This window comes from Aquila chrysaetos, chromosome 20 (assembly GCF_900496995.4).
Source record: "Aquila chrysaetos chrysaetos chromosome 20, bAquChr1.4, whole genome shotgun sequence".
Lineage (NCBI taxonomy): Eukaryota > Metazoa > Chordata > Aves > Accipitriformes > Accipitridae > Aquila > Aquila chrysaetos.
The window spans coordinates 24,298,954-24,406,966 of record NC_044023.1 but is presented as its reverse complement, the minus strand read 5'-3'; the positions used below and the strand labels follow the sequence as shown (position 1 = coordinate 24,406,966).

General features: G+C 44.1%; 2 protein-coding genes and 1 long non-coding RNA gene across 11 annotated transcripts; 2 read left to right on the top strand and 1 right to left on the bottom strand.

Moving 5' to 3' along the window:
• Nucleotides 1–20,416: 20,416 nt before the first annotated feature.
• Nucleotides 20,417–27,449, top strand: LOC115333327. Of its 2 annotated transcripts, none has more exons than XR_003920763.2 (3): nt 20,417–22,620; nt 23,706–23,838; nt 26,645–27,449. It is a non-coding gene; the product is annotated as an uncharacterized LOC115333327 (long non-coding RNA). The 2 variants fall into 2 exon arrangements; XR_005931001.1 differs by having other exon boundaries at nt 20,417–22,654.
• A 9,017-nt stretch (nt 27,450–36,466) lies between these two features.
• LOC115353804 (translation initiation factor IF-2-like) lies at nt 36,467–38,377 on the bottom strand. The gene is made up of 3 exons (XM_030043756.2): nt 38,087–38,377; nt 37,857–38,027; nt 36,467–37,223 (listed from the first exon to the last, which is right to left on the bottom strand). Exons 1-3 carry the CDS (start codon nt 38,375–38,377, stop codon nt 37,053–37,055), a joined length of 633 nt encoding a protein of 210 aa, XP_029899616.1. The 3' UTR covers nt 36,467–37,052.
• On the top strand, nt 38,293–105,389 carry RAD18 (RAD18 E3 ubiquitin protein ligase). Of its 8 annotated transcripts, none has more exons than XM_041118785.1 (14): nt 38,293–38,435; nt 38,922–39,003; nt 43,109–43,170; nt 44,594–44,664; nt 52,934–53,289; nt 55,450–55,549; nt 58,260–58,444; nt 62,467–62,543; nt 63,254–63,314; nt 71,195–71,329; nt 74,617–74,773; nt 88,468–88,518; nt 98,632–98,766; nt 99,646–99,841. In XM_041118785.1, exons 1-13 carry the CDS (start codon nt 38,376–38,378, stop codon nt 98,753–98,755), a joined length of 1,521 nt encoding a protein of 506 aa, XP_040974719.1. In that variant the 5' UTR covers nt 38,293–38,375; the 3' UTR covers nt 98,756–98,766; nt 99,646–99,841. The 8 variants fall into 8 exon arrangements, with proteins under 8 accessions (XP_040974719.1, XP_040974720.1, XP_029852106.1 ...); XM_041118786.1 differs by lacking the exons at nt 98,632–98,766; nt 99,646–99,841 and adding exons at nt 92,950–92,980; nt 93,861–93,899; XM_029996246.2 differs by lacking the exons at nt 98,632–98,766; nt 99,646–99,841 and adding an exon at nt 102,794–105,389.
• Nucleotides 105,390–108,013: the final 2,624 nt, after the last annotated feature.

Below are 108,013 nucleotides of genomic sequence, written 5' to 3'. Positions count from 1 at the left end.
ATAAAGGGTAACATCGCTAAAGACAGCTCAGGAGTGAATCAGTATGATAGGATATAGCTCTGTCTCTTTACCCTGAGGGTGCCCATCTCGACCCAATAGAATAGAAAAGGTTATAAATTTGAGGGAAGGAGGGAGAGAGAGACACAACGCCCTGCGCTGGCAGCAGCAGGACATTGCCTCTCCAGCCTGGGAGAGGCTTCACACCTCCTTTTATTTAACTCTTTGGAAACCTACAGGAACCAGGCTAAATACCTGGAAGAAGCTGGCTTTGCAGAGGGCATCTGCTTAACAGTTGGAATGACTAGAACACACAGAAGAAAAAAACAGCAACCGCAGAGGCTGGTCGTTCGCAAAGCACCAGAGGGACGGGGCCAGAGGGGAGGCTGGCTCCCGCTGCGGCTGTGCAGGGCGAGCTGGCAGTTTTGTGTGCTTCTCGCTGGGGAGGGCAGGAGGGAAGGGAACACCCTGGTTTCCTGGTACCAGCAAATCACATCCTTAAAGCATTGGATGAGATGCTCTGGGGAGGAAAACAAGGTGCTTTCTGAGCAACATGGGTTATATCGGAACTGGGGCATTGCCCGGTTGTCATGTCAGGCAGCTCCTGCTGCCACCGCTGCACTGAGGCACGGCAAACCTGCGCCATTTGCCTTGTTGGAGCTATTCCAAGTTCTGGCTTGTTCACTCCCATTTGCATTGCCTGATGCTATGGCTCCAGGTTTAAGGCTGGACTTCAGTTCCCGGGCTGAGGATAAAGGCAGCTTTATAAACTTACTTCTGTTAAGGCCTGGAGTAACAAACCTGCCGCCGCGGCGGGGCTCACCGGAGGCCGAGCGACCCGGGGCTGCTGCCGCAGCGCTGGCAGCCGGGGCTCCCTCCCGGGCGCCGTTCTCTCTCGGGGCTGCCGCCCGCTGCACGGGCTGCGAAGCCGGGCGGCAGCTGGCGCTGCTCGAGCAGCCATCGGCCCGGCCGCCATCCCTCAGCTGCCTGCTGTCGCGGCACCGAGAGGAGCAGCCGGCTGTGACGGCGTTACTCCGCGGTCTGGAGAGCTGGGAGTCGTTTGTTTAGTCAGTGGATTGCCTTGCTCGTATGCCTCGTATGGCCTCACTCAAGCATGCTGCCGAAGAGAGATGAGGGGCTATTAATATTTAATTTCATCCCATCCGTGTACATTCTTAATTCAGTCCTTGTTATAATTCTTCCTGATTGATTGCCGCTTTGCTGACCTCCGCGTCGCACGGTGCTGCAGACGTGAAGTTTCAGCCTCCATCAGCGACCTCTGTGAGGCAGAGACCATCCCCGCTGCCCGGCTCGGGGAGCAGCAGGGCAGGGAAGAGTCACCCCAAAGCAGGCGATGCTGCAGCCTGGGGAGACAGGGGACCCTTGGCCCCCGCCACCGGTCTCTGCCCCCTCCCCGCAGCCTCTCCTGGGCTCCTGGCGCAGACTGTCGAGGTGCAAAGCACTCCTGCGCGGCCAGAGCACCCTTCCCTGCCCCGTGGGTTAACAAACGCCGTCTCCTGCCCCGGGAGAGCCGGGGCTCCGGTAGTGTTTCTAGCTGCTGAGTGTATGAAAAGCTCCACGGCTAAATAAACAGCTCCAGTGAAGTCAGAGTGCACTTCACACCCGAGCTGATGAGAGGCTGCAGCTGGCAGTTTATTCAGAGGCCGTATTACATTTCTTTCCATTGTTTTTTCTGCCACCGGTTCGTGGCTTCACTTTTCGCCTCATCCTGGCAGTGCAGAGGAGCAGAGACCTCCCTGATTTCTTCAATCTACCCCTGATGCGTGGCAGCTGCAGAAACAGAGCCGGCAATGTTTTAGCAGTGGTTTGCATGGGACCTTAACAGGGTGAGGGTTGGCTCAGCCGCAGGTGGGGCTCGACCCGCATTTCCAGAGGGCAGTGGCCCACCCTGGTCCCCTCTTATAGCTAATTAGCACGGCTTTGGGCACAGCCTCAGAGGAGGGGAGCGCAGGGGTGGCTCCAGGCTGCCAGTACCCCCCTGGTCTGGAGCTGCTCACCCATCCTCTCCCCACGCACCAGGAGCATCTGTAAGCAGCTGGGTCCAGTGCTGGCACAGCCCGGCACTCACCAAAGGGGCACCCCGTGCTGGGGGAGGCTCCTGGGCACCTTCCCTGGGAAAAAAAAGCCCCTGGGGGCTTCGGGGGGTCCCTCGGCAGCCGGGCGGCCCCAGGCAGCGGCTGCGCGGAGGGGGACTCAGCCCTGGCCGGGCTCTCGGGCAGGTCGGGCGCGTGTAAAGGTGCGACGCTGGCGGCACACGCGAGGCGAAGACCAGCCCGCCGCCGCTTCGGTGCTTCTCGCGGTAAGCGTTTTTGCCCCAAACCAAGAGAAAGGCCCACGCGTGCCCGTGGGCTGCCGTGTCCGCCGGCAGGTGGCAACAGGCCCCCGTGCAGCGGGCTGGCCGCCGAGCCCGGCGGTGGCCGAGCTGGCCGCCTCCTGCTTGGCTTGCCGGTGGCACCTCGGCAGCGGGGACGGGAGCTCTTGCAGCGCGCTCCTGTGCTCCGCAGCTCTGCTTTTCCCTGCTCTGTTCGCTGGCAGCTGCGGCCGGGTGAGCTGGGCTGCTCCCCGTGCTTCCCGTCCTCTTCGCTTTCGGTTGCTTCAGAGGAAGGTGCTGTAAGAGGTGTTGGTAACTGATAACTGGTAGCTGGATGGTGCTTCTGAGCACGGAGGTTTATGACCTTATCTGTGTTACGCATCTGCAGTCAGTCTCTTTAACAATACACGTGCGATGCTAAGTGCTTCTTGGGTAACACGCTGTTCAGCTTGAGTAAGAACCTCTTTTCTGGCTGGATAACAAGCGCAGATATCTTGTTTGTAGCTGCAATGTGGGGCCGTTGTTTCGGAGTACCATGTGCTTGTAACTGCTTAATGATCTCCAGCCACTGTTCAGCTTGCAGTAGGAGGGCTGATGCCGAGGCTGTCAGAGAGCCGCACGTTCCTCACCCACAGCTAATCCGTGCACGCATGGCTGGTACTGGTGGGCTAATCGGGTGTTTGTGTGGGCCCCTCGGACACCTGCCCCATGTTTAAGCGTTGGATACCTGTCTAAAATGCCAAGTGGCCATATCTGAGCATGTTTCTGCTTAGCTGAAGATTAAGACCCAAGTCATTTCTCTGCAACAGGTCTAGTTACCTGGCTGAAGTGGTAATAATCATTAACTTTAAGTATAAACAATACATTGAGTGTATGTATTAATTTCTATGGGCCAAATGCAGCATTTACATTTAAATTACCTTTCCACACTACTGCACACTAACATACGTGTTGATTTCCCTCTAAAGTTAAAAATACACATAAGTGAGTGTAAATATTTCCCAGTCTGGTGTATCAGAGTGATTACTGGACAGAGCTGCTACACTCCTCACACCGTGGGAGTGTGCCAGGTCTGGGACAGTAAAGCCCATCAGAATGACGTGGGGTTTGGGACTGGAAGGAACCTATGACTTGAAGATGCCTGTGGCACCCTGGAAGCAGACTCGGGTGCTGGACCGGGTCGGGGTGTGCTGAGTCACTCTGAGTTTGCTGTTTTGCTGCTTAACGCAATGTGCGGGGCATGGAGCAGGGGGCTGCAGGGAGCCCACCTGCCCACCGAGCATCAGCTCTCCCTGGAGCTCCTGGAGCTTGGAAGTGATGGTGGTGTCTGAGGTGACTGCATGGCGGGTCTCGCTGATGCCCCTTGCTGGAGGGCGTCAAGGGGCTTTGGAGACAAGCCACATGATAAAAAAGGAGTGGAGGTAAAATCATGTATATATGTCTTCCTTTCTTGGCATTCAGGTAAAAAAGAGGTTTCTGCCAAAGCTGTGCTGCATTGGGTTTTGTGAGTCAAAACTGCAGCTGGCAAAATACCATGTCTTTGGAGACTTTTCTCCTCTCCAGGAGAGGAAACTCCGCAGAAGGCTGCTCGTCCTCAGTTTGCTCCATTCCTCCTGTGGCCTCGAGCTGGAGGGGTGGCCAGACCCACAGGCTTTGGAAGGAGCATGAGAAATTAAAAATCCACTTTTACATGTTTCTCTGCTCTCCTGATGCTGAGCTGGCGTGTGCAGAGCCTGGCCCAGCTAAAAACCCATGCAGTCTCATGGCTGCAACGGTGCAAAAACTCAGCAGCGGCTGGACCCATGGCTGCTTCCCCGGTTGTGTTTCCTTCCCGGTCACGTCTTCCCCATCGCGGGCTGGTCTGGGCATGGGGGAGCTCGGAAAAGGGACTTGTGTGTGTGTGTGCACAGCCGGTCGCAGGGCAATGCTCCCCGCCAGGAGAGGGGATGGCAGAGAGCCACCTTGGGAGGCTGGCACACGGTGATGGCAGGGGCTGCTGGTGGGCATCCCTGTGCCTGTCCCCGGCCGAGCGCTGAGCATCCAGACCAGGTTCACTCACTGGGTCTCTGCAGCACGGCCGAGCCTGGGAAGGGGCTGTGGATCCTCAGCGGTGCCGGAGGTGGGGGCCGGCGATGGGAATGGGTGCGCCGGGGCTGCTCCATCCTGGCTGTGCCAAAGGAAAGCTCCCTCCATGCCCTGGAGCTCTGGCTGAAGATTAAATTAGCCCCAGTAAAGATTTATTAAAGATCAGTGGCCGAGGTCAGGGGAAATATTTGGATGTGGCTGGTGGCCCAACTCTGTCCCCCATGGGATTTGTGCCTTCCATGAGAGAAGCGCTGAGAGACATAGTGGTGGGCACACGGCTGCTGCTGGGGCTTCACCTGCGCCGATGCGTGTCGTGTTGTGCCTCTTCCCTGGCATCAACTGGAGCAGCCTTTTGCAGCGTTACAGCATCGAAGCTGCCCGTGCTAACGAGTTAGCACAGCTTATTGCTCCTGGAGGAAAATGGCCCCTGAGCAAAGCCTGGAGCAGAGCCATGTCTTCCTGCAGAACTGGCTGCTGCTTTGGTCTTCTGAAACCAATGAGAGCCTTTAACCATGCCTGTGCAGAGACCTGTTCTGGTGCCTGATGAGAGAGAAACATAGAGCTGAGCTGCTCTGGGCTGAGATCTTTATCGGAGGGCTGGGGAAAAGTGGACAGGAAGAAGGGAGGTTTCTGTGCTATATAACTTAAACTGGTGTGGATGCACCCAAAGTACGCTGTCAGGTCTGTACTGGGGCAGATGAAGCCAGAACAGGGAAGCTGCAGTAGAACAAAGGACAACCCTATACAGCACTTTGGGTGGTGGAAATAGCTGTGTGGATAGCAGGGCACAGATCCAAACCAGGCACCCCCGAAGGGTTTTAGCCCTCTCCTCTGGTACGTGGCTGAGCCCCATCGCCTGCCACCCCGGAGCGACGGCTGGTTCTGCCCTACCTTCCCCAACGAACACGGACGTGCCGTGTGGGAAAACACGATGAACCTTTCCCGCGCCCTGACCTCCCTGGGCAGCGGGGCCGAGTGCCCCGTGCCGGAGCCGCGGGAATGGCGAGGGCCGACCGGAGGGCTCCCCGCTCCCGGCCAGGGAGAAGGGCTGTGCCGTGCCGTGCCGCAGCATCGCGGCGCCTGGGGCGTCCCCGCCAGCAGCCCCAGAGTGACGCCGTCCCGTCGGGCTGCGTCGTGACCGTGTCACAACCTCGTTCTGCCCGCTTCTGCAGGGTTTACTGATGGTTTGCGAACAAGAGAAGGTGAACCCCAGAGCAAAGTTGTTCCTGTGGGCATGCTGGGCGCCAGCTCCGTTTCTTGATTTTTTTCTTCTTTTTTTTTTTTTTTTTTTTTTTCCCCAACACTTTACAGAACAGAAGGGTCCTCTGGCCCCCGTGAAGGGCATTTGTACGTGTGGGAGTTCATCCCTTGGAAACTTCCGCATTATTTTCACATTGTATTTCCAACTTGAAGTTGGTTGAATCACCAGGGACCATTAAGGAAGAATTCACTGTATTTTTGGGAGCACATCCTTCAATCTTTCTCTTGACTGAAGCTGGTGACGCTTTTATCTGAGAAAGGCAAGGCTTTAGATAAAGGTTTCAAAGCACTTTACAAATGAGCTAAAGCTGGTTTTTGAAACATGGATACTTTTGTCTGCACTATATTGTAGAACCATTCAGAGGTTCCCATTACTGAGATCTGTACAAAAGGGCAGTAAGAGATTTTTCTCCACCAAGATTTCTGCCAGAAAAGAAATGGGGGGAGGAAACTGGAGGCAAACTCACTATTTGGGTGTTAAATATCGCTTGACTCTTGGTATTTAGAGTCCCGTTGTGCCTTTAACTTGGTTTACTACCTCGCTAGTTATGAAAAAGGATGTTGAAATGTGTATTTATGGCCTATGCATTGCACTGTAATTATCTGCCAGGTCCACTTGAGCACTGCCTCATGAATCTAACAGCTTATGCAAATCAAAGGAGGGTTGATTTGCATGATGATTTGCATGTGTGTGTACAGTTCCATTTCTGGATGCAAATTGCTTGACACAAAGATGGATGTGATCCACGTAGCCTGCACAGTGCCCTGGCTGCCGGGGGGGAAAGGAGCAGACGTGGCCGTTTGCTGCGCTGCCCCGGTGCCCCTTGGGGCGGGGGGGCTCAGCTGCAACCACCCCAGGGCAGGGGACACACGGGGACGAGTATCTCCTCTGAGACCACCCTGCAGATCCAATGGTCCCCACGTTGCTGGTGAGCTTCACGAGCAGGCAGCCGTGTTTTGGTCCTGGGTCCCCCCGGGTCAGGGATGTGTGCGGGTTCCTCGCTGCTCCGGGCCACGCTGTCACCGTGACCCCGGAGCAGGGTGATGCCTCGTTGCTGCACCTGCCCCAGATTCTACATATAAAATAACTGTGTTTAAAAAAAAAAAAAAAAAAATCTAGTTTGGCTGTTTCCGAGTATTTTGCAGTGTGTTTTTATCCAGATGCCAGGCACAGTTATTGCATTGCACAAGAACTAAACTTTATCCAGAACTTTTTGCTCAGCATTTCTTAATACTAAGAATTGGGTATTTTATTAGAAGGGAAAATCAGCAAAGAAGATATGAAGAGCTTGATAGCAAACAAATGATTTCTAAATAATTTTTCCTCCAGCTTGACTCTAAATCTTATCCAAGATAGTAATTACAGCTGAAACTTGCTCTCCTTGTCCCCAAGATCAGAAATCTGGTGCATTTTTGGTAGAACTAACTCAAACAATGGTGTCAATGGAGGATTGAAACTGATCTGTAGTCTGGGAGGGGAAATTAATGTATTTTTTCTTTTTTAAATAGGTTGCTCTAACTGGAGCAGCCTGTTGTTCGTGGAATATGTGCATCATAGTGTATCACCTCTGCTGTGATATTTTTTTCCTAGAAAATTTGATGACAACATTACTCTTGAGCGATACTGTGAAGAGGGGTCAGGGATTGTTGCCTGGCTAAGCAGGAACAAATGGAGTATTTCACAGCGCACATGTGGCAGCGCCTTTGATTTGCAGTGGGACCCATTTGTTCTTTTAGACAATATTGACTGGGAAGGCAGTTCCCATCGATTCCTCCTCGAGGACTCTTTTTTTTGTTTTCTTCTTTTCAAGAAATGGTGTTTCCTTGTAAGGCACCAACTTTTCCTGAGATAAAATAGACCTGCCTGAGGTGGCAAATAGCAGGGTGAATTAAGGTGTTTCTATCCGCAGCTAATGAAGCAGCTCACGGATGCAGTGCCTGCTCTGCTGGGTCAGGGGCCAGCGGAGGGTCCGGCGGCGTTGCCCCACGTGCTGCCCGGGAGTCCCTGTTCCCCCAGTCCCAGCACGCAGCAGCGCCAGCACCTCCTGTACCGGTGCCGAGAGGTGTTTCTTGTTATCGTGAGGCATCTTGAGATTGAGAGATACAAGGTGTTGGAGGTATCGGTGATCACGTAGCGCTTCTGTGCAGTTTTTACTGTTACAAAGCCAGGACCGCAGAGCAGCTGCCCGACGGTGGGGTCGTGCCGGGAAGGGTCTCGGGACAGAAGCATGCCCAAGGGTGTCGGAAGACGCGTATCTTCTGTCAGACCAGCTGACATACAAACGAGCTGCTGGATGTGTGATTAGGTGAACAGCTGGTTGGGGAAACTGAGAGATTAATTCCCTAGTTGCTGGTAGTGCTACTCTTAAAGCCTGACCCCCCTGCCATGGGAGAATGGGGACCCCGACCCTCCGGACCCTCCGACCCAGCGGGGGCTGCAGCAAAGCACCCAGTGCCCGGCTGGGACCGGAGCTGCATGCTCCTGGGAAGCGCTCCTGGGAACAGGCATGCTTGTGTTCAGTAGCGTCAAGGAATAAAGTGTTAATTACATTTAAATGTGATGAGTATGAGTGCATCGTTACTGTTTTTAAGATGCCGTGTTCTCGCAGAGACGCCAGCAAGAACAGGATGGCTCCAAAACCTGCCAGGCAGCAGGAGAGACAGGGCAGCCAGGTTGTCTTGTGTTCGGTTTTGTTCTTCTGCTATTTTACATTCTTTTATGCCTGCCCTATTATTACGTCCTTGCCTTTTATGGTGGGATCATCCACAGTAAACAACAAAGTTGTTTATAGGTATGCTGAAAGGAGCAGGAGATTTCAGTTACACAGTAGAATAAATGGAGAAGAATTTGTGCCTGGGAGCATCTCCTTCTGTCTTCTTCCAGTTGTTCTCGCAACTGATGCTGTTGGCTTGCTTTTGCTTCTAGCATTCATCCTCCATCACCATAATCATACCTCTTCATCATGCAGGTAGGGAAGCTGCTGCCCAGCACCCAGAGGAGCCCTACCTGGTGATGCAGTGTTTTGCTTTCAGCTGTGACTCCCAGGCCCTTTTTGCAGTGAGGGATGGGGTTGGTGTTGGGGGGGTGCCTGGACTCTCCCCAGGCTCTGTTGGGACCTGCCAGCATCCGCCACAGCCGCAACGCACCCGGCACAGCCCCTAGCACTCTCCAACACAGCGTGCTTTAGCCTAGGAGACAAGTTGCCAAACACCAGGGGGGAAAAAACACAGTGCTCATTGCACTGATTTAACAGCGCACCTACAATAACGGGGTGAGAGTAATTTGGGAGGGGATGTGGATAATGTCTCGCCTATGAAGCTCTCGGGTCTGCGGTGGGGCGGGAGCTTGCAGCATCTGCATCTGCCTTCTGTGCCCCTCAAGCGCCAAAGCTTGGTGTCCTTGCTGCCATTTAAAGTCTTCAGCTGGGGTGGGCTGTGGCTTCCCTTGGCTCATTGGGTCTGCAGTAACCCCCTGGGGCTGCTTTCTGCCGTTATTTCTGAGCCAATCTTTTCTTTGAGAAAACCGAGATAAAAATCTCTTTTTCACCTTCTAGCACCACTCTGGGCTTGACCCCTCGCTCTGTGTCCAAACCCGCTTCCCACTCCTTCCCCTCCCTGCACCCTGTCAGTGTCTCTTTGGCTTTTCTTGTGCCGGTTCGGGTGCTGTTCGGATCCCCCGTGGTCCAGCACTCCCCCCAGCATCCCAGGACAATAGAAGGTGTTTGTCTGCCGGGCAGGGAGCTGCAGCGGCTCAGCGGAGGTCCCGGAGGGCACCCGGCCAAGGCTGGGCGGTGGGGAGCAGCAGATGCTGCGGCTGCTCGCTGCGGTCCAGGGCACACGCTGCCCTTCCCGGCCCCCCCTGCGACACCCCCATCGGCGCGGCTGGATGGAAATACAGCCGTACATCACAACCCACCTTCAGTAGCATCTTCTCCCGTTGCTGACAATTTACCTGTTGTTCACGCTTGTGCCTTGTCCTGGTGTTCGAGGCCAGGCTGGAGGGGGGGGGTCGATCTCCACGGCTCGTACCTCTGAACCCCATGGGAACGCTGCCGGGTCTTGGCTGTCACCGAGCAAAGCGCCTCGGCAGGTCCCGGCACCGTGGGCAATGCTGGTGCGATGCACGAGGCGGAGAGCCCGGCGGCATCGTAGCTGCATCTCGGACCGAATGGTGAACGGGCTCCTTCGTTCCCCAGTCCTGCTTTTTAATGGGCTGAGGGCAGATAACTTTTTCTAAAGAAAAATTATTTAAGTGCAAACCCAGAAGATGACCAAGAGAGAGCTGGGTGGAAAACACTGAACTAACTGGCCCTGTTCTTCACTGGTGAAGTGAAATAGCGTGGCACTTCTTTAACTTTGCAAATTCTTCTGGAAAGATTCTGCTGGTGCTGAGAGCATGGCAGTGCCCCGACTTTGTGTCTCAGCCTCACCAAGGGCCTGACAGTTTAATGTGAGACTGCTCTGAAGTGCTGAAAAGAAACCTTGGCCTCCTCCGATCATCTTTTGGGTAATTAATTGTCAAGAAATGCTCAGAGGGTAATTTGCCTTTTATTTAGGTGGATCTAATAATTCAATACTTAGATGGATCCAACAACCATTCACTGTATGCGCTTTAAAGATGCACCTAAGGGCAGTCTGTCACTTGTCATGCTCATAGCTAATGAATGAAAAAATGACATAGAAATGAAAGGTAAAGGAAACGGTGGCAGAATTTAGAGTGATTAATGCTTTGAACCTGGACTTGAAGTGCAGCAAGTGCTTTCAGTCTTGCTGAGTGAATTAAATAATCCAAATTAGTAATACATTTTAATTTTTTTCCTGTGTAAAGACATTAAAGTGCTTTTAGCAAATGAGGTAAAGATTTTTCCATCCATGTTTAAAACAAAAATGGAGCACTGTGCTGTGGCATGCCCAAAGCCTGCGGCAAGCTCATGGCATGGGCTGTGCGAGGCCGTCCCACGTATTCTCTCCTGTAGTGCCCGTGAGCCTGACTGCCCCGAAAACAGCTCTGTCGGCACTACTGGTGACAGCGGTCGTCTGCGCGCAGCCATGGGTCATGCTGCGGAGAGAGGAGCATCCCCTCCCAGTGAGAGCCAGGGCCCTGTGGGATGGTCTGGGGCCACTTAGGGGGGGTTGGGGGGTGGCTCACCCCGGGCATCCCAATTCGGAGGGATTTTACAGACCCTGCTTCTGCCTTCAGCCTGAGCACGGCTGTGGGTCCCTTCAGGCAGCGGTGAGCTGCCGGTCTCTGCTCTGACCTACCTGGAGCTGCCCTGTCTTGCTAGCAGTTGACAGATGCTCTGTTGTGTTGGCTTTGTGGATAAGGGTATATACTAATTGCTAAGGGTATATATTAATTGCACCCTCATCACTTGTAGCTGGACCGTATCTGCCTTGGGCCATTTAGTGCATTTTTTTCCTCCCGGATGCCCTCTATCCGTGGCACAGTCGGTGTCCAGGGCTGCCCAAAGAGCTATGGCCTCCGAGGGGCTCGCTGCTGCTGGGCAGAGCAGCGGGAGCAAACACAGCCCGAGTCACGCGGCGGAGATTTTCCTGAGTGGATGCGCATGTGTTTTGGAGATGTTCCCTGTAAGCATATGTTTAATTTCCTGTGGAGGGGGAAAGGATTTGCCAGATGAGATTGATTCTTGAAACAGGCAAAGCATTTTTTAAGAAGTGAATTCCCCTGGGTCTGCCTGGCGATAGCTAGTCAGCAGGGGGGAAACTGGCACCAGTTAGGGCTGCTGCGGTCCGTGCTGGGTTTCAGTGCATTCTGGCTTTAGTTTCAATTTTAATATTTTTCTTTGAACATCTTCCTTCCTGCTCCACCATGTAACCAGAACAACATCCCCTATCTCCCCGGAGCTGCAGCCCTTCCCTGGGCTCTCCGGTGCTGACGCGTGGCGGCCGCATCTCGCGGGCGTGCTGGGGAGCCCGTCTGCGTGGCGGTGCCGCCGGCGGACCCCCCCGGCCGCCTCCACCCTCCCTGCCCACCGGCTGGGCTCCAGCAGGACACGGCGGCCGTGCAGGGCCAGCTCTGCGGTGCCTGCTCTGGTGGGTTAGCTGTCCGTCCTCCCGGCCGGAGCAATGCATCTCTGGCGGCCGTGAAATCCTTCTCCGTAGGGATGTCTGCAAGGCAGGAGAGGTTTTTGCCGAGGTAACCCCCAGCGCAGTGTCCACATGCCCAAGATGCTTACAGGACAGGTTTTAATGCTGGAGTGCCTCTGCCGAAGCCCTTGCAGCCGGGTCTCGCAAGCCCTTGCAGCTTGCCTGCTCCAGTGGGGAAGTTGTATTGTATCCTGTGCCTAAGCTGGCTGCTGTAGCAGAGGGAAAAATAAGAGTACTTCCCCAACTTTTGTTAACTTTTTTTTTTTCCCCTTAATATACACCTACAGGCTCACTCTCTATAGAAACATTGGAAACCAGATTTTAGCAGGCCTTAGGGATTGCAGCATTATCCATCTTCTGTAAATACTGCGGAGCTGTGTGGAGTTGGAAACCTTTTTATGATTGCAGCTTGGCTGAAAAAGAGCACTGTGTTCCTGGTGCGCTTCAGGATCACTTCACTTGTCAGCCGGGTGGAAGGCAACAGCTGTTAAAGCATTTTGGTTTAAGTGTTTCATGAAAGCAAAGTGCAGGAAATGGAATTTACTGAATTTTAAATACATCTCCCGCATTGAGATCAGAGTAAGCATTGCATGTAAACCAGTGGTGTTCTATACCATAGAGACGCTTCTTCCCTCCCCAGAAATCTTCCGGAGACTTAGGCTTGGAGTACTTGGTGCTACAAAATCAATGGAGATTTGTGTCTTGGAAATGAAGCTCCAGCGCTGGAGCTTATCCCAGCCCTTTAAATCTAATAATACCCGTTGTCAGCATCCAAAGGCCAGACACCCTCTTGACAGCTCCTAATTCCACCCCGAGTGGCCATCAGTATGAATAAGACAGGTCTCTGTGGGCATGCAAATGTGTTCAGTTCTATTTAACAAAGATAAATATCTTAATTAAGATAACCAACCGCCTGGGGGATTTTGAAAATTAGATGAGCGTGAGCTCCACAGTAAGAGCTTGGCGCAGATGCTTTGGCTGCTCTTCCAGAAGTCTGACGACCGTGACGGGACGCGGCTCTGCAGCTCTTGCGAGGGCCCCGTCCTACCTGAGACGCTCCCGTGGTGAAGGGGTGTCACTGGTGCTGGCCACCAGCCCAAGCCTTCGTACACTGGCTCAAAGCAAACGCGCTCATTTCCCACCCTGATCCATCTCAGCCAGCGAGCAGTAAATGTTCTTGACAAAGCAGCTTTAACCATCCCCTTACGTGCTGCCGGTGAAGACTGACGAAACTCGTGATGAATTGCCGCTTTCAAACTGTCGTCGCACCCTTTTTTTCATCCCATTCATAAAAGCCTTTTTAAAAATGGTATTTTTAATAACGAGTAGGCAAGAACCGGAGCCCAGCCATGGGGCTGGGGAAGGGCTGGGCTCGCGAGGGGCCGTGGCAGCGGCATCACTGCCGCTGAGCGGCTCAAAGGCAGGAGCCGAACACCGGAGACCGAGAGCACTCCCCGTGTGGGCCAGCGGCTGAGCCTGCACGGAGCCTGGCCTGGGCTGCAGAGCCAGCGCTAACGGGATTGACGTATTTTGGTTTATTACTTGGCTTTTGAGTGTTCCACAGGGCTTGCGAAGAAGAGTGCGATGGGCTCCTGGGACAGCAGCAGCCTGTCCCAGCAGGAGACTTCGTGTCTTGGTGTTTCTCCGAAGTGTTTTTGCACGGGAGGTGTGAGCTGGCTTCGGGCTGTGAGCTGAGGAGCCGAGCTCGGCGGCAGCACCGGGGCTGCCTATGGGAACCGCAGGCAAAGCCCTCCAGCCTGTGCCTCCCGGGGACGCGGGGGGGTGATGGGCACGGGCTTTCTGGAGGCTCGCTGACGTTGGAGGAGCTGAAGGAGGGAGAAGGAAAGGGAGCGCAGGCTGTTGGTCAGCGGGCACGTTTCAGCACACGCTGCATTGGGACCGAGGAACGGTGAGCGGGGTCGGGATGCGGTGTTAAAGGCAGGGGGCCGCGTCGCAAGAGAGAAATCGCGGCGGGGACGCGGAGGCAGGGGTGGCTGTTTCACGCTGGAGTGACGGAACGGAAAGGCACGCGAGGACGCGTTTGTGTCTGCTGGGGCGCGAGCACCAGCCCAGCTGGCAGCGGCTGCTGGGGCACGCTGGGACCCCCAGCCTCGGCTTGGCTGTGCCGGGGCGGTCCCGCGCGGTCAGGAGAGAGACGCCGATGTGTGCCGAGGTGGAAGTCGCCTCCTTTCTGCTCTCCTCGCCGCTTTGAAACGTGAACGTCTCTTGTGCAGCGTAGCTGGTGCACGGCTGCGGGGAGCCCTGGCGCAGCGCCGCGTACCTCTGAACGTGGCCCTCGTCTCCTGAGCCCAAACTGCAGCAGGCGCCGGCCTCTCTGCAAAGCGTGCCTCGTCGGGGAGAGGCTCAGTGGGTCCCCGGAGCCAAGTGCGCTCAGTCACTGAAACGTGGGCTTGCGATCCTTGGCTGTGGTTTAGAAAGCTCTGCACCTTCCCTCCGTAGCAGCTCACTGCGCTACTAGGCAAAAGAAGCTGAATTATCCCTTGCAGGAGCAGAGCCCCAGCATAGCAGCTTTCTCTGCAGTCCCGAGACCTCCTAACTGCCCTGCCACTGAGATGACTGAGGGTGAGGGGGCTCTCAAGAAACCTCCAGGGTGAGATGCAGCCTTTTTTTTTTTTTTTTTTTAAGAAAAAACAGTCTTATATAAGTCAAAACATCTGCTAGTGCATGACTAATGCCTTCCCTTCTCCCTCCTCCCCTGGCGTGGTAACAGAAGTTCACGGGAATTATATAAATGATTGTTTCCTGTAAAAAGTTATACATTGTTCATAGGTCTTTTGGGGACAAACCTCGCGTTCACCCGTCCATTACCTCGCGGTGTTTACTAATACCTTTGGATCCAGCTGACGAACGCGCTCTGCTGCCCTGCTGCATTTCTGAAACGAGCTGATAACAACAAAGTCCAAACCTATTGTTCCCGGCCTGGCTGGTGCGAGTGGCTTTATTCCTGCCAAAGTCAACTTAACTGGGACAATTATCTATGTTTTAAAGCCGAGGTTATTGATCTTAGCGTTGACAGCTGAATTAGCAGGGCTCTGCCGGTGAGTAAGGGTGCAGGGGCGTGCGCGGCACGGTGCCCGTCGGCGTGCCCGGTGCGGTGGCACTGGCCGTGCTCTCCCAGAGTGCCCTGGCTGACGGCGGAGGTGTCCGTGCCTTCCCCAGGGAGGTGCTGACCGGCCACAAGTGCAATGACAGAACCGGGGATTTGCATCTTTTTGGTTTAATGATATGCATCGGCAAGCTCCTGGTAAATTACGTTATGGTTGGTTTGTCTTATGAAAAGTGCAAGGAAATGTTGTAAAGACCTCACAGCTAAACTGGCCTCAAGACATTATTTCATTCAAGTGGTACTTTCCCACTCTGGCAGTGCTTCTGTGCAATGTCTTTCTAACTTCTTTGCTCACTTGTTTGCCTCTTGCTGGTTTAAACCCTTAATGGGTCCGGCTGGCCGGTGCAGTGGGAGGGCAGCAACCGGGAGGGGATGAGGGGCTCCCTGCCCCTCTTTTGCTGCTGGGAGCAGCCCCAGCGCCCGGCTCTGCAGTGGGAAACCTGCAAAGCCTCGTGCGGGCAGGTGCCCTCTGCCCAGCCGCAGGCTACCGACCTCCTCCCGCTCCCCTCCTGCATCCCAGCGGGAGCACTGCTGCTGCCAGTCTGCCCAGTACCACCCAGCGGGGAACTGGGCTAAATCACTTTTGTGTTGAAATTTTAATGATATGTCTCGCTTGAGTTTTGTTCTTGTTTTCCTGCATGGATCTCTCAATTCTGGACATTTTGGGTCTGTGTCTCTCTTTAGACTAGTGTGAGCTCACATGTCAATGGCAGAAAGGCTCGGGGTGCCAGCAGGGATTCCTCAGTCTGAGTTTTCAGGGTCTTTTCTGAAAATGAGCTTCTTGGCACAAAAAGCTGAAGAAGTGGGAGCGTGTAGATACTGACCACTGAACTACTTCTGGAGGGAGTGACTCCACAGATCTGCATTCAGCTGAGTGAGGGATCTGACAGCATGTCCAGGTCAGACCTTTCCGTCTGGCTCCGGCACAGGGCACACCAGCACTGCTGCTCCCCGTGCTGCCGGCCACGGTGCCGGGTCTGGCAGAGACGGACGCTCCTGGCAGAAGGAGCCGGAGCCTGGGGGACTGGGGCTGCCTCTGCGACCAGGCATGGGCAGGGCTGGGGAAAGTGGGTTGGTTTGTTTCTTGCAGCTGATGCCTTTCCCCTGAGGACTTGTCTTCCCTTGGCCGTGGCTGAAGCAGCTGAACGGCTGCAGCGTGTCTCTCTCGTTTCCAAATACTGCACTGCCACAGGACATGCTCCGGGTTTCTGCTTTTCTGTGGTCTGGGAGGTAAACTGCTGCTAGCGTTACTAATGGACTCCTGCTTTTAGCCTGAGTGCTGCAGGCTCCTGTACCAAGGTAGAAATCATGGAGTCAATTAAGTAATTACCTGGTGTTTCAGTTGTCAACATACAGGGCTTTTTGATTTTTACCATTGGCGTCAAACCCTACATGCGTCTTACCCCAGACTCATCAGCAACAATTTGTCCAAACCGCTCTGCCCTGCGGGTTCGGGGTGGGTGCGTGAGGCGATGGGAGGGAGCCGGGCACCCTCCTGCCCTTCGGAGCTCGCCCTCCCGCTGTAGCTGGGCTTGAGAGGTGGCACAGGGCACCGTGCCGGTCACCGCTGGCTGGTGGCACCCGGCCGGACCCTGTCCTGGCACTTTCTGACCGGTGCCTAGTGAGACCTGGCAGAGCCGCGGCTGCGCTCACTGCTGGTGCGGAGCGCGAGCCCTTGGACGGCAGAGCTGTGCGGTTGTGCTGGCCAGGAGAGTTTATTATTACAGTCAACTTCTGGACTTTTCAGAAGAATGGGCTTTAAACCCTGGGCATTTCATCACCGTAACAGGCTGCAGCTTGTCACGGTGCAGCTCTGACGGAGTCACCAGCACCGCTCGCCTGAACGCGAGGTGTGAGTCCCGAGGCTGCCGATGCTTTGGCATGTTCCCAGCAGGACAAATAGATCACTGCGGAGCTGCGCCGTGAGCGTCTTCATGCTGTGTTGGCCAGGAGGAGGGAGAAGACCAGAAGCAGATGTCGCAGCGGACCCTGGCACTCTATCGCTGGGTTTGCCGTCTCTGCCATGCAGAGTAGCGCAGGCGGATTCACGGTGCCCGGGCAGTGCTGCATGCACGGAGCACGCATGGAGCACAACCGGCCCCTGGGAAAGGCAATGCCAAGCAGTGTCTGCACAGGGCAGGAATTTGTGGGAAGGCTTCAGAAATCCAGGTGGCAGATTATGCTTTGGAAGCATTAGTCAGAGTACGTTTTCTAACAAGCTATGACATAGTTTGTACCTCTGGCTGAAAGCCCGGTGGCACTTTACCGTGCGCGGGACCTGCCCCTGCTGCTGGAGCATCCGCATCCCAGCTGGCATCACGGAGTCCTGACCACAAAACCTGCAGGGATCCAACTTGCTTTGCTGCAGCTTTTACTTTCAAACTGTTGTGGTGTGTTTGAGGTTCTCCAAATGGAAATGTTTCCCTACTATAGGAACAAAACCGGTTTAATGGTTTTGGTTTTTCTCCATAGAAAAATGTTGATCTTCTGAGTCTCCCCAGTGTTGGCAGAAGCTGTCATCTCAATATCCAGCCGATGCGCTGGCTTGTCTCTTCCATCCCAGCTGAGGAGCTGCCCTGGTCCTGGTGAGGAGGCTCCATCCACCAGCATGCCAGGACCACCCCCCACCCCCAGCAGACAGTTTTTGGACAGTTTCTGTCCAAGCCCTGAGCCTCCCTGTTCCTCCTTGACTCGTCCGCAAACAGCTTGACCCCCTGATGAACAGAGCCGGCAGGTGAGCGGTCACAGCCCGCCTGGGGAGGTTTCCACTGAACCTCTCCAGAGCAGGTGATGCAGGTGAAGCGGTAGTGGTGGTTTCCTACAGAAACGGGGGACACTCGCTGGTGTTTGCAGGCTGGTGCTGAAGTAGGGAGGTGACTTGGGAGCATGGAAAATGCTGGGGAGTGGCTCCAAACCAACAGAGGCTGTTGAAGAAAGTTATTTATTTTGGGGAAAAAAGACGATAACAAAAATACTTTATTGATCAAAAGCTTCTTTCAGTAATTTTATACATGTGCACACACACACACACATATACATGGCTGTTCAACTGACCACCCCAGCAAACAAGCAGGGTCTGTCTTGTGCCAGAGATCATGCTCCTGGGTTTATTCAGGGAAAAATGGGATGAATACCTGTCTGCCAGGAAGGTCCAGCATTCAGCTTGGTTAAATCATTTAGTGAAATATTTACTGACAGCCTTCAAAGTCTGGGATCAGTCTGTGACAAAAGGCCAGTTTCTGCTCTTGGTTGTGTTCGCTCTTCATGGCACCGAGCAGGTCCCCGCAGCGTCTGGCCCCGGGTGCTGGGGGGGCTCCGGCAGCCCCCGTGGCTGTGGGCTTTGCTCTGCAGCTGCCTCCGCAGCGGAGACCGGCCCCCGGGGACGGGAGCGACCTGCGCTGCAAAACCATGGAGGGTTTATGCCTGTTGTAACTTACTGTACAGCAAGGGCTGGTGAGGTTTCCTCGGCTGAGGAGTAACTTACTCCGCATGTAGAAGCCCATTCTGTACAAATAACGAAATGCTTTCAGCAGTTTTGGGATTTCCCCAGGCGGACTCTCCCCCACGTCCCATGGGGTGCTCAGCCAAGCGTGGGACAGCATCACACTCGGTGACAACGTGCTCGTCCCCAGACGCGCCGTGTTTGATCTGATTCATGGAAAATCAGCTGAGCCCGTGTCCTGCCGTGAAGGGTTTTACCTTCCCCACTCTCTGACCTTCCCGTCAGGCACGCTGAACTGAACTGAGAGCTGCGCAGCGAAGCGGGAATAAGCTGGCTTTTGCTGATAACTGGGTTTTATGTCGGTGCCTGACTGTAGCTGAAGCGCAGGGGCTTTTTATTGCAATATTGTTTACAGTTTTTCATCTTTCAGAAGAGAAAAATTATCCACAGAGCGCCCAGCTACCTCCTTCAGCTGCAGCCGGTGCCAGGTACCCGCAACATAAAAACCAGTATCACAAGGTTGGTTTGTATTTCCTAGGAGAGGAGAGCCGGTGAACACTGCCTGTCGTTTTTTTAATGAGACCCAGCTTTGTGAAGGCTTCGTGTAGCTGGTGGGGGTTAATTACGACCCTGGGTACACCTCTGTATTTTGGGAAGCAAACGTCACTCGCTGCCCCGGACCCTGCCCAGAGGTGTGGTGCGAGCCCACCCACGGGTGCGGGATGCACTCTGGTAACGGAGGGTGCAAAACCGTTCTTGGGTAGTTTCAGTCAATTTTAGGGCATTACGCTGCAGCATCAGTAGCTGCAAGGGGAACACGTGCGAGGCGCGGGCGTCCGCGGGCTCGCTGCCTTTCCACACCGCTGCCGCCATGGCTCCAGCAGCAGGGCAGCGCTTGCCAGCCCCGGCGTGTGCCGAGCCGTCGGCGTGTGCCGAGCCGTCGGCGTGCCGGGGTGCGGGTGGGGGGCTCTGCCGGCAAACGGGGCAGGGGCTGCAGCCCTGCCCGGGGAGCGGTGGTGGGTTTCTTTCTCTCTCGCGAGCTTGCGGAGGGATCACATCGTTCGGGGCCACCAAACCACGGTACTGCTTCAGTTAATTGTTGCGATAAAAAAAAAAAATTTCTCTTGCACATATTCCTTTAAACTTTTATGCGTTAAATATATTTAGTATAATTAATGAGGATCAAAGGAAAAACACAACTTTTGAATCTTGAAATTTGTTTTTTTGGGAACAGATTTTATTTGACTCCAGACTTTCTCATGTCATGTTTTCTTAGAGCTTTGCATGAATTCCCCTGATTTCAGAGTGCTTGTATTGAAAATTTGTCACACTGATTTTTATTTTTTTTTCAGTGAGGAATGACACCTGGTTTTTTGTTTTGTTTTGTTTTTTTGTTTTTTGTTTTTTTGACAAGTTGGTCCAAATATTATTTTCCATTGTCTGTCTCCATCTGTCTGTTCCATGTCCTTGAAAATTGATCTTTGGGGATACTGCTCATCAGCACATGACAGTATTTCTGTGGCTTAATGTAAAGTTTTTCCTTTGCAAAGCAGATTTATAGGAAAAAGTTTGGATCATGGAGGACTGAGAACTAATATTGCTCTGTTAAGAAGGTCTGATTAGTTTACCTTTACAGCATCCCTGTGGTGCAATCAAGTATTATCATCCTCTTTACAGACGGAGGTTGGCGTCATGGTGAGATGACATCCTTCGAACAGAGTTACAGAAGATGCAGCAGAGCTGGGGACAGAAAGTATTATCTTGTGAATCCCAGGTGAATGCCCTAGGAAAGCCTTTCTCCTTTGGAAGTAAATCCTTAAAACTTACATCCATCCATCCATCCATTTATCTTTATAATTTATTTCTGCTCTACATATTTCTGCGAATATGATGTTTTGATCTTTTTTTTTAAGCCTCCTTTATGTTCTGGGATTATTTCCAAGTAGCCGTCTAATCAGATTTTTTAACTGTTTTTATTGTATTAGCTGACAAGTACAAATAAACTAGAGGGTTTTTTTAGAGTTTTAATTTTTATAATTGTTTAGTGAAACCTATAGAGTAATCTCCAAATTTTCTGGAGAATGAAATAAATGTAATTTTATGGGAATAACATTTAAAGGGAGATTAGAAGATACTTGAGAAAGTGTTTTTAAATTCCAACCTACAGTCTCTGCACAAAGGACTATCAGATTCAGCATTTGGGTCATACAGCTTTGATTACCTTCAACAGCATTTTTCTTCTGAAAAAAAGAGAAATTGAAGCCGTTGCAGCCATCGTTAGCGAGCGGCGGGCAGCGGCGGATGGGAAGGGCAGCAGCTCTGAGCAGGGGAGCAGCACGTTCCCATTTGCTGCTGGTGCCTGTTCCCAGTCCGAGGGCTGGGGGAGCTGGCGACAGCTGCGGGGTGTCTCCAGCGATGATCTGTGCCCGTGGCTTTGCTGGTGCCCGCAGTGGGGAATCAGAAGTTATTTCAGGGAGGAGAATGGCTTTTGTGCTGTGGCTGTGGGAAAATCATGCTGCGTTTGGTTTGCACGGGCTGTGAGATGGGACCCTGGAGAAATAAGTCTCTTCTGCTTAGTAATATGTATCATAAATGAATAAATGTCACACTGTCTTGCTCCTGTTTTCTCTATTTCTTAGCAGAACGGGATCTTGAGATGCATCTCTGCAAGCTGACTCATTCTGGATCTTATTAAAACGTCTCCTTTTGACTTGCACGCCTCTGAAAACCAGAAGGCAAAGAAATGGCTTGCAGACAGCAGAGCAGAAACGATTAGGCAATGTAATTCTCAGAGGCTTTCCGTGTCAGAAAGGGGGCCATGGGATTTATCCTACCTTCCAGCAGCGTAAATCCATCCGTGTGGAAGGGACACCATCTTCCCCCACCTCCTCAATGCTAACTTCAGCGAGTCTCTTTCCATTTTTCTTCAGTGTCTGCTGCCTGCCATCCCTCTGCCTTTATCCCATTAGAAGTTTGCCAGAGAACTGTGATTTACTCCAAATGAAATTTTAGTAGTAAAAAGAATAGAGTCACTTTAATTATTTTTCCCTTTGAAAGTGGGATGGTGAGCAATATTGTCTACGAGGCTCCAGTTAATTTGGCTTTTAGCCTATTTTGCAGTTATTCACCTGCATTTCTTAACTATGTTATTCACTGTAGGCATGGATAGTGGAAGAAATCATAAATCTTGCTGCATACTATTAAGCTAAGGAAAACCCTGGGAATCAGCGGCCTTGGCTGGGATGCTCTGAAGTGTTCCCTGATTCGACACGACGCCCCTGCACACCAGGTCCCCCACCGCCCTGCTTCTGCACCCCCTCAGAACGTGCTGGTCTGTGCGTGAGTGCTATTGCTGCGCCGAGGGGCTTAAATCACAGTAGTACAGTGTGGGCTGAGAACCCTGATGTCGGGAGTGGGGGTAGGAAAGAGACTTTCAGCTTTTCCTGGGACAGCTTAAAGAGACGAGGTTTCCACAAAATTGGTCAAATGCACCATTTCTTCCCCGAAGTTATACGGAAAAAGAAAACATCCATAAGTATTGCTAAGGAGGAGGAACCTGCTTTCCCTTTTTTTTTTTGTCTTAGTACCTCACTTCTCCAGAAGAGACTTTCAGTACGATAACAAAGTGTTTTATAGCAAAGAATATTTTCTGACTACTACCAGTGAGTTGATGTATGAAAAAAGAAGCACCAGTAGTGAGGCTGATTAGCCACAATAGATTATGCAATCTAGAAAACATGTCAGCCACTGAGTGTGCAGGATCTCTGACGGGCAGAAAATCTCATTACTGAGCCGGGGAGAGCGGCCAGGCGCCGTTTTATTCAAAATACAAATGTGCAAATTAGCTACAATGAAAGGCCAAGCTGTCGGAAACAGAAGCTGTTTACATCTCATTGCAAATGCGAAAGTAGAGCCTGTTTCATTATAAAAGATGTCACAGGCCAGGGATTTGTACTTGAAGACAGTCTTACTTTCCCAATGGGAAATTCAGGCTTGTGGCCATAACATCCGACAGTGCGGTGGCTGGATCCAAACCCCTCCGCATGGGGCCAGCCCTCTGCAGAGCCAGGCTGAGTGGAGCTGCAGGGGCCAACAACAACAGAGATGGTTTTGCTGCAAAAGATGATGTAGAAATTTTCCATATTGTGATGGTAATTCCTCTCTTCTAGAGCTGGGGCTAAGGGACTGGTGGAAACCCCCTGTTTTGTCCTCGTTTTTGAAGACTCCAGCATCTGCAGTGACCCTGGTACCATTTACAGCCAGTTTCAAGTACTTACTGAAGAATTGTTAGAAAAAAGCACATGTGGGTTTTGCTGGGCTTGGGTCTCTTTAGCAAATAACTTCACCCAGCAACAGTTTTTATGAGCCCCAAATTAGTTGTGAATTCATTTCAAATGACCCAGATGGCATTGGTTGGGGAAAAAAATTATGAAACAGTCTGTGGGATGGTCTCTGCTGATGCAGTGTTTCAGAGGCTTCACACGAGGCACTGGACACCAGGCTTGGCTCCCTGCCCTGCCCCCGGGTTGCCAGGTGGTCCTGGTCCTGGTCCTGGTCCTGGTCCTGGTCCTGGTCCTGGTCATCCTCCTCCTCCTCCCCGGGCCATGCTGTGGGGCACCCGCGGCTCCAAGGCGCTTCTCGGGCAGCAGAGCCTTCACCCACCCGGCAGGTGCCCGCTTAGTTTGTGCAGAGCGGAGCAAACCCCCCAGACCTTTTTCTACTCTTGGTTTAAGGCAGATTCACGCCTTTTGCTCCTTCTTGTGTGTGGTTGGTTGGCAGTTGACCGGAGGAGAGCTTTGCGAAACCCAGTCGTTGCTGCTCTTCCCATTCATCCCAAGCTATTAAGTACTCGTACGCTGGTTTTAAGCAGTTACTGTATTTCTCCCTGGAGTCAGGTGAATTTCAGAGCTGGGAGAAGGATGACTCCTACATAAAGTTTCCATATTCAGTTAAATTCAGCAAGGAAGCCTCTCTATAAATGTAAATGATATCCAGCAGTAATGCAGGAGTTGCGTGCCTTCAGGTCTGCTCTACAAGAAGGAACCGAATGGTTTCTTGGAGGCTGGAACAGTTGTCTGTTGTGGAGCAACCACAGGAATAGCTTTTCCTTTTAGTGAAAAGCTCTGAGCAATATGGAGAAAACTGGCTTAAGTAAAAAATGCAATTTTTCTTACCCCCTGTTTATGCAGAGAAGGAAACACAGTTTAGCAGGTACAAATATATGGTGAAATTATTTACAGAACGAGAAAACTTGGGTATGACCTCTGTGATGATCTGCCACACTGAACTTCCACTGATTTATGCTTCCAATAGATTTTTAATTAATACCATTACTTTCTTTCTTTTTCCTTCAGTAATTATAAGCAGAGCATCAGCTGGCAGCGAGTAGTGCAGAGTGCCACGACTGCGGGAGGAGCCGCACAGCCCAGCGAGTACAGCTCTGCGGTGGGGAACAAATGTGCAGTTGAGGGTTTACGGATGAGAAAGGTAATAATGCAGAAAGGTAATAACAAGAAAGAAATAACGCAAGAGCTAGCTATACTTAATGGCTGGCAACGACGACAACAAGCTCTTTTTGCCTGTTAAATGATTTCTGGGAGTCCCAGTCAACATGAGACCGGAGGAGAAAACAGATGATTCTGGGACTGGAATTTGTCCCGTGAGGCTTCATTTAAAATGGTCTGGCTAGGGTTTTGATGGGAAAAGTGGTGACAAAGGCTTTTGCTCATCCAGTTGCCCAGAAGATGCACAAATAAGCAGGGAATGAGTGCCTGTTTATGGTGCCATTAAAAAATGTACAGCCTCTTTGCCGAAGCCTCCGAGGGACGATGAAATTCTCTTCACTTGTGCCTCTGACAGGACTGGCATCGAGCAGAGAAACTGGGACGGGGATCTGGTCTCGAGGCGCAGCTTCCAAGGAAAAGGGAATTTTGACCACAGCCGTGTCAATGCCGGCCGCCCGCGGGGAGCTCAGCGGGTGCTCGCTGCCGCATCCCACCTCGCACGGGTCTGTCCGTGTGCCGGGAAGGGGCACCCCGCAGCCCCTCCGCTCACCCGCACGGCAGGATAACGATTTCTACATTACCTGCTGTAGCTGCATATACAGCAGCTGCTTTAAAGACTGCTTAAAAATCATTCTTGTTTCTTTCATCTTCTCTGTTTATAGCACTTCCTGAGGCTCAGAAATATAAACTTCCTACAATTTCTCTTCCCCCCCCCCCCCCCCTTTTCTCCCAGGAAGGGCAGTGGGACCTGGTGATCCTGGGTTGAGGGGTGCCCCGTTGAACGGCTGGCTGGGCATGGGTGCCCTTGCAAGAGCAGAGCAGAAATACGAGGGTCACCTATGGTCAGTAAATTCAACAATGTATGGAAGATTTTTTTCCTACAATTAGATAGCAGCACATAAAAGCCAGGGACATCAACATCAGTTATTGTCACTTCACAATTAGGTCACATGTTAGTGTATGAATATATTTCCTGCTGCTTGTTAATTCATAGAGAATTAATTAGCAGATGTGTCTGATTAAATTGCAAATTAAAGAAGGGCAAATATCACACAAGTTCATCTATCCTAATTTTGCAGATAAAGCTGAATGAAAATTTTCACTGAACTTTTTGGTGGGGAAGCAAGTGTTAAGTGTTTAACATGTTTTATAGGAAAGGGAGTTACTGTCATTGGAAACTGACTTAGAAAAACACTTTATTTTGAATTTATCAAAATGAAATGTACTCACTTTTTGTTGCAAGAGTCATTACTTGGAAGACTGAATTATAGAAAGGGAAGAGGCAAACCAGAAGCAGCAGTAGTAGAAGAACTTTAAATTATTGTGGCAACTTCTGGTTAATCCAAACCAATAATTTTTAAAAACCTGTAGATTCCCCCCCTCCCCCGCTCCACCCCGAATTGTACTTTTCAGTTGCATTGAATTTGGGTTTGGAAAGTCTGGGAATCTCAGCTCTACCCTAGACAGGAAAAGAGTTTTCTTTGCAGGCTGAGTTATCAATATCTATTTATCACCGTCCAGAAAGGAGGCTTGCTTCTGCACTGTAAGTACCACAAAGTGGCTGGAGCTGTTTTTTCTGCAGGTGCTCTGGTTATAAATTGCTCTTTCTTTCCCTGTTTAGTTTCACTGCTAATATATAAATCCAGGCATAAAGAGGCTAAGTTGACTGGGAGCCAAAATTGCCTGTTCATAGTTCTCTTGTTCTAGCTATTTTACAACCTGTTTATTTGATGAGCAGCAGTTAACTCGGTAAAATGAAGAGATAAATGCATTGTAGGTGACACGCACAGCAGCACGAGGAGCAGTGAGAGTCTTTGCTGAGGCACAGTTAGCAAAGCTGTGATTCAGGGAAATATATCTTCAGTGGCTGCTGGAGACTCATCAGCATCTTGGCGAGACGATGCTGAAAGTGCTGGGGACCACTGGTGTTTACTAACAAGCAGGCTTGCTGGGACAAACTGCTCCTGGTGGGAGCGTGGGCTGGCAGGAGGCACAGGACAAATTCATGCCCTTGGTGAGCTTCAGAGCTCCGGGCAGAAGGTCCGTGATCAGCTGTAGAGCTTGATGGCAAAACGTATTTCTAATTAAACCAACATTGGAAAGTGCTTGAGGGGGCCAGAGCCCAGTGAAAAGATATTCACCCTCTCTTCCACTTCTGAGTAATTAATTGTGGGAAAATAAATGATGCATGTTGGAGCAGCAGCAAGGTTGGGGAATGATGTCTTACTCAAAGTGGCCTTGCTGCTGACTCCCTCCTACTGTTTGACTCCTTTGACTGCCGCCCTATGTTCTTTGGACTGCCTTCAGGAAAAGGGAAATACAAGCTGAAAAAACTAGAGCAGTTTGTAAAAGAATTATGCGGCATAATTTGCAGATCTGGGAGAACCTCCTGACTTTCAGTCCCTGGCTGTAGTGTCAGGTGCATGGCTGCCATGATTTGATTCATTTGGAGGTTTGCTGGGTGATGAGCAGGGCCAGAGCTTGAGAGAATGTTGAATCAAGTGCATTTTCAATTATCCAAATTGTTCTCTCCTCCTAGATAAGCTCTTTTTAAGCAGGTGCTGGTGATGCTGCTGCACCTGCATCCCTGGGTGTGAGCTCTGGAGCCCTTTGGCTTCTCCCTTCAGGTCCACACAGATTTACACAAAGCCCATCCTGGCTACAGCCAGCACCTTCTGTGGAGCAGAAATCCCAGCTTTTGTTGAGGTCAAGTGCAGGAATAAGATTCTCTCCCCCTCTGGTATGTTCACCCAATACAGCGTTTTAGACATTGTCTTGTCTTCCTCCAGAGCATCTTATTTTGGCTACCCTACAACTGAGCTAGATGAAATGCTGCTGTGCTCTGATACAACACTTGCCGTGTTTCCACGGCGGAGGGGATGTTCTTGTGGTTGCTGTAAGTATTTAAAACATAGCTGCATGGCAGAGTGATTTCCGCGGATCTTACCTTAGGGATTTACAGGATCTTCAGTAAATCTGACCCCTGGGCACCGTTCTCCCCTTCCAGACGCAGCATAACGCACCACTGCCTTTCTTGGCTGGTGGTGCTCTTGGTGTCAGCGTGGGGACACCTGCCCCTGGCCGGGGGGAGCAGACCCCGGGCACTGGAGATGGAGCAGAGGGAGCTGTCCCACCCCAGCACTGCAAAGGCTGAGAACTGCTTAATGTTCTGCATTTTGGTGGAAAATCAGCATATGTGTGGCACAAGAGGCTAGGAACAGTTTGTATCCAAACTCTGCTCCCAAGTCCTTCAGCTGAAAAAGGCTAAATCTGTGCAGGAGAGCTGAAATACCACCTGAGAAACACTTCAATTAATGGACTGACATTTTTGCCTTTGTATTTCACCTATTTTACCCATTTTTCCTCTGCATGGGAATGCAAAATATTGTTTCCTATTTGATAGCTACTGTCTGTTACCTTAATTGCAGCTCTCGCTGGGGGTGAATACAGAGCACTGAATGTTGTGCACACTCAGAGACACAGAAAAACCGCACAGGAAATCACTAAAAGAAATTTAGCACCGGGAAGTAAAGTAATCCCATGCTGAGAAACAAAGGGTCGTAGCGCTGCCTTTTCTGGTGCTTGGATGCTAATTATGGGGTCTTTTTGCTGGTACTGTTTCTTAAAAGCACACAGCATCCTTGCATTTCTGTAAGTAGCTGAATTAATTTTGTTGAGCTTTTTTTTTTTTGAGGGAAAAAAAGGAATTGCACCCAGGCTGAGAACCAAGCAGCCAAACAGAGACTCTAAACCAAAAAGCTGGCAAAAGAATAAGCTGTTGGAGATGATCAAATAGAATGGAAAATTTTACAGACCTAACAGTGCGTCTAACTGTGCACAGCTTATCAGTTTGATAGTTTTTATATTGGAATAACTCAGAGCTAGTGAGATTACTCATGATTTTCATAACATTTATTGGATCAGCATCAGCGTCCAAATGGGAGGTATCTGCATATGCTAGAACAACAGCTATCTAGCGTCAACAAGCATCTGCTGTAGCAGAAGACCAAAATCAGCAAAGACTAATTCATTGATGGCTTATTATTTGAATTTGTGTCCCTGCCTCCAGTCAGGGCTGCAATGGGTTTGTCTGCTGCCTCCTCTCCCCAAGCTGCCTGTCAAGCAGTCACTGGCATTTCATGCTGCCCTTAGGTCAGGCCCAACTTGATCAGCATTGGTTTATTATGAAATGCCCAGAGTGATTTTACTCATCGTGTCTGTCTCAAAACAGTTCAAGAGAAAGTTTAAATATTATTTCTGGCTCCTTCAGCCGCTAACTCTAACAGCTTTTTCATGGAAGTTTCCATGCTGCTCTATAAAACTGTAAGATTTTTTTCCACTGATTTACATTGGCCTGAAAACATTGAAGTAGACTAAAAAAAAAAAAAGACAAAAAGATTTCGTTTGTGCTTTCAAGGCATTTCTGTGTGAAAGATAAATAGCAGCAGAAGGGAGCTGACTGCAGTTCAGTGCAGTGTTACCTGCCAGTATAAGCTCCGCTGGGGGTGATAAATATGTTTCAGCACACGGGCTGTGAACATTTTGACTAATGAAAGGTTATTAGCATTTCCCTAATTGGGAAATGAGGGAATTGTCTTTTGTGCTTGGAAGGCAGTGACCGAAGCTCTCGGTGTGCTGGCTGCACTACTGCGCACGAGGCTGGTGCACTTTGCTCGCCAAGAAAACGGTAGTGGGGTGGTGGGACCATCACTGAACTGGAGGCTTTTAGCCAACAACTAATGACATGAAGAAAAAAAGTAGCACCTCTGAATCAGCCTCTGCTGTCTGTTGTCTTTGAATCTCACAGTGATTTATACATGTTCAAAAAAATAGCAGACATTGCAGGGCTGACCCAGCACCCCCTTACATACACTTTGATAGCCCACCCCCCGTGAAATCCTCCTCTGGCTGCTTTGATCCCATGCCTGATTTTTCTCCGGCAGAGGAGTGCTGAGAGCAGCCAGGAGGAGAGCTCAGGCTTCCAGCTTGTTCACCCCGCCGCTGCCTCCCAGGGACGTCTCTTCCACCCGGCGGGGCTGGATCCGAGCCCGCGCAGCCTCGTCGCCTTCCGGAGCGGGGTGCTGCTCCCGTGTCCTCCACGCCGCCCCGCTGCTGGGCACATCTCCATCTTCCCTGATGGCACAATTTGTCTAACAGCAGAGATCGGTTAAGACATAAAAGTTAAGCCCAGGCTTTGAGTGGAAGGTACTCTGTCTCATGAAAGCTTACTTCATAGCTGCTGAGGTCTATTTTTGTAATGGCTCTTCAAAGAGCTCCTGGGTTCCCTGTTCAGCAGACGCAGGCTTCCCTGTTTCATCAAAGCAGAGGTAAGAGTAGGCTGCGAACAGCAGAGCCTAATTAACAGTGCATTTAAATCCCATTTGGTAATGGACGCTTGGCCTGATGAAGTTCGGGGAGGTTTGATGCCGTGCTGAGCGGGATGCGCTCACCCAGTTCGAGGAGGAGGACTGAGGCTGAGGGTCCTTGTTTGTGTAACGGCAGCTCCGGCGAGGGTCCAGGACCTGCTGCGGTAGAAGCGAGGCAGGAGAGCCAGAGGGGACTGCTGAACGGGCAGGGAGGGAGGGAAGGCCCAGGGTGGAAACGTGGACTGTCAGCGGACACGGCTGCCGTCACCTGTGTTGGCGGAGCCACGGCAGGAGGGGGCAGGGGGGCTGCGGCACTGTGGCTGCGCCCGCTGGCCTTGCTGCGGGCAGACCGGGGCGGGCAGAGGCGACGGCAGCCCCGCGGGACACGACGCCAAGAGAGGGTGACGTCCTTCGACCGCAGCTTGCGGCGAGCTCAGGCTGCCAACTGCACGGCTGTCATGCCTTCACCTCGCTCCCTCAAATGCACCGAAGCCGTTGCGGGCGCTTCTCCCACGTGCGAAGGACGTTCTCGCCAGCACGTTTACTCAAGGAAGGATCCTGCTGGTCTTTACAGCCACCGAGCAACCTGCCTGAGCTCTGCTGCAGGCAGATCCGTTCCCTACAGCAGCTGAAGGAAAACCTGCCACGGAAAGAGGAGCGAGCCTGGCGAGGCGCATGGATTGCTGCAGCTCCTGACCTTTTCACAGCCCTGTCGCAGGTGGCTGCTCCCCTCCCCGGTCTCCCAAGCGAGCACGGCGAGGTCAGCCTGAACACGCTGCCTGCTCCTGCTCAGTGTGGGCTGGAAAAGAGAGAATTTATCATTGCGTTATGATTTCATTTGTCTCTTTGTCCTGCAAAGAAAAGGTGACGTATAATTAAAAAGAACTTTCCTAGATTTTGGGCCTTTGTGTCCTATGCAGAGAAGGGATTCTGTGTGAGTGGACTATGATATGGATCATAATCCAAATAAATAATTTGCTCCTTATCTCAACTTTGAAGATCATATTTTTGACCTCTCAAAAGAGATACTACAGCGTTACAACAAATTTTATTCCTTTTGAAAATGAAAAATACACATCAGGAGAACTTCTCATGGGAGGGCAACATATGAAATGCTGTATAATGCAGTGGGTTTGTTCTGGTTGCGTGTTCAGGCATGGAAAAAAAGGAATATAAATTGTAAACACTGAAGCAGTCATTCACATTCACAGCTGTAGATGTTAAAAGCTTTACAGCAGTCATGTGAAGCCCCTGAGCAACCTAACAGATAAAGAAAGTGAGGCATAGGGGTGGTCCTTGTCTGAAGTTGAACGAGCGGGTTTTAGAGCTGGGAATAGACCCAAACTCTCCAGAGAGCTGATGCTGAACAGGCCAGCGCTGTTCTCTGCCAAGGAACAAGGAGCTGAGCAAAAACAACAGCAGCAATGCTTCAGCAGCAGCTGATCAGGTGCGTGCTTTGGGTTGAGCATTGAGTGCACCGAAATAGTGGTGGGAAGCAGAAGGTCCTGGTGTTGGCAGACGGAGCTGGGCCAGTGCGTGCACAGGATTCCCCGTGCTGCCAGCCACCGGGGAGGGCCAGGAGATGCTAATGCACCAGCACGTCGGTCGCTGTGCCGTCCGCAGCTCGAGCAGCAGAGCAGGGTCATTGCTGCCAAGGGCTGCACAGAAACCCTGAGGAAGGGAAAGAGGCTGTAAAGTGCACGAGTGTCTTACAGGGCCCCAGTGTCAGCTGGAAATGCCGATCATCGATTTGTAAACTGCCACTAAAGATGAATTGCAGTTTAAATTGGATTTTGTAAAAGCAGCCATAAAAGATCTTGCCACGCAATGCCATCTCCTCTATAAAGTGCCTTGTGCAAAATGCCCCTGACGCTGTGTGCTTGAGACAAAGCAGTGTGGATCGTTGCTATCTGGTCATTCTGTTTGCTTGCAATGCTCTAGCTTGCCGAGTTCACAGCTCTCTGAGGAAATGGTGGGAACGCAGAATAAAATGTCCTGGTGTCAGGGGTGCGTGGGCTCCGCTTCTGCAGTTCTCCGAGGGTGAAGCACGCAGAACACAGTGATTTTTGGTCAGGTTAGTATGCTGAACCAAATAGCATCAAAGATGTAGGAAAGAAGTATTATTTCCTGAAAGCCACTGCAAGGAAACAAGTAAGTAGCATTCACAAAGTTTATCCTTCCATTCTGCCCCATTACTTCCAAGCTTTGTTACACCATTTAGAGGACATCAGATCGATGGTAGGAGCAGATGACAGCATTAGCTTACCCAGCAAAACAGCCCCTTCGCTGTCTCTGCCACACTAAATAGCTTGTTTGGTCAATATGCCCTTTGCCAAGCGGGTGGTATAGGAAGAACTAAACTATTTAATAAACAGTTAGAGGATGTAAACACTTAGTGAAAAGGCTTGTAATTTTTGATCTAATATATTGTCTCATTAGAAGTCTTCTATTAATTTCAGGAGGCATTCCATATACTGCTTGTTTAAAAAAGAGGAGGTCCACATTTGAGAAATGCCTGCAGAGCTGGAGGCCTTTCTGTGTTTCGTGCATTTCATTCCCTTGCCCTTTGCTGGGCTGCCAGAAACGCTGCTAATGCGTTAATGCTCCTGGCTGTCTCCTCTCCAGCCCCGCTGACTCCTCCGGGATGAACTTTAACCACCACAGGTCTGACTCCCCCACGCCACTCCGTCCGTCCCCGATTTGGCTGCTTGTGCCACTGTCGTGCTACAAACCAGTGTTCTTTCCCAGGTGAAAAGCACCACATGAGCTCATTTTCTGTTTGCTAAGGACAAAACACCCCGAATTCACGGTAATGTACATCGACCTCTAGATTTGCTATTTATGTATTTCTTACTTTTTTTTTGCCTTTGCTTTCTTTAAATTTAAAAAGATTGAGCAGCGTCTTTTATACCAAGGTAGGCACATTTTATTCCAGGCTGTTCTTCACTACATGCTGTTCTCAGCTAAAATACTCAACAATTAAATGGCGCACACACTGGACAGAGGGTCCTTTTCTTACGGTGCTGGCGAGCCAAGCGCTGCCGTAATGACCACCCGCCCAACCTGACCCATTTCAAGCATGTTCTCTTCATTGATCCTATGAGCTGCTAACGGCTGAGCGGCGCTTAGCATCGCTGGTTGACTGACAGCGTCTGATCCAAATACCAAATCTGCATCATCTCACTGCCATGAAAAATCCTTGAAGCAGAAATGTTAAATTTCTTCAGTGCCTCCTGTCTCTGAAAAGACTATGACAGAAAACAATTCTGCATAATCTTGTTAGACTAATGCTATTATTTTTAATGAACCATTTCAGATTGTGCCTTGAAGTAAGAAGGGGAAAAAGGATAAAATTTCCTGCTTCTGATAGCTCTTTCTGTCTCAGAAAAGAGAACTTTGGCACAAGCACTAGACATTTGCTAGGAATTAGATGCTGACAGTGAGCATCGGAATGTCCCAGTTCTCCTGCCTGCGAAAACAGAAAATGCTGTCTCTGTGGCAGGAATATTAAGAGGCTAAATACATTGATATTAGCGCAGTCCTTCAAATATTTATGTCCTGGTCTTGCAAGGTGTTAACGAGCTATGGTCTGCAGCAGATCCTGGGAAGGGCACAGAAAAGTGTTTGTACCCCTCAGGGATGTGTGAAGGCAGCACTGCCATGCTTGCGGGAGTTTTGGTCTTGCCCCATCCCAGGCCAGTCCTAACGCTGAGTACCCTACTGTGGTATATGCAAGAAGAGACAGATTTAGCTTTGTAAAATAATACCATACTTCCAGAGTGAACTTTTCAGTGAAGTAATTTATATGTCTCATTTAAACTCTTCTCTTCAGCTTCATGCCTGAGAAGTCTGTCTACATTTTTTTTCTAATAGTCAATAGGAGTTCTTAAATGACAATCTGGGTAATAGTGACTATTATTAGAAGATTAAAGCAGCCAAATTGAGTACACTCTGGAGAGGCTTTTGATCCCAGCTTTACGCACTTCTTTCCATATAAAACTCTAATGGCAGACCTTTTAAGAAGCGCTGGTAATGTGCTTCAAAAGGGGGGGGGGTCTGAAATACCACTGCAGCTCTCAGCCAGAGTGACTCTGCTAACTCCTTTTGATTCTGACGCTGTAGTGTGAATAGACAAGTTCTCCCCAAATATCGTCAAAAAAGAGAAGAGGAGCAGCGAGTCCCTCTCGTGCTTGGTTCACCCTGAGCATGCCCCTGGGAGCTTTCCTGCGGCTCCACAGCCTGCGCCCGCCCCAGATCGAGGGACCCTGCTCCCCACCTGAACCCCACCAGGACAGGCTCTCTTGTCTTCTTGCTTCAAAAGGCTGCACCGAGCATTTGATGGAGGAGGGGGAAACGATGTGATTTCTTTTGCTTCTGTTGTCCTGAATTTAGAGGGAAACAGACTGCAAACAGATTCCTGAAGAAAAAAAAAGTCATTAGTGCTACCAGTTACTATCGCAATAAATGTCACAGCTAGATTACATTTTACTTGGAAGCATGAAACTAGGGTAGAAATGTCTTACTGGACATGGAAAATACACCCCTCTGCCTCCAGCAATGACTCTATTTAAACCCCCTGTGTTTGGACCCTTGTAACTTGCTAAATGACAAAGTTTGTATGTATTGATTATTGATGTGCTCGCTGTCACGTAAGTAACCTTTGACACTAAATAGTAAGCTCACGCTGCGGTGCTAAGCCTTCTTGCACACCCGTGACTTACCCAAAGGCTGTTACATGCTACATCTTTGTCGTGTTGCTGCAGGCTTTTGACCGATGCTGTATGTTCAGCTCAGTCCAGGAAAGAACGAGTAAAGCTCTTTGGATAAGTGCTGGGTCTTAGCTATGTTGCTGGCCCAAACCTTGTCTTGGTTAACTTGTGTTGGTCTGATGGGTTGTTCACGCTGTCTGCACTGGCAGATGTTAGATCTGAAATGCTGTTATTTTGGTTGGCATGGTGAATATTTAATTCGGATTGCTATTGAAAGGATTGCTTTGACAGAGACTTTGTATAGTCCCATCTCAAGAGTTAGTACTTCATGGTGGGATTTTTTTGTTCTAAAATTCTCAACATCAGGCTAAATTTAGTCATGTAGAAAACAGTAAATTGCTGCCAACTTTAACATAAGGGCAGAGTTAGGTCAATGTTAAATGTTTTTGAACAATCTTATTCATGGTATTCAGGCTCTTCTCCTCTTTTTAGTTGGGAATGACATGATGAGAAACTTTCCACTGCTTTGAATGTTAAGGAATCTCTGAAAATATTTAGAAACAATCAATTCAAAATGTTCTATGGTTTGGTTTTGTTTTTTGTTTTTTTTTAAGTACAATATGTTCTTCTGCAGATTTTCATCCAATCTACATCCTTGTGTCCCAGAGGCTTGTTTCCATGGTGCATTTGTATTTCTATCACAAAGTATGTCCAGTGACACATACACATGAGAGGCAGATCTTGATGGAGTATTTCGTTTCAAGAGCAATCTACTATGGGCAGCTGAAGATGAGCCATTTGTCTGTCAGAGAAAAACAACAGTTCTGTAAGCAGTGCTGAAGCTGGAGCACCATTTGGGAACAAGCACTTTTTACATTATTAAGTTGTGCGCAACTAGCTGGGGACTATGTAAAAGTCCACTTAAATATTTTCTTTGTCTCAACAGTACATATGAAAATAAGTAGCTTTTGGAGATTTGCTTTGTGTCAGGCTACTCCACCTCCTACTAAGCTTTTCCATACATTTCTCTCTGCTAACAGAACAGGGCATTAAGCTTACAGAAATGCAGGTTGGTTCCTACTGGTATTTTAATTTAAATGAGTATTTCAGGGGGTTGGGAGGAGGGTGTATGTTCTCTGTTTTGGTGTTCTGTGTAAAATAACAAGTTGTAACTTGGTAGTTCAGCAAAATAAACCAGTTAAATACTGCTACACCAAAGTCCAAAGTGCCAATAAAACAGCGGGAAGCATTCCTATGGAGGAGGATAACTGTCCTCACTCTGCAGGAGTTCTTGGGTTTAAGTCTGCTCCCTGGGACCCGCCATGCTCAAGCAGGCTCCAACTGAGCAGGCAGGAGCATTTTGCCTGTCCAAATTCTCCCGGCAGTCCGGTATGGCTGGAGGGGGGTGAGAGGCTTCCCAGTGCCTCTCCCCACGGTGGGAGAGCTGCTGCGGGACAGCCCACAGGACTGTGGCCCACGGGGAAAATGCTCGCAAAGAACCACGCTCTTTTTAGCTGCCAAGACTTGGGGGCATCCATGGCTCCGCCGGACAGCTCCAACTGAAATGTCCTTTGCTGCTTCTAAATGACGACTGCCTCTCTGTGGGGTGAGACCCCCAGCTGAGACGGCCCCCAGCTCCCTCCCTGCCGCCCCGTCGTGCCTCTCCAGATCCCCCGGCACAGAGCCACCACAAACCAGAGGCACTGCAGGATGGCTCTGCTAAACGCTGCCCGTGAGAGGGAGCAACCCACAGCCCTGAGCTCACCCCCTCACTGCAGGCTGAGGGGATAATTTGGCCACGCTGCCTAAGAAGGTGGATGCTCTCTAACTTCTGAGTCATACTTTTTTTTGGTATAATGGAGAACGATTCAGGTGAAAGCACAGGTTTTCCAGTTTTTTTGATGCGGTGCTTTTACCATGGAAATAGTTTAAGTTGCTTTTTATTCAGTAGCAGCCTGTTTGGATGGTGCTCAGCTGTAAACTCATTGCCCTTTGCTATTCACCAGTCTACCAAAATAAAAAATAAACATGTTGCTGTAGTAATGAAATGCTTGTGTCCATTCCTGGGGAGGATGAGTTAATTGCCAATCAATAAGCCATGTCAGAAAGTGTGCAAACCTGGAACAAGATCTGCAGAGTGCTTAAAGGTAGAGAAAGAAGAGAAAATTGAAAAAGAACCATAAGAGATTGATATATTAATTTTTCACAGCTCGCAGAGAAAGCAGAAGAAATGGATTCTTTAAGGTGAAAAGAATGGGCACTTAAATGGCAATGAAATTATTCTGTGAATTCTAGCACTTTTCACAAGTGTCAGACAGTAATCAGATCCATTCAAATATATAAATTCAGAGATTCATAATGCGTAAGGCCAGGAGAGTCCATTATGATCATTTCTTCTGACCTTCTCCATCGTGTGGGTCATGGAGTACCTTTTATATATATATAAGAATTATTGAGTGCCAGTTCATGGAGCTTGACTTTACTTTATCTGATTCAAAAATCAGAATAGCACAAATCAGGAGTAAGACCGTGGAAATTACGCTGCTACAAAAACTCATAGGAAAGATCAGGCATGCATGCGCATGGATTTCAGATAACAGCACATTTGAGTCACCAGCAGCTACAAAAGTGAAGTGCTTAAAACAAACCTGTGAAATGAAGGAAGCAAAGGGAGGCATTATTGTTCTGCAGACTAATATACAAAATAGTTAAATATGCAGTGTGTGTGTGTAAAAACCTCTGCTACAATGAATTTAATCAACAGGAGTATTCGTAACAGCATGCAGTGTGGAGTGAAGTGTATCAGTGCATTGCAGTGGACCATCTGCAAGAGGACTGATGCCGTTCCCCTTCAGTGAGCACCCTGTGTGATGGGCACTACGTGTGCACTGCCGGCATGGCCTTGGTGCAGGCCTTGGTACGTGGCTGGCTTCTGAAATTTGAATTGCACCAAGACAGTGCAATTTGTTTTGCAATTTTATCCTATGTGACTTTGGCAATGTGCTTAGTTCCCCCAAACACCGAGGCAATTATTAAACCTTCTGAAGCCACATCGGCAGTATGCAGCCATGACCATTGCTACCTGCCATTTTTTTGGTTTTCCTCCGTAAGGCCATGTATTTTTAGCCTGGGTTTTGTGATGTCTCCTCTGCAGGAATCAGAGAGTCAAATCTGGCCATGCCCAGGACGGAGCTGATGATGATGATGATGATGCTCATTTCCATGGCAACCCAACACAGCCCTGTGTGTGCCTGTGCGGAAGGTCGTTCCCATAGCAAAGGGCTGACGTACACCTGTGTGGAGAAACGTAAACAGAAAACAGGACTGATTGTGAGGTGGTGGATTGGGTTAACTGCAGAAGGGAAGTTGGGGGGGGGGGGGCTGTTTTTCCAAATCTCATTGACATAGTGTCTTAGATGTTTTTTAAATGAACATCTCCTGGAAGTTACGGGTGAAGACTCTCACGTCTAGCTTATGGGATCACTCAATGACACACCTCATTTGTCACCCGAGTAAACAACTTATCACAGTGGTTGAGAACTGCATTGCATCCACAAGCTGTCCGTGGGAGTTCAATGAACACAGCGAATGCATGGAAATCAGTGCCATTATTTTAGCTGGTTTCATAGAATCGTTTAGGTTGGAAAAGAACTTTAAGATCAGAGTCCAACTGTCAATCAGCTTTGGGGATGTCTGTGCTATAACTTCCACAGGTGCATTAAAAAGGGGAGAGGAAGGTATTGAAAATGCCTGTTAGAGGATGCATTTGGTCCTGAGAAATTACTTCAGTTAATATTCAACCACAGGATTTTAAAATTTCCCAAGTGGGTGTTTAACTGAACATCATTAGAAGATGCAAGCAGAACGCGTTCTAGCCGTGAGATGAGAAGTTTGTGCTTTCGAGAAGCTTCTCCCAGGCTCTGTACCGCGTTCCTGCCGTGCCCGGGGGTGCGGCTGGGCACGTCTCCCCGGGAGCCGCTTTCCGAAGCCTGGCACCGGGGTTCGGTGACCAGCCGACGGCCGTGCTCCTCGTCGGCCTCGCCCCCGGTGCGGGTTTTGTGTCGACACCTTCGTTTTCGGCCGTTCCCTTGGAACACCTGTGTGGGAAGAGGCCCTGGAAGGCCGCTTACTGGGGGTGGAGGCTAGTGAGGCGAACCAAAACGGACGCTGCAAAGCAAGCGGCACCGGTGGGAGACGGGGCTGAGGCGCCGGCGGGCTCCGCCGCGGCCCGGCGAGGCGGTCTGGCCCTGGCCCGGCTCTGGCTCGGCCTCTGGCTCAGCCCCGGCCCCGGCCCCGGCCCCGCCGCCCGGACTACAGCTCCCGGCAGCCGCGGCGCCGCCGGAAGCGCGGCCCGGTGGCGGCGCGCAGGGCTCAGCGCGGGGGATTTGGACTGGCTGCCGGGCCGGGCCGGGCCGGGCCGGGCGTGAGGCGAGGGTCGGGCCGCCATGGCCCTGGCGCTGCCGGTGCCCGAGCCGCCGTGGCCGGCGAGCCTGTCCCCGCTGAAGGTGCGTGAGGCGCGGCGGGAGGGCGAGCGAGATGGCGGGCGGCGTGTCAGCGGGGCGGCCGGGGAGCGGCCCGGCCTCAGGCGGAGCCGCGCCGGCACCGCAGCCCCCTCTGCCCGGTGGGGTGCGCGGCTGGCGGGCGGCAGGCCGGCCGGGGGAGGCCCTCCGTGGCTCTCTCCGGCGGCGGGACGAGGCCCCGGCCCGCTCCTCCGGGCCCCGTCGTGCCCCCGCGCGGGGCTGAGCGCCGGCCGTCAGCGGGCCCCGGCTCGGCTCGGCTCGGCCCGGCCCGGCCCCGCCGCGGGGCTCCCGGCCGTAAGGGCCCTGAGACTGAATTCCGCCCTCGCCGGGTGCCGGCGATTTGCCTTGACCTGCGTGGTGTGAGAACGTACAGGCACGGAGGACGGGGCTGGAAGCGGGCGCTCGCTAGCCTGCCGTTGGCCCAGGATGTCCCCCCGTGAGCCATTCGGTGACCTCGGCTTTCCGTTGCAGGCAGTGGATGACTTGTTGCGGTGTGGGATATGCTTTGATTACTTCAGCATCGCGATGATGATTCCCCAGTGCTCGCATAACTGTAAGTACGGCGGTAGGAGCACGATTCCTTCTCGCGCCGCAAGGGCTGTCTGGAAATTCCTTGCTCTTGCGGCACTCGCCCCATCCTGCTGTCGGCTGTCCTAACTTCATGAGTACTGACTAAATTCATAGAGGTCAACACAAAACTGTTACTTCCTTTTCATTGTAAATGTGTGCCTCCTACCCTGTGATTAAGGTATTTTATGGAGGATCAATAATACATCACTGTTGACTGGGTGGTTGCAGTTTAAATTTACTGAAGTTTTAATAAAAAAAATTGCACAGAAACATCAGTTTTAATAAAAATTGCTCGAGTAGGAGCAAAGGTAAATGGGGCACTTGTGGCAAGCCAATAGAGGGGCGGGGAGGTCATTCTTCCCTCTATCCTCTGATTTTGTGGAATTTAGAATTAACACATTTCATGTAAACACACCTTGCCATACATTCCAGGGAGTACAGGGGTGGCTGTGATGGGAGTGTGTCTTGGCCCTGTGACTCCATTTAAGTCTGACTTGTCATTCAGTTGACAGATTAAGGCAGACAGGTAGGGCCGAAGAAGGCGCACTCAAAGAAATTTTGAGTGAATGGTTTGGTCTTCATACATCTATCCCAGGAAACACAAGACTGGAGAATGACCTTGTGGGCCCTATGGGCTGTCAAAATCCTCTTGCACCTTAGCTGAGTGACAGAAAACTATTGAAAAATGTCCCCAAAAAAGAGTTTTCTCCTTTAGAGTTTCAGAGACAAGTCGTCATTTGACCATCGATTATTTATTGGCATGTAGAGCAGAGATTACCGATCCTTCATTTCCTTTATAAAACATGTAGCTCTTCTACTTGTGGCTTAGCCAGCAAGGTTGTTTGCCTCTGAGGAGCTCTTTTGGATGGAAGCTGTGAAGCAGCCAGCAGCCTTTTCTTGTGCAGTTACAGCTGCAACCTTCTGACAGCATAAACACATCATCTGGATTAATGCACTTAAATACCACCTATTCCTACAATTCTTCATGTAAGTATCTTTCGTAACATCTTGAGGGCAGAAAAAAAAAATGCAAAGCTGCATGGCAGAGAGCATTAAGTGTTATGAACTAAAATTTTCCGTGCTGCTCTGTCTGCCTCAGGCTGATATCTGCTGGAACGTGGTAGTGAAGCAGTTTACTGAGAGTGAGATTAGGGGGAAGTACATTGCCTTTTCTCACATTAAAATAAATGCTTATAATTGTTTTGTTCAGAAACTATAGTACTTCCTCTTCCTTACATGAAGGAGGACATTGTAATTTGGCAATGAAATTTAGTTTAGCTTGGCAAAACTATCACCATTGAAAACAGCATATTTATGGGGGGGAGCATTGGAAGTTCTCTACAGTAGCTGGTGTTAGAGCCTGCCTGTGACACAGCTGGGTTCAGAGGCCCTTAACTTTGAAAAGAATCTGTCTACCTTCTTTTTTTAACAGATCACACATTTAATTTCCCCCTGCAAATTGCAGAAAGCCTAAGTTTTCTATAATAAATCAAGATTTCGTGAAGTATTTCCTACTCAGTCGTCTCTGTGTAATCTCTTCAGTCCACTGAGATTGTACAATTGCAGCAAAAAGCCCTCTGCCATTAATGAGTAATTATTTGCTTGCAAATATTTTTTTCTGTTCCTCTTTTTCTTCATGATCTATTGCAGGGCTTCTAGACATCTCTATAATCTGTTTGCACCTATAGCTACTTAAAATTCCTCCTGTGCTCCTTCTTGGGTGACTGGTAGCATTCAGTAGCTCTCTTGACAGCAGGTGTTTAACTTTCACAGTGCTTCAGATTGTATCTTTAGTGACAGAATAGATGTACCATTCGTATTTCTTTCACATAATAATAGCATCTGAAGATGAATGTCTTCTCTAATATGGACATCTCACCAGGGGCAGAGTGGATTGTGGCCCTGAGATTTCTTACACTTTCAGTCTGAGAGTACAAACTCTGTCCATCCATGCTGAGGTGGTGTAAGAGGTTATCACTGCCAGGTCTGCTTCTTGCGGGTATGACCGCTGGCACAGGGGTGTTAAAATGTGCTGCTCTCCCGAGGAACCCCAACGGCTGAAACCAGCCAGGGGCTGGCGGCAGGTGGTGGTTGAGCTCTGCATTCTGTTGCCTCTGCCATCAGGGTGCTGCCCTCCAGCAAGGGATGGAGCTGGTGCTGGGAGCAGCCGCTGGCCCTGGTGAATCAGCAGCATGCCGAAGTCGGAGCCTTTATCCCCAGCACAGCTCTGGGCGAGTGCAACTGTGCAGCCCTGGCCTGGGGCCATTGTAGCTTGGAAGGTGGGCAGGGGAACCTGGACCTGACTTACTCATATAGAAGTGGCTATAGCCGTTGGAGGGAGCTTTTTTTTGTCATCCAGGATTTTACTGTCTTTAAACCTGTATTGAAATTACTACCATGCTTCCAGCTAAGCAGGTTTCAGAATTGCTTGCTCACTTAAAAGAACACCTATGGTCTTCCATGTGCAGCATGTAAATTGTGGCCTTGCTGACTTTTCTCATGCCAAGCTTGTTTTATTCCTCTTTCTTCTCACAACATTGCTAGCTCTAGTTTAAACTCAATGGAGATTGTTATTTGCTGGCAGAGACTTGCATACTTTCATTCTGTCATTGTCACTAAGCATCCAGTGATGGTTATCAGCTTAAATTCATACTTTGGGATTCTCTTCTGTATACTGAAATACGGTGCTGCAGCTGAGTCTTGTAATTAGTTTGGTAGATGCAGTTTTACAGGTGGGTTTGGTCTGTCAGTGCAGATGGAAGTGAACTTTGTGGTACCATTTAATTCTTGGGGTATGTGCTGTCTACAGTAGACAGAGACCTATTTCGTTACCCCAGGAATGGCAGGCTGAGACCTGAGCCATGGCAGGGCTATTTCTCCAGTAGGAAGAGGAGGCGAGTGGAGTAGAAGGGGCTGGGGACAGGATTGTGAGCCTGTTGTCTTCTCTGCCTGGGCCCAGAGACAGCCCTAGGCACAAACATTAAGATTAAGAGCTTAATTGTCCTTGAACATACTTCAGCTACCCTAGCTATGAGCAGCGATGGCTGCAAACATACATCAGTCCCATTGCTTACTAAAGGTGACTGGGTGTCGGATGTTGGCAGGCTAGATCTGTAAGTTGATTCATATTCATTCAGTTAATTTTATTTTTTTTATAATGTCTTCCTTCCCCCCATATCACATCTTACTATATAATGTAATTTTTGAGTATTTAGATGGATTTGCAGTTTTAAGTGTTGAATTAGTGCATTAATGCTCCTGCTGCTTTTCAGACTCCTTCACAGAGAGTCTTTGAAATATATCTGCTTAGGTAGCTGTTGCTAAATGTGTTAAGTGCTGAGGCTCTGACCAATAATGATCTAGTAAGTGAGCATCTGTTTTGCTGGAGAGTGATGAAACTTTTTGTATCTTGAAGTGGTTATGAAAGCTCATAGATAAGTAGAGAAAGTAGAATAAATTCAGGAATATACTGCGACAAAATAAAGCTTATGGCATATTTCACCAAAGACACTACCATCCTGTGATGGTGGTATGACTTCCTTTTCCTGGGAAACATTTAAGCCATCTCTCGGTTAGCGTTCCAGTGCTGTTTCCCATCCTCTTTAACCTTTTCCCTCAACAACAGGATGGTATTGTTTTGGAAAGGGGAAGAAACACCTGGGAAAAAGAGGGGTTAGAGAGTTTGTCTGGGGCTATGCAGGAATATGAAAGTGATCCAACATCAGTCATGTTAAAAAAAAAAAAAAAATAGTGGTGGGGGAGTGAGCAGTGCAAACACACTGCTTTTTAGTGGTGGTAGCAGACTAAGGTTTTCTTGTCTTGTGTTAAAGAAACAAAAGTAAACATCTGCTTTTGACAGAGGGACCGAGACTAAATGTTGAAAGATGCTTTCATAAAATACAGATTTTTTTTTTTTTTTTTTTTTGCTACAATGATAATCTTGATACTATGGAAAAATGGTGTATTTTCAATATTGGTGTTTTGTGCAATAGTTTGCATATATTTACAAAAAGGAAATTTACTAGTAAGGATGTTGAACTGCATTTGGAAGAATGCCTGTTTAAAAATGACGTACTTCCTTTTTCCAGATTGTTCCCTTTGTATACGCAAGTTTTTGTCCTACAAAACTCAGTGTCCAACATGCTGTGTGGTAAGTGTTTTTCTTTCCTCAGCTTGTTTTTTGTTTTATTTTTTTGTTGCATCTCAGGACCTTTTCCCTTTGGACTATGCTAAATAATTAATTCTGGTCATATATTACCACCTTTCCTTTTGGTGAGCAGCTCTTTGGGCAAAGTGTGGTGCTCTTACAACTGGAATTCTCCTGGTACAGAGCTCCTCTTCTGTCAGCATAGGTAGAAGTAGATGGAGTATCAAACCTGGGTTTTGGCTCAGAGTTGTGTATGCAATCTGTTGTGAAACATTTAAGATTGCCTCCTAATTTGTTAAAATACACCATCATTTAAAATATGAGTGCTGAAATTTAAGCACTTAAATTTTCTGTGATTGAGTGGCATCACTTCATCTTTCAAGGAGCCTTTAGAAGTGTCCACAGACCACCTAGTCCTAGAACTCACTGACTGTACCATGTAGCCTTTTTGGGGATGAGAGGACTATGTTATGTGCCAGGGAGAGGAGCCGTTTGCCATGAGAATTAGGTTAAATGTGAAAAGCACTACAGGCAGGTTAGGCCTGCTCTGCAGGTGGGTGATTATTAAGATCTGACTTGAAGGCCTTTTTTGATTAAAGAACACAGAATACAATTTATTCTAAGCCTTCATCTAACTTTTTATTTTAAGCCAATTGGGCTTTATTGAACTCCTAAAAATGGTAGGCTAACTAAAAACAATGAATGGCACTTCAGGAATATTGGCAAAATAGAAGTAATTTTCTTCTGTGTTTCTAAAGCATGAACCAGACTAGACTTTTCAAGACTGGAAAACAGATCTATTTGTAGCTTTGCCAGTTTTTAAACATTCAAACAAGTGCAGACTACTTGATGGAGTACATTTTACTACTGCCTTCTTAAAAATCACAGGTATTGATATGAGCAAGACTAATAAAAGCTTTGTAAAAAAGAAGAGCAGAGAGAGGCAGCCAGAGAGATGAAAATCAGAAATTGTTTAAAAAGTATGAGTTGAATGCACAAAGCCATCTCGTAATTCATATTTTCATTCCATAATCAGAAGATTAACATTTCCCTTCATCAGTTTTCATGCCTTGTTGCTTAAAGTTCTTATCGCATTCTTGGGGTCCTTGGTTTGGTTTTCAAAATAATTAGAACCGGGCTACAATAGAGCATTGTTGGAGACTGGGTACACTGGGTTTTGCTGCTTTAGCTTTATGCTTCAGTTTTATCTATTACCTATTATTTCCCAGACTTACAATTCTAAGACAGTTATTTTAGTTTGCATCTTCATTCACATAGCAATTTTATTGGGGGGTAGTTGAGGCATTGATCCAAGAAACAAATTATTGATCACTTGAACATTTTCTGGGTACTTGTTGTTTTCACTGCATTTGAATGTTTGTGTTTGTCTTTTTTTTTTTTTCCCTTCTCTTTCTTTTTTTAATAGGCAGTCTCGGAATCTGACCTGAAAAATAACCGGACATTAGATGAACTAGTAAAGAGCTTTAATTCTGCAAGGTATACTCTAATTTTATGAATACTCTCTCTGGTTTGGCAGCTGGAAAGGCAGGTGTGACTTACTTTGCATGACCAGGCTTTGAGTCCTTGTAGAGGAGCAGAGCAAGGAGAAGTGTGAGGACTGAGTGAAAAAATTGTGGTGTCACAGAAACGTTGTCAGACATGAATGGTAACGCTTTTGGAAAAATCCTACAGTTTTCTGGCTGAATGTTACTACTGTCCACTCAGGTGGTGTGTTGGGGTTGTGTAAGCTTATTTTGGTTTTGCTTCTGGTTAGCTGCTGTTTAAGTTACAGTCTCTTCCAACATGTAGGAAGTCAAGCAGATGTGCCAGGATTCTACGGGGAAAATAATGGTAATAAAGCTTTTCTTCTAAGATCCTTCCTGTGTGTGCAGGGGAAATTCTGAACAGAAGGATTTTGTCTGGTGGTAGTGGTCAACTTGCAAGCAAATTCTCTTGGTGAAGTCATTGGATGGGAAAAATGTAGGTATTAAGGGAGCCCAAATGTGAGTGTTCCTGGATGAGAGAAGTAATGGAGTATTGTGTTTTCACCTGGATTTCTTATCTTCTTTTCTGTTTTTAATTCATTTTTTATCTCCTCATCCCTTTGAAAAACAGGAACAACAGAATAAGCATGACTTGTTAAATGCTTACCACTAGATATATAAGATTTCCTGTATTACCTCTCTGTTTTCTTTTGATTAGAAGCAGCTCAATGATTTGCTAGGTATTTTGCAGGTATTCCTATGTCTATGGGAGACAAATACACTATCATCTTTTTCTCTGAAATGAACTTGGAGCTTGAAGTCAATGAGATTCTTGGCTTTGTAAGTGATAGGGAGCATAGTTCGGTTTATGGCTTGCTTTTTTGACAGAGTTTCTCTGTGATGAAGTTCTAGTCTTCTGTATGACCACTATTAGATTGAATTGATTTTATTTGAAGAATTGAAATTCTACAGTTCCATTATTTTAGCTTGAACTCTGTCTTTGGTGTTTCCTAGTGATAAATGGGTTACTATTTTTTTTTTTTTTCTTTTTGTAATGTCTAATTTTGTAGGGAACAAGTAGTGCTGACTTGGATCCATTATGATATTGAGTCTTAAAAGTTAATTTTTTTTGACTGCTTTAATGGATCAGTATAAATCTTACCAGTCAAAGTAGTTTAATAATCTTTCCTTTTGTGACTTGGAGTTCAATCAATTTCACAACATAAAGTTAAATCAATAAGACAAAAGCTCTAGTGTCCTGTTCTGCACCAGGTGGGGGGGTGAGGTGGGAGAGAGCCAGTGCAGGCTTCTTGCTGGATCTTGGTAAGAAAGGCCCAACAACAAGTGGCTTACTAAGATAACTGCTTTAATAAGGCAGAGTAATAAGAAGAATATAGATAGTGAGTAAATCTTGTGTCACTTCAGATGCTGGGCACCCTGTGTTTGTGCCTCTTTCAGCCTGGGATTGCATTTACTTTGAAAATCGTCCTGAGTTTGAGGGGAATGCTACTTGCCTGGAGAGTGTTATGTGATACAAGTATCACTAAATCATAAGAGCATTGTTAGTTTCTGCCCTGGCGATATTGGTACAGGACAAATCTTCTGTCTGTCCTCCCCTACTCCTTCCCCAAGTTTCCTTTTGGCCCTCCCCAAAACAAATCTAAAGTCTAGGGGTTGATTTTTGAAATATGCTAAGCTCTTCAAGTCCATCCTGACTTGACTTTGAGCCTCAGGTAGTTTAGCATTTATGAAAATTAGGCCTTAAATCTTTTCAGTATTTCACAAAATGCAAACACATTTCTGAAGTCAGGCCTGTAGGGAAAGAAAATGTTAATGTTGGTAGTACTTAGCAAAGTAAAAGCTGTGCTCCAAGGTCAGTGTGTGCATGGAATGGAAATCATTCTAAATAAACCTGAGTGCTGATCCCATTTATACTTTTGCTCAACATTTAGCTTGTGCACACGTGTTTGCAGAATTAGAGCCTTCGTGATCATTTCTGCTCAGTGAGCATTGTCTTGGGAGTCCTGCTTCCTCCCTGTAAAGTGGTGGACTCTGATGTTTCCCAGCAAAAGTGAAGATGTTGTGTCGTTCATTATGGCCCATTAATGTTATATTCTGTGTGAAAGGATAGAGGAGCAGTTTTGAATAGGCTTTGATAGGTCTGAATTCACATTGCCCTGCCCTTGTGTTCAAGTGCACATGAAGATCCTCAGCAGTGAGGGAGTTAAGGGAGTGCATTGCTCTGATCAATTATGCCCATAAGCTACTGCCAGGGTGAGAGCAACCTTTGCTCAGCTTTCTCTCTGCTGCCTGTGCTGTGCTTTGCAGGCAGAATTCATCACTCTGACCAGGTCAGGAGGGCAAGACGGGCAGTACTATTTGTGCCATCTTTCCTTTATGAACAATGTTTTTATCAGTTGCAATGAGGCCAGTGTCTTCAAAAATAATAAGTGTAAAGTTTTGGGGTTGTTTTGGAATTAATTTCATTGTCCTCTCATGAAGAGATTATTTTGATTAAAAATTGTCAGTTTCTGCATCACCTAGTTAGAAAATTTAGCAACAGAAATTAGTTATACTTGCGTAAGTACAAAATTATTCCTTGCTGAAAACTATCTGTGTTTTCATGCATATGTTTTTACTTTCAAGTTTATATCTTAGTTTCCTAATCAGGGTTACTTGACAGCTAGTGAGTCAGAGGAATAAACACATCTACTCTGGGTGCTCAAGAGAGCAGGTACTGTCATTTCTAATATGCTGATTGAACTTCCAGGAAGACTGGAGAAGGAATTTCAAGGAGAGAAATTGTCCTTTAGTACAGTTAGGACTGTCCTATGTGAGTTGTTCCTAGGAAGACTCACAACTCCATCTCTTCCCCAGAATTTATTTAGGTGGAAGCTGCTTCAGCAAGGGAGAAGTAAATGGACCATAAAATGGGAACCAGGATCTCGATGGAGGAGGACAATGAAATTTTTTTTGTGGGTCTTGCAGATCTGAAGAAAAAAAATTTCACAAGGTGTTTGTACTGTTATTAAAGCATGCCTGGCAGAGAGAGCATGCTGTATACAGCGTATTAAGATGACCATCCATTTTTAGTTAAACTAAAAGAAGTGTAACTCTCTGCCCTAACCCGAGGCAGCGATTAAAGAGGATGGGTCTCAGAGGGGGATTTGGGTAGTGGTTATAACAGTGCATGTTAGGACTCCCTAACATCTTGGTGATTCACTTTTCAGCCTTCAAAGGGTGCTGCTTATGCTCTTAAACTGAGGTTTGTCAGCTGTAATGCATTTACTCTTTTTGTGCCAGGAAGGTAAAATTGTATCTGCTAAAACCTTTCAGAACTGATAGTAGTCTGTGTTAAATTCTTAATGGTATAATAGATAATGTTGAAAACTGCATACAAAATGCAGAGCTTTTTGAAAATTGTGTTGTCCTGAGGTTTACCAGTAGAATCAGTTTCTAGGTGAGCCGGACAGTCTGGTGATGGGTAGGATGTGGACTTCTCCATCAACTGCATGCTTTCTCTTGACTGCTGTCTGTGTCTGCGTGATGGATAAATCTTCCAGTCCAGTCATGCTTGTCCGACTCATAACGACTATCAGAATTTCTGTGAATAAGGAGAAATTGAGTAATTCGCTCTGGCATTGAGGGAGGAGAGTGGCAGTTGATAAAGGTACTGTCAGAGAGCCCATGGCTGTGCGAGGAGTGCCTGCAGTGCTCTGGCTCTTCCATCCCTGGGGTGCCCGGGTTTGGGGTGCCCGGGTTTGGGGTGCCTGTCTGGCGGGACCACTAGATGTCATCACACAGCCAGTGAAGCTGCTCAGCAGGCCCAAAATACCACATTCTGGGAAAAGCCAGTCTGGGACTTTTCTCTTCTCTTTTGAATTTAGTACTAGCATTTTCTGTATTTTCCCACAAAAAAAAAAAAAAAAGGCATACAGAGATTTCATGTGTGTTTTGGCAAACAAGTTTTCATATTCTCATCCTAGTGTTCTTTCCATTGATTCTGTGCCAAGATCAGATCCCTTCGGAAAGTCTATTTGTAAGTCTTTATCCTTCAACACGAGGAAAAACTCTGTATGATTATTTGTAGGCCAGTGGTGTAATTAAAGCAACTTTTATTATCAAATTATTGTTAGGATAGATTTTGGTTTTTGTATTGTTTTTTCATTTTCTCTCTTTGTTTTATACCAGATTGTATTTTATTGAGACACCTGTTATTATAGAACCTGAAATTTCTGTTCGGAAGATTTCTCTATTCTGGCTGCCTTCATGCAAATATTAACAACTTGCATTTGAAGTGAGATGGTCTTCTATCTGGGTAATCTGTCCCATCAGCTCTGGAGCAACTCTCCTGAGTTCGGAAGTCTATCCTTATGTACAGGACACATTGCAAAAATGCCGAGCTTTGCACTCTGAGCCTTTTGCTCTGTGTCTGCTGCCTGCTTCTGCTGGCCACAGAGCTGCTTTCCTCCCTCCAGCCTTTATCAGAATTGGTCAACTGCCCCTTACTTGGGTTTGCAGACTGTTCAGGTCCAGGCCCACTTCCAAACATGTGTTTTGGCCTGGTAGCCTTTCTGAGGGACAGATAAGACTACTAAAGTCTGCTTCAGAGAATTTGGGGTACTATAAGCTGTACTGTTGTGATAATTCCTGAGAAAGAAATGTTAAGAAAAAGATACATGAATCAGTCTTGAGTCTGCTGAAAAGATAAACTGATGTGAAGTTTGAATTTTAGGAGTGTTGTCAGCTAGTGTGAACACACTGGGAAATATGTTTTAGCTAGTGAATGCATGTTGTGGAAAAATAAACAGATGTAATTGGTGGTTACAAATAGTAGAATGTGTTACTTTGACAAGAGGAAGAGCTCTCAAAAGCAATAGAAAATACACTGAAAAGATGAGGGAGATCAGTTGTGTTCTCTAGATGAAGACAATGAATATAGGCAACTGGCTAATTGTTCAAATATTTTTGCCTTTTGGGGCTGTATCGTTCTTTATTTTATGGGAAAACTAAACTGATATGATGCTAAATGATTGTATTTATGGATCTGTTTTATGTTATCTGAGCCATGCAGAATTTAGCTTGCTGTAGCATAGGATGCTGGGCTTTTGTGTAAAAATAGTTGCTTAACAGCCAAAAGAACAATATGATAAGACTATGTGTTGACTTCAATTAGCTACTTTAATGGTAGGCTGCCTGTATGAAAACCTGGGGGAGTCTGAAGAAATAGACATTTTTTTTCATAACCAAAAGATAAATTCCTTGTTCAAAAAGGGGAAAAAAAGTCAAAAAAAAAAAAAAGAGCACATCTTTGGTAGAACACCCAGCTGCATCCTTTTGAGGATTAAACTTTGCCTAAGTGTATTAGCAATAAAAGGCAACTAATTTGTTTGCTTTTGAACCTGATTATAGAATGTAACCATCTGTGATGTGACAAGTCTTCTGAGGCTGTAATTTGTTACCTTTAAGTTGAAGAATACTGTGCATTTATCTGCAGTAAAATGAGATACTTTGTCTACCAATTATTGCTGCTAATGGCTGTGGTGAGCAGCGATATGCTGTCAGACCTTTCTGATACTTCTTTATGGAAATATACCCCTTGTGAACAGCAAATGTGAAGCAGGAGTGGGGCAGAGCTCTGTGAAGGCACTCTGTTTATGTTCCCATTAACCTGCTCCTGAGTTCCCCATGAAGCTGATCCTACGCCAACAGTAGCTAGACCACTCTGTGTCTGTGTCAGCCGGGGAATTAACCTTCTTAAAAACTTCCAGTCCATATCTAGGCATGAGCAGACAGAAAAGCATAGTTTTGCTGCCACACTTAATTGCACTTGTTTGCACTGCAGAAAGTTAGAGTCTTGGGACAGATGTGAATTCCCACTGACAGATGTGGTCATTACATCCAGTAATCCAGGAAATTTAAACTCCAAATCCAGCTTCTGAATCTGACTTGAACATAACCACTGCAGAGTGTTTGGGGTGCTGAACTTATCTTAAACTAGTATAATTGTGGGGTTACCTTGTGACTTATATGAACTTGTTTCTAAAAGATATATGTACAGACAGTTCTTAACCCGTTGTTCTTCTTAGACATGAAAAATCTTTACCTTAAAAGACTGAAAAGTTTTCTAAGTAGTTACCCAATACTGAAACATCTTCAGCTGTAAAATCTGAGAGCATAGGTGCATTTCAGACTTCTTATGGGCCTTGTGTCTTCATGAAAGTGCTGTAAGAAATAGTTTTATGGCAGTGCACATTCTGTAGGTACATCACCCACAGTCCCCTCTTTTTTTTTTTCTTTTCTTTTTTTTATTTTTTTTTCTTTACAGAAAAGGAATAGCAATCCAAATTATTTCAACTGTTATTTAGTCTTCCTGAGTTAAAAACTTTGCAAGTTGAGGAACCACAGCTGTTCAACTTTCACAGTCTTTGTCACCTCAGGTGCACTGAATTGTCACAATCAAATCTGTAGAGCTGTGACATTTAAATAAAGAGCATGCACTTGCTGAGCAATGGCAGTAGTAAAAATCCTAGTGTCTTTCTGTGTAGAGGCTCTTAGACTCCTCAGCACCCTCAAAAGCTATCCCTATTCCTGTACCACCCTCTTGTGTTATCCTGCTACAAAGAGAAGTGAAGGGAAGGTATTCCCTACCCCACTTAGGAAGTGGGGACAGAGTATCTCATAGAGGTGAACCCATCTCCTCTATTCATTGTTAGAGAAATGCTGCCTTTCCTTTAAGATTTTCCAATTTTTGTAAGCTGTCCCAGTTTGTCAGAGCCTGTAGATGGTAACACTTTTTTTGCAATTGCCTTTTTTTGGGTAGGACTTCTGGCGATGCAGCAGGCTGGGGCTTGGCAGGTGGTGGTTGTGAGAATGGCAGCAGGTCAGGGAGAAAGCTGATGAGCACCTGGGCAGCTGTGCAGGCTTTGCACTCTTGGAGAGCTCAGCAAGTGAATGGTGTGCAGGTTGCCAAGGGATGATGGAGCAGTGAATTAAAGGCGAAGAGGTTAATGACTGCATGTGTACTTCTGCTGGCTGTTTTTGGCTGGATGATACAAACTTCATTGTGACCCTCAGGATGTGGAGGACTCTTATCAAAGTAGTAGTGGGTAAGAGTGGGATGTATGGTTTGTCCATCGGTGATGTTAGCTGGGAAAGCCTTTCCTCTACCTGTGATGATACAGGAGTGAAAGTGAACCACAAAGTATGTGGACAGGCTAGACAGCTGCATTTCTATGCCATCTCCTTGCCAAGAATGCAGTCTCTGGTTTAATTTATCTTAGATTGAGCTGTGTAAAACACACAGTAAAATAAACAGGATTCTGCAAAAAGCCCTGGGGCAGGGGTAGGAAAACCCCCCATGTCTTTAAGGTCTTATGCAATTGCCTGAGTAGGACAACTGTGACTTTGTGTTACCTTGAAGCTAAAAGTACTAATGAGACAGACAGGAGAATGAGCCTTCTGCTGCTACTGTGTTCCTGCCAATAAAATACAAGTCATGTCTTTGAAAAGAGACTTCTGTTTAACTCATGTCTTGACATTTGCTAGCCCTGAGGAGGGTAGGGAGTACAAGTGGGGGGTAAAGCATGTGTAGATCTGTGGTAAGTGTTCTGGTGGGCTGAGTGGGCTGTTCTTGAGGGTGGTTATGTTTTCCCCTTATTTTATATGAGAAAAGAATGGAGGGTTTGCGCTCTGTGGTTGATCATCGATGAAATGTGTCTGAAATAGTTTGGGTTACCAGATGCTAAATCTCAACCCCTGGCAAGCATGCAGGGGTTGTGGTCAGCTGGGTGGGCGGTGAGCAGCTGTGCTAAGGAGACCCACAGTAAGGAGGGACAGAAGGAATATGGCAATGCTTTCTGCTAAGCTCTTTGGTTTCAGGAGCCTCTGTCACAAGCTATGTGACACAGTGCTTGAAGTACCCTGACTTGAAAACGGTCATCTACCATCTTCAAGTAAGGGGGAAAACTTTTTGTTCTTTACTGTGTTCTGTGTGATGTTTTGAGAGGCATTTTATTACATTTGCAAAATGTAATTTATTTTATTTGAAAGTCAGGAAGATAACTTTTAGATTTTGTAGAGTGTGGTGAGGCTCAGCTGATATGTTTCTGCTCCTGGTTTATGTGGGCTAGCTAATTGCCAAGCGCTGCGTGGGAGCAAGGCCAAGAGGGAGGAAGGAATGGAGGAAGAGCTCCATCTGTTTTCATTCTGGTTTCTTCTCAAAGAAAAAGCTAACACTGTCCAATGTAGCTAACTGCATGTTGTCTTCTGGATGCTTCTAGAAAACAGCTGTTCCAGTTGGTCTTGGATACTCCACTGATTTCATCTCCATTGGCCTATAGCAGGCATTCAGCTGGCAAAAGCCACATTAGGAGTCCTGTTTCTTGGCCAGTTGTAAAAGAAGAGGTGCCAGTGATTGACAGTTTCTTGAGAAAGGAAGAAGACTGCACCTCGACAAAGGCAGATGGCGTGGCAGGAACAGATCAGAAGATTTTCAAAACTGAGGAACACCATAACCTTTACAGCAGTTCTGCAGAGGTTGATGGTAAAGACAATGAAGTGGGATCACAAGAGAGTCCTGAGTGCACCAAAAGTCATGAAAAGCCTTCTACATCTGTGGTAAAAGTAGTCAAGAAAGGTGAGATGCTTAATTTTTGGTTTTGTCTTGTTCTCTTCCCCAAGTCCATGGTTGAGGTTGGCTGTATGTGTTAGAGTACCTTCCGTACGTGGCATTCATCTCCTTTCTCTGCGTTGTTCTGGTCTGCATTGGCATGTTCAGATGCTTCCTGTTTAACAGGACCATGCTTCATTCAGATTACTGCTTATGTGGCACAGCTCTGCTGCAAGCATATTCTTGATGAGGAAGCTTGGGCTGATGCCAAGTAATTAAATGGAGTTCAACGCTTACAGATTCCTTTGCTTTGAGTAACAACTCTAAAAAACAATAGTTGCACAACAGACTTACTCAGTAAAAAATGAAGTCATTTTCTCTTCTCCTTCCCCTTAATGACTAGACAAACAACATTGATGTTCATTCTGCTCTGCTATCCTTAAGTACCCAGAAGCAAGGTATTTTATAATGTGTTTGTTATTTGAGGGATGTACCCACAATCAAAATGATCGTGGCTTCAGTTTTGTTAATGTTCCTATTCATACACTCTCCAGAAGAAAGTAATCTGCTTTATTCTTCTGTAACCCTACAGTGTTAAGATTAATTTATTTTGAAGCATGAAAATGCCCATTTATACTAATAAACTACAATAAAATGAGAGAATACTCTTAGTTTTGACATGATGGCAGCCATCCTATTGACCCAATTAAAAAGCCTAAATTAAAATAAAAGACCATGTAGGAGTACAACGCTGATTCTTATTAGTTCATATTTATCTGTTCTTTTGTTTAACAATTTATTCAACTGGAACTCTGAAGTTCATATTTATTCATTAGCTGGGTAAATAACTGCTTAAAGATGTAATACAGCCAGAAAAGTAGCCCTAAGAAAATGGCATCAACTTAGCCAGAAGTTAAGTTTCCTAGTTTTATGCATCAGACTTGCTTGCGTTAGTAATTTAAAACTCATATGAAATTTTACTGCTCATTTATTCTTGAGCAATTGAAATTTTCCCTTGCTTACCATTTTATGACCTTATTAAATCCTCGAGCATGCATTCCATTGAAATTATTTCCACAAATGCAAAGTAGTCAGTCAAACAGTATAAATGAAAGACTTGAAATGAGCCAATGCTGAAGTGGTCTTAGGAAGTATTATTTGTTCCTGTGTTAAGAATTGAAATGTTAATTTCAGATACAATAATACACTGCTCAGAACTATTGTGTTATGTTACTGTCCCAACTTTTTTTTTTTTTTTTTTTTTAAACCTTTGACTAGAATATGATGTCATAGGAGTCAGGAATTGCAAAGCAATGTTACCAGATAACTCAATTCCCACAACATTTCACAGTGTTTTGCATAGGTTGTTTTTAGTTTTGTCTTTTAGATTAACACCGACTTCCTTCATACTAATACAGACGATGTCAGTTAAAGGATCTTTTTCTCATACTGTTCATTTAAACTTAGCCTTTTGTTTTTGACATAATGTGATTGCTAAAGATGAATATTTTAAGTCTGTGTTTTTTGACTGTCTTTACAGGTAATGTTGTTAGGTGGTTCTTGAAAATATGATGTAAGAAGAATTCTGAGTTGGGTGGGACTATGCTATAGGGCGTTTGTGAGCCTCTGAGCCCAAGTCACAGAATCTAGTTATCTCTACCAAGAAATGAGTATGAGGCATGGTTGGATCATAGGATTCCTGTGAGGCTGAGTTAACTCATGTGTTGACAGTCCTGTTGAGAGCCATAGATTGGGACATTATGTTAATATGAATAAAGTTTGTGCTATACTGTTTTATAAAAATGAAGTAGCTTCCTTTATTTAGGAGTGAAATACTGCAAAAGTGAAAAACATTAGCGTGGAAATATGCTTAAGTTTATATTAGCCCCTACGTTTCCGTGTAGTATGTGTGTTACTCTAGATTTTTATTAAGAGATTTCATTCCATCTGACTGCAGGGAAGATGAGAGCTATTCTGATATTACATAGAGAGGGAAATACATGCTCTGGAATGAAAATGAGAGCTGAAAATGAAGATTCTGGATAGACATGCTAGATCTTTTTAAAAAAAGGAAATTTGGATTTCTGGATTTTCATTTTTCTTCAATCAACAATTAGTTTTTCAGATTAAAGCATTTGCTCTTTGCATAATATACACACTAGTAAATTCCTTCTTCCTTGCTTTCAGTGGATTGTCCTGTTTGTCAGGTTGCTATTCCAGAGCAATATATAAACAAACATCTGGATAGCTGCTTGACAAGAGAAGAGAAGAAGGACTGCCTCAGAAGGTAAGAAACAACCTTGATAACTTTCATATTCATGTAGCCATTTTTCTGCACTGCTGAAATAAGAAATATTAGTTGATGGGTTATAATACAGTGGATTGTGTTTGTTTCTTGGTTACCTGGCCTGTAGATCACCCTAAAATCACTGTATAAATATGATAGCGGTGATTTTCCCCTCTCAAGAAGGTATGTATATAACTTTCTGACTTTTAGTGGCAAGAAAACACTGGACAATGTTTTAAAGAATTCAACACAGGGAGTAAAACTTAGTCTGTACATTATTCTCATCATGTTTCTGCTTGCTAGCATTAAAATTCTATTTAGATAACACTTATTCCCATTTTTCACTTGGTGAATGAATTGCTTCCCTCGATTCAGATGGGCCAAAAGACAATTGCTTCACTAGCTGTCAAGTTAAAAAATAAAAATTGCACCTTACTCTGCTCACTGTGGTTCTTTTCAAGTTGCCCCAGTCAAGGTTGTTTCTTTAAGATCTCAATTTCCATGAGATTAATGCATGCCTTTGACTTTTTTGCCTCCGCCCTAGAATTTGTCACGGTCGCCACATTCACATCAGAAGTGTAGATTTCAGTTTGTTTTACTTACTAGCATAAATTTAGGCCATTATTATTTCTAACTGCTCAGACTTAAGAACTGTGAGGGACTTTTACTGCATGCGGTTTTACTGCATGCTTGTATTTCTAATTCCTCTGAACCTTGAATTAGAAAGTAATTTTATGTTAAAGCTCTTATTTTGCCCAGTCATGCTTAGAATGCAATCTGTAAGCTAAAGGACTTTGAAGATGAATAAATGGTAAATTAATATTGAAATCTGATGTTACATTTTAATTTTCATTTGGGATGTTTTTAGTGTTTTCTCTGTTCTTAATGAATGGAAATAAAAGCCAGATCTTTCTCTGGTGTCAAGCCCATGTCCCTAACAGAATTCAAAATTTTGCTTATTTTATCTAGACTGCTTGGATCTTAAGAAAGTATCATGCAAGACACTTCTCCTTAGGGACTGGCTCTTGTGTGTTAAATGCTGGCTTTTTGGCAATGTATTTGTTTTATGGCAGTGTTGTTCGGGTTTCAGTAACAGCATATCTGTAGTTCTTCTCTGAGGAATTTTAGCTCTGTTTATTCTCAAATTAGGAGCACATGGCATGCTATGTTAAGTTAAGGAGTATTTCAGCAGAAGTGATAATTTAGTCCCCAAAACCTGCACCGGAGTAATTACAACAGGTAAGTCTATGTTCACAAAGAACACTGCATTTCACAAGGATGGGAAAAAACCCCCACCAATATTAAGATTCAAACCTGTTGTGAATTGTTTTCACGTAGCTGTCTGCTCCCAAAGCAGTCGTCACTCTTCTAGGTCATGCTGCTGGTGAATTATAATACATACAAAGCTTTTTAAGGAGTTTCAAAAAATTTAATTATTCAATGAAATTTTTTATATTTCCAAAAAGAATCTGAAAAAAGTCTTTTCTGAAGAGTGTATTGTGGTAATGTGTCTTTTTTTTTGCTAGCTATTCTACAGGGGCTATATGAGAGTACATGAATTAATGACAATTTTTGTGTAAGCTTTTTTTTTTACTTTGAAATTTATTTTCAATGTGGTAAGTTGAAAGTGCTGAACACAGTTTTCAAATAAGTCTCATGCTTTTGCAATGGAAAGCTATTAACTTCTCTGTAATTCAGAGCAGTGCAGCTGAACTTTAATTTGCTGCAGGAAGAAAAGTGTCTAACTAAATGCTGTTCTTTGGTAACTAATAAATTATTTAATTTGTAGAAGATGAGTGAGGCAGTAGATGGATTTTGTTGGCTAGTTTGAGTGTATTTCACCAGGAGGTTTAGTAGGGAAGACTGAGCTAATTTGTGCAGAAAGAAACTGTTCTGCTTATTCTAGATGACAAAAGTTGTAGCAAGACTTGAATTTTCTATGGCAGTTTCCTGTAATTAAGATGTTTTCCGTAGCTATGCCAGGAATGTTGAGTTCTTCTGACATAAGGCAGTGTGAAGGAGTGAATTTTGGTTTTAGATGTTACTTGTCTGAGACCATTATTAATTCTCTTTAATGTCACTTTCTGTATTACCAAACTACCCTTCTGTTAGATGGAAACTACAGATTTGCTTTCAGGTACCTGACTATCTTTCTCGAAGTCATTTTCTCAAAGTTGAAAAATCTCCTAATTCACATTTTGGCTTGCAGTTGTAATACTTTTGAAATTTCACCAACTGATACAGGCAAGACATGGACAGTACTTGAGTGGAAAACTGGTTTCAGCAATCTGAATTCAGTATCCTTCCTTTTGAATTCAGAGCGAATGTAAGGCTAATGAAGATGAACAATACTGTGTTTGCTGATGTGCTTCTGAAGCCTTTGCTGTAGATACTAAAAACTGAGCTGCAGTACTTATTACATGAGTAGTGTTTGCATCATTTCCTAAAGAAGATCAGACTAGACCTACTGCTTTCTGCACATTTGAAATTTTCTTTGTGGTAGATGGAAAAAGTGTTCTGGCTTCCTAGAGCTATTGCTGTTGCATCTGTGATACACTGTGTAATTGGTTGTGTGACTGCCATACCTGAAATAATTCTTTCAGGTATTTCTTACCCAGAGTGGGTGAAATACCCTGTAAAAATGTAAGTCAGTATTTTGATTTTCATAGGAGTATTAATTAAAAAAAGTTTGTTTCCTTTCCTTTTGCAGTTCTGCTCACAAAAGGAAGCCTATGTCTAAAGTTGTTTACAACTTGCTCTCTGATCGTGATTTGAAGAAGAAACTAAAGGAACATGGTCTGTCTACCCATGGGACCCGACAACAGCTTATTAAAAGACACCAAGAATTTGTGCACATGTATAATGCTCAATGTGATTCTCTAAATCCCAAATCAGGTAAGTTAGAAATTATAGGGAAGTTGTTACCATCGCAAACTATTTGTAAGCATTGCTCCTTCTCTTAGTTCTCAGGGTAGGAATAAGGCTGGTTTGAATATCTGGGAAAACTGGAGCTGGAAGAATTTATCTTATATAAATCAAGATCAATGCAAAAAAAGGAAATTCAATGAAAACCAGAAGTGTGTTGCTATAATCTGGAAGTATCTAGCAAGATGTAAATTTGTGTTGAAATTCTTTGAGATTTCCTGGTTTACTAACCCTGTTCTGAAAAATGTTGTGTTTTTATTGACTTTGTATTTTAATGAGTGCCTCCAAATTAGACTCTGAGGCTTTTAGTCAAAAAATTGGAAATGCCTGAGGTTCTTAGTAAGTGAATAGATTATTAATTCATCTTTTGTTCTGAATTTGTTCTCTTCCTCCTATACACTGAGACTTCTATATTGTTATTCGATTTAATTTCAAAATTAGATTTCTTTTTGGAGATGATAGATAAGAGTAGAATGAATTAATAAGAAAGTGGTAATCTTTTGCTGGAATTTATGTCAATTTAGGTGTTTGGCAGCAATTTTATACAATTAAACTCAAGACTATCCCATACAGCTGTTTAATGCTATATATAAGGAGATTGTGTTTTAATATCTAAAGTTTATATTGCACTCACATCCTTTAAACAGCAGTCTGTTGTTTGCATGTGCTCAGGCTTAATGCTTGGAAAATGCCAGCGCTGGAGTAGGGATGATGAGATCTGAGTAGGGTATTTGTGCTGCCCGGTTTTGTAGGCATTGTGGTCATTTTTAAAATTTTGAATAGCATGTATGAGCTAGAGGGAGAATTGTCCCACCTCATCTTGTTATATCCTCTTTTATACAAGATGAAAATGTGCATCTTTTTAAAAAAGATGTGTCATTTGTTACCTCTCAATTCAGTTCTGCAAGTGATACAAGTAACAGCACAAATACCTTGGTGTGTGTGGGTGAGAGAGAGACATCAGATTTATAGTTATATTATTTTCTATTTGATTAGAAGCTCATGGCAAACATTCTTTTTAAAGAAATTTCTAACAGGATCATGGTATGATATTACTCTCCTAGGAGCTGTGCAGCCGTTAGTGTCCTGGAAATGCTCATATAGCTGGTATTGCATGCTCTGCACTGGTTTGAGCATGTAGCTTGCTGTCTGCTAGGTCTGTAGAATAGTTCAGTCCTGCTGCTGGTGAGAGCTGGTCTTGGTTACTTCAAAGGTAAAGACATGAGAAATACTGTTCCTCACCCTCAGTTTAATCTCTTTAATTTTCATGTTTACAGAGAGACTTAACTCCTGAAGCACAAGTTCACCACTTCTTCCAGAAGTTGTAAACAATTCTGAATGTTTTTGTGTGTATTGAAGGGCTCGGAAACTATTTGGACCAGATAAATTTTTGGTCTTGCTGGCAGTGGGACTGTCGGGAACTGAATGAGCAAGCAGCACAGGCATGGCAGGGCAGTGAGCTGGGAGCTGAGGAGCTGCTTGTGCACAGCTGGGTCCAGCATCTCTGTGAATGAGATAGCATATGACTGCAGGTGCGCAGCTAAACTTTACATTTGCTATTTGTTGCTTATCTATAACAGGAATAATCTGGGGTCAGGGGTGAGAATTACCCTTTGAGAAGGCTGCCAAATTTGAACACAGTAAAACCCACTTAATTTGTTGGTTATCATTTAACAAATTTGACAGTATAGGGGAGTATTTATTTCAAGTCAATATTAGAAGCTCATATGTTAGCTCCATGCACATGTGGTTTTGTATGTGATCAGATGGTCAGAAATGCTGAATATCCACAACTTCTACTGTGGCATTTCAGAAATAAAGTATGTTTTTGGTGTTCATCTCCTTTATTAAACAGGCAGAACCACTAGATGCAGTGCTTTTTGAAAAATAAAGTCAGTCACTGAGGACTATAAATATGAATTTAGCATCCAAACTTTAGGCTTGAAATCTTGATTTCACTTGCCAGCTCTTGGCTTGGATTGTGGGAGCAAGTGTATGAGAAAAGCGAGTTTGCAACCAACACTATTTGCTTTTTCATTTTGCTCTTTAACCATTTTAAGAACTGACTAAGAAGGTTAAGTGCCTAAGTGATTTAGGTGCCAAGTGCCACTGCTTAGTTTGTGCCTGAGCACTTTGGAAAATAAACATAAATGCTTTCAAAAATTGTTTTCTAGGACTTCAGAAAGTCTCTGGGATGAGAACCAGCACACAGAGTTAAGACTGTGTTTGACTTCAGCAATGATAGCAGTTTAGGGAGTTTGTTGTTTAAGTCTGAGAAAACAGCTCTTGTATCAGAATTTCAATCATGCTGTGATTTATGTTAATCTCGGAAATTTAGTTAAACACTCTCAAAGTCCCTCTCCGAGTTCCCCGAGCAGCAGGAGTAGACGTAAAGCTGCTGTAGGTCGTGGAGGTATGCTGTTGTCCGATGGCTAAACAGGAGCAGAGCAGTTTTGAAGTAAAGTGAGGAGTGGGCTGGTCGGGTGCTGCGGCAGCTCGGGGTGAGGGGAAAGGAAGGGTCACGGGGTTGGGAACGCACTGCTGCCGTTACACCGCAGCAAGGTCGGCGTGGGAAGTGGATGCTGGTTCGAGTGGAGCCTCATGTCTGCTCAAGGCGTGCTAGAACTGATGCTGTGCAGAACAGGCGGTTCTCTGTTAGTCCTTTAACATGCTGGGAGGTACTCAGCTCTTGGGGTAATTTTTCACTTGATGCTGGTGATGAAGTAGCACCAAGTCTCTGTGTTGTTCCTCCAAGCTAGCTAAATGAAGAGTTTCAGTGTGTTACAATGTACTTTAGCTAGTCTGCCCTAAATAATGCAAAACTTACTACTGAGTTCTGGCTCAGTACCTATTTATAAAGGGTGAATTATTAAACTCGCACTTAAGATGCAGACAGGCATTTTCAGTGGTAGCAGTGAACCTAAGGTCACTATATAATACAAATAGCTGAGCTTCTGAGGAAGCATAGGTGCCAAATTCCTGGATTTTGCTTAAACCAGTTTTGAACAGGTTTTATTGCTTTACAGCTTAATAAGCTTTTGTTCTCTGGCTACTTTACTGTCTAGTGAAAGTGTTTGTTTTAATTAATATTTATAAACATTTTAATATTATATTTATTGTTAATTATGAATATTACAATATATTAATATTGAGATTAATATATATTAATAAAAATTAATAAGTACCCTAGTAGCTCTGTGAAAATGATTGGGTGTAGAAATAGATTTGTGAAAGTGAATGTCAGAATAAACCATGCAGGGTCCTGTATAGCTGTAGTTTTAGTTAAAATGTTAACAAACAGAGTTATGTCTGTTTATATCCTTCTGACGTGTCCGACTTAATCGTTAGAGTAGGTTGTAATTCATCTTTGGACTATGGGTTTTTGGACATAAGCCTGCAGACAGTTTTGTGTTGCCTTGGAAGGTAGACCTTGGAGGTAAAAATAAGATAAACAGTAGATGTCATTATTTTATCTTCCACTGAAAGATACGTTATCAAATGGAAACTCTTTTTATAAAAGACATGCCTGTGCGCAATAGAAACACTATAGTGTGCTAGAGTAAGATTCAAATAGGATTTGAAAAGACTACATTTTCCCATGAATTTAATACAAAGGGAGTGAGAGCAACATGCCAGGAGGTGGCTGAGAGGCAGCTGCCGGCGAGCACCGTGGGGCTTGCTGCAAGGCACCTTGGCCAAGGCCCACGGCTCCTGACCTTGCCTCCTGGTCCTGAGTCTTGGGCGCTGCCTCTGGTGCTCAGCTGCTGCAGATGGGAGCAGTTCTTCTGCATGAACAAACACCTGCTGAGCACTGGTGCAAAACCATGCCATTTGGATTTGCCTGTGCCTGGAGTCTGAGTTTTCACTGTCGGAGAGCTAATGCCCGTTTGTCTCTTTGCGATTTAAATTCATGGTAGTTTCATTCAGTGCTGTTACATCTTTTTATTTAACAGCTCCTGTTTTAGTGACCTCTTTCTTGTATTTTCAAACAGTTGCAGAGGTTGTTAAAGAGCTGGAAAAGAATGAGAAGATTCGGGTTCAGCTTGAATTTAATAAAACTGGTGAAAATGTAAGCTAATTATCTTTGTTCTCAAAGCGGGGGATGGCTAGGGGAAATTGCAGAGTGGGCACTGAACATGTTTGCCTACCACTTTATTATGGGAATTCCCAGATTCCCAGGTTGTGTGTTGGAAATTGCATATACCATCTTGTAATCAACATGATTTTCTCATACCACTCATTTGTCATGGGCAGTTCTTCGTGTACTGCTGATGTTTCTATGCCCAAACCATTTAAGTAGGAGCATTTTTTTGATTGCAATAAAAATTCTTGAGCAATGTTCCCCTTGGTCATATTGGAGGATTTTGACCCTCCATGGCAGTGTGGGGAATATTTTCCTTCCTAGAATTCTCTAGGATTTAGCTAGCAAATTCCTTGCTTCCGTATCAGCAATAGCGCCTGTTCTTTTCCCATGACATATGATACTTTTGTGACTTTTGGAGCATGTTTGTTGCACAGTATTAGGAAATATTTTATGGTCCACACATGCCCGGTGTTATATGGGGTGGCTTGACTTAGTCCTGTTGACTTTGTGAAAGCAAAGCAAGACAGCATGCCTACGTACTTTAAATATATATTACTGTGTGGATGAGATGTTAAGAGCTGGTGGGGGAAAAACAGACAGCTGATCCTTTTTCCAGTTTTAAGTCTCTAGTTTTAAAGTATGTAGCTTTATCATCTTTTTGTTTCTGTAAATAAACATTTGTGTGATTTCTGTAGAGCTTGACCTTCACAAAGGACCAGACAGAGGAGGAAATAGATGAGATCCACACTGATTATCGTAAGTAATACGCAAGTTTCACTTCATTTTGCTTTTAAATTCACCTTCTTTTCATTTGTACTAAAATGTACACACAAAAGTGATGCTTTTCATGTGTGTGTGCTCCCCCCACCCCCCATTTAATAAATCAAAGCTTGAAGTTCTCTGTTTGGGCTGAAACTTCCTCTTTGAAACTCAATCTCTGTTAAGTACTGCCGTTTGACAAAACTCATGCCAGGGCTGGATAAGTTTGAGATGGAAGCTGATTGCCTCCTTAGCACCTGTTCATTTATGCACTTTCTACTTACCTTCTTAATGGTCCTCCCATGTTTGTTGGACATAAAGAAGAGCAAAGTAGAGTTTTTCTGTCTCCTGCACTGGATGTGTGATGCATAGTTGTATGGTTTCACTGGGAACCCTCAGGCAGAAATAAGGGGCAGAACTTCTCCAAAAGGACTCCCTGAGACCCCAGGAGTGCTGAGCGTGCAGGCCAGCCGTATCCCATCGAGCAGCCTGGGCTGCTGGCTGTCATGTGGAGGGGGTGCTCTGTTTCAGTGTCCTGCTCTGCATGAGAGTCTCCATGCAATTCTTAGGATGCTGGTTTTGAAGAACAGAAGAGCAGTTGTGACTGCGGTGAAGGCTGCTCATGCTTTGTTTGTGAGATTTCACCCTTCCTTGCCCCAGATTTTTTGGCATGTTCTCTGAGAATAATCTGACTTCCTCAGAGAGGTTAATGTAAATTGGTTAAGTAGTTTGCCAGTTCTATACTTTGTTAAAACTTGGCCTTGCAGCACATGAATTCGTGTGTATTAAGTCACTCACTGATTGTATAAAAAGAAGCTTATTACCTACTGTTGTGTCCCTGTGAACAATGGCATGCACTCCTGAGTGTTTTTATCTGTACAGAATTTTCTCAGCTTCAGGTTTGATACTGTTTTCTCCCTTTTTTGAGGTTCTGGGCACTGTATGACTTTTCTGCAGGCAGTTCTGGCTGTGAGCCCTCCAGGAGCACCAGCCTGGCTCAGGCATAGCTGGGCCACTGCGGAGGGAGGCATCTCTGCCGACAAGGAGTGTGCTGAGCTGGCAAGATGGGGTGAATGCTGGCTGTGTTAGCCCTGCACTCACCAGTATACCCTGTAACACACATACGGGGTTTTCCCATTACTCAGGATATTCTCTCCTCCCCTACATGCTTAATGATCAGACATTGGCTTTATTTAAAATGCACCTGTATTCTGGGTGGTGGTTGGTCTTCCTGAGTCCTCTAACTCATCCTGTAGTGGATAAGTTTGTATAAACTTACTCTTTCTACACCTTATTTTTCTAGGTTTGCTGTCCAGTGCAGAGTGACATTAACTGACAAGCAATGTAGCCACAGTAGTTTATATTTAATATGGCATTTCTAAAATACTTAATGGCTGCGTGTTTCCTCAACTGTGTGTTTTTTACACTTCTACAGTTGTCAAAGTTTCCTTACTGCTAAAATGTATGTTTTAACTGAGCCAAAAATGCTTTTTCCATATTTTATTTGTGTACTGTGATTCTCAAATGATCCAAGGTTTCATAGTGCTCCTCACATTTGCTCCCTTTCTTCATGCCCTGCTCCACAAGCACTCGCGCGTTCTTGTCTCCTTCCTGCACCCTTTCCTGCTTTACCTCCTGTCCAGCCCTGTGATTTTGAAGCGATCTCTTAGAATCATAGAATCATTTAGGTTGGAAAAGACCTTCAAGATCATCGAGTCCAACCATCATCCATGCCCACTAAACCATGTTCTGGAGTGCCTTGTCTACGTGCTTTTTGAATACCTCCAGGGATGGTGACTCAACCACTTCCCTGGGCAGCCTATGCCAATGTCTGACAACCCTCCCAGTAAAGAAATTTTTCCTAATATCCAACCTAAACCTCCCTTGCCGCAACATGAGGCCATTTCCTCTCGTCCTATCTCCAGCCACCTGACAGAAGAGACCAGCACCCACCTCACTACACCCTCCTTTCAGGTAGTTGTAGAGAGCAATAAGGTCTCCCCTCAGCCTCCTTCTCTCCAGATGAAACAACTCCAGTTCCATCAGTCGCTCCTCATAAGACTTGTGCTCCAGGCCCCTCACCAACGTGGTTGCCCTTCTCTGGACATGCTCCAGCACCTCCATGTCTCTCCTGTAGTGAGGGGCCCCAAAATGAACACAGGACTCGAGGTGCGGCCTCACCGGTGCCGAGTACAGGGGGACAATCGCCTCCCTGCTCCTGCTGGCCACGCTATTTCTGATACCGGCCAGGATGCTGTTGGCCGCCTTGGCCACCTGGGCACACTGCTGCTTAGAAAGAATACTCTGCTCATTTGGTTGATGTCTTCCCTCCACCCTGTGCAGGCAACTGGGATTCAGTGCAAACAGGGTGATTTTTTTTCTGGTTTAGTTGTTGCTGTTTGTTTCATTTTTTACACTGAGTCCCCTCTGTTTGTGCAATATACCAGTGCCTCTGTTGGTTATTAAACCTGCTTCTGCCCTGACAGAATAACAGTGTTTTTTCAGGGAAGTGTAACTGGAATAAATACTGAAGGGAAAGACAAGAAGAGACGAAAAATAGGAAAAATATCACAGGGAGAGCTATAGTTCAATGATACAATTTTATTTGGGTTTTTTGGTGGTTTTGGGAGGAGGTGTTTGGGGTTTTTTGGTTTGGTTTTTTGTTGTTTTTTTTTTCAACAGAGAACTGATTCCTGCTAAACTTGGCCGTGGGAAAGCACAGTATTTTAAACTGTCTTTCTCCTTACTGTGTCCTTAAACTTGAGAATAGTGTTTTCTTTCTCCGTGGAACCATCTAACCATCTTTATGTTTAGTTTAGAAGCAAACGTTCTTGTGAGAGTTAAAGATTGCAGGACTTGCATCCTGTTGTAGTAATTTAGTACAGAAATGGCTAATGTAAACTGATTTTTACAGATGATTTCCTGGCCTTTCTTTATGTGTTTGTGCAGCAGGTTTTAAATAGCATTACTTTGTACTTAGCTCCCTAGTGGTGGTTTATTATTCGCAATTCCTTTCCTGTTGTTTCCCACTCATTTTGCTTCACCTGCGCTCTGCTTGTACCCTCAAACATGGTAGTTAGCCATGTAATGTTAAAACGATATTCAATGAACGTTAAACTTCTCTGCTTTCAGCCACAGAGGAGCAAAGCAATGAAGGGACAACTTGTTCTGATTATACTTAAGGGTGTATTTAAATCTGCAATATGGTCATATTTCCTGTGTTTCCTTGCATTGCTTCAGGCATATAAATTATTCCATAATGCAGCTAGATTTAGCCTTGTTGATTTTAGTTGGGTTTCTGTGAAGGCTAAATAAGGGCCCAAATCTTTAGCAAGTTTTTCCTTTGCTTTTTGTTGCTGTTCCTGAGAATATATTTTTTTAAGTGTACATGCACTGTTTGTGGTTTTTAATCTTAAGCATTCTCCTCTAATTCCAAGTAACTGGTTAATAATTATTCTCTTGCTGTGCAGAAATCTCTAGCAATAAAATAAAAAACAACCCAACCAAAAAGTAAAATAATTTAAAAAGTATTAATCCCAAATTGGGTATTTTTCCCCACAAGGCTTTAGTAGCTTTGTAAAGAACAAATCCAAAGTTCAGTGACTGCAGGAGGCCCCCAGAGCGGAGCATGTCCCTTCTAACTAGCTCTTATTGCTAGTTAGCTTGAACTAGCTTGTTAGCGTTCTGCTCAACGTGGAAGGTGAGTCTGAACAAAGTGAGTCAGCTGTGAGCAGGTTTGCCCTGATCGTTCGCCTCGGACGGGGGGACGTTTGGGGATGGCAGGGCTGGTGTGGAGTAAGCCAGGAGCGAACGAGATGCCGAGGGGACACGCCGCTCTGGTGCGGTGCCCACACGGCTCTTTGTAGGGCAGTGCAGTCACCAGAGAACTGATCCTATACAAGAAACCCACTTAACTCACTTTTTTAAAAACTTTGGGTGTGCACAAATTCCTTGTAAAGCTGGATCCCTGGCTGTGTTCACATTGCAACCTTGCATACAGTTGTATTGCGTGACTGGGGTGAGGTGTGGAAACAGGAGCCCGTCGGGCAGTTCTGCACCAGGCCGCTGTGCACTGTGGGCAGTGGCTACAGGCGACTGGCATCGCCGGTCCTTCCTTTTATTTTTTTGATCTGTTGTATGCATTTTAGAACAAGAAGATACTAAGTGCTGTCTTGATTTTCCAAAACCAGGTATTTTATTGAGTTTAAACTGTTAAAAGGATATGGCTTCAAAATTATCAAGATCTCCAAGTGAATGAATTAGCCTGAGCCAGCTTATTTGAACATTTAAAGTTCTAAAAAAAAGTCTAAAAAAAAAAGAAAAAAAAAAAAGAGAGGGGTAAAAAGAGAAGGTAGAAAAATGTTAATGGGAACATATGGTTTTAAAATTAATAAAAAGCGGTGACCAAAGAGGTGAATGTTAACTAGTGTCAGCAAATTATTTCTCATAAAAGCAATAGGGAAGAAATCATAAGCATGAAAAAAGAATTGTACATTAAAATTAGAGGACAATTAGAGATTAAAAGAACTTTTATCAAATGCCCTTTTTTCACTGTAGCACAGATGGACTTTAAAAAGCTTGATTATACAAGGAAGGCTTTTTTTTCCTTTTAATTTACAACATTTGCACCCTAGATCCCTAATTCACAGCTGAATTAATGAATTAATTAACTCTGGCATAAGTTCTGAATAAAAAACCCCAACCATATACTTTTTGTTCTGTATTTCCATATGAAACACACAGCACACTGGAGCTAAGTAAAAGCCTTGTTGAAAAGCAAGATGAAACAGCTGTGATACAACTCTTGGTTTTTTTTTTTTTCTTCTTCTTATCTTCTCTACAATTTCCCAGGCTCTTGGCAAATTGCAAATTACACTGTTGGTATTTTTGTTTTGCTTTTTTTGTGTGTGAAGTGTTTTTGAAATACCAATTAATATTTTGGCTTGATGAACCTGAGGATGGTTTATGTGCTAGCTGGAAGCTGTGCTTGAGCAACCGCCAGAGTCTGTGCCTGGAAGGTACAATTAAATATGCTGTCCCCTGCAGTAGCTTCCTTCTGCTCCTTGGGAACTGAGCGATACCCTCAACCTGTGTCAACTTCATTCTGCATTTTTCATGGTCAGGCCTCTATTTAAAGGGTTAAAAAAATCTACAGGAAAAGAAATACATTTGTTAAAAAGTATTCTGTTGCTTTTTCTGCTTATAAATCTTTTCATTTACAATGTTATTCAGAGGCTTACTGATTTATGTTTTGTGTTTTTAAATATTTGTAATTATATCTGCGGTTGTTTTATTATTGAAATGCCTGTAGTTTTACGAAATGTGCGTGGTATGTCCTTTCAGCACAGTGGTGACTTACAGTGTATTTGAAGAGTGCCTTGTTTTGCCAGGACATTTCTTTTCTACTTGAAAAGCTTTGTAGTTACACCATAAAACAAAACAACAAAAAATAGTAATACTGGAAAAACTGAAGCGTCAAAGGAATTATGTAATGAATGTGCAGCGGTTCAAACACAAGCATCTGGGACAAGAACTTTCTTTTTATTAAAGGAGTTGTTGACCTTATGTGGTGTTTTCAGCTATGCAGGGAGCAGGAGTCAGTTGTAAATCTCTTTCTGTCTGTGGGGCAGAACTTGATATGATTTTCTCTTGGCTCTTCCCCCTCCCGTCACTGCAGCGGCCCATAGATCTGGGTTAGATGTAGTGATTATTTATATGTGCCATACTCCACGCGGTGCTTGGCGAGGGGTGCCTGCTCCTTGAGGCACTGGTCATGCCGAGCGGGATGCTGAGGCCAAGTGTTGTGAGAAGACGTGTCGTGGTTGAGGAGGAGGTGGGGGTGTTGGTGGGAGAAGCCAGACCCCACCGCCAAGCCGCGGTCAGGAGGGATGGGGGAGTGCGGTGAGCAGGAAGGGAAGGAGATGGAGAACCGCCGGTGCGTGCACTCGTAGTTTGGAAACCCGGGAAGTGCCCACGCGGCGCTGCGGGGAAGGTCGGGGTTGTTCCTGCCTCTCCTTACCCGGCAAAGGAAGAAGGTAGTCCAGAGACATTTGAAAAAAGAAAACAGAAGCAAACAAACAAAACAGAAAAGTTACGAGGGAGTTCTTTGTTTCAGCTGGGCTCACAGTTGTTTTCTAAGTACCCTGATTCACCAGGACATTTGCTTTGCTGTCATCAGTTAGACATTGCTCTCGGCACTTGTGGGGTGGGTGTGAAGCTTGTGCGTGCACCCCCAGTGCAAGGGGGTGCACGGGTGGGCTGGCTGGGTGGAAAGTGGCTCAGTTTGCCCATTGCTAGCCCTCAGCTCTCATTTGTCCTGAGGATTCTCGTTCACTTTTCTGCCCATCCTCTGTGCTGGGGGTTGCCTTAGTCTTTCCTGCAAGCGTAACCTGGGCAGCATGTCTGTGGCTTTTACAGAGCAGTGATGTGTGTGATACAAGGTGTACTCTTTTTCTCAGGAGCTGCCTTATTTAGTCCATAGCTCTATTGCAACTGCTTGGGAAACTCTCCTTGCAGATGGTGCACGTGTGCTGCCAGCCTTCTGCTGTCGGCGGAGGAGGGAGCGTGGTGGTCCCCTGCTGCTGTGCAGAGTCCTGCTCCCTGCAACGACGGATCGGAAGATACTCCTGCAGGGAGCTGGGATTTTATTGCATGTTGGACCTCCACAAGCTGGTTGTCCAGACACCGTTGGGAGAGGCAGTACGGAGCCCTGAGGAAGGGTTGTATGTGCTTCACCTTCTCGTGCCGTCACAAACAGTTGCTTTGGCCCGAGGACTTTTTGGGTGTACATCGGGCCTTCCTGCCTCTGACATGGAAAATATTTTGAATGCTTTTTCCATAGGCTAAAAATCAGGCTAAAGGTTTTAGCTGAAATATTTATTTGTCTCAACAGGACAAATCTGTTTCTCAGAGTGACTTTTTGTTGAAAGTCCTTCCAAATAAAGCAAATTCATGTTTGCTGCCTTTTACTGTAACATATCAGTGTAAAGCCATGCTTATGGACTGATAGACTTTCATGCTGTACTAGCTGTAGGTAGCTACAGTCAAATATGCTGTTTCAGTAGAAGTTGGTGCGTTCTGTAGGGAGAACAACGTGTTCCCTTCATGCCCAGCGAGGGTTAGGTAATCCGCATCATCTGTCTGAGGAGACTGGGTATTTTCCCAGCCTCTGAGTAAAGAATCTGAAGTATCTAGATTAAAAAACAACATTGTTTTGACTGAATACTAGAGAATTGCTTAAAACATACTAAGCAATTGAAAGTGCGAAGAGTATGCCAAAGAGCAATTAACTGTGATTTAGAGGGTCTGAATCAAAACAATGTAAGCATGACACAAAAGCTTTCGACACTGCTTTATGGCAGAAACAGGGGAAAAACCCAAAGCAACTTTAAAGCAATTTGCAGAGTAGTTGTGAGATTTTACTCTTTCTCTCTAGCAGAGTGCTCCTTGCAGGACTACCTAGAACTAAAGCTAAGACTAAGACCATTGTCCAGATGCTCCTTGAGCTCTGACGGGCTTGGTGCTATGACTACAATATTAAATGTTGTCATAATGGTAATTGCAATACTTAACAAGTTTAGGAAAGAAGATGACCGATAATATAATGAAGAAACACACACAGTTCTTCTGTGCAAAAATTAAGTTTTCACCTGTGCAAGTGTTCTTGACTACTGGGTAACTCTGTAAAAGCATAGACACAGATTTGGATCATTAATAGATTATGGAACATATTACAGTGATGAGTTGGTTTTCATTTGCTGTAACAAAAATGTTTTTAATTCAGTATTTTGTTTATTTCTGTTCACATCTGTGTCACTTTTGATGGCGTACCTTAAGAGTCCTATGGCAATGATCGGTAATGCACTGTTACATTTCAGGAAACAAACACAGAAGTGAATTTCAGGTTTTGGTGGATCAAGTAAATAACCGGTGGAAGAAAAGTGGTAAGAGAAAAACAGGAAGTGCTCAAACCAAAGAAGTCGTCACTGTCAAAGAATTGCCAGCGGCCACAGGTTAGTGATGTTGTTTAATATAGTCCCCCTCTTCGATCCACACTAAGTGGGAGATTTCCCAAAGAAACGTTCTTTCCTGCCATTGTTGTCCTCCTACAGTCCAGGGGGGCGGGGAGGCATAAAAATCAAACAGACCCTAAAAAGATTGACTGCCATTGATTTTAGTGTGATACATAAGCACAACCCATTATAAATACATGGTTTGTTTGATTTTAGTGGGATTGTATATAAATGTGCTTCATTTAGGTACATATTTTAATAAGCTGGTTGAAATGGGGTCTTAGGTTCCAATCCAAATCTACTGCAGTTGCTGAGAGTGGGCATGTGACAATCTGCATCTTTGAAATTAAGGTGGTCATGGGTATTGCTTGCTGGGTTTCAGCTTTTCTGTATCATCATTAATACGATAGGGAGTCAGTGATTGGGAACTGCAAACGTATTTGTGTGGATTGGAACAAGTATTTATTTGTCCTGAGGTTGAAGCAATAAAATACTTCAGCTTCTTTTAGACTGTTTATACAGTATGTTGCCTCTCTTTTTTTAACTCGCTTCACTTTGTGTTTATATATTTCAACACAGTGAAAAGTGGGAATGCATAACTGTAGTTACTCAGTCATTTATGAGTTAAGAACAACATCTAGCATATTTGTTATCCTCACAACCCACAACATCAAAAAATTACCCATGTGTGCTTTTAACTTGTTCCCTATAGGCTTGTTCAGTCTCGTTTGTTTTATGTTACTGGTTGCTTTGGCAGTGTACATATATCTTTGAATGTGTGATTTAGAAGAGCATTCCTTAACCTAATATAACTTGTGGAGTTATAATCTATTCAAGATACTGAATTTTGGAGAGAATTCCATTGACCAGAATTGGATGCACTGTTGTCTGTATCCTTGGGAAAATATGGCAGTTTAGTTTGTGTCAACTCTCACAAATCCCTGCTCTCTTGAGTTGAGCTGAACTAATCTTTGGCTGTCTCCTGCGCCATCTTCTCTAGCAGGGCTCTCGAATAAAAATAAATGAAAATACCAATATAATAGTATGGATTTTATCCTTATTGTTTCATGCAGGCCTTGATGCAATGCATAATCCTTTCCAAGTGAAGGGTAAAACTTAAGGAATCGCAAGGATAAAGTGTATCTGGTTTGACATAATTAACAGTAATGTTCCTCTTCTATAGCAGAGGCAGAAGCATGTGTTATTAGATAATGGGATCACAGACTTTAAAATATTAATTTCTAGCTATGGTCTGTGGAGAGATTGGCTACTATGAATTACCATTTCTATCTTCTGTGTAAGCTTTTTCTTTGTGTACTGAACCACAGACTTTGAGAAGCTGAAGTAAAGCCATATAGTTTTTCCAGAAGAGTGCTCAGGTAGAAAATAACTTATATCAGGTGTATCATCCTGTATCATGTTGACTTAAGTACATGATACCACCTTGTCTGGTTCTGACAAATCTACAAAATTTTCATTATGCTTTTTGTGCACTGAGCTTTCAATAATCTTTGAAATTTCAGTTTCTAGTTTTGTGCCAAACATCTGCACCTGGTTGACTGTTTTGTTTTGGTTTTTAAATGGTTTACAAGAAGATGATTAACGGGTGAAGGAACAGATGCCTAAAGCCTGTTTCCTCAGTATTCCTTATTAACAGCAATTACCTTTTTATTAAACTGGAAATTGTAATACATGAAAGGAAGAAAACCAGCAGTGGTTCTAATGACTTGCCATTTGAAAGCATAACTGCTGAGAAGAGCAACGGCTTTGTATGCATTCCTTACCCACTTTATTCAGATTCTCATGGAAGTAGTGGAATTGTACAGAATTAAAACATACTTTTTTTGTTGGTGGTGGCTTTTTTTGTGTGTGGGTATTTTTTGGTTTTCAAACCCTTCATATCTCCCATTGCCCTCTGCTGTAGTATTGGTTGATGTAATTTAAAACTCTCTGAAAATCTCGCTGGTTTTGGTGATGTTTTAATCATCCATTCCTGATTTACATCATCTTGTTTTTGCATCTTTAAACCTAAAATTTTTGATTTCCAGTTTTTATATTTTATAATGTTTAAACATAGGGTTTTGCTTTGCCTAAGGGGACGCACCATAAAAATTTGATAAATATTTGTGAACCCTCTTCTGGGTTGCATTATTGCACAAGGCCTCTGCTATTTTTAACCTGTTAATTTCAGAGTTATGTTTCATTAGTTGGACAACTGACTCACTGTAATCTGCTGGTTGTTTTCAACAGAAAAAAATATGCTCCTGATACTTAATTATGCATTTTAGCGAAAGGGAAAGGGCAAGCTGTAGCTGAATTCAAAGATTGTATAGGTCCTCCGCACTCTAATTACAGCTCTGCTTGGCCATTTCTGTCAGAATCATTTCTGGAGTGGTAGAAAAGCCAAAGTGGTTTGAGCAGGAATATAGCTTGGTTCATGAGGGTGGACAGAACACTTCCGTGAACAGCCATAGTAAGGATTATTAATGAGATGAGTCTCAGTATGGCTTTAATGTCCGGTGCAACTTTCTACTTAAGTAACTAATTTGAAAATATTTGTGGGCGTGGCATATGAGTAGTTTATCTTTACATACCATACTTCCTAGTCTATTTTTTCTTTCCTCTTTGGAGAGGTAGAAGGTATCTTTTCAGAGAACTGTTAATCTTTTTATAGATAAAAACACTTGACACAAAAATAATGGAATGATTTTACAATTTGTGTCTGATACATATTGTCTAGAAGTTATTTTTCCTATTAAAAATGGAAATGTCAGTTATCTACATTGACATTGTCTTTCTTAGATACATAAGGAAATAAATCGTAATGCTTCCTTTCTCGAAAACAAGCCTATTAACTTGTTCTGTAAAACTTTAAAGCTATCAAGCTGTCTCATGCTGTGGTTGAAGTGAATTGGTAGCAAGAAGCAGCAAACAGCGCTGTCTCATTAAGTGTTTGCTAATTTCTGAAATAAAGTTTCAGCTTATGAAATGTGACAAATATCCTTAGCCTTTATTTGTCTCCTTGTTTGTGTTTGAAACTCATAACAATGAAATGTTTCTGTTTCAGTCTCTGGCTCGTAGAGGGTGGGTTGTTTTTTTTTCACTATGCAAGAAAAGAAATTAAACCTTTAAAACTGAAAGTTTTGGGAAGCAAGTAAGTGGGAGTGAGGTGTTGGTATTTAAATATTTATAACTTTGTTTTTTCTTAAAATCTATCCCCAGGCTGCAAAAACCCAATAATATTTTGCTTTGTCATTCTTGCTAATCTCTTCCTTTCTTCTTGGTAGAACATAAGGAAGAGCATCAGACAGCTGTCGTCCTTGGAAAAGCCCAGATACTCAAAACAGAAACTCCTGATGGCAAAAGAAGTGAATCTCCTTCCTTGGAGGAAGGCCAGAGATCAGTCTCTCCTGCATTCTCACTGTCATCTGAATCAACAAGCAGGTTAGTGAAGACAAGTCTCTTCTCCCTGGTTTGTACCAGATTAGACCAAACATAGAAAAACTTTGCCAGTAACCTCAAGCAATATATGTATCCTACTTCATAGGATGGGTTCCTAAGCTTGTGGTTACTGGTTACTGATTCATTCTCCTCCATGTTTCTGGCTGTTCAGTTGCTTGAGGGATGGAGCTGAAATACATTCAGAATTCACTTAATATTTTTGTAATGACTTGATAGAGGGGTGATAGTGTAAATGTTCCTTTTGATACAGAAACAGTGAGTGGAATGTCTGTGGAACCAGGAGAACATTTGGTGTTTCTCTTCCACCGCATTATCTTCCCTTCTGTTTGAAGTTTTATTTAGAGAGGTCCAAAAATTGATATAGCCTAAGTCTTTTAATAGCTCTTTGAGTATTGCTGTAAGAAATAAAATTTAAATGACCTGTTATTTGCAGTCAGTGGTAGAATGTCACTGAACCTTGTAGTCCTGGCAGCCATTCACTTTTCTTTCTTCACACATTTAGTTTTGCTTCCTGAAGTTGCCTTATTTGGTTTCAGAAAATGAAGGATCAAGGAATGCTTTATAAATAATGTAAGATTTTATGCTTTTGATAGTTTGATGATAATTTTATTGGAAGGAGACTCAGCTGTTACTGCTGATAAGATCTATCTAGTTTTTGAAGGTAGTGTTTGTATCTGTTTAAGATACTTCATGGATCATAATTTGCTCTCTACTACTGATCAGTTGTCAAAGATGACGATGATGAATACTTAGATAAACATCCTAGTGCAATACTGGTTGCTGTGGCCCCACTTTATGGAGGAAAAGTGTAAAAGTCATTGAAAACAAATACAGAATAACTTTTCTGATATGTCTCTAAAAGCAAGAGAGCTAATCTTGAAAATAATCTTGTTATCCTGTTGATAACAGAAATGAGAGGAGAAGGCACCCTTTGCAGGTCTGCATTACTAGGAAGAAAAGGGTTTCCTATGTTTAGAAGTGGGAGATAATCAGAGGAAGTAGCTGAAGGTCAGCAGCTGAGCTAGGAGTAACATTTCTTAATTTCCCACCCATTACACCCGTAGTATGTGCCTCTTCCTCCTTGTTCTGCAAATATTAAGAATAATATAGTGCTTGGCTTCATCATGGTTTATTAAAAGAACAATTTAGTTGTTGAAAAGTTTAACAAACAAATTTTTATAAATTCATTTTGGTTCACAAAGAGTTTTTAAAAGTCAGCATGGGGATTAAAGATGTTGCTTTTCACAGAAGTAAATACTAAATGGTGAATGAAAGCCTAGGAAGACATAGGAAAGAGGAGATCAACTCGGGGGATTAGAGAGCATCAAATGTTAAATATCTTTGTTTTATATGATAAGATTTTGCTGCCTGTTTCCATTTACTTGAACTAAATGGGAGCATAGAGTAAACATTTGTCAGTAAACAGCAGTATGCTGGCTGGGGAGATCACTTATGTGGAGGCAGAAAGGGTCTTTGTTGCTGTTTCAAAATATCAGTATGTTTTAGTTTGGCTTCAAACTTGCGTTATATACAAGTAAAGTTGTTCCCCTCCTGGTGGCCTTTCCCCTCTTTACTGTATGTGTCTTTCTACCTGAATTGTTACTGTAAAATTGATAAACATGGCATATCATTGTATTTGCTGTTTAATGTGCAACAGACTTATTAAGATTACTGATGTACTAGTTTTATCTAAATCTCTCAGGATGTCATGCAAATGATGATAGTTTATCCTTCCCTGTGATGCAGGTAACTCTTATCTCAGTAATTTCTTTACTTTTAAAGTAGGGCCCAGTGCTCTGGACTTATGAAGAGACTTGCACATTGTAATACCTGATATTTGAGTACCTTATTTTCAGGTCTGTGGTCTTCAGAGCAGAATCCACAGATCTCAGTAGGACACACTGAATCACAGAGGCTGGGTGACCCTCTGGAGATCGTCTAGTCCAATCCTGTGCAGAGCAGGTCAGCTGGAGCACGCTGGTCAGAACCTTGCCCAGTCGGGTTTTAGTATCTCCCAGGATGGAGACTCCATACCCTCTGGGCAACCTGCTGCAGCGTTTGACCACCCCCACAGTACAAAGGCTTTTTCTTATGTTTCGAGGGAATTTCCTGTGTTTCAGTTTGTACCCGTTGCCTCTTCTTCTGTCACTGGATACCACTGAGAATAGACTGTCGTCTTTGCTCCCTCCCATCAGGTATTGCTACGCATTGGTAAGATCCCCTTGAGCCTTCTCTTCTGAAGGCTAAACAGTCCCAGCTCTCTCAGCCTCTCCTCTGAAATCTTAGACGAATTAAGTGTGTCAGAATTGGCTTTGCGTGAAGCAGCATGCTGAGCGGTGAGTTGTAAGGACTTAGCAGTGGACACCACAGGTCAGAGCACCTTTGCATTCTGCCCTTGGCAGCATGCAGGTGCCTGGCTTAGCAGCATTGCCTTGTGATTCACAGCCAGAGCCCTCCTGGTTTTAAGCACTGAAGCCCTCTTAGAATTGGACCAAGAGCTAAGCCCTAAACTGGAGGGGGAGATGCACCTCCTGAAACGCTCTTGCAGGCTTGCACTGTTCTGGGTTGTGACTGTCTCTTCCTGAAGCTGTTCCACTCAGGATCTGTACTAAAAGATGAAATGGGCCAGGGAGAACAACTCTTCAGCGCTCGCTTAAAAGGGAAGAAACTGGCCCTGTGGCTTTGTTCCAGAGTGGTTTTATGTGCCTGAAGCCTCAGCTTTCCAGTTTGCAGCTTGGGCCATGGCTGCTCTGCTGCTGATGGGCAGTTCTGGGGAAGCACGTGGCAGCAGGATCCTGACATTTGGTTTGTGTAGCGGTGGCATGCAGGAACCCAGGCAGAAGCTCTCGCCCAGGGCTAATGCAAGGCTGACTCTCGCAGATTTGTACAAGATGTCAGGTTTGACAGGTGTGCCGATGATAGATGGAGCTGCTTCATCCTCACTGTGCCTGCTGTTGCAGTTGCCCTAGAGCTCTGATTGTTATTTTAGTTCCACAAAATAAATCCCTTCAGCTTGGCTTTTCATCCAGAATTTAAACAAGGTGTTCCTGTTCTTCCCTATTTTACTTATTTTTTTTGATTGCAAATTAACCTTTTGGCATTAAAGACCTTGGAAAATTTGGAATTTTAATCTTACAGAGTGAGTTCTTGGGAGGTAGAAAGGGCTTGTATTAGCTCATCCAAGTTATCATTAAATCTCTGTTTCACTGCCAATTTGGTGTGTGAATGACGTTATGAATGATTCTCACTATGGCCTTTGACATCAAAGTTAAACCTTTATTCTCTACCTTTTTCTGTCTGCAGGCTTGTGTATATCAGCTTTCAAGTCTGGATGAAAGTGTGTCTGAGAGACTGTAAGAAAGTTTGATAAAGGATATTAGCATGTGGCAGTTACTAATGATCTGAATGTGCTTTCATGAACCAAGTTGGCAGATTTTGTTGGACAGTGTGCATTTGTTTGTGCTATGTCTGGCTCAAAGCGGAGTTGTTTATTCCTTCTTTTTATGCATTCACTCTCTCCAGATGAAATATTTCCACAGACTTCTTGAATCAAACGTAGAACTTTCAGCTGTACAGACCAGTGGGTATGCATCACAGATATTTGGACCGTCTTTAAAAAAAACCATGCTTAGTAACTCCCTGTGGTTTACTCTTAAATTCAACTCCTGTGGAACAGGAACAGAATTACTGGAGTCTGCACAGAATTGTTTTTTCAGAATCTCTCTGGGATTTTCTCTTCACTTTCCTACTTTGTGCGTATGCCCTGGTTTGTATGTGTGGTGTGTTTTTTATTTATTTTTCTTTAAACGTAGGGCAGTTTGCTTAACCTTAAAAGCTAGCTACTGCGCTGGTCAAGAAGTTCAACGAAGTGGTGGTTTTTTTGTGTGTGGGGGGCTGGGGTGGGGTTTTTTTCCTGGCCTTTTTTTTTTTTTTTTTTTTTTTTTTTTGACACCACACCACCACCACCCTCCCCCTCTCCATTATATTGTGTATAAAACTCAACTGATTGGCAGTTGGGATCTGGAGTGTGCCTTGGGGCATTACACGCTATAGATTTGCATCCTTTACATCAAAACCCCTGTTTTTATACTCTGTTCAAAAAGAAGTGAAATCAGCAATAATAATACAGTGAAAGCTTAGCTAAAGTGACAAATGATGCCTTGTGATGCATGGAAGGCCCCTCTCATTTGACCACAGTGTTCCTCATGCTAAACTGTACCTTTCTGAAGAACACTCCAGTGCATTTTCCTGTGTTTTCTGGGAAACAAAGGTTACAGAGATCACCCCTCTCCAAATACTGATGTGGGGGAATGCTTATGAAAAAGAATGAAATGTGCTTTTTGTCTTTACTATTTCTGTTCCTGATAGCTACTCTGAAAAAACAGCAGGTCTGATGTCCCAGTGCAATACCCAGGTCTTTGTTTGGTCCTTTGAGAAATGTCAGGTTCTGCCATGTCTACACACTAGCTTTGGACTGCAGAGTTCTGTATGTCGAACTGTGGCTCGTACTCCCAGTACGCTGCTTACACATTTCTGGTATAATCAAAATGGACCTGAATTATGGCGAGATTTTCAGGGACTGTAAAAAGTAGGTGTAGTCATATAAACTGCATGAAAGAAAGAGATATATTTTGTCGCTCTATGGTTACCATGGGGTTAATGTTTTGTTAGTTGTAGTGAAATAAATATAGCACAAATCAAAAAAGAATGATTTAGATTTTTAGGGTTTAAGTAGCATTGTGCTATTGTACCAAGTAATGATTTTCTGAGGCTTGTATTTTATTTCTGATAATAAGAGGATATCCTTTGACAAGGGTAAATGTTTTTCACATTGAAATGTCAAAACTTGAAATATATTTGGAAGTCCAAATCTGCATGCTGTGTTTTTATGAAGAGAGCACTTCAAAATGGAGGGCTGATGTTATGACGGATTAAAAGAAAAATTAGGATTTTGAGCAGCATATAGAATATAACAAAACAATCCTGAAGTCGGAGAGTTGAAATATTTGCTCTGTAAAAAGAAGCTGCAAGTAAATTAGTGATTTTTATGTTTTCTCCTTCATAAGACCTTCTGTCTCTTGTCAATCTCATAACAATATTTGCTAAAGGGGCAGCTCGTCAATACTAGAAATTCATACATTGTACAGTAATCACGGATGTACTGATATTATTCAAAAGTTGATGCTTTAATTGAGAAAATGAAAATTTGTACACCTGCTGGAAAAAAGATGCAGGCCATGCATGGGGGTTATAGCATTGACCCAAACATGTTTAGTCTCTTCATACATTGATGATCCCAGCAAGAGAGCAAAATGTCCCTAAGAGGTAAACACCAAAACAAAGCCATGACTTTTAAAGGATAATTTTTCGAAGCCATGAAGTCATACATAAAGCTTTCATAGAACTTTAGTGCTCCATATAAATAGTCCCGTTGCATTCTTTTACTTTCTGGGACTGAAGCCAAATTTTATGCAACTACTTAAATGATAGGAAGATTAGGAAAGAAACTAGGTGGGACAATGATAAGCCAGTTAATGAAGTATGTAGAGGAAATATTCTATTTAAAGTATTTTATATAGTGGGGATAATATTCAGTTTTTTAAACAAATTATTTCTCTTTAAAACTTTGTGTTAGAAGAAAAATGTCAGTTCTTGATGGCTAGAGTAAAAGACTTGCAACAGTAGACAATACATATTGTTGGCCTTGTCTGAGATATTAAGGTGTATACTGAAACACAGTGACTTAATTTTGAAATCTTGGTGGAAAAGTGCTATATCCACAGCTTGTATAAATCTCTGCCGTTGGAATACACGGACCGACTGCAGCGTCTGCCAGGTGAAATTCATGCCCAAGTAAGGGGCCTCATTTGCAATAAGTGGGGCCTTTTGGCATTAAGGCTACTGATCAGGATCTAAGATCTGGATTGAGCTGGTCACTTATTCTTTTATTTATGTGCTTTGCAGAATTTGGGCTTTAGTTCATCAGCGGAAGAAGAGGTAGAAATACGGAGCTGTGCTTCAGTTAGTCTGGAGTTCACTGGATGGCAGAAATGCTCTGAAAACCTCTTGGTAGACATCAGTTTGTCAAAGAGACCGTTGATGGGATGGAACGGTTGAAAAAGCTGTGTAAGCTGTTCCCTGGCAGTTGCTTCAGTCTGAGTTTAAAGAAAGCATTGTCCTGATCCCTAGGCTGGCCATCACTGTCAAATGAGAGAAGTATATGAAAATGTGTTGATCAGGGGAATAACTGCCTTTTTCAGTTCTTTAGTACATTTTTAACTTAATAAATCTTGAACCACTTTGGCTCAGAGATGATGTATATTACAATGTTAGATAGGAGTGTTTAATCTTTGATTTTTGGCCTCAAATATGGGTTCATTGTGGAAGGATGATGATAATTCTCTGCTATGTTGTTGATTCATAGCTTGCTTCCAAAAACTGTGAGCTGTTAACAAATGGCCAAGAACTGTGAGGCATGGTGGAGACAGTCCCGGAGAAGTAATTTCAAACAGTAACAGCGGATGACCTCAGATGTGTATGGAGGAAAGTGATTATATATGGCATGTATCCAGAAGGACATCAGTCCCTAGTCTAGAGCCATGGGGTTTGGACATCTTTGAGCCCTGAAAACAGAAGTGAGTACACCAGGGCTCTCCAGTGCTTTAGCCTAGATGTCCCAAATGGGACATCTCCTGGCCAGACTCCTAAGGAAAGCAGCTAAGATAGATGCAGCAGATCTTTTCCTCTTCTAAAGGCAGAGCCTCAAAGGTGTGCTCTCGAGCTGCAGAGGAGGCCACTGAAAGCCAAGAAAGCCTGGAAAGAGTTAAGAAAAACAGTGAAACAGTGGAACCTATGTAATATTTAGTATAGACGAGAGCCCCTCCATGGGGAGTCCTGGGGAAGGTCCAAGGCTGGAAAACCTGCTGTCCTCCAAAGACAGGAAGAAAAAGCCATGCTCAGTGGTGCCAGCCGTGTGTGGTTTGAAGGGGAGGTACTGGGAAGCCAGGGAAGACTTTGTAGTAAATAGTTAATCTTGGACGTTACACAGGATTTACGGCCACTCCAGCAGCAAGCTCATACTATTTATCACAGGCAGGTCAAAGTGGAAGCAGGATTGCAAGGTGGAGAAAAACCCTTTTCCCTCACTCCATGCGACTGGGCATTCACCTTCAAATGACATTGGTAAAATGAGACAGGCTGTAGTTTAGTTCTTATGCCGGCATTGAGGAAAAAACCGCACAATGTACGTGCCAGAGCTAAGTACATAATGCATAACTAGATGGACTGATTAAAGGACACTGGCTGTTCACCATGAAGCCAAGAAGGAACTTAATCTGCCTTAAAATAAACAAATTCAAAGAGACATTTGCGCCTTTCATTTTTAGAAAGAGACATGTTATTCACACTTACGTCAGCTTTTTTCTCTCTATTTTAAGGTGATATGTTTATGTTAAAAAAAAAGGGGGGGGGGGGAGGGGTGGCAGTCAGATCTAAATGACGGTCAAGAAAGGAATAGTTTACTCTTAGTTGATTGTCTATAAGTGCTCAGAAGAAACTAATCCTGCAGAAAAGTGAGGCAGAGTTGGGGAATTGCCCGAGTCACTGGAGCTGCACTTTTCTCACTGTGGAGACATGAATAAGTCCAGGAAATGAAACCTCTTCACACCCTGTCACCTTGTCTGTCAGCCTATTGCATCTTGAGCAGTTAAGTTTCAGAACTTTAATGGTTTTGCTATAAAAATTTACTCATCTGGAGCTGATATGTAAAATTTTAGGATAGAATAATGACCTTTAAAAAACAAGAGGACAGAAAACCTCTTGTGGTAAATTGTCTTGGATTTGGAGTCTGAATAACGTCAAAAGATGTTTTGCTTTGTCTGACCTCAGTATAGGTAGATATCTATGGGGTATTGAAAAGGTAGAAAATACTGAAGAAATGAACAAAACCATTCTAAATTCTGTGATCTCTTTGGTCCCCCTAGGCTAAAATTTATAGAAACAACATACATAATGAGGTAGCCATTTCTTTTTTATTTAATTCATTTTCTTTGGTTTAAGGGCTAATCATTCAGTGATAAGAAGAGCTTAGGAGTTTTCTTCAGGGAAAAAAAAAAGAATTATTTTAAGGTATTAATTCAATTGGTGGTTGTCGTGGTTTAACCCCAGCCAGCAACTAAGCACCACGCAGCCGCTCACTCACTCCCCCCCCCCACCCAATGGGATGGGGGAGAAAATCGGGAAAAGAAGCAAATCCACGGGTTGAGATAAGAACAGTTTAATAGAACAGAAAAGAAGAAACGAATAATGATAATGATAACACTAATAAAATGACAACAGCAATAATGAAAGGATTGGAATGTACAAATGATGCGCAGTGTAATTGCTCACCACCCACCGACCGGCACCCAGCTAGTCCCCGAGCGGCGATTCCCCGCCCCCACTTCCCAGTTCCTATACTGGATGGGACGTCCCATGGTATGGAATACCCTGTTGGCCAGTTTGGGTCAGGTGCCCTGGCTGTGTCCTGTGCCAACTTCTTGTGCCCCTCCAGCTTTCTCGCTGGCTGGGCATGAGAAGCTGAAAAATCCTTGACATTAGTCTAAACACTACTAGCAGCAACTGAAAACATCGGTGTTATCAACATTCTTCACATACTGAACTCAAAACATAGCACCGTACCAGCTACTAGGAAGACAGTTAACTCTATTCCAGCTGAAACTAGGACAGTGGTCAAAATTTCTTTTGCGTAGTTGAAACTGGTTTTTGATAATTGTTTTTCAACTGTCTGGCATATTTAAGGGTTTTTTTTTTTTTAATTTGCAAAGAATTCTTTTCCCCTGCATGTGGAAGAAAGGTATATAATTACTTCAACTCAAAATCAAGCAATTGTTCGGTCTTTGTAAAATAAATTGATGTTTAAGAGAGAACTGTTTCATTGAGTGACTGGCTTGGAACAATGGATTGTTTGAAGAAATTCTGAAACAAAGGGCTTTTTAGCTACAGCTGGAAAGTTCATAACCCCACAGTTTGGTTTTGTACAGTTACGTATATATATGCTCAGTCTCTCAATGCAATTATGGCATAAGAGTTGATTTTGTTCGCTGGGGAACTCTGATTACTCTTGAGTTGATAGCCCATTCACATCTATGCGTATAAGGCTAAGGTGGTAACTCACTCTAGGACATTTTGTGCTCGGTTTTAAAATAATTTGGTAGGCATAGACTGTGAATTACACATGCAAATTATGAACTTGCTTTATTGTTCTGAGTGTTAGCCAAGTTTTTTCACTTTTATTGTTTTCCTTGTGACAAACACAGTTGATGATAAATGATAATAATGCTACATTTTTCAAGGCAAGGAAGTACATGGTGTTCAGGCATCAAACCTGGTCTTTTTCTATTTTAGTGGACTAAAAGCACACAAATAGCCCCCTGTGTCCCCCCCTGCCTTGTTTTTTTAAATGTAACTGGAACACTGGAGTAGGTTTTAGAAATATGACAATAGCTCATTCCTTGGGCATCCAGTTTGTGTACTGAAAATGAGTTTTTGACGGACTTATAATTTTGAGAGTAAAAAAAATGCTGGACTTCAAAACTTTCCCCATCCACCATTGTTTTTACATTGTGTTTTACCATGTTTTTCATTTGAACATTTCATATTAGATTTGGTGCTGAAATAAGAAATTTAAATGGTTGCCTGAGTACTCATGCATGGGGCTGGGGTTTGGGCTGTGCCTGTTCCTCTTCCAGTTATTGATAATTGGTGCAGGGATAAAACATTTTTCCCTGTAAATGCTTTTAATTTCAGGTGACTTTGTTTCCATATTAAGACTGCTCTGTTGGGTAATGTTTGTAATTACACAGATTTATTTTGCAGTTCATGAAAGTTACTGGGGAGTCATTGAAGAGTTTCTAAAATTGCATGCAAAACTTTTAAATCGATTTTGTTTCAAAATAATTTTCTCCATATGGCACCAGTGCTTTGTGTATATTTTTGGTATCTTTTTCCTTTTATGACTAAATGTGCATGCGTTAAAGGTTTCTCTGATCTAATCTGGTGTTTTTCTCCGTTGAAATCCTGTTGGTGGTTCTATAGTTATCACCACAGTAACATCTGATGAATCTTACTTCAGAGGGGAGAAACAGGCAACAGGAGGAGACAAAGTGGTAATGGATGAAAAAAATCTTGCCACCTTATAAAAGTTGCATGCCATTTTTATTAATTTTTTTAAGAAAAGCTTTTTTTTTTAAAAAAAAAAAAAAGTACTTTTGCATGTGATTCCCAGTCTCCCAGTGTGTCCTAGGAGCTGGTGTTTTCTAATGCATTACACTGAGGGTGTGGAGATCTCTGCAGCTGAATCCTAGCTCAACGTAGGGCGTGTTCAGGTGGTGGAAGCGATGCGGTGTGTTCCTGCTGCAAGGACGTGCTGGCTGGTGTCTCTGGGAGAGATCCAGGCTAATGAGAGGCACTGGGGTTGAGCCATGGGCATGGAGAACCCGTAGTGCGGGCTGTGCTGGTGCAGTGGGCAGGGGGACTGGGAGCCACCGAAAGCGTGTGTGTAGTCAGGAGAGCCCGGGATGACAGTGAAAAACTGTATGGTGAGCAGGAGCAGCCCAGCAACGCGCTCTTCTGCTGACTGCCTAAACCAGATGTTGTACCCAAAGGGCTCTCTCTGAGTGATCAGGGTATGCCCAAAGCATTCTTAATACACCCTGAGCCTTGTCAGCTGCCTGGTGACATTATTTGGGTTTAAATTCCTTCTCCTGTTTGAATTATTATCTTCTCTCTAATGATGCAATATGTTATTGAATATTAAGTGTTTCAGTGAACTTCTGACTCCTGATCTCAAAAATCAGGTAACGAGCCAAGATGTTAGACTTCTGTCCTGCACTTGGGGTATGGAAGCTGTATACAAAATGGTTCTTGCTTTTTCATTTGTAACTCTCCAACAGAGATAATGCAAAGACAGTCATCTGTAGGTCTTGGTAAGGAGTGCTGTTTACTATATATTTGCACAAAGTGGTCTTCTTCCAGCGAAAATGATACTGGAATGGTAAAGATGGGCAGCGGACCGTGGTACCTGCACTGGGAGGTGTGCTGGGGCTTCCTGGGGCTGAAATGGGTGGTGAGCAGCTTTCACCTTCCCTTGTCTCAAGGACTGGAAATGTGGCTCCACCTTTGAAAAGTGCTCAGTAAAATCACTACGTGGGTCTACTATACCAAGACAACCTCTCTAGTATGAGACATGTTGTTTGTTAAAACTTTTTTTGGCAGAAATACCATTTGTAAACTTCAACAATTGTCTGTGTTATCAGGACTCTGCTTTGCCGTGCTGGAATCTGTCCTGTGAGAATGAGTGGTTTTGGGCTGTTTTCCTTAATATGTGCTTTGAACAAACATATAAATGCACTGATATCTGTGTATAAAGTTATGACTTGGGGGATGTATTTTTACAATTTATGTCTGCTGTCTTCTAACAAACAGGATTAATTTTGTTGTAAAACCTTTAAAGTAAATCCAAGAGAACTGGTATCCAACTGCTGTCCCATGGTTTACACTAAAATCTCCCAACTGTTTGTGTAACATAGTTTGTTATGTAATTTCTGCAATAACGTACAGACTGTTTGAGCTGACAGGCATCTTTATGAAAGAGAGTTTCCAGAAAACAACATTTTCCAACTTGTTAGTTGATTTCTGCAACCCTGCAATTTGGCATATGCTTGAGAACTTTACAATAGTTTATATCACAGAGCCTGAACGTGCAGTAAAAGTTATTGATCAATAATTCACCAAGTATTGTGGTCACTTAATTCAGATTTTATTGAAATCTGACAAAATTTTCTTATTATTTAAAATACAGGCTGAAATCATCTGTCTAGTTGTTTGGATTTTTTTAACTTTGAGCAGTGGTCTGTCTGATGTCACTGAGCTCATACGTGTAGTTAAATAAATACGTGTGTGTGTATGTACGTGTGTTCATATATCTACACACACATGGATTCTTCCAATGTTGATGCAGTAGTGATAGCTGAATTTAACAATACCCTGATTTAAGTAGCCTCTGTGACTACTGTAAAATACATACAAATGTAGCAAGCAAAATTCTGCTCCATCGTTGTTGAGGGCACGGTAAGCAACCGTGTCGCGTTAGTGCCTCGAGGAGATCCAGTAGACAGGTTCCTTTAGCAGCTGATGCGAACCCCTAATTTCTGCAGTGGGAGCCATTCTTCAGCTTTGCAGATGGGTGCTTAGCCTCTAGTCCAGTGAGCATTGTATAACTCTTCACTACTAGAAAAGCTTTAAAGATACATTTAAATTTTATATAGGCCTAAGTGTTTAAAAGAAACAAAATAACCATAAAGACTTTATGCATTTATGTGCTTGCTCTTACAAAAGCAGTCTGGGATGACATTTTGGGCTGTTATTACTGCAACAGCTTGAAGGCTTGCTGAGCACTGACAGGAGTTGCGTGATTCCGTTGTTAGCCAGGTTGGTAGCTTATTGCCACAAAATCCGTGATGTAGGATGGTTCTTATTTATTTATTTATCTTGAGTTACCATCTTAAATCCTTTACATTGAAGCTTCTCAGCTGTCCAGCAGTGCTACTGAGTTTGACCTGTTGTGTTCTGTATTGTAAGTATATAAATACTGACTTAGAAAAGAAATATTTTCCTTGTCATGTTAGAATGTAAAATTATGTTTGAAGATGAAAAACTAAATAATCTTTTCAAGCAGGTTTTTTTTAAAAAAAAAGCTGCGATGTATCTAGCTTGATTCAATTCTCATTCACCTCAATTTGCAGTATCCAGAGCACTGAGATGCTTTTTTTTAACTGTGTCTAAGAAAAGCATGCATTAAAGTTTTTTAAATTAATTATTTTAGTTAAGATATAAGTAGCTTTATGAAACACGTCTTTCAATGGTCAGTTGTATTCTTTTCAGAATATGTGATCAAACCACAGAGCAAAAACATTTTACTTCAGGGGCAGATAGCAGCTGAAGATTGTTATGACCCTGTGTAGCATGCTTTTGTCTCTTGTAGATTGTGCCTTTTCCTCGGAAGGTAGGTTTGATAAGGAAAACTTGCTTTACGCAGCTCAAAATGAGCTACCTCTGTTCGTGCAATGAGTTACTGTGGTGGCTGGCAAAGCGCGTTTCACTTGGCTTTTATCTGGATCTGCTGACAGTCTTGGCAGTTTGGATTTTTGTCACTAACAATTTCAGTGTCAAGGTTTTTTCTTTGATGTTGATTCATTTTTTTTGTTATGGTCAAAATCTAAGCTTACACCTAAGCCTTGACTTTTGAGGTTGAAAACACCTTTACTCTTTGAAATATTGTACTTTACCTACTGAAGTATCTTTCAAATCCTCTCCAGATAAATTGTCTGGTGCCTGTGAATATAAAGATATTGTCATTACCAACAAGCAGACATGAACAGAGAGAATTGTATTGTACGTTAAATAATGAAAGTGAGACCCAGTAATACCTCTGAAAATTGTGTGATGCAGACACAGAACTTTCTGGACTGTGCTGTTGGTTGAAATTATTTCTTGTTGCCAGTGCTGTGTGGAGGGGTATGTCTCATCTATGGATTCTACTGCCTTTGCTAAGTAGAGCCCTACTTTGCTGTAGGTGTTGCTAAAATAATTTACATCTGTTTTATTTTCTCCTTCAGCTCCAGTTCAGACATTTTGAGAGATCTGCAAGGGTCAGAATCCTCTGACAAGTAAGTAGAATATATGAGTGGTAAAGTCCTTGTTTCCAGTTGGTGGAATCCTATGCGTTTTCTGCAGGAGAAGCAAATGCTTCTGAAAAGTTAGGTTCTTGGAGAATCTCCACAGTTGTGTGAGACAAAATTTGGTCAGCGTTTTTGGATCATTGGAAAATAATACCTGGGCACTCCAAGGATCCACAGATAACCAATGGAAAGTCATTGTTCTAAGGTATATTTGAGTATGAATATATATTTTAAAAAAAGAAAAAGAAAAAAATAATGAGGGAACTAATTTTTATGGAAAATTAAGAGAATCTGATCTTCTGTTGTATTTAAAGTTACGTTGTTGTCAGTCTCACCTACATCTCTGTCAAGTTGAACATTCTGGAATTGCAGCATCTGTTTTGATTTACTTCTGTTTGCAGAGAGAAGAGCACTTCCTTGTTTTTAAAATCTTAACATCTTATTTCTTAAAACCAAAAATTCCCTTCTCATATATAGTGGTAATATTTAAAATTTGGGTCTAGCTGCGCGAGGTGTTGTACAAGGAAGTACTAAGAAACCATCCAAGGATTCCTGAAGTAACCAAATGAAATACATGAAGATGGAGAGTATGTGGGTGCTGAAGGTGTGTAGTTATAGTGAAATTTGGAACAGTGTAGTGTTAGACCAAATGAAAAGCTCTGTAGTGATACAAAGAAACAGGAAACGAAGACTAGTGGAGTCTGCAAAAGTAGTAGAGTTTACCCTTGCAGCTGAAACTGGCTTGATCTGGGATCTCTCTTCAAATATCACATCCACTTTGGTAGTTGATCTTAGGGGCATGATGAGAACCATACTGCATTTCAACCATACTGCATTTAATTCTCATAGTCTGCTTTTTAAAGAGTATTTATGACAGTTTTCTCTATTATCCATTACATACACATGTGGTCAAGATTGTGACAGGTCTTAAAATTCATGATTAATGACAGAAGGAACATTTGAAACTCTCTTAAAACATGTGTTCAGATAACTTAATGGATTCTAAGGAGCTTTAATGGAAGCACTGATAAGGCCTTGATTTACAGTGGTGTCAGAGGTCAATGGCAGAGTGCACCACTGGAAAAACAGAAAGTAATCATAAAGCCTTTCTCGTAGAGGGAGGCATCGCTTTGGGAAGGTGAGCGGTGTTTACTGGAAGGACACTCGCAAGCGCACTTTGTAGTACCTGCAAGTGACTCCTTGAGACGGGCAGTAAAGTAAACAATACTTGGTTGTACGTATTGCAGATGCTAGTTCCTGTTCCCCTGGTCATGATCTGGTGCTGCTGCCATGTATCAAAGAGTAAGCAGCCACAGCTATCTTTCACAGATATTTTTACATCTGCTACAAGATTTATGCATGACCCTGATAAACCAGGGGGCAGGGATCATGAGATCAGGGATCATCTAGCGTCCTTGGTAACCACCTCATTGCGTAATTATCAATTACCTGTGAAGTATTCTATCTCAGCTGGCTATTTCTCAGGGAGTTGGATTGCTAGGAGTTGGGCTCCTGAATAAAAGCCAATCCATAAGGATTTGTGGCTCTGAATTGTGATCAAAGCGGGAAAGGTGGAACTGTGGCTACCAGAGCTGGAGGGCTTGTGAGCAAGGGGAACCAGCAGCTTGCAGCTCCCTGCATTGTCTTGACTAGCTGCTTGAGGCATGAAAATGCACAGCGAGAAATGGAGAAAACAGGTGTCTATCCCTTTGAGTGCATCTTTTTCTGTTTGGAGAGGAGTGAAAGACGAGTGGAGAAGCCAAGACAACTGAGAGCTGCCCCTGCCAGCTGCATGTATGTGCATCTCTCTCCTTGGCAGTGTGCACGTGATGAAGCTGCTACTGCTACTGCTGCCACCACAGCTGCTTCTGCCTTATGTGGTGGGAAACCAGAGTAGGGAGGGGTGGTAGCTGGACAGCAGTGAGGAGATGAGGATGGGGACATAAGAAGTTAGAAGAGGTTTCTTGATGTCCTTTTGGTTGCAGTTGGGAACTTACTGAATTTATGGAGCTTGGTAATGCCCGTTGTTATCGGTTGCTTCAAATGCTTCTGAGCTCGTTATCTCTTGCAGTCTGCTAACACTTTGAGGCTACATCTAGATTACAGGACAGGTGCTTCTTGCCATGTTTCCTGTGGCCCTGGTTCTTTGCTTACCGTGTCTGTGCTAACTCCTGCTGAGGAGGATCGTGCTGCAGCCCCTTGCTAGCCTGGTCAGAGCTGGTTGTAGCTGGACGTACTCCAGGGGTAAGCAGTGTGGTTCCTTCCGTGGGGCCGGCAGACATTTGCATGGCAGGGAATGGATGGCATTGCTGTTCTTGGCTATCGAATAGAATGTTTTTCATTTTTTTTAAATAAATGTTTTAGCTTCATTTTACTTCTGTACCTGCCCTGAGTTATGATATTAAATGTGTATATTTTTCTAAAATTATAATTCAATCTGTGCTGTTTGTCTGCTTGACTAGTTGTTTGAATGGGAAAAAACCACCTGGTCAGGTCTCAAGGCTTTTTGTTAAAATCAGTTTGGATCAAAAAAAGGAAAGAAAGAGGACTGTGGAAAATTTCTGAGCTGTAAATTTTAGGGCCCCAAGCAAAGAAACTAGAACTGCAGCTGTGACGAAATTCAGATCACTCGTCTAAGAAGGCTATTGAGAAACACAGATTTTTGTTAGATGATTTGGGACAAAATACCACATCAGTATTGTAGAATTAATACATCTGCTTCATTTTTGGAGGAGTTTAGATTTAGGAAGAGCAATAGTCAACTCAAACTGTAATGGAAATTACAGGTGCTTCCTTTGTCAGGACTGGGGTGTTTATCCGAGAGGGCTGGAAACCCTGGCTGTAGAGAAGGCTTCCAGGAGAAGGTCTGTTGAAGGACTTGATTCCTGCTTGTGCTTGCAGGTGGAGGTCAAAGACACATTTTTCTGGTTATGTGGAAGAATGGCATGTGGTGTACACTGCCAGAAGCAGTTTTGTTGGCTAGCCTTAGGAGAAAGAACTTGGCTTGGAAAACTTGTCCTTCCTGCAGTGATCCGCTGCATGGAGAGGCAGTTCATGAGGCTGGCGGCAGAGCACCATGTGAAAGTCTGTGTTCCTGTGGCTGACTTAGCAAGCAGCCTGCTTTATCCATGACAGACCGGGACTTCATAGCAGCCTAAAAATGTCTGGTTGAAACTGCTGCCAGTTTTTTGAACTGTACCTGTTTAAAATTACTTCACCTGATGAGAGCGAAGATGTGAGGGTGTCCAGTGCTGGTTGGTGTCATGAGCTGGTGTGCTTTTGCTTTTAAGGCCAGTGACCTTTACCAGGATGCAGTCATTGGCATGAAAATGTACCCAATCAGTTCAGCTTCTGAGTATGTAGAGTGACTGCTCTGGCGCAGTGGTGGAGCATGGGGCTGGAAGTCACGGATGTTGTGGGGCTCTGCTGGTTTGTGCGAGGGCTCAGGAGCAGATCAAGAGATAACAGCCATGTAGTGAATTGTTCTGCAACAGCACCAGCATGAAGAATGGTAACAAGAGGTATATATTTTTAAAACAAACTTGCACATAATGGTAGAACTGTAACTAATTACCATGGGGAACTGTGTACTTCCTCAGTGTTTTCTATAAGAATTCATTGCAGCCTCTTTTGTTGAGGGGAAAGCTTAGGTTTTGATGATTCTGTGCTTCCTGTAGGAGGATATATAACATCTTCTGATGAGATTTTAATTGTCCATGTAATACCTGGAGTATATGGCTTCTATCTAGTACATCTAGCTTTAATTTTGTAGGTAGTAGCTAGTCTACTATACATGTTAAAAACATCCAGTTTAAAAGTATTTTTGAGAAATTTTGTAAAAGTGAATGGTAAGGCTAACAGTCTTCACCTTCCCAGTCATATTTTTCATATCTTTGGAGACTGCCAGCTCCAAACTTGCAGATGGTGGACTATAGCTTCTTTATTAGCAGATAGTGAATTGCAGTTAATTTTGGTGATGGTACAATCAAATCTTTCTTTTTTTGTGCTCCCTGAGCTCCATTCTGGAGATGCCTATTGGCAGAATTGATTTCTGCAGTACAGGAGACAATATGCTGTGGCTTAAGGGTTTGGCACCTGTGGCTTCTTGCATGAGTTGGAAAAACACGTTCCCTAGTGGAAGAAGAAATGAGAATGCCAATAATGAAAACAGTAATAGAGTTCATTAATGGAGTGTTTCTATCTAGCAGTAATGGATGTTAACATCAGTTACAATATGTATCCATAGCAAAATCGTTTGTTTCTTTGATAATTTCCTTCACCCAGGAAACTTCTCAGTCATTTGGTGGATTTGTTTTAGTTGACTGGTAATAAAGTTTGGCCAGGTTGATAAGTGCAGAAGGATATTAAGTAAAGCAGATCTACAGCTTTCATGAAAGTTACTCTTTCTATTCATTGCAGAACTGTATCCTGCAGGAGGCTGAGTAGCACGGTAGGTCAAGTGAGGGCTTTGCTTTGGCAAACTTACCACGGGAAGGCACAGGCCAGCATACCAAAGAACAGACAGATGGTATATTTCAGAACCAGCCCAGATTTTATAGAAGTTGAGTTATACCAGAAAGATATCATCTCTCTTACTTTATTTTTATAAGAGTTAATAATCAGATATTTACAAAACAAGAGAACCAAGTAATATAGAAGTTCCAGGTTTTGGCTTTGTGTCTTAATACACTTTTGAATGTAAGGTAATTACCATTCTGCTGTGGAAATATGTAGGCATCAAAGCTAGAAATGGGCAGAATATAAAACAGTAAAGCTAGCCTTAAACTAAATGAGATTTCTCTTCATTCTGTGTCCTAAGTAATTTGTTCTTCGAGGGTACTCGTATTTTGCAAATTCTTGAAAACAAACAAAAAAAACAAAAACGGGGGGGAGGTGCAACTGCTGATGGATGCTCTTTGTAAAGTGACACATTATGAAATTGGTAGTTTGAATGTTGTTTATCTTTGGCCTATGTTGTGTTATAGTTTAGCCTTCCAGATACTTAAACTATTGGCTTTGAGTTATATTGCTGTCTTGCCTCTGGACTATATTAAACGTTTGCCAGTGGGTGAGTGTTATCAGAAGTAAGGTTTTTCCAAGTAGAACAAAAAGCTGTAGCTAATGGCCAACTTGAACCCCTGTACTGGACATGCCTTTTCATTAGCTGTTTGAAGTTTCTTGCTGAAGCTTGAAAGATGTAGTGATGGTCTCTGTGTAGCTTAGGCTCAAGTGCACGTTTTGTGCTGATGAGAATACTTTTAAATAGTCCATATTCAGACTTTTACATCTTTTAGTATGTGGAAATCCCAAATGACATTATTTGATATTAGGGCATGAGGACCGAACATTTCTAAGCATTACTGTATGCTGCCCTACAGAATCTCACTTTTAAGGTAAGTACATACCCATTCTGTTGGTGACAGGTCTAGTTATGAAACTCACTGAGGCGCTCTGCAGAGCAAGACCAAGGGAAAGGGTCTTCATTTAGATACAGGTGTGATCATGGAGAATACATTTCTTTATACTTTCTTGGTATTTAGATGCAAATCCTTATTACTACTCTTAGTTTCACATACTAAAGGACAAGCCAATATTGTTCTAGAGTATGATCCTTAAAAGCAGGATCATTTCGTTAGCTGAAATATTTTTCTTTATGTAAATGTATCATTTTTTGACAAATGTGATTTTCAGTCCTAAAAAATATCTTCCATTTTATGCTTTTCCATAGTTTGGATGTGGTGTTTCTTGTGTCTCTGGAAAGGCTAAAATTCACGCTAAAGCTTCAGTGGAAGAAACGTGAACAGGCTGCTCTTTGCTCAGCAGTGAAAGCATGGCTCAATAATTTTACTTTACTTCATTCAGGGAGTGCATTCCTGGGAGTGGGAAAGATCACTGCTTTGTAATCCCCTTCCTCACTCCCCAGTGGGAGCAGTGAGCTGCTGTCCTCTGTGGCATGTCCAGATGATGCACGGATGCCAAGCACATGGTAGGGCAATTGCAGTGGGAAAACTCAGTTCAATATTCCTGTCTGTAACCCAGGATGGTTTCTGCAGTGCTGTGTTGGGGCGACGCGAGCAGGACTGGATCCTTCCACTGCCCATTTTGTGACCATTTTCTTTTTAGTGTTTGCCAGAGTTCTTAGCAGGAGAGTTACAGGTTTCATACAATTTCAGACTGAAGGTCTCTGAAAGAGAATTAGACTATGTAAAACAAACTTAAAACTCGTGCTGACCCTTTATTTTCCCTGAGCAGGTGAAAAAAATGGTAACGTTGAGAAGGAATGGCTGGGTCTCAATTGAAATCTATAGCTTTTGTTTCTGAAAGCAGCCTTCTTGTCTGTTCAGGTGTTAAGCTGAAGTTGGTCTGACCATAACAGCTTCTCTAGGTGCAGTTATGTCTTAAGCAGACAGTGAGAGCCTCATGTGAACAGATGAAGTCCTGAACCAAGATATTGTGCCATTTTCAGTGGGAATGGTGATTTGTTGAACGTTTTCATTTACATGACAGATCTAATAAAGAAGCACTAAACATTCATATTCTGCATTTAAAATAAATAGTCTTTTTTTTAAGCTTTTAATGAAAATTGAGACATTATGTAAATTCCCTAGAGTCTTTTTTTATTTCTACTAATTGTCTCGTTGTGACACAAAGAGATTAGAAGATAGTGCTCAAAAATACACCCAAGTATTTGTGTATGACATCCTTGCTATTTATTTGTAAAAGTGCACAAATGGAGCAGTGTAGGGATATTTTAGTGGCAGTTCAGAGTATATTTTTAGCAAAACTTCATTCCTTTCCTGAAACTTACTTAAGCACAATTTCAGTGTTCTCTGAACTTTCAAAAGCGTTTTTTTCTTGCTTTTCTCATCTGTTAAGTAATAAATCCAATTGCCATGGAGTAATATAATTGGGCCAAGGACCTAAGTTTGTATTGCTCTGTATCTGATGAAATTGAGGCAGCATTTCAGGCTCTTGATAACCTCTTGGTGAGCACTTATTGAAAGTCTCACGGTTCTCTGATGCAGACATCAAATAGGTCATGGATAATGCTAACTTGACTGCAGGTTTGGGTCAGTTCCTTGGGCAGTATCAGATCTGAATGCCTAAAAATTAATGTGGGGTTTGATGAAAGGCTTTTATAGTGACTTTGCCATTCAATCATAGCTCAGTTTCACTCCTAAATACAGTTGCAGCTTTTCTGTAGAGCTTTTAATCAAATTCTAAAAATGATACCTGGTAGATGTATTTCCTGTCCAACTTTGTTGTGTGGAGAAAATAAAATTAAAAAAAAGGACAGTCTGTCATTAATTGTGCACCATTACAATTCAAGATCCGTGCCTACCTCAAAGTGTACCTTGGTGTTGTGAGAAACAAGTTCACTTCATCCCTAAGGTAAGGAAGGTGGGGTGTTAGAAATGTCACTGTAACATATCTGTACCTGACTTGACCCGAGATTGGGATAGTGACTGTGTAGTATGTAGTCAGGATCTTCTTGTCCCTGGACAAGCAAACCTCAGTATTACAAAATGCATCATAAGATATGGGAAGGGATCTGACTTACCAAAGTACTAACATTTGCACATTTTTGTAGAAGGTCAAGTACATTTGCTTTGTGTTTTTAATATTGGTGGCACTATGCCATGTAACCAGTGGAGCAAAGTCTAGGAGTCCAAAAATGTTCTTACCCTAATTAAAATGAACGTAAACCAAAGTTGAATCTATTTTAAAACCCCTGAAGTAATCAGTCTTATGCTCCCAGAAGCTTCCTGACATGCAGGGCACCTTGCCATGGCGGCTCCTCGCCGTACAGCTCTGCAGCTGGTGCCTTCCCCTCACACACGAGCGTCCCGGTCAGGTTTGGGTGCTTGCTGTGCTGTACCAGTCTCTGCAGCAGGTAGCGGGTAGCACCGAGTATCTTCTGCTTGTAGATGCTCAGACCTTCTGAAATGCCTAACAGTGCTGTGCAGAGTTTGGAAGACTTCTGAATACTGCCTTAATTCTTAAAAAGAAAGCTCTCAGATATGGAAAGCATATCAAAGATTGGAACGCATTAATTTTTGTCCTAGTTCAGTGTGTCTTTTCAGCCATGCACTGGGGAGACACTTTTTCCACCTGCTTTTAAAATATTCCACTGTAAGACAGTTTGGAGTTAAATGCTCCTTTGCTCTTCTGTAGTTAGTTATTAAACTAGTTGACTTCCTTTTTCTTTGGGCGAAGAACATACCTAACTCAATCAAAATCACCTTTAACTCTTAACTTTCTGAAGACTATTTAAGCAGCAGTCCCACATTAGCAAGATAGTGTATATTAACCAGGTTCATTCTAGGAGGACACTTGATCTGTGACAGTTGACTCACTGCTTTCAGAAGAATGCATTTACTTCAGCTCTGTCTGGCCCCACAAAGCCAAGTCCTTTAGCCATTTCAACCAAGTCCTTTTTTCTATGGTCTCTGTCTCTCATTCCCTGAGCTGAATAGGTATACCCCAATCATTACTTATTTTTCCCCATGAACCATACTTATTTATTAGTCTATGCTGTTGGCGACTTAATTTTTATTGGCAGACAAGTGGTTTTAAATACAAGCTTAGAAACAGAGTAAGGTTTTAAGCCTTCAAATATAAATTAAGTTCCTGATCCTGAGCAAGCATCTTTGTGCAGGTAAGTGTTAAATGGTGAGGCATAAAAATTTGAATCACATGTGACCTGCTCCTGGAAACAGCTGTATATCTGAAGAGCTCTGACTTCAGTGTGTTGCTGGCATATAGGATTATACAAATGCCTAAGACTTTGCAGGTTCATGGCTTGATGAGCATGTAGTATTACACTGACATGGACCCTGCATTCAGAAGGGTCCTTATTAAATAAAATGTCCAGGCAATGATTGCTTGTTTAACCCATTTTTGTGTCTGCAGATGACAGTATCAGTCTGCTTAGTGATGTTTTGGGAAGAAATGCAAATCTCTGAATCATATTTTTGTGACTGTAATTACATATTGTGTAATCAGAAGAGATTATTTTTTTTTTAGTGAATTTGTTTTTTTTCTCTTGCACCCTTTACACTTCAGGAGAGTGAGTCAAGTCACAGGGTTCAAAAAATAGCTGCTCCCTAGGAAGGGACCTCTGCTCCAGATGGAGCAGTGGAGGAGGCTGCCTGCCAAAGAAGGGTGCTGTGGCAACAAGATGAGTACATGTCTGCAGTGTACAACCATCGTTCTCCACTTCTAGAGAAAGCTAGAGAAAACTAGCTGGAGATTCATTTTAGAAGGCAAGGAATTAATTTGCTCTGTCATTTTGGGGTCTATATTATGCTTTCTAGAGTAGTTGGGATTGGCAATACTACTTGTTTTTTCCCCAGACTTTCAGGATATGTGTGTTCTTGTCTGAAGGTGTTAGCTGACATCTGGCGTGCTTAAGTTCAGGTCAAGACAAACCCACAGAGGTGCCAGATGAATAAGAAAATATTTTTCTGTCTCAAGATTTGCAGGTGCAGTCATTTGTATTGCTCGTAACTATAGTAAAAACAATGTCAGATGGAGTTTGGGAACACAAATGGGCTTTGCTAAATTACTAGGCTTCCAGTCATTTGTCTGGTCTCTTCATAAATCCTGTCCATGCGATGGTGGGAAAGGGGCTGCTGGGTCTGTATTTAATGGGTTGGGGTAGATGTCCGGTGGCGAGGATTCCACAGTCTCCTAGTGATAATTTGCTTAACTGTTGCCATCTTTAAAAGGGTGGTTATTTCTTTGCTGAAGTATAAGCTTGGAAGGGAGAGAAGTGGAAATTTTACACTTTGGAAGACTGTTACCACTTCTCCTCGGTCTTATCTTTTCCAGAGGAAACAAAACCAGTTTCTGTAACCTTCCCTTATAAGTCATGTTCCCTATGCCTCTAATCCCTCTAGTTGTTTTTCTTTACTAGCATCCTTTGGAGGAAAAGGGAAAAACAATGTTCCATATACACACTGTTCTGGTGTTCCATCTGAGGCCTTGCTATAGCTGACCCTCCTGGGGGGCACTCTATGAAAAACAAATGTTTTGGTCTGGTTTGTGCCTCTCTCTGTCTCATCACCCCTGCCCAGCTGCTCTATTTCCCCTTTTCAGCCTTTTGAATATCTTGCATCCTGCACAAGTTTCCCATAATACAGTGGAACCTCATGAACTAGCATATTCTTGGACATTATTACCTTTTTCTCTGGTGAAATGTCACACTGCTTCAGTGGAGTGATTCTCATGCAGGTATGTGTTTTCTCAGATATGTTACTGGTTGGTTTTTATGCAAATTCTATATTGGCATTTGAGGCACAAGCTGGTTTTAGACTCCTCTGAAGTCACCAGTGCTGGTGCTGGGTGCAGATTCTGTCCCTTTGGCCAACTTAAAATGTTACTTACCAGGAATTAGTTATTTGTTTATTTCTGAAAGGCTCGATAAGTAAGAAAACTGTAATGAAATACATAACGACAGTGACACTGAGGTGTCCAGATGGTATCTAGCTAGAGTCGTGTGTTGTCTGGGTATTTGAGCGAGTCGTGGAGGTGGTGCAGCTGTGTTGCTGTTTGTGCCTCGCAGCCTTCTTGGGCTCCACTATTACACAAGCATCTTATTTAAGCACTCTCCAAACTTACATAAGCAGCTATAAATCATGTGAGCGGTTCCAGCTAAGACAAAGGGCATAGTATTTGCAGGGTGGGTCTTTAGATTGATTCTAATCAGTTATTTCTTGGAATAGATTTCTGTGACCTATGTCTTCTCTGGCTTAGTGGTAGTTACAAAGCTTTAGATTAGTGGAAGTTGTAATTAACATCCCCATTTTTTCAGTTTCTTTTTTTAAAATTTTTTATTTGCATGGAAAATAATTTATTAATTCCTCATTTAATTCAATGTTAATTTTTTTCTAATGTTTGCATCCTATCTTAAATTCAGCAAAACAAAGGTAGAAAATGGGATGTTTCATTATAGAACAAAATCTGGGTATAATAAAAGGTATAAGGTCATCTATAAAGTGAATGAAATACTTATAAATAGAGGCAGGATTGTAAAAGTATTTATGGAAGTAAAAATAAAAATCAGTTGTCCCCAAGCACTTTAAACTCAAATAAATATAATTATTTTGTCAGCGGGATATTTGGTATGAGATGAAGACTGCTATAGAGAGTTTACTTTGCCATTGTAAGCTACAAGGACATTTGGAAATACTTTGAGATAATATTCTCTGGATTTAAATAGGTAATCAAGTTTAGGTTTTTATTTACTGGAGGGAGAATACTGATCTAAGACAGAGAACAGTGCTGTGCCAAAGCAAACGTAAAACAGTACAGACGAATGCAACTTTGATTTTCATTCTGCAGCTTCAGAACATGCCATACAAACCCATTGGGGTTTAGGATACTTGGCTGCAAGTGCCTGGGCGGTCGTCCACCTTTGCTGCACGCACCAGCACCATCATTGCCTGGCCTGCCTGCGAGTGCTTGCTGTGGTCCAGCTCCTTCCTCATAACACGTGGCAATGAAGAGATCATTATATTACTGACTGCTTATCATGACATAGCTATTGGAGTTCTGCAGACCATCATTTAGTATGCTTTTCTGTGGCATAACTGAGTAAAGGTGGTATCGCACAGTGCCATGGAAAGTAGCACAGCAGGGTTAGAGTCCTCTGGAGTGCTCACAGCATCCCTGTGAAGAAAATGCAAAACAATACCGAGAGGCTTGAAGTGTAATAGCAAACAGCAAATTAACATTCTTTCTCTATATTAATTATATAATCATATTTGAAATAATTTACCAAATCCCAGGAATTACTTCTTACCAGTTTTCTCTCAACTGATAGACAGGATTATTTCAAGCTAGACCTCAACAATTCATTAGTAAGCAAGCAAAGCAATTCTTCCGAAACTGCCAGTGTGCCAATTGTACCTGACAAGAAGATCTCAAATAAATAAATAAAATTGATAAGAAACGCCCCTTCCTTCACAGCCTTGTCTGTGTATATATTTCTGCTCTTCATAGCCAAATAATGTCTCTGGGCAAGTGCAGCAATTAATTTTAGGGAAAAAACATTAAGTGTTTAATGTATTTTTAGCTTTACTTAATGCAGTTAGTTTTGGAGAAAAACCCTTACATTGTTTTGTCAGACTGGTCTCACCATTGGGAAGTGCTTTGCAGACCACTGGGAGTTAATTTTGTTCAGATTCATTCGCTAGCTGGGACTGTTGGGAGCGGTACCTCCGGCGGTGTGGGGCCAGGGAGGTAGTCTTGTTTGTGGGAAACTCCGTGTCAAGGCCATGGCCGTTCGGTACCAGTGGGTGCAGCTGAAAGGCTCCAGCTGGCATGGAGAACTGTAAGGCTGCTGTGTGCCCCTGAGCTAGCAAAGTGCCCTAGGATGGGAAAAGCAAAGGTGATTAATGGGCGATAATGCTGCATCGGACAAGTTGTCCATCCGGCTCGACATCCTTCATTCATCAGTGGCCAAATGCCATGTGCTCTGGAGAAGGGTTAGTGTATCACTTCCATGTCTTATCCTGTCCCTAAAGAGCGTGCTTCTCCACTGTCATTCATCAGAGGCTCATAACGACCTAACCACCAAGGTTAATTATCCTTTGCTTTGTCATACAGCTGCAGAGAGCTGGATGGAGATAGGCAAATTTTCCTTGACCTAGAATGGAAGATACGGCCCATGTACAAGAGCTGGGTACGATGGATACAAAGAGCAACAGCTCCCCTTGGTTTGGTTGAAAACAGCTGCTTTAGAGCTTAATTTAAAGGAAAAAAATAATTTGTATCATGGCACTCTTAAAACATCTGTGTATCCATTTATGAATCCTTTCATCAGTTAGCCTGTGCGTTTTAGTTCGGTGTGGGGCTGCCTTTGGCATTACTGTGCTCAGAGATTTCACAAAACTCAGCCTTAGCATTTGCATTGAATTTAAATAATGCAAAATTGTGAACTGCAGCAGAGAAAAAGGTGACATAGAGGTTTTGTTAATATCTAATTTCACTAACTTTGAAAACCTTAGCTGCTACTAGGTTAAAATGAGTGATCCTCTCCACTGAATGAATGCAGGGGATGGAAGTCGGGGAGTGGAGGGTACAGCTGGGAGGGAAAGGCCTGCGCCTTCAGTCGTCGTGCACTATAGAAACTTGTAAGGTTTGTAGCATTGAGGACTGGCGGAGGGTTGGATAGCGGGGTGCATATGCATCATCTCTTCCTTCTGTGCTCTGCAGGTATGTGCATTTAATCGCAATGCTTTCTCCAGAGGTACAGACTAAATCTGATTGTGTTGGGATTTACGCTGACCTACCTGGACATGGTTAATGGTCTCAGATGCAGGAGTTCGGTTTCCATTGTGGTGCTGAACTGAGCTCTGAAATACGAGTTGTTCCTGTTAATCTCTTTTAGTGTATATCTTGTGGCAGCCAACAGAGACATGGACTTTGGCATTTGAGTGTTTTCTGCTGTTATTTTCAGTTGTGAATTCCCAGTTTAAGCCAAATGAATAGTCCCTGCAGGATGGATTCATCCTAGCAAATAATAAAAAAAAGAGTGCATTTATAAGGAATGTTTAATTAGTAACAGCTATTGATGGATGAGCAATATCCTTCATGTCAACACTATGTGGAATTTTAAGCTCTGAGGCTGAATGATGGAAATTAGCTGTCTAATTTAAATATGGCTAGTTTAACATTTTTTTTTTCTTTAAAATTAACTCCATGACTAAAAAGAAAACACTTCTTTGAGTTTCCACTGGAAAATTCTTTGCCCATAAACGAGAAGAGCCTCTGGCAAAGAGAGCCTGTTTAAAGATGGGAGTCCCATGCGCTTTCCTTCTTGGGTAACTGACCAAAACCACTTGTCCTTTTCCTCAGTGGCTGTGCTGCTGGGGATGGCTGTTTCGAGTCAACCTTTTCTGATATAACGTAATCGTGGTTTCATCAGCGCCAGGGGCTCTTCTCATTTATGGACTAAGAATTTGAAAGGTTGCTGCTGCTCCTTCCTGTTCCAAACTGGTCCCTGGTGATGGGAGGAGAGGCAGCGTGACTCCCCTGTCCCTGTGGGCTCAGGGTGAACGGGATGGTTTGTGGGTGCCGTTGTCATCTTTGAACAAGAAGACAGAGTAGTATTTCTCTTCACCATCACCAGTAACACATACACGTGTGCGTGCCTGCGTACTGCTTACAGCGCTTTAATACAGCCTTCAGTGTTTGCCATGTTTAGAGCATCTTCAAACCCATATTTTCCCTTTTTTTTTTTTTTTTTTTCCAGAAGCAGTTTTCTGGGTCCGAGAGCTAACAAAAGAAAGTCATGTCGGCCCCGAATGCCAGAAAGCAATCAACTGCTTCCCAAGAGAAAGCGGAAGAAGAGCTAGCGCTACAGTGATGTGAAGCTTAAAACCGTGCAGAAGGCTTAACGCTGAGAAATACTTCTTAGTTTTTTCCAGTTTTCAGTGTATCTGGGTACTTACTAAAATGCTGAACTTTCACATAACTGTCATTCAAACTGCCTTAGAATAACCAGATTGGTGTGCTGATGCTTTTTGTTTACAGCACTGTGGGCCATCTAACTCTGAGATGGGGCATAAAGTGCTGGAGTCCTGCTGGAGCCTCGAGCTGACTCATGCCACGCAGCAGCCTCACCGCTGATGGACGTGGGTCTGCGTGTTGCCGCAGTTCCTGCTCGCACCTCGCAGAAGCTTGTTCTGCCCTCTTGGAAGCAATCGTGGGGCAGCATTTTGCTTGGGGTTGGGCAGATGCTGATGCTCCAGTTACCTGGCTCGGCTGGCGGGGAGGTGTGGGGGGAGCTGAGGGATGGAGCAGACTTCTGTTCTGCAAAAATGTGCTTTGCCTTTGCCTTTTTTTTTTTTTTTAATATGTCCGTGTAAACTTACTCATTAGTATATGTCATTATTTTGATTTAAAGTCACTAAATTTGAAAGAAGTTGGAAGGTTGTTGAACATTAGGTATTCTAGCTTTAAAATAAATATTAGCATTAAAAAGCCTTATCTTTCTTAAAAGGTGATGGAGCTTTGTAATAAAGAAATGCAATAAAATTAAAGTAAGCCTGAGCAACAGGGTAAGTTTTTAAAAATACAGCTTGTAAGCAAAATACATACCATGCAAAATACTCAAAGATGTTCTTACTGAGCCCTGAAGCTTTGGTCATAGCCTTTCATAAGGAACTTTACAAAGAAAGCACAAAACCTTTTTAAGGTTGAGTGTCATGTGTCTTTTGACTGTAGACTATAGCTGTAATTGGGACTGGACATTTTGCTTTCAAAAATATTCCTCCTTAGACCACGGTAGCAGGCAGTATTTTTGTTTAGAACAGGCTAAATCTGCGGTGAATATAAACTGTAGTAAATCCATTGAGGTAAGTAGATGCAGAGGAAAAACAGGAAGTTGATTTTGTTTGTTTTTTACTAAAAGCAAACTTTTTGAAAGAGAATAATTATTGACTTCTGGTTTTAGGTCTGCCTTTTAATGATAGCAATTAATACAAGACAGATGGAAATTTTGTGCAGCTAGCCTTTGTGCATTTTGTGCATAATGGTCAATGTGTCTGAAATTCACATAGATCAGTTTACATCATCTGCTGAGCATCCCTTGGAGGTTTTTATTGTTATGTTTCAATTATATTTGAGTTAGCAGCACTTCATTTTCTTTAATATGGTAATGATATCAAAAAACCTCTATCAATACTATTAGAACATAAAACATGCGATCTAGCTAGAAAGAGGAATGTGACTATACCTCTAATAAAACTCGAGGAGGTGCCCTTTCTGTTTGGCTCAGTCTACCCTGGCTGTGACTCTGGGCAGCGTCACAAACCAGCCTGCCCTGGGCGGCAGCAAGTGTCTGAAATTGTAGAATTGCTGTCTTGGGTTTAAAGCACAATTACACATTTAAGCAGGGGGCTGTAAGGCTGGGAGCCCTTGGCATGCTGAGTCACTACACTATGGCCAACTCGCTAAAGGTCAGCCTGGAATTTGTAGTCCAGGTGCTGTGTACTGCGTGAGGTCCTTAACTCTGCTGGATTGGCAGGGAAATTAGGATCCTGCAATACTTAACTACCTGGCAGCTTTTCTTTTTAATATAGTGAATGGGCTATAAACATGTTTTATCAATAGCAGATACTTCTTGTGTAGCTTTGGAACCAGGTGCCACTTGCAGAGTTAAATTTGTAGTTAATGGCAATAACTACTGATGTGAGATGAAAATGTATTTCAATACCCAAAAAGGAGAGTCTAATTTATTAAGTACAGGCTAGAAAGTACTTAGAAAAAAATCAATATAGAAGGTGAATACAAACATATGAAATGTGAAGTACACATTCTGTATTAGTGCTGAAAAGGCTTGTGCAGGCTGTTGTGAGCGTTGTCCTGGATGGCTGGAGGCTGGCAAGAGATTTTGTAACCCTCCAGAGCAGAGCAAGGTGGGAAACTGCTGTTGGAGCTGCGGAGGTCCCAGACAGCAGTGGCACAGTCCTGACTGTCCCCTGACACTTGAAGAACGCAAGACAAAGTGTTGCCCTTGAAGCTACACTCCTTAATGTAGAAAAAGTCCTAAGCTTTGGACATGACTGTTTTCCTTCCATTCATTCAATCAAATTGGTTTTTCTCCAAGCAGAAAGCTAGAGCGTCATCCCTCTTTGGTGTGTGTTTCGAAGGGTTCCCCTCCTGTCAGCCTGGGCACGTGTGAGGAGACCTTAACCTTCCTAACAATGGTTTAATCTTTTGCAAATGTTTTTAATTTAAACCCTTCTGTTGTCATTTGCAGTGAACCGCAGAGTGACCTGCTATCTTGGATCTGTGGTGGGCTTTCCCCAAAGAGCTGTTTTCAGTTAAAATAAAACCCAAAATGTTTATTTCTTATGTGCATCTACTTTGTTCTCTGCAAATACAAGCCAAGTTGCCAAGGGATTCAGGGTTCCACAGGCACGGGCAGGATTTTGGAAAGGGTTTAGCACTGGCTTTGCTGTTCTTTGGGAGCAGCATGGGAACCGAGGTGTTTCAGAGTATTCAGCGCTCTGCCTTCTGAAGAAGCTGCAGCAGAATCTCTGGTGATACTGGAAATGCGATGAGTTTGGGTGGGAGCGGGCTGAGAGGGCTGGAGAGGGTTGGAGCAGATCCCGACCCCTGTGCTCCTGCAGAGTGAGGGATGCCCAGCTGGGATTCCCAGCCTGCCTTCGAGAGCTGTGTGGTGTAGTAAGTTAAATGAAACTAACCCATCCAATCTCCTGCTTGCAATAAGCAGAATGTAATAAAGATTTCATTTTCTTTAACCATTTTATTTGTCAAAACTTGTTATTCAAGGAGAACGCTGTAAGGCAATATTTCTTCCCCTAAGAAAACTTAACTTGCCAGTATAGGCAGCTTTAATCAATTATTTTAATGATCAGATAAAGTACAATATCATATATAAATTCCAGGATATTAACTCTGATGAGTGAAAGACTCCATTGTGAGATGATCTTGTAAGTCTGATTTTATTTTTATTTTCTTCCCTCTGCAAATTCTGTTATTTTAGGTGTGTGTTAGGATCATAAAGGAGCGAGAACCATTTCAGGGCTTCTGTTGACCCATCCACCACACAAGCAGACCATTTTTTTGCCTCGAGTTATCGCGTCCTGGTTTGCATTCACAGCTGACATCTGCTAGGTAGTGTGACGCATCTCGGTCTCCCTTTGCAGTTCATAAAGCACCTTCTGGTAAGGAGGATCTGGGTGGCAATGCCGCTGAAATGCCAGCTTGCGAACACTCAAAATGAGGCTAGAACGTGCTGCCAACTTTTCCTTTGGAAATGGGACTGCTGTGATTTTGGGAGAGTTTGGATCAGCCTTTGAACCAACTGCGGAGCTGTTTCGGAGCCATTGCTTCACGTGCACGATGGCCGTGGGGGGTGGCTGCTGCCCGATGCCGCCAGTCCCGGCTGCTGTAGCTGTGTTGGCGGTTGTAGAGCCGCGACATACCGCAGTGCTGGCTGTCGGCAGTGGTGTGTCCAGGATCGTGATGGGTAATGGCGTACTGAGGTGCAATAATGTGATCATTGTGTGGGTTTAGTGGGGTCCCAAATACTCCCTTGTTAGTGTACTTGCTGTTCAGTTTGCAGAAAGCCATTACTAATTTCAGTCTGTGGTTTAGTAAATTAGAGGCTGTGTTTGCACTGTATATTTGGACTGATGGAGAACCAAATTCGGCCATATTGTATTTTCTGAAAGGTGACTTTTCCATGCATCTATTAGAAAATGCTTGGGTTTTCACTGGGATATTTTGTGCCTGCTAGACAGCTCAGAAGAAGGAAACCTTGAAACCCAGCCTCCTTCCACACCAGCTCAAAAGGTGCATTTAAAGAAAAGGGAAAAAAAAAAAAAAAGCCTGAAGTATTTCTCAGTTTGACCTTTTTAATAACACCCTGAAGCTTTCAGAGCCTAAATGCCAGCCGCGATACCAGACAGTATAGGCAGAAACACCCTTAAATATACCCCCCACTCCGGCACACACCCCAGCACCGCTTCCAGCCGTCTGCTGCCTTTGGCTGCTGGCAGAGACCGTCAGCGCCGAGGGATGGGGATGCGAGGGCGGCTGCGTTTGCTGCCGTGTCTTGCCCACGCACATCACTCTGCCAGGCATCGCGCCGTGCCCTGCGGTGAGCACGGAGAGCAGCCCTGCTTGCTCTCCCGTGGAAACGCCGAATCCCCTCAGGCTCTGCGGAAACCTCCCCCCTGATGCCAGCGGCTTCTCTGAAACTGAGAGCATCATTTATCATTCCCAGCCTCTGGCATGGCAGCTATGACACTGAGTGATGTCTCAACTACATACCCACAGATGCTGAATAAGCCTCTCGTTTGGAAAGTATTTGCAGTTCTGCACTTAAAAACAAATGCCCAGGCAAAAACACACTGATGGTTTTGGTACATGAGCAATTGCTTAGTGAGTCTGAGAGGGCAAGTGCTGCCTAAATACAATGTTGTGCCACAATTAGTTGCGTGGGCATCAGGTTTTCTACCAACCTTGTAATTTCTCTAAGAAAAATACAGATTTATGCAAGAACGGCACAGATGAGCTGAAAACTGCCACCTTTTTAGGGAGAAGATTAAACTGTGAGAGTTGTGATTGATTCATCACAAAAGGAATGTATTTATTTTCCTGTATTATGTGTTCTGTCTCTCTATGCATGCAGAGCTGGGTTAGGATCGCTGGTGCTAGCACTGGAAACGGGGCTGCTGTTGCTGAAGGGACCTAACTCTTGGGTGCTGGGTGAAATTCATTAAATCATTGCAATGATACGTTTAGGTGAGTATTTGGACACCTTCTCATCTCTGCTGCTAACAGGTTTGAAACGTTTTACTGTTCATTTCCCTCTATCCCCCCTGCCCATCAAACAGGCTTTACATAAAGCACAATTTTGCCCGATGACATTGTTTCCGGAGCTCAGCCCAGTTTTGGGTATAGCAAAATGCTTTGCTAACGAGCCCATCGTGTTCCAAAT

What these genes read in the sequence shown, in the direction of transcription:
- LOC115353804 (XM_030043756.2), bottom strand. Translation starts at nt 38,377, where the DNA reads ATGGCGGCCCGACCCTCGCCTCACGCCCGGCCCGGCCCGGCCCGGCCC. An exon ending in GCTTTGCAGCGTCCGTTTTG is followed by an intron (nt 38,028 to 38,086) that starts GTTCGCCTCACT and finishes CTTCCCACACAG; the next exon opens with GTGTTCCAAGGGAACGGCCG. An exon ending in CCGGGCACGGCAGGAACGCG is followed by an intron (nt 37,224 to 37,856) that starts GTACAGAGCCTG and finishes TTCTCCACACAG; the next exon opens with GTGTACGTCAGCCCTTTGCT.
- RAD18 (XM_041118783.1), top strand. Translation starts at nt 38,376, where the DNA reads ATGGCCCTGGCGCTGCCGGTGCCCGAGCCGCCGTGGCCGGCGAGCCTG. An exon ending in TCCCCAGTGCTCGCATAACT is followed by an intron (nt 39,004 to 43,108) that starts GTAAGTACGGCG and finishes TCCTTTTTCCAG; the next exon opens with ATTGTTCCCTTTGTATACGC. An exon ending in AGTGTCCAACATGCTGTGTG is followed by an intron (nt 43,171 to 44,593) that starts GTAAGTGTTTTT and finishes TTTTTTTAATAG; the next exon opens with GCAGTCTCGGAATCTGACCT.